Below are 141,633 nucleotides of genomic sequence, written 5' to 3' on the forward strand. Positions count from 1 at the left end.
GGAGTTGTTGGTGGAGTTAAATCTGGATTTTCAGATTCAATGTCCAACAGTATTGGACTTTGTTTTTCAACTTCACTCCAATTCCATGCTTCTTCTTCATTGAACTTGACATCACGACTAACAATAATCTTGTTAGTCAATGGATTAAACAACTTATATGCCTTGGCCTTTTCGCTATACCCAACAAGAATGCACTTTTCTGATTTGTCATCCAATTTTCTCCTTGTTTCATCAGGAATATGAGAATAAGCAATGCTGCCAAATATCCTTAAGTGACTAATACATGGCTTGAGGCCACTCCAAGCCTCTTGAGGAGTCTTGCCTTCCACACTATTAGACGATGCACGATTCAAGAGATATACAGCACATGCCACTGCTTCTGCCCAAAAATGATTAGGCATTGCTTTTGCCTTCAACATGCTTCTTGCCAATTCCATAATGGTCCTATTTTTTCTCTCGGCCACACCATTTTGCTGTGGGGTGTACCGAGCTGTAAACTGATGCTTAATCCCATTTTCTTTTAGAAAATTTTCAAACACATTGGATGAGAATTCTCCTCCTTGATCAGACCGCAAGGTTTTTAAAGCAAATCCACTTTGCTTCTCAGCCAAAGCTTTGAAAACTTTAAAGTAATCAAACACCTCTGATTTATATTTGAGAAAATAGACCCATGTCTTTCTGCTATAATCATCAATGAATGTAAGAAAGTAGCGGTTACCTCCTGTTGATGTTGTGTTCATGGGCCCGCATACATCTGAGTGCACTAGCTCAAGAGGATGGGATGCTCTCCAAGAATTTCCTGTAGGAAACGAATTTCTCTGATGTTTTCCCAGCACACATGCTTCACAAACTTGTGTTTGATGCTGTATAGTTGGTAGTCCTCGTACCATATGTTGTTTCCCCATCAATGATAGTGTGCTGAAACTCAAATGCCCATAGCGTAGATGCCACAACCATGAGGAATCCTTGATAAGTGCACTTAAGCAAGCAAAAGATTCATACTTTATGTTTAGAGAAAACATATTGTCTCCTGACATCTGCACCTTTGTAATTAGAGAGTTGTACTTGTCTCTAATTACACACTGGTCTTCCCTGAACTGAATATTATGGCCTTTACGAAGAAGTTGCCCCACACTAAGGAGATTGTAATTTAAATCTGGAACATATAACACATCAGAGATTCTTTTTTGTTCTCCAGACTTGGACAGAAAAAGAATATCTCCACATCCTTTGGCCACTAGCTTTCCACCATCACCAATCCTTACTTCAGAGTTGTTGGTATGCTTGAAATTGACAAATGCACTTTTGTTGCCTGTCATATGATTACTACATCCACTGTCAAGATACCATTTTTCTGCACAAACTTTTCCTTCTTTGGCAGCTGCACATGCAAGTAAAACCACAGCATCATTTTCCCTTTCAAAAGCTTTTTCATGCACAAAGCTTGATTCGGCTCCTCCATTTGTTTTGTTTTTGCATGTTGACTTGATGTGCCCATATTGCTTGCAATTGTAGCACTGAATATTAGAAAAAGAGGAACCTTGTTCTCTTCCTCTTCCTCTTGAATAACCACCATAATCTCCTCTTCCTCTTGGAAAACCATAATCTCCTCTTCCTCTTTGATAACCATAATCTCGTCTTCCTCTTGGATAACCATAATCTCCTCTTCCTCTTGAATAACCATAATCTCGTGCAGAGCCTTCATCATTAGTTTCTTTCTGGTCATTTGCATAGCCACGTCCTTGATTATTTCTTCCTCGTCCACGAGCAAAGCTGCCTCCTCCTCTTCTAGAACTTCCTCTGAATGAGACTTGAGATTGAAAAGCTTGCTCAATAGGGCCAGAGTCAAACTGCTTCAGCCGTAACTCATGCGATTGAAGAGAACCCATTAAACTGTCAAGAGACAAAGTAGACAGATCTTTGGATTCTTCAATTGCCACCACAATATATTCAAACTTTCGGGACATACTTCGAAGAATTTTTTCAGCAACTCTCTGATCTTCAATTTTTTCTCCATTAATTCTCAGTTGGTTGACTAGAGAAATGACATGATTGAAATAGTCTTCAACAGATTCTGACTCCTTCATGCGTAACATATCAAACTCACCTCTTAGAGTTTGCAACCTGGCCATCTTCACTTTTTCTTCTCCTTTATATGATGCAAAGAGAGTGTCCCACGCCTGTTTTGATGTAGTGCATGATGAGATTCTTTCAAAAATAGCTTCATCCACTGCTTGAAAGATAAAGAATAAAGCCTTCTTGTCCCTCTTACGTGTCTCCTTCAGCTCTGTGAGTTGTTGTTGAGTGAGGTCTCCTTGATTATTTGGCTCCACAAAGCCATTTTCAACCACCTCCCACAAATCTTGAGCAGCATACAGCACCTTCATTTGGATGCTCCATTGACTATAATTCTTCCCTGTAAACTTTGGAAGCTGGGGCTGCAACAAGTTGTTGTTTGAAGCCATATGGATCTGAGACAAGCTCTGATACCACTTTGATGGAATAAAGGAATGATATTATTGGTGGTGGGTACGGTTATGTGGGAGTAATAATAGGTAAGAGAAGAAACTTGTTCTCTTGTGATAATCAAAAGACAGAAAGTAGTGGGACACTGTTTTAGAGAATGATGATGTTCCTTGCTTCATACAAAATGAAGAGAAAGGGGTGGCTTTATATAATAGCCACTGCCGACCTAATCCATTAAAACAACACAACTAAAACCAAACATAGTTAATTCAACTAACTTCTACCACACCATTAATTCAACCCACAACTACTAACAGACTGCCAACTATTTCAAAGTTACCAGCCGACTATTAATGAAGTCTAGATTATTTTAACAGTGTGCATGTTGCAAACTCAATGTTTCTGGATGGATTTACAGTTGCAAACCATGCAACTACTTCCTGCACATGTCATGTTCAGAAATGCCTCAGCAAATCACTCATCCATTTGATCGTAAAGACCATGTGCTGTCTCTGCTCCCAACCCCAAAATACCCAGATGGGGCCTTCAACTGCGATGCATGCATGAAGCATGGAAATGGGTTTGCCTACCATTGTGGAGATTGCAACATCGAACTCCATACAAGTTGTGCTTCAATGCCATTGCTTCTCAGTCACCAATCCCACCATCACCAACTCGGTCTCGAATTCTCACTTCCTGCAGGTTCTAACCACACCTTCATATGCGATATATGCAAGCGAGTAGGGCGCAAAGAGTGGCTCTACTTGTGCAGTCCCTGTGATTTTACGGCGCACTTGGGCTGCACCACAGCAACACCGAGAGCTCCTCCTCCTCTTCCTCCTCCAGTTCAACAAACTGGAGCTGCTGCTGGAACTCAATATTTCCCAACGGCTAGCCCTCCTCAGTTCCGAAACTATGTACCGAATGTTAATTACAATGGCATGCCTGGTGGTGTTAGGCCTGTGAATAATAATATAGGCAGAAGTGGGCAGCTGGGAAATGCTATGATGAACCAAGCACTTCAAAGTCTTGCTGGATTTGGACGATTTGGGGGTTCCTCTAATCAGGGTTTAGGCAATACTCAGGCGCAGCTGATTCAACAAATCCTCTCTGGTGGTGGACATGGCGGTGGGTCTGGTGGTGGCAATGATTTCGGTGTTGGCTTTAGTACTGATTATTTTGGAAGCAGTACTGGTAGTATTGATCCTTCGTCATTCGGATCCACTGATTTCTTCAGTGGCGCAGGAGGATTAGGAGATTTCACTGGTTTCAGCTCCTTTTGAGAATATTATCAATGTAATTTGTTTTGCAGGAATTAACAACCATGATCCTCCTTAGCTTACATCTTTGCACATGGGTAGTGAAGGAAGTTGAGGTTCCACCCCAAAACCAATTGGCAATGGGGGGAGTAGCCCAACTCCTTATAAGCCCTTGCAAGGTTTTCTAACTTTCCAATGTGGGACTCTTTACCTTCACATTCTCACACGCCCCCGCACGTGTGGCGAATTTTCAAGCCTATCACGTGGACAACTCATATTGGGTGACATGGAGCACGTGTGGCCGTTGGGCTTTCACACGTGGGCTAATCTGCTCTGATACCATGAAGGAAGTTGAGGTTCCACCCCAAAACACACTGGCCCGAAGTCATTGTGGCGCTCCTAACTCCAGCATTTCATGTAAAATTTATATTAAACTTCTGTAATTGTTGGAATCATATTGAAAAAATTTATATTATTGGCATCGATCCGCAATTATTAAACTTGCATCGGTCACCTCTTAAGTAATAAATTTGTATTGTTGGCCCTCCCAAAGAACTGAAACCTAACTATGGCATTTTCTTTGCTTAGTAACTAATCATTTCATTTTGAAAGACACAAATTAGTTAGTTTCTTATCGCGCAAGCTTTTGTCTTAATTTCATTCTAGGCTTATTTACTGTAGTACCCCCTGAAACTTCGGTCAAATCTCACTTTACCCCCCCAAAGTTAAAATGGCCCACTTAACCCCCTTGACCGTGGTTTTGTGTTTCACTTTACCCCCTACCGTTATCTCCGTTAATAACTCTGTCGGTTTTGATGACGTGGCATAGCTATTTTAGACTTTGGGAGCATTTTTGCTCACCACTTTAACCATAGGTGTACCCTCACCACCATCCTCAATGCTTGACACGTGTCCATAGATATAACCATAGTTAACTTTTGCTTTGTATTTATGGAACTATGGTTATGTCTATGGACACGTGTCAAGCATTGAGGATGGTGGTGAGGGTACACCTATGGTTAAAGTGGTGAGCAAAAATGCACCCTTTAGACTTTTTACAACAAGTGATGATGTGTCATATAAAGGGCCCACTTTTTTTGCTTAAGTGGAATAAAATATATTATATAATAATATAATTACTTGTTTAGTTAAAAAATATATAAAAATTGAAAAAATTAATATACATAAAAATCTTCTTCTCCATCTCTCTCCCTTGAACTCTCCCTCCCCTAACTTCATAACCCAAAGCCACCCTCACCATCACATGGTCGAGACTGACTTTCCACCATCGCCACCGCCGAAACAACAACGCCTCCAAACGAAGCCGGCGAAACCGAAAGCGTTGGGCCGACTAGGATCTGTTTGGTTTTGGAGTTCTGAGGGTCTGTTTGGTCGAAGAGGGTCTGTTGCCCAAATAGTGAAGAAATTGGGTTTAGGTTTCGAGTTGGACCGATTGGGTCTGGGTGCAGAGGAGGCCTTCTTCTTCCTTCATTCTTGGAAGTGGTTGTTTTGTTTGCCCTGCTTCTTGGCTGGTGTGGCGACGGTGATGGTGGCGAGAGAGAGTTCTGAAGTTGGGTTGGTGGGGTGGATATGGCTGGGGTAGGTGGGTTAAGGGGTTAGTGTGGCTGAGGAGGGGGATGGGTGTGGGTGGGATCTGGGTAGAGGATTGGAGTAAGTTAATGGTTTTCGAGGAAAATTTTCATTCTCTATATGCCAACTCAGGGAGCTCTAGTACCTTGATCTTCAAAACAATTCCTTAAATTTTTCAATCCTCTATGATGGATATGGTGATTTAGATGGTAGGTTTGATGTTTGGGGGTATGGTGGTGCTGGTGGTTTATACGGTGGTTGCTGGGGAAGAGAGAGAGAGATGGAGAAGAAGAGAATCTTTTGATATTAATTTTTCAATTTTTTAATTAAATAAGTATTTAAAATAATAATTTAATTTTAATTAATATTTTTTTTCCATACTAATACTTTAATTTTTAAAATTTTTGTTTCTTTTTTCTTTTGGATTTTTGAATTTTTATTGTTGTATCTTTTACCATAATGACCCTGCCACGTCAGCTTTTTTGACGGTCTTTTGGATGGCGTTAACGGTGGGGGGAAAGTGGAACACAAAACCACGGTCAAGGGGGTTAAGTGGGTCATTTTAACTTTGGGGGGTAAAGTGAGATTTGACCGAAATTTCAGGGGGTGCTACAGTAAATAAGCCTTTCATTCTATTAGGGTTTATATTGCTAATCAGGGTCGGCCATGGCCCAAACAATGGCGACAGCCTACGGCCCATTTGGATAAGGGGCACAAAATTTTCTTCTTATAGCACATTTGCATATACAACAAAGAAAAAGGAAAGAAGTAAACACGTATAGAAAAAAATTACTCCGGCCATGTATTATACATTTCAGTGCCAAGAAAGGAGGCGTGTTCTGGAGAAGTGCTATTGACATTTTCCTTTCCAATTTGTTTTTTAAGTGTGAATTTGATTTTAATGTTTTGACCAAAAGCAAGATCATCTCTGCTTACATCCAAATCTTGCTCAGCCAAAATACTAAACTTTCATAAGCTCTCAATACTCGCAGCCGTCATGTCCTCTACCTATTCTTTAATGGTCTCTATGTAGCAAAAATTCTACGAAATTAAAGAATAATATTGAAATAATTTCTTCAGAGGAACATGATAAGCTATCCTCAATCTCTCTTTTTTTCTTCATCAATCATCATCATCATGGATTTTGAAAAATTAAGGTGACATTAATTTCTGTTAAATTTTTCTTAAAGGTGACAATTGAAACTGAGGTTAAATTCAGGTGACATTTCTACAAAAATCCCTTAATTTATTAAAGTTCATCTTTCATGCTTGAGTGAGCAACAAAACTCCTTTACTCCTCCTTATAGTGAAATCGAATACACCAAAATTTGTTATTCATATATGAACATGTGTTGCATTTGTTAGATCTTAATTGTTTATTACTTTATAATGTTGCATTTGTTTATAGGAACATGTGTGGATTTATGTTTTGTAGAATATGCAAGTACTGAAGCTGCTGCCACCAATACAAACACATTAGGTTCAAATCCAAAGGGAAAGGGACATGCCAAGTAGCCTTGAATCTTGATTGTTCTGTTTTTTTTGTTTCTTTTCTTGGTTTGTAATTTAATTTGAAATCATAAAGGGTTGTTAAGTTACTTTCATTTGTATATTGTAAGTTGTAACTATATGTGAGATTTCCATTTCTTGCTTTGTACTTAATTTGGCTTGATTTGTTTTGTAAAAGCCTATGTGAGATTTCCATTTTTTGCTTTGTACTTAATTTGACAGGTCTTGAACTTGAACTCTTGATTGATTGTTTCTTTTGTTTGTATTAGGCTTGATTTGTAAAAGCCCATTTGAGATTTGATTTCCATTTCACTTGAACTTTGTAAAACTCTTGAATGATTGTTTGTTTGTATTATGCTTGATTTGTAAAACATTATAATTTTGCTTTATACAAATAGGTTTTTTATGGTATCGAAAATGATACCGAATCATACCGGCAAATGGGACCGGTATGGTTCAAATGTTTTTTGAAAACCCCTCATCCGGTCCGGTCCCATCCCGATGCTTCTATTCGGGATTGACTCGGAGATGACCTCCATCCCGTGTCATCTCGTACCGTGCCCAGGCCTACTTGTCATGAGTAAAAGAGAGAAGGTCTAAAAGAGAAGGTTAGAAAGAAGGTTGCTAGCACTCCCCATTGAATTTTCAAGAATTGGAAATGCTTAAGATAGGTTTTCAGAATGCAGGCATAAAACCAGGACTTCTAATAGACTTTACAGATCAAGTGGGTCTAGGAGACTAGATATTAACTCTTTTTTTTTTGCAATTTTTGCAATTTGGCATTTTAATTTTGTACCTCGTATAAGTTTCAATTACCAACTTGGACAAAATATAGAAGTTAGCATTCACAACATATCTTGAATTTAATGAGTGATTAAAAATCTAATCACAAACGCCAAAGGTGTCCTTCAAGATATATGGCTATGAACGCACAAAATCTACAACAAACAAGAGTAAGTCAAAAGGCAATAACGGTGACACTTGGGAGCTTTTATATCCTTGTCCTTCCACCACGTGATGGAGAAGTCTTGCCCTTCTTTCACGTTCTTTACAACTCTAACTTCAAAGATGGTAATAATAGTGATTAATACTTATTGACCCATAAATTATAAACCATCACCAGTTGCAACTTGCACACCCCGCTGATCTCAATACGGGCCACTACGTACATGGAGAAGATTTTTCATCCTCAGAGGCATGGTGTATTATTGGTATTTTCCTTTGGTAGCCAAAGTCATGAGAATGCATCAATGACGGTATACCTACTTGCAAACTTGTAGAAGACGTTCAGATAAATTTTTACATGCTCCTTTACCTACTATATATATTAGTTCACTTACTGAGTAGCCATACTACAACAAACAAAGTGAGAAAGCTTGATTTGTATAATGGATATTTTGTATTCAAACTTATTCAAGCCTCTCAATAGTTGAGTTTCGTTAGGTGTAAAGTTGAATTTCATATACAGTACCACATTATTACATGCTGCATGTGCAAAATGTTTAAAATTAGTCACAAATTAATTCACAAATTTTCATCTGTACAATTTCTAGTCACGCCTCACATAAGCAGTTTAATGAACAAGATTGGCAGGGGGAGGTGGGTGCCCCTATTGAACAGACCATGGAGGGCGCTTGTTGTGTTCCTACAGATAAAAACATTTCACATCCAGTCATAAATATGAAACACAGGCAATTGCGTTCTGATCTATTTACAACAACAATATACAAATGACAATACATGTTGTTTCAAAAGTGTTTTCTTATTATTCTTCCTTAAAACAATTACTACTACCAATGAAAGAACAACATGACGTCTATAAATATGAAGCAAAAAAAAAAAAAGAACTTTCATTATTGTACCCATGTGAAAGTCTACAAATCCCATAACCTCTTCTAATTTTTATTTCAAAGGATATAGTCAAGCCGGGCGGCTATACTTGGTTTTTTAAATACTTTGTAAAGAAATAGTATAGCCGGCCGGCTATACTCCATTTTTTAAAACTCTTTTAAAGAAACAGTATAGCCGCTCGGCTATACTCTGTTTTTTTTTATTTAAAAGAAATAGTTTTAACGCGCGGCTATACTTGTTTGTTCACTATTTTTTTTTTCAAGAAATAGTATGCAAAGCCTTGGCCACTGTTTTTAAAACATTTACACATTGCCATTGTATAGTCAATTCTTGGGGTGGGTATCAAAACCAAAATACTGAAACCGTCCCGAAACCGTGCCAAACTGTGCCAATCTCATGTCGACCCATTTGGTGTTGAAGTGTAAACAAGATGATATCGTGTCATCCTGGTACTATTTGGCACGACACCGGTTACAGATTTGTGATCCCGTTTGGTGCCATAACGTACCGAACAGTCCCAGGTAAATAATAAATCCCAATTTTAGTTCCTCCTCTCCCACGAACATTTGACTCGAGATTTGTTTCCTCCATCCTTTCCTTCCCTCTATCTATTCCTCTTCTCTTCTCCTTTCTCAATCATCGATTTGAAGGCGTAATTCCCAAATCCTCCACCATCGATCGATCTCATCTTCTTCTTCTCCTCCTCCTCCTATTCCTCTCTCTCTCTCTCTCTCTCTCTCTCTCTCTCTCTCTCTCATTCATATACGAAAATGTGTTGCATTTGTTGGATCTTAATTGTTTATTACTTTATAATGTTGCAATTGTTTATAAGAACATGTGTGGATTTATTTTTTGTAGAATATGCAGGTACTGAAGCTGCTACTACCAGTACAAACACATTTGGTTGCCTTTGGATTTTGTGATGTTCACGGACATCTCAGTTGTTTTTAGGAAATGATTTGTCTTCGGACGATTTGGTTACTTTTGGATAAGTCTACGCGTGTATGACCATGCGCCACGAGCCTCGGGGAAATACTTCCCGCTAACTCCCTTGGCGGAAATACCTCCTGCCAAACTTCAACTCTCTCGGCCTAACTTTGCTTGCCCAAGTGTTGCGAGGAGGGCGCCTAAGGCGCAAAGAGAAAATCCTCCCCGACCCAGCTTTTTGCAAGAGGAGTGGTCGACCAAGGGATTTAAGGAGTGCCCAGTGTTAAGCTCATAATTTCATACATATACATGCCCTATTTACTTACTTCTTTTGCTTAGTTTCTTAGATTTCTAAGTTATTTGCCTCCCTTTGTGTGTTTTGTAGGCAAATAGAGCAAGAGAACATAATTCATGCAATTCAAGCATGTTAAGGCCTAATTTGGATGAATGGATGAAGAGCTTAAAAGACAAACTCATTTTGGCTACAGCCCCCTGCCAGTCCAGTTCCGTAGGTCATATTGCAAGCTTTGTTTCAGCAACCTAAACAGCTCGGATGAGGCAGCATTCTTCATGAACGTTGTTCCAATGGGTGTGTACTATAACATATCCAAAATTCAGCCCCATTGGATAAATATGGAGTCTGTTACCTAGAAAACACAGAGCCATGCTCAGGATGGATTTTATCAGCGCGCAAAATGAGTTAGCAATTTGTTTTGGCCTTAACTTCCTCCTCCGACCTTGGATTGGCCCAAATGATATATGGCTGGAAAGAAGACATTCTGAACTTCAAGTGCTTAAAGTCTTAATTTGCTTAAGGGAAGCCCAATTCGTAAGCCCTTGAAGTTGCTGGTCATGCTGACCTCAGGATGAGCTATTGTTTATGGTTGGAAGCTTGGTCATGGTGAGCTAGGCATGAGCTATTGAGCTGGTTGGAAGCTTGGTCATGGTGACATGAAGATGAGCTAGGGCTGCTGGTGGGATTTATTGGTGAAGTGCATCAACCAATTCAAATTTTCTAATACAAGTGCATCAACCATTTCAGATTTTATAAAACAAGTGTTGTATGCATTAGCCATATTGAATTCAGATTTTTCACTTCCTTAGGCCTATAAATAGGGAGGTTCTCTAAGCTTGTAAACACACCCCAAGGGGGGGAGCTCTCAAACACTTCTCTAGAGCTCCCTTCCCTTCTCTCCCTCAAATTCTCTTAGTTTTGCTTTCTAGTTCTCAATTCTAGCTTTCTTTAATGTTTTCTTAGTTGTAATTTATTTTTCTTGTAATGTACATTCTTTCTTAAGTATTCAAGTTTAATTAGTTTCCAAGTTTCAATTATGATTTTTGTTCTTATTCATTATGCTTATAAGTTAATATGCTAGTTTGAATGATTGATCACCATTTAGGCTTGCATGTTAGCTATCTTGGTTTGAATTAAGAGTATACACCATGCTTTAATTCGAATTGAACTATGAATAGGAAGAGTATGTATGGACATTCAACAACAGGGATTAGATACATGCTTGGTTGTTTAAAATGTTCTTCTATGCTTAATGGGTTCCTAATGCTTAATTTTAGGTTAGACAACAAATGATCAAATTAGGGAATTAGGAACACAAGGTTATGACCACACACCATGGCTTAATCATACTTTAGCTAGAATCAATCCATTAATCTAATTGAACTTGGGAACTTATTTGCTTGAGTTACTTATTTCTTTCTTCCTTGTTTTATGTTCTTTGTTTTTGTTTCTATTTTGTGTAGGGAAACTAAATTGGATCATTCAATCACCAATCCTCGTGGGATCGACCTCGCACTTACATACGCTATACTACCGAACGGCTCGTGCACTTGCGAGTATCACAAGTTGAGGATGCAACTGAATCCATTTTGGTGCAGCTGTATCTACGCAACAAGTTTTTGGCGCCGTTGCCGGGGATCGGTAACATTGTTTGATTCTATTTGGCTTTCCTACTTTAATTTTTTTTTTTCTTAACTGGACAATTTCAAGTTTTAAAGTTAATGACGTTAATGGACAAGTTGTGTTTGTAGTCCAACAGAAAAGGACAATTGCCCAACAAGCAAGAGAACTGGGTTTAAGTCCCAGCTTACACAACCCATTGGTGCTTGTTGCTTTGAAGTATGGAATTGGATTTTGTGTGTTTGTTTTAGCAATGTAAATAGCTCAATAAAAATGGAGAGAGATGGCAACTTCAACCATAAAGATAGGAAGTGTGGAGCAGTAGGAGAAGTCGCGACCTCCAAGTGCATCACGCTCGACCTAATCGCTTCAAGAGGAAGCATTTCAATCCTTTCTCTTCTTTGAATTCTGTTTATTTCCGTAGTTGTTTTTGCCTTTTGGTCCGCGCTGAGTTCTTTGGTTTTCTATGCTGAATCCAACCATATAAAGAACGTAAAATTTGGACTTACGGTTGGAAAGTTATAGCCTAAAAACTGAACAGAGGTCGAAGCTGAAAAACATAGAAACGAATCTGTCCAAATGGTGATAAATAGGTGATAGAAAGTGCTGTTTGTTTTTTTTTCTTTGGTTTCTTGGTTTGTTTCTTTTAGTACAATAATTTATATCGTTTGTTTGAGTTTGTTTAGAGTACTTAGTTCATTTTCGTTTATGGTTTGTTGTTTCATGTTATCTTAATTTGTTTTTGTTTCTTTTTCTTACGAGAATATATTTTTAAAAAAATTTTTAAAAAAAAAAAATTATTTTTCATATGAGCTGACTTATGGTAACTCCAGTGAGCACTTCCGTTAATACAGTGTCTAGGAGTTCTTTAGGCGACACCTTCGGTGTCTAAGAAGTTTGGGTTTTAAGCGGGACCATTGTGATCCCTCCAACCTTCCCGGATCCCCTGGCTGTGTTTTCTGAGGCCCTTAACTGGTCATCCGTGAGTTGCTTGTATATTCGTGTGTTTTTAAATTAAGTTTTTTTTATTTTCTTTGTTTTCTTTTCTGTTGAGTCTTTGTTTTTGTTTTGTTTCTGTTTTTGTGTTGTTATGTTAGTTTATTTATTTATTTACGTGGTATGATTAGTTAGTTTATTTCTGAGTGTTAAAAAACATTTTTATTTCAAACGCTGCATTAAAAACAAAAACAAAAAAACAAAAAAACAAAAAAAACTTCTTCTTCTTCTTCTTCTTCTTCTTCATCTTCATCATCATCATCATCATGGCTTGCCTCTATTTTCTCTTACTTGCAGAATCTGCAGCAGCTCGACATGGTCCTCATTTTTCCTCTGCAGTGCTTCCACGTGCTGATTGGCACAGTAGAGCCGCTTCTGCAAGTCCGCCACCATAGCCTTCAAGGAAGCTATTTCCTCGCTCATTGCGGCACACTCCCGTGTCCTCGCCAGTAATCGCATGCCCAAATTGGTAGCCGAGACCGCGTGGAGCACAGTTAAATTGTGGGACTCCTCCACCGCTGCCTTGTCAGACCTCTGTGCCACATGCAGATGATCTGTCGGTGTGAGCTTGCTGCCAATCATGCCTCCCAGCAGCGTTGCTCTGTTCGGCACTGCCTCAGCAAAGTTCGGTATTGCCTCAGCAAAATTTGAGGCCGTGCCGTGATGATATGTGGAGTTTGGGAAGACAGGAGTTGGAGGAGCCCTTGTCTGGGCATTCGGTGGTGCAAGTGAGAGCTCAAGGTTGAGATCATCAAGGTGAGTGCATGAGGATGCCATTTGTTTTGCTTCTGAATTTTTTGATGTTTTTCCTTGAGTTTGCAGGAAGAAATGCTGGGTATCATCCGCTTGCAGAGGTGTGGTTTAAATAGACATATGCTGATGAGAGAGAGCCAACACCATTTCGGACTTCCCGGGCATGCTCGACCTAATCGCTTCAAGGGGGAGCACCTTTACTTTTACTTTACTTTTCTTTTTTCCGTGTTTTCTGGTGTTTAATGTTTTTGCCCGTTACTTTCATTTTCTAGAGCTTTGTGTTTTTGCTTTTCCCTTTCGGCTATCATCTTTATCTTATTTTAGTTAGGGAAATGTGTTTTCTTTTCCGTTTGTCGTCTTTGTTTTCTTTTTCTTTTTCTTTTTCTTTCTGCAACCTTACTCTTTTATTTCCGAAACAAAATAACGAAAATACAATAACAACAAAATAAAATAAAAACAACAATAATGCAGTAGGAAATCATTTCTTCTCGGTGCTTGGTGTCTCGACCATTGGAGCTTTGAGTTTGGCCCTCTGGCTGTCCTCTTCCGGGGCTTCACGCACAGCCTCTTGGGGCTCATCACTTGAGCTCCCAAAGATCGCAATCTTAGCTTGAGCGTAACTACTCTCGCGATCTGCTTGTTTGCGTTTACCCGGTCGGTCTAGGTCCTCCAGCTGTTTTCGCATGTCGCGAGAGTACAACTCTACCATTTTTGATAGGTTTTTATTCTCGTCCCGCAATACTTCTAGCTGGTGACGATTCACCTCCACTATCCTTGACCTCTCCCTTTTCAAGCTTTTTATAGCAGTCTGACACTCCTCAACCATACTTCGCTCCGCCGCCAACTGACCTTTCAGCACCTCTACCTCATGGGACTTCGCAAGTAGGCGATGACCCAAACTTGCGACTGTTGCTGTACTCTGCACGCTCAGTGCCAGGGCATCGCTCACGACCCGGTTGTCATCCCTTGTCCCCAGAACACGTATATCTTTAGGAGTCACTAAATTTCTAGCCACTCCAATGGCAACATCGTTGTCCAGGAGTATTGAGTCAGTTACTGTCACAGGCCCCCGTGCGGAAGCAAAGTAGGGCATCCATACTGGTGCCGCTGCTTGGCCTCGTGTCTGAGTTGGTGGAGCTAGGTTGAGATCCAACGAAAATGGGTAGTTAGAGGCCATTTGATTTCTCACTCTCTTTTCTTCTTTCTTTCTTTTCTCTTTTGTGTGTGTCTGAGTTTGCGTTTTTTTCACCCTTTCTTATAGACTTAGTCTTTGACAAACCCTAGCCATTACAGCATCTGAGCATTTTCTGAATCTCCAGCATTCCTTGAGTCCCACAACCTTCTCGCCTTCCAACCATACCCAACTCATTTATCACGACGTGTCTTTTCTGAACGAACGCGTTCAGTAAAGTCTTCGCGCCTTTCCATGAGCCTGTAATTTTTGCTTGTGGAGTCTGCGGCGCCTCTATGCGTCGACATGTGTCTCGCCCTGTCTGTTGGTCCCTTACACTGAACCGAGACATCATGACCCATGTTAAAATCCCGCTCTTTGTGTTGCTAATCACGGTTCGATAGTTTGTTTTTACAAAACTAAATAATAATAAAAAGCCGGAAATGAAAACAAATTGTGGGTCGGGTTTCACTTTAGTTTGGGTTTCAAAGTGGGTTAAATTCACCGTGGTTTGTGTTTCGAAATTGTGGGCTTTGGGCTTCAAAATTTTTTTTTGGGTTTCAGAATTGTGTGATTAGGGTTTACTGTTTCTTTTTTTTTTTTTTTTGTTTGTTTGTTTGTTTGTGTTGTAATTTTTATTTTATAATTATTTTGTTTTTGTTTTCTTTTGTGATTTTGTGATTTTTTTAATTTGCTTTAATACCTTTCATTTGTTGTTATGACATTGTTTGTGGCTAATTTTTAAACATTGAGGACAATGCTCATTTCTAGGTTTGGGGGTATTGGAGTTTAGCAAGTAAACTTGGTTTTTCTTAAAATTTAAAAAAAAAAAAAAAATTTAAATTTCTTTCTTGTTTTGAATCTTGTTTTGTTTAGTCACTTTCTGAACACATTTGATGAGATTGTGATAAATGTTGCATGACTTAAATAAAAAATTGAATTTTATTTATTATTTATTTTTTTCCTTGTAAATTTTTATTGTAAAAAATAATAATTAATTAATTAATTAATTTGGCATCGTTCTAGCATGACATGCTCGAAACCTTTGTACTTGCCATTTGTTTCATAATTTTCCAATTAAAGGATTTGCACGATCTAAAGAATTGTATGAAGCATAAATTAGACTTATATAACCAATCATATAAAGTGAGCTTTTGAGCCTTGTACTTCAATTCTTGAGTGTTATACACATACTCTTATTTTCTTGTCATCAAAGTTGTTGTTTGATCTCATTATTCATTGATTTGGTTGAACACTTAAAAGTCATTCATTCTCATGCAATTTGATTTCATGACATTTAAGAAGTGATATTAAGGCCCTCTTTGGATCGTTTGTGCCTTTCAAGCTAACCTTATGCATGCTTAAGCATGATTTTCCATTGTTAACCATTTTGAGCCTACATGTAAACCTTTTCTTTCATTTTACCAATTATATTTCCTCGCCTTAGCCCGAAAAACAAGAATTTACCTTTCTAAGGAACTCATGAGCTCTAATTCGGATGTGTTTTTCATGCTAAGTTTGGGAAGGGATATTACATAAAGAAAAAAAAAAAAAATTCACACAATTGGTGAAAGAAAAGAGAAAGTTGTGATTAAGTGGCGGTTGTTTGAAAATTCATTTTTTGGGCCTTCAAAATAATTTGGTGTTTGGAAAGGAGTGTGAATCAATGTAAATGAAGGTATAAGGAGTTTTGATCATGTAAAAGAAAAAAATCTAATCGTGATGATTCGAAGTCTTGTAAACAATTATTTTATGCTCTTACATTTTGAGTTCCTTGGACTTTGTATTATCCATACCTTTCATTTCTTACTCATCTTACACCCTTGGCCCCATTACAACCTATGCTAAAGACCTAAATTGATCTTAAATGTCATATGGTTGAATTGCATTTATTTTTCTACTTTTAAGTGTTTGGCATCCTTCTTGAGATCATATTAATGCAAGTTCTTCATCTTTCTATTGCGAGTTAAGTCCCTTATGGTTTAACTCTAATCTCATGTTTATAACTGAGTGTTGCATTGTAGCCCTCTTCCGAGTAATTCATTTGTGAGAGGACAACTTTGGTGAGATTTGAAGTTGAATTTGCGCTTTGTATGATTTTTGAAATTGTGTGAAAACTAAGATTGGGGAATTTGTTGCATTTGGCTATCACACTACCATACTTTGAGCATATTATGTTTTGAACTTTGCCGCTTTGTGAATAATGTTAAAATTGAGCTTTTATTGTTAAAACTTTTGAGTCATGTGCATGAGTCATTTCTCTTCAGAAAATGTTCGGAAAGATTGTTTTGAGTTCTTTTTATTTTTGTAATTGTTTTTGTTTTTGTTTTTGTTAATGTAATTTTATTTATTTTGTTTTTTGTGTTTTGCTTAAGAACTAACAATTTTTTTTTATTTTTTATTTTTTTAGTTTTCTAATTACTTTGTTTTACAGAGTCAGTAAAACGTTTGTGGGTATCGTAACTGTTAAACCCTCAGGAGACACAACTCCTCCTACTAGGGATGCCTAGAGGTTTAAAGGCTTGTTGCATACGCTCAATGCAATCGAGTTACCTACGAAAGTGGTCTAGTTAACTTCTTGTTTTGTTTTTATTTTTATTTTTTTTTGTTTTTATTTTTATTTTTATTTTTATTTTCTTTTGTTTTGCTCGAGGACTAGCAAAATCTAAGTTTGGGGGTGTGTTAAGCTCATAATTTCATACATATACATGCCCTATTTACTTACTTCTTTTGCTTAGTTTCTTAGATTTCTAAGTTATTTGCCTCCCTTTGTGTGTTTTGTAGGCAAATAGAGCAAGAGAACATAATTCATGCAATTCAAGCATGTTAAGGCCTAATTTGGGTGAATGGATGAAGAGCTTAAAAGACAAACTCATTTTGGCTACAGCCCCCTGCCAGTCCAGTTCCGTAGGTCATATTGCAAGCTTTGTTTCAGCAACCTAAACAGCTCGGATGAGGCAGCATTCTTCATGAAAGTTGTTCCAATGGGTGTGTACTATAACATATCCAAACTTCAGCCCCATTGGATAAATATGGAGTCTGTTACCTAGCAAACACAGAGCCATGCTCAGGATGGATTTTATCAGCGCGCAAAATGAGTTAGCAATTTGTTTTGGCCTTAACTTCCTCCTCCGACCTTGGATTGGCCCAAATGATATATGGCTGGAAAGAAGACATTCTGAACTTCAAGTGCTTAAAGTCTTAATTTGCTTAAGGGAAGCCCAATTCGTAAGCCCTTGAAGTTGCTGGTCATGCTGACCTCAGGATGAGCTATTGTTTATGGTTGGAAGCTTGGTCATGGTGAGCTAGGCATGAGCTATTGAGCTGGTTGGAAGCTTGGTCATGGTGACATGAAGATGAGCTAGGGCTGCTGGTGGGATTTATTGGTGAAGTGCATCAACCAATTCAAATTTTCTAATACAAGTGCATCAACCATTTCAGATTTTATAAAACAAGTGTTGTATGCATTAGCCATATTGAATTCAGATTTTTCACTTCCTTAGGCCTATAAATAGGGAGGTTCTCTAAGCTTGTAAACACACCCCAAGGGGGGGAGCTCTCAAACACTTCTCTAGAGCTCCCTTCCCTTCTCTCCCTCAAATTCTCTTAGTTTTGCTTTCTAGTTCTCAATTCTAGCTTTCTTTAATGTTTTCTTAGTTGTAATTTATTTTTCTTGTAATATACATTCTTTCTTAAGTATTCAAGTTTAATTAGTTTCCAAGTTTCAATTATGATTTTTGTTCTTATTCATTATGCTTATAAGTTAATATGCTAGTTTGAATGATTGATCACCATTTAGGCTTGCATGTTAGCTATCTTGGTTTGAATTAAGAGTATACACCATGCTTTAATTCGAATTGAACTATGAATAGGAAGAGTATGTATGGACATTCAACAACAGGGATTAGATACATGCTTGGTTGTTTAAAATGTTCTTCTATGCTTAATGGGTTCCTAATGCTTAATTTTAGGTTAGACAACAAATGATCAAATTAGGGAATTAGGAACACAAGGTTATGACCACACACCATGGCTTAATCATACTTTAGCTAGAATCAATCCATTAATCTAATTGAACTTGGGAACTTATTTGCTTGAGTTACTTATTTCTTTCTTCCTTGTTTTATGTTCTTTGTTTTTGTTTCTATTTTGTGTAGGGAAACTAAATTGGATCATTCAATCACCAATCCTCGTGGGATCGACCTCGCACTTACATACGCTATACTACCGAACGGCTCGTGCACTTGCGAGTATCACAAGTTGAGGATGCAACTGAATCCATTTTGGTGCAGCTGTATCTACGCAACACCCAGCCCAACTTTTTGAGAAGTGCCCGACCACTTTTGCAAAAGGAAGCGTTTGGCCAATTTTGCAAAGATATGCCCAACCACTTTTGTAAAGGAAAGCGCCCGACCATATTTTTGAGAAGGCACCATGACCTTTGAAGAAAACACCTCGGCTGCATTTTTGAGAAGGCGGATAGAGATGAAGATTGAAGGTGAAACGTAATGAAACGAAGAACAAGTGATGTGGAGTGGATAGCCGATGGGCTATAGTCGGGTTTTCCCAATTTTGTTTTAAAGAAATATTATAGCCGGGGGGCGATACCCGGTTATTTCGAAAAGAAATAGTCCCATTTTAACAAAAAAAAGAAATAGTATAGCCGCGCTGCTATACTCGGTTGTTTTCAATATTTTTTAAATGTAACTCATTCCCAGTATGCGCACATCTCTGGGAGTCACCAGACTCCTCGTAACTCCAATGGCAACATCGTTGTCAAGGAGTAATGAGTCATTGACGGTCACGGGTCCTCGTGAGGACACAAAATAGGGCGCCCAGACTGGTGCAAGTGATTGCACCCTTGTCTGTGTTGGGGGAGCTAAATTTAGATCCAGAGAAGATTGGAAGGAATAAGACATTTTATTTCTGCTTTCCTTTCTTTTTCTCTCTTTTCTCTTTCTTATTCTTTCCTCTCTCTCTTTTCTTCTTTGCTTTCTCTCTTTCTTCTTTCCTCTCTCTCTCTTTCCTTTTCTTCTAATTTAGAGAAACCCTGGCAATTACAGCTTCAATCGTCCCCAAACCACGTGCACGGATGCGTTCAAGAAGTCGTCTCTACTTTTCATGACGCTGTAATTGTCTGTGCCATGGGAGAAGAGTAAAAGACAAAGTAATATTAAACAAATGAAAAAGTAAAAGCTATACCCTTTAAACAAATAAACTAATTTATCCTCGTTGCATATGCTATTGCTACCGCCTAATTAAACAGTTTCCATAGCAAAAAAAAAAAATTATTCACAAAAGCCAAAAACAAGAAAACAAAATGGAAATATCTCTTTGAAGACTGAATTAAACTAGTACAGGATGGTCAAGGGGGAAAAATGGAAAGAATGGATGCCATTCACACCTATCATTAAATGAAAAAGCATCTTACAATCATAAAAGAAATGCGTGCTCTCTGGAGAAAAGATAATTTTGTTACTATTGTGGAGCCTTTTACTTAACACTTTAATGATGTAATGTTGGGATATGATAATTATACATTTAAATCTTCGGATAATGTTAGGGACACCAAATTTGTGCACCAAATTTAAGTCCCAAATAATGTGGCTCATGCCATATAATAAATATTTAATTAATCAATTCCAACTTGGATTATAATTTAGCTAACCCTAAACAATTAAACTTGCTGTCATACCACCATGAGCGAGGCTTGTTCTTACTAAATTGTAATTTAATCGGTTTCAATGGAGAGAAAGATTCTATATTGATGATTATGCACAACATATACACAAAGCTAATGGAGTCAAAACTGAAATATATAAATAGCTAATTTAGCCTTCTCTTTTATTCAATCCGTTTATGTGGTTGAACTCATCACACTTCTCTTCTCATCATTCATTTCCCCTATTCATGGAGTCAAAATTGAGCCACGTCTTCGTTTCAAAAGCATATGGGATTTAAGGCTCTGAGGCCCACATAACATATAAAGCATAACCTGGGAGAAGAGATATACCCCTATATTGTTTTTTATTAGGTTATTAATATTATATTAGAGACAACATGATGAAATGTCATTAGTTTTATTTGTTGTTTTTGTCAAAGTAATATTAAACAAATGAAAAGGTACAAGATGAAGAGACATGTCGGCTGGCATATAATGAGTTAACATTTTTGGAAGTGATAATAACTGTGTAAAATTTACACTCAGTGTAATCGAAGATTCTGGGCATATATATAATCTTCTGGTTGCTGACCCAAATGACCATTAAAAAACAAAAAGAATAAACCTCACGTGTAACACTCAAATTGCTATTTAATTAAAACTTTCTATAAGGGGGAGTAAGAAGGAGGGGGAATTTGGACAAGGCTAAAACTGAAAGTGGCGTTTTTGATAACCTTTATGACGATGTCAATTGGTCTTCGGCAATTGATGACACGTCGCTTCTCCATCTTATTCGTTAATATATTCTCAAACCACAGTCTTCTCTCAGCCCTCTCTCTCAACCATGGTCTTAAATATCGATAATATCCCCGATATTATCCCGATAATATCTGATTTTTGGGGGTCCGATATTTTAACAACTAACCATATAGTTATCGTCAATATATCGATATTATCCCGATATTATCCCGATAATATCGGAAAGATATTTTCAACACTTTTATGAATGATTTGGTCAATATATCGAGATATTATCGATAATATCCCGATAATATCCCGATAACATCCCGATATGAAACTCAAAAAATGTAGAGAACTGAAGTAGCTCATTGAACTGATTTGGGCACTCTACGGAAAGCATGTCTCCTAGAGTAATACAAAAGTAGCTCATTGAGCTAATAAACAAAGCATGTCTAGCCGACAGAATGCTCACATGCTTTTACAAAATGGATAAAATATAAAACTTAGCTTTGGATTCCTGGCTTGGTTTACAAAATGGATAAAATATAAAACTCACCAACATTTTTTCAACTTACATTACTTACCCTACCATTCAACCACTCACTTGCTTTTACTTACCCTACCATGGCAGTAGGCGGGCAGGACCAGGAATTGGTGCCATAGGGAAGAACTATACTCGTAGAGAAAGAGGCAAGGGGACATTGTCAAGTCAAGAAGATGACTCGTTATCTATAACTTCGGACTCTGTTGGAGTAGGAAGTAGTAACTATGGTTATACTCATAACCAACCATTTCCCTACCCTTCATATCTCATTCCTGTTGGGATGGAATCAAGTGACACATGGAAAGAATTCGAGACTCAATCTTCAAATGATTTTGCTTATGGACAACGTCAACCAATCTCGGATCCATATGGGTGGCATGTTAACAATTACATGGAAAACTATTTTGGGGATTTATCATTTGATGACTACTCTTCAAAATATACTTACTCTACACATAGAGATGATGAAGATAGTGAAAATTTTGAACCTCATAGGAACTCTATGTGGTACTAAGTCACTCATGTATCTTACCATGCAATGTATAAAGTGTAAAATATTGTAGTAATTCATTATATATAAATGATTATGGTGTGTTTAATCTTCTTTCATTAATTACTACATATTTCTACACTTACGGTGTTTGCCAGCTCGCTATATAATCAACTTAAATCAATTAAATCCATCATGCAATGCATTTCCTTCCAATTTTTTGTGATAAACTAATAGATAATTGACTAAATAAACATCCTACAAAGTTTCAATAAAAATTTCCAAGTTTTTCTTACAATTTCCGTGGTTTTTATTCAATTTTTTCCGATACCGATAATATCCCGATATTTCCTGCGATATTTCCGTATTTTTTGACTTCCGATACTTCCGATACCTCCGATATTTAAGACCATGCTCTCAACCTCTCAGTCCCGTTAATTGCCTCTTGCACCATCAAATGACCCCACCGAAACTCAAACGAAAAACCCCCAAATTTTACCCATAAACCAAACTCAGACCGCTGCCTCCTCCAGCTCAAAGGCGAAAGGTATAGTTGGTTTAGGGTCTCAACCTCTCAGTCCCGTTAATTGCCTCTTGCACCATCGAATGACCCCACCGAAACTCAAACGAAAAACCCCCAAATTTTACCCATAAACCAAACTCAGACCGCTGCCTCCTCCAGCTCAAAGGCGAAAGGTATAGTTGTTTCTTTTCTCCTCTTCTATTTGTAATTTGATCTGCATATTATAATTTGATAACTTTTGGAAGGTTTGAAAATTTGAAAGTAGAACTATCTTGTGTATTTTGACGATTGATTTACGAATCCCTACATCATGAGTTTCAGTTTCCAGACTAATTAATCAGTATCTTGTGGATTTTAACAGGTGTGAAATCTCTAGTTGTTTGGACTCAGGTAAATTTGGTGTCAAAGCCACTTTTGAATATGTGTTTGTGATTCTGTCGAAGCCACTCTTGGCCTCTCCTTCTTTTCATTGTGAACTTGGACTCTTCAAAGGTGACATGTTTGAATCATTTTTAGGGTTCCATTTGACAGCGCACTGGCACTAGCCCAAATTTCTTTATCATTAGAGAGTCTGTGAGTCATTTTGCATTTCAAGGTATGAACTTCGCCCTTATTTACACTTGCACTAACCTTCAATGTCATCATAAATTTGCTACATTTTCCTAATGCTTGAATTCCTTGTGTTTTTTTTTTCTCTCTTTCTTCTTTCCTCTCTCTCTTTCCTTCGCTTCTAGTTTAGAGAAACCCTAGCAATTACAGCTTCAACCGTCCCCAAACCATTTGTCGCGACGTGCACGGACGCGTTCAAGAAGTCGTCTCTACTTTCAATGAGGCCGTAATTGTCTGTGCCATGAGAGAAGAGATATACCCCTATATTGTTTTTTTATTAGGTTATTAATATTATATTAGAGACAACATGATGAAATGTCATTAGTTTTATTTGTTGTTTTTATCAAAGTAATATTAAACAAATGAAAAAGTACAAGATAAAGAGACATGTCGGCTGGCATATAACACTACTACAATATCAGGCTTTGGGTACCAATATTATTTGTGCTTTTTAGTGTAAAAGGCACAATTATTCGTGCTCTATGTTAACAGCCACGGTGCAACCACAACAAATTGGTCGGTTTTCTATATAGGAGTTTCCATTGTTCATTAAGCACAAATTTACTTCTTTCGTGTCCTTTGCTCAATACTTTTGAGCACGGAAGTAGTTGTTCTGACACATTACTGCTGCATCTGATTTCACTTTTATACATGCACACCAATTATTCATTTGTGCCCAAAGTATTTATTTATGAAAAAAACAATTGATTACAAAAAAAAACCTAAACCACCTTCTCTCTCTCTCAGAGCACCACCGCCACCTACTTTCTCCCTCTGTTTCTTAAACAACACCTCCCATACCCGTCCAGCATCACTACCAAAAATTCCCAAAAAAAGAAACATAGTACACAAAAAAAACCAATTTAAACGGTTGTGTATTTTGTATGAACAACGACCCATCAGAAAAATCAAACCTAAATAAAAGTTATGTGTCCTCCATCAAACCTGCACATAAACCCAAAAAAAAGTATAATCACATTAAAATTGTAGGAGACAATATTTCAATACAACTAAAAAGTAAAAAAAATAAAAAATAAAAATCACACCTTCAACCTTATCACGCTTTGAGACTTCAATTTCAAGAGCAGACAAACAAACAAAAAACTCCAGACCTAAGTAGCAGATAATTTTCGTCCAAAAAAAAAAGTAGCAGATAATCACCTTCAAAACACAAAAAATCTAAATCTAAGTGAGTCAACAATGGTATGGATAAAAAGAAAAATATAAGAAAAAAACTATTAACAGTAATGGTAGTAAAGTTGAAATGGTATAAATATCCCAGATTTATGATATAAATAAAAAGGCAAAAACTTCTTACAAAAAAATAGAAACAAACCCAAATTTAGTATAATGGCCAATGCTTGCCATGGCCTTGAGGGTGTTCTTACCGTAGCCAAAACTTGCAGGGGCTTGGTTTTGGTTGAAGCACTACTACAAAAAACACTTTGCGCGACGAATGATTTTTGGTCGCGCAGAGGAAAATTTCGTCGTGCAAAGTTTGCGCGACGAAATTTTGGTCGCGCAAAACTCGTAAAGAAAGGGTTTGCGCGACGGCGAAAATTCTTTGTCGCACAAAGTCATTTTGCGCGACGAAGGATAACAACTTGCGCGACGAATCATGACGACTTTGTGCGACGAAAATAACAACTTTGCGCGACGGACAATAACAACTTTGCGCGACGAATATTAATTACTTTACGCGACGAATATTATATACTTTGCGCGACGAATAATATCTCCTTTGCGCGACGAATGTGAATGTCGCGCAAGTGTACTTTGAGCGACGAATGTTAACGTCGCGCAAAGGTTTGCGCGACGAAATAATCATTTTTTTTAATTTTTGTTTTTTGAAAATTTTAAACTAAAATAAACTCATTTAATAGTTTGCGCGACGAAATATTTTGTCGCGCAAGGTTTTTGACATTTTTTATTATTATTTCTCTTATATCAATTTCATTATATTAATTTTTTTAAAAATTTATTTAATTGTATGATTTTATTTTTCTTAATTACTTTAATTTAAATTGACATATTCAAAATAAAATTACATAAGAAAAATAGTGGTCAAATTATCCAATATACATAATATTCAAAATGTACACTTAAATTAACAAAGTACAACAATAAAATCTACAAGCCTCTTATATCAAATCCTCAACTTTAGCCATCAAAGCCTCAACAATTCCCTACACACAAAAAAAACAAATATTGTCAAATAACAAAACAATAACATAAAACAATGACAAATAATTGGCATAAACTCAAAACTAACTCCAAAAACACATATTAATGAAAAAAATTTAAAATTTACAGAGAAGTGAGTGTGAGAGAATTAGAGAAGATAGTGAGAGAGAGATGAGTGAGTGAGTGAGAGTGAGAGATGATGAAAAGAGAGATGAGAGAGTGAGTGAGAGAGAGAGAGACAGAGAGAGAGAGAGAGAGAGAGATAGTGAAGAGAGAGATGAGAGATTAAGTGAGAGGAGTGAGTGTGAGAGAAATGGTAGGATTTGGGGAGTGGGAAAGAGAGAAATGGTAGGATTTAGAAGACATTGAGAAAATGGTGGAGGAGTTATTTTGCTTTTAAAGAACGTATCACTTTACGCGACGAAACAATATATTGGTCGCGCAAAATGTTTAAAAAAAATTATAAAAAAAATTCCCATTTTCGGTGCCCGCCAAATTTTTTCAGTTTTGCGCGACGAATTTCTGGTCGCCCAAACTTTTGCGCGACCAAAATATTCCCGCGTCCCATTTTGGTGCCCGCCAAATTTTTAGAGTATACTTTGCGCGACGAATATTTATATATTGGTCGCGCAAAGTCGAATTTTTTTATTTTATTTTAAAAATCCCATTTTTGGTGCCCGCCAAATTTTTAGAGTATACTTTGCGCGACGAATATTTATATATTGGTCGCGCAAAGTCGAAATGTTTTTTAAATTTTAAAAATCCCATTTTTGGTGCCCGCCAAATTTTTAGAGTATACTTTGCGCGACAAATATTTATATATTGGTCGCGCAAAGTCGAAAATTTTTTTTAAACAAAAATTCCCATTTTTGGTACACGCCCAAATTTTTAGAATATATACTTTGCACGACGAATAATTATATATTGGTCGCGCAAAGTCGAATTTTTTTTTTATATTTTAAAAATCCCATTTTTGGTGCCCGCCAAATTTTTAGAGTATACTTTGCACGACGAATATTTATATAATGGTCGCGCAAAGTCGAAATTTTTTTTACAAAAAAATTCCCATTTTTGGTACACGCCCAAATTTTGAGAGTATACTTTGCGCGACGAAATACCAATTGGTCGCGCAAAGTCTTAAAAAATATTTAAAGCTAGTAATAAATACATATACTATTCAATTTCTTAAGTGTTATACGTACAAAATAAATAAATTTAAAGCTACTCAACGATCCAACCGTCAAACTTGTTTGTTTATACTTCGAGATCATATACACCAAAATTCAGAACAAGTAAACATTAAGAGATCAATTAATGGGACAAAACATTTCGACGGTTATAAACGAAAAATCATGATTTAACGGTTATTTCAACCCTGATTTTGATGATTTTTTACAGCTACACTCCTTGATGCTATATGAATACAATTACTGCATTCGATCGTCAATTTAAAATATTTACACTAGTAGATACCACAAAATCGTATGTTATATTTAATAAAAGTATAAATAAACTCTTATTTGTTAGTGAATATATTGTTTTCATGGCATACACATTCTACGAAACTAGTTTCAACGATCCAACCCTCAAATTTGTTTGTTTACACTTCGAGATCATATACGCCAAAAATAAAAAAAAATAAACATTCAGAGATTAAGTAATAGGACAAAACATTTTGATGGTTATAAACGAAAAATCACGATTTAACGGTTATTTCAACTCTTATTTTGATGATTTTTTACAGCTACACTCCTTGACCCTATATGAATACAATGATTGCATTCGATCGTCAATTTAAAATATTTACACTAGTAGATACCACAAAATCTTATGTTATATTTAATAAAAGTATAAATAAACTCTTATTTGTTAGTGAATATATTGTTTTCATGGCATACGCATTCTACGAAACTAGTTTCAACGATCCAACCGTCAAATTTGTTTGTTTACACTTCGAGATCATATACGTCAAAAATCGGAAAAAATAAACATTCAGAGATTAAGTAATAGGACAAAACTTTTCGACGGTTATAAACGAAAAATCACGATTTAACGGTTATTTCAACTCTGATTTTGATGATTTTTTACAGCTACACTCCTTGACCCTATATGAATACAATGATTGCATTCGATCGTCAATTTAAAATATTTACACTAGTGGATACCACAAAATCTTATGTTATATTTAACAAAAGTATAAATAAACTCTTAATTGTTAGTGAATATATTGTTTTAATAGCATATGTATTCTAAGAAACCAATTTCAACGATCCAACCATCAAACTTGTTTGTTTATACTTCGAGATCGTATACCCCAAAAATCGGAAAAAATAAACATTCAGAGATCACGTAATGGGACAAAACTTTTCGATGGTTATAAACAAAAATCACGATTAAACGGTTATTTTAACTCCGATTTTGATGATTTTTTACAGCTACATTCCTTGACCCTATATGAATACAATGAACCAATTTGATCGTCAATTTAAAATATATATTTTTAACAAAAACCCAATCCAAACTACAATAATATATTTTTCTAACAAAATAATTTTTTTTATTTTATTTATTTTAGTATAGACTTTGCGAGACGAAGATTAATATTTCGTCGCGCAAAGTCATCCAAATTTTTTTTAATTTTTTATAAAAATTTTAGTAAAGATTTTGCGAGACGAAGATTATTATTTCGTCGCGCAAAGGCATCCAAAAATTTTTAAAAATAATTTTTTATTTATTTATTTTTGTAAATACTTTGCGAGACGAATCACTATTCGTCGCGCAAAACTCTGTGCACCGAATTCTATTATTCGTCGCGCAAAGTTACTTTTCGCGACGATTCTTAGTCGTCGCGCAAAGTTTTGTCGTGCAAAGTCACTTTGTGCGACGATTTGTTTTTCGTTGCGCAAAATTGAGTCGCGTAATACTTTGCACGACGATGATTTGTATTTGTCGCGCAAAGTGACTTTGCGTGACGAATTTTGTTTCGTCGCGCAAAGTTTGGTCGCACAAGGGGTTTTTTTTAGTAGTGAAGAGAGATTGGGGAAGAGAGAAAAAGAGGGAGAGAGAAGGAAGAGAATATGGGGAGGTGGTGAGGAGAGGGTGGGGTGGAGATGGGTGGCGCTAAGGAGATGGTGGGGAAGATGGAGGTGCTGGGCTTTGGGGAAGAAGGTGGGGACAACTTGAGATGGGTTTTTCATTTTTATTTTTTTAATATTTAATAAATTAATATAATAATTTTTTACAAAGTATTTAGCACCATTATTCGTGTTTTATCAGAAATAAGCACAAATGTGGCCTATTTAATTTAAGCTCTCTGGATATGTTCCAGCCAAACTTGATGGAAGCTGGCCATCTGCACCCGTTGGACATGGCCCCAAACACATCCGAGAACGACATTGCTCGAATCAGAGACGATGACTTTGATAGCGCTACCAAATCCGGTGACAACCAAGATCCTTGCACGAAAAAGAAGCGTCACCGCCACACTCAGAATCAGATCCAAGAAATGAAAGCGTGAGTAGTATTTAAGCTCACATCTCCCTAAACAAGCTCTTGTTAATGAGTTCATAATGGTCCTTTAAAAAAAAAAAAATTAACCTTGAATTAATGTTATGTTTTTTTTGTGTGTTAAGGCCAGGGGTGGTCTTGGCGCCCACACCCCCCCCCCCCCCCCCCCCAAAATTTATTTAACCCCTTTGAATGTATATATTGGATGTGGTAACAAATGCAAAGAAAAGTTGCTATACTTAAGCCTATGGCCCCTCATCACAAATCAATACTTATCAGAATTGTATTTCAATATGAATATAATAGTAAAATCATACTATATTTATGAAAGAAAACCACTAATTTCAATTTAGTGCTTTTGTAGGCAATAGTCTACTCAATAGGCCAAAAACAATATACAACTAAACTTTTTGTGTTTAACATTTTGGCCCCCGCAAATATAAAATCCTAGCTCCGCCCCTGATGTGTGACAACTTGAGCAGGATAAATTCATCCAAATGCTACACATATGGATGAACAACTTTTGTGAAGAATTCAAATGCATTTGAACACTGTAAAATACGATTTGGCATGGCTCAAACTGACTGGTCGTCATAAACAGTTCTTTCGAACAAACTTAATTGTTTAATTCATTGAGTATTCTACTCTTGTCCAAATGATGCCCAATTTGGATACAATATAGTAGACACTCTGATGAACAACTTTCATGAAGAAAGGAATTTCATTTGAGCATTGGAAGTCTTCATCAGATTGGGCTTAATGTTGATACTGCTACTTTTATTTAGTGTTTGCTTCTTTGTGGATTCAATACTTATTGAAATTCCGCACATTTTTTATGTTGTAGGAAACATCCAGATGAACAACTTTCATGAAGCAAAAAAATTCATTTAGCATTGTAAATGGCTCATCGGATTGGAAGTTTGGCAGATCAGGCTGGAAAACATGTTTAAGTATTTCATGCCATGAAGATTCAGTACATATGTAAATGCTTTCAATTTTGGATACGTTGTAGGAAACATCCACATGAACAACGTTCATGAAGAAAGAAAATTTATTTGAGCATTGGAAGTTACTCATCGGGCTGGATTCATCTGACTGCTGCTACTGTCATAAACACTTTCCTTATGATATGCTTCAATGTTTGACAGTTTGAGAAGGTTACGCCTCTCCAGATGCTTCCCAATTTGGATATGTCCTAGTAGACATCTAAATGGACAAGTTTCATGAAGGTGAGGCTAGAACTGAATGATATTTTCCTGCCCAAACAAAGAGGACTTGCCACTGCTGGTGTAAACATTTTGATGCAGGTGTCATGAATGTTTAGCCATGGCTTGGTTATATTGATAAACTATAATTTCTTCATTCTACTCCAAGGCAAGTTTCCAATTTTGGTTCAAACAGAAATTAAATAATGTTTCCTAAGAAACAACTCTCTAAAAATCTGAGAAAAAAAAAAAAAAAAAACTAATAAGTGATAGGTCAAGCTCTAATAGGATTTCTCGATAAATATACTTTTATTTAAAAAAAAAAAAAAAAACATGTGCTTCAAAATTTGGTTGAAGACTTAACAAATGAAATTTATTAGTTGATAAAAAAAAAAGAGTAATGTTTTCCAGCTTTAAAAATTAGTAATTGGTGTGTCTATAAGGGGGCACAATTTAAACTTTCACTCGATGTCTTATAAAACTTAGGACTAGCCATGTTGCTAATAGTGGCATGCTTGCATATTAACATAATATTTTCATATATATTAGTGTTAGCAATACGTGCTAAAGCCAATTATGTGATGTAACTTTAGGGATATTTCATGTATTATTTATGGGAGCTGATTTTTCCACTCTCCTTTTGTTCACTTACACTCCCTTTGTTGGAAATTGTATGTTCTCACTCCTCTTTTGTCCACTTACACTCCCTTTTATATTATGGTAAAAAAAATGAAAAAACAAAAAGGAGTGTAAGTGGACAAAAAGGGAGTGGGAAAATCATCACCCTTATTTATAATTAATCTAAATGGGCAAATATGTTGATGCAAGTAACTGTCTCATTAATTGTCTCATTAATCATTACTTCCTTAACCAACAAGTTCATGGATTGTGAGATAATGAAAGTGATCTAAAGAAGTTAGGTCCTTGAAGACTATGTAAAACTAACACCCTAAGCAATTCCTAATCATTGGATTGTTAATTAATAAAGAAAAATTAACTAACTGAATGCTAGAGTTGCATCGGAAGAACATAATTTATTGTTAAAGGGATTGTTATCCTTTTTTTCTGTCAAAGGCACTAAACAACGTTAGTTTTTTGAAAAAGGAAACAAATTTATTGTAGCTGATGTGGCATATTCACAAGCATTGGATGAGTTGAATGGTCCAAATTTTATGAAATGCGGGTAAATGCACTATCTCTAGATGCAGAGGCTTGGGATTCGTGGGAGAGGGGAGGAGAGAGATTGAGAGAGATAGAGAGAGGCGGTGTTCAATTTTTGTTTTCTTTTTTTTTTTTAAATTTAATTTGTAATTTTAAATTTTAAAAAGTATATTTTTGGATTAACTACAATAAACCCCCCAAACTATGGGGGTCATTACAAACTCATACCCGAAGTTTATTGAACCGTTTGACCAATACACAAACTTCACAGAACCTTTCAAAATACACCCTCTGTTAGTCAAACCGTTAATAAGTCTATTAAATTATGACTTGGCAAACATGGATCCCATATTTTTGCTCACGTGGCCTCTATGTAGACCAAAAAAATTAGTAAAATATTATTTTACTTTAAAATAATTTTAAATTAAAAAAACAAATATATTAAAAAACATAAAATATTTAAAAACTAACCCACACCTCTCCCTCTCCTTCCCAACCCTAATCTCTCTATCTCTCTCTCCCCACACCAAACAACAAGACCAACACCAAAAGTAGCGAAAATAACAAAAGCCCTTTGCAACTGAGCAGCACCACAAAACCCAGGTGGTCGGGGGATCTTCTAAAGGTGGAGCCAAAAGTGCCCAAAACAAGAACAATAAACTGAAGATATCGGTTTCTTTAACAAAAGAAGAGATTGTCCAAACCCATAGCAAACTTGTGAATTCCCAATTTGGGTCTGATTCTAAACCCAGATCCCAAATCCCCAAATTTGGGTTTGAGACAGAGACGGAGAGATAGAGATGAAGGCTGGGGCGGTGGAGAGCTGAGATGGGCATTTTGAGTTGAGCTCACAGAAGGTGAAATAGATGACGGAGTTGCCGTACCAGATGAGCCATCCACCTCGCTCATAGACGAGCACACACTTGTTGGGTTGCGATGCTTGAAAGACGACAATATCGGTGTTGAGCTGGTGAACTCACCTTTACCGGGAATCGACTTCACGAGTTTGAGTTTCTTGAGCTGAACATGAGCTAAGACTCGCTGGCGAGGCTAAAAGTGGAGAAGCTTTTACTGGGTAATCGAATTGGCAGGGTGGTTGGCTTGGGTTTCTCTCTTTGGAACTACAACAATTCTCTCTCTCTCTCTCTTTCTCTCTCTCTCTCTCTCTCTCTCTCTCTCTCTCTCTCTCTCTCTCTCTCTCTCTCTCTCTCTCTCTCTCTCTCTCTGCGCGCTTCATTTGGGAATTGCCATTTCTGAGTTTTGGATTCCATTTCCTATAATTTTTCCACGGAGAGAGAGGGAACCCTCCCCAATCACCGGGGAGGGGGTACCATTGGCATTAGACACCACCGATTGAGAAGGCGGTGTATGAGAAATAATTTGTCCCGGATCAAAGGTCATGTGATCAGTGGCTCCGGTGTCAATGACCCATGTGTGTTTCTTTGAGGAACTATGCAAAACATAACCTTGGGTACCTGATGTGGCTACAGAGGCAGAGGCAGGAGCCAGTGCAGGTGGAGCAGCAAGACTTACAGGATCCGTGACGGAAGATGTGTGAAGGGAGGTGCTCTTATTCCTGCGAGGAGCTTTGGAGTGGTCCCACCAATCCGGGTACCCAATTAGTTCATAACAGCGAGCACGATTATGGTTTCCGGACGAGAGCTTGTGGTCTGAGTATGAGAAGCGCCACCGGTAGAGGGTGGAGGGCCCCTCGGACGTTGAGTGGCCAAAATCGCAGTGTCTGGAGTACTGGCCATGGTCAGTCGTTGTTGAGCTTCGCGACGTACATATGCAAAAGTTTGGTCAAGGTCCAATTTGGGGTCTTTGCGCAGGATCTCCCCCCGGACTTGATCAAACTGAGGATCAAGCCCGGCAAGGAAAAGGTGAACACGAAGACGATCCAGTTCAGTCTGGCGCTCAGTGATGTCGGCGTCACAGTGCATGCGATTCGGGGTGCAATGATCAATCTCCTGAAAAATGGTCTGCAGTTGGTTGTAGTATTTGTGGACGGGACCACCATTCTGTTTAATGGTGAACGCCCGTTTGTTGAGATCAAACAGAAAAGTTTCATCCCCCCCATCAAAGTAGGTTTTCTTCACGGCATCCCAGATTTCTTTGGCGGTACTAAAACGGATGAACCGACCCATCAAGTTCGGAGACATGGAGTCGATGAGCCACCCTTTGACCCGAAAGTTCACCGTACACCATTGGTTGTAAGTGGAGGAGGACTTAGGGGGCTGCGGAGTGTCGCCGGTGAGGTACCCCAATTTTTCGCGACTAGCAATACGTAACTCCATGACCTGAGACCATAAGGCATAATTGGTCTCTGTCAAGGTGATGCCGGTAGGAAACGGAGCGTTGTCACTCTGAATAGTAACAATTTGGGGGGGTGTTGCATTCCTAAAAGGACACAATTTAATGTGCAAACAACCAATTAAAAATACCCGCAAGTGCACGAATCTATCGAAGTATAGATTATGTAAGTACGGGGTCGATCCCACGAAGAACTTGTCGGTTGCCTATAAGTTCTAATTCGAGTACAAAGAGAACACTCAACTAACACACCACAATGCAAAAAATGCAAATTTAAAACTAAAAAGAAAGTAAAGAAATGTAAAAGAAACAAACAAAACACAAAAAAAAAAAGGAAATGTGCTGTGAACAGTGACCAGCGACCGGTCGTTTTTGGTCTGGCGACCGGTCGTTAGGTAAAAGCGACCGGTCGTTTTTGGGCAGAGTCGAAACTCTCTGTTTTGACGTGAAAAGCGACCGGTCGTTTTTGGGCAGAGTCGAATTCTCTGTTTTTCAGTTTCGACCTCTGTCCAATGTTTTGCCTATAACTTTCCAACCGTACGTCCAAAATTCACGTTCTTTATACGGTTGGATTCAGCACAGAAAATGCAAGAACACCACGCGGACCAAAAGTCCAAAACAATTACGGAAATAGATAAAATTTAGTAACAAAGACACATAACGTGTCAAACACGCAACTCACACACACATTTTGGGGGGGGGGGGGGGGTTTGATTTGTTTGAAGTGACCTATTTCTATTGCATGAAAGTAAATGGACTTTAAAATTGAATAAGAAAGGCAGAGATGAATTATCAAAGAGTGGAATCAAGATGTAACAAACACTAGGGTTTCGGAATCCACCCTAAACAATTCTACCAATGTTCATGAATACTCAAGTGATGAACTCTAAACGTGTTGATGAAGATGTTCGCAATCAAGACCAGTACGAGTGGCTCAAGACGCATTGATTCTCTCTAATGTACGTAAAGTGCAGTACGAGTGCTACAATACTTGTGCCTTCCCTATAATCGAATCTAGGTGTGCTTAGTACTTTGATTCAATTACAAGAAAAACCCATTAAGTTCAAAGAGAATATGAACATCACAAGAACCCTAATAGCATGGTGTTTACATTAGGTATTCAAGAAACCAATTCACATGGATGATTCTTACTTCATCCATTTATTGCTTAGGATAACATGAAGATACACATAAACCCAACAATCTCAAGAAGCATGCTTTCAAAGATGGCCAACCAAGGAAAAACACACATCAAGGATAGATTAATTTGGTGAATTGGAATTCATCAACAATATCTAGAAATTCATACACTCAAGCATCAAAACAATAAGGTAATCATGTTTAGGGCTTCAACCTAAGCCCTAGCTATGGAGTTTAGTTGCTCATACTCATTCCAAATACAAACTCAAAATAAAATTAGAAAGAGTTTACAGATTTTGAGAAAATGATGAAAGCTTCAAGGTCATCAATGGTGGAAGCTTTCTTCTCCACTTAGCTTGGCTGCACCTTGGCCTTCTCCAAGCTCCAAGCTCTCCAAAATCTGCTCTCCTCTGTGTAATCTCTTCAATGACTTCCTTTCCCACGTTCAAAAGGCTCCCCCAACTTCAGATTGCAATTCCTTTCCTTCCCTCTCTCCTCCTTTCCAGCTTTTACCTTTTAATATTAAACTACCACCTTTGATAAAGCCTTAGCCCATTGTCCCCTTGCCATGATGAAGCTTTGTCCTCAATAAGATGCCAATTGCTTCAGAAAATATCTCAAAGCTAAGGTAACTTCTTGTTACCAAGAGTTATGGTAACAAGAAATTAAGATGACACAAAGGAGGTAAAAGCTGGCCAAATCCGGATTTCCAGAGCTGTGGTAACATGCTGGATTGGTTGGATAGGCAATACTTGTCCAATGGAGCTCAAATTTGGATATGTTGTAGTTAACATCCATTGGAACAAGTCTCATGAAGATCACGACCTCATCCGAGCACCAGAGCATGTTGATCCCAGGACAAGAAGTTGACCTACGAAAATGAACAAAAACAGAATTTATAACTAATAATGCACTTTTAGCTCATTTTCATCCCAACCAAGGTAAAATCTAAGAAAACACAAAAAGGAAGTAAAAAACTATAAAATGTCAAGAACTAACTCAAAATAGTGGGTGAATAACATGAAAAATCATGTGTAGAAATGAACCGAACAAACTTCCCAAACTTATCTTTTGCTAGTCCTCGAGCAAAACAGAAATTAAAACAGGACTCGAAACAAAACTTTCCGAACACTTTCTAAGGAGAGAGCGACTCATGCAAACGACTCAAAAGTTTTCACAAGAAAAACTCAGTTTACACATTATTCACAAGGCGGCAAAATTCATAACACAACATGCTCAAGTGTAGTAGTGTGATGGCCAAATGGAACTCATTCTCCAATTTCAGTTTTTACACAACTTCAAAAATCATTCCAAGCACAAATGTAACTTCAAATCTCACCAAAGTTGTCCTCTCACAAATGAATCACTCGGAAGAGGGGTACAATGCAACACTCAATAGTAAGTATGAGAATAGAGTTAAACCATAAGGGACTTAACTCACAATTAGCAAGATGAAAAACATGCATGAATATGATCTCAAGAAGGATGCTAAACACTTAAAAGCTGAAAAATGTGTGCAAATCAACCACATGACATTTAGGATCAATTTAGGTCTTTATTATAGGTTGTAATGGGGCTAAGGGTGTAAGGTGAGTAAGAAATGAAGGATATGGATACAACAAAGTCCAAGGAACTCACAATGTAAGAGCATATAATCGTTGACTAAAAGACTTTGAAACATCACGCTTGAGATTTTCACTCATTTATTTATTTTTTTTTTATTTTTTTTTTATGTGATCAATTAGACCACAAAGCCTTATACCTCCACTAATTATGATTCACACTCCTTCCTTCCATTCGAACAACCAAGAAACATGGAATTGAATTTGAAACCATTGCCACATAACCACAACTTTTCTCTTTTCTTTCACCCTTTGAGTGAGGTACTCTTCTTTTTTTTTTTTTTTTTTTTTTTTTTTTTCGAAATGTAATAACAAACTTCCCAAACTTAGCATGAAAAACACATCTAAATTAAAGCTCACGAGTTCCTTAGAAAGGTAAATTCTTGTTTTTCAGGCTAAGGCTAGAAGTAATAATTGGTTACTTGAAAGAAAAGGCATACATATAGGCTCAAGGTGGTTAACAATGGAAAATCATGCTTAAGCATGCATAGGGTTTGCTTGAAAGGCACAAACGGTCCAAAGAGGGCCTTAATATCATTTCTCAAATGTCATGTAATCAAATTGCACAAGAATGAGTGACTTTTAAGTGCTCAACCAAATCAATGAAAAATGAGATCAAACAACAACTCAGATGACAAGAAAAGTAAGAATATGTGTATAACACTCATGAATTGAAGCACAAGGTTCAAAGCTCACATTATATGGTTATACAAGTCTAATTCATGCTTGAAACAATTCTTTGGATCATGCAAGTCCCTCAACTAGAGAATTATGAAACAAATGGCAAGTGCGTAGAGGGTTTCAAACATATCATGCTAGAACGATGTCATTTAGTGAATAACAAATTATTATTTTTTTTAGCATTTTCAATCAAGTCATTTAAACATTCATCACAATCTCATCATATATGTCCGGAAAGTGACTTGAAAACAAAAAGACTCAAAACTGAAAAGAAAACAGAACAAATTAAAGCAAGAATTTAAGTGAAACGAAAAAGACTTGCTATCCCTTCCCAAACTTAGAAACAAACATTGTCCTCAATGTTAAAGAATTTAGGCATCAACAACGTTATAACAAGAATTAAAGGGAATAAAGCAAGTAAATACAAGAACAAACACGAAAAACAACTACAACACGGTTGCAGAAACAAAAACAAAAACGAAACCAAACATAAACAAATAAAACAGTAAGCCCTAACAACAGTCTCAGACATGCAGAAATCCAACCCAAAGAAACGCACAAACCAAAATGAAAGCCCAACCCAAACGAAAGCCCAAAAGTGAAGAAAGTAAATAAAACAGAGAAACCAAGTCAGAAGCACAAAGAGCGAGGACTCAGTAAAATAGAAAAAAGTGGGCCCTGAAGTCTCGGCACCTGTGAGTCACGGGATACAAAGTGAGAGACGTGTCGACAAGCAGCGGTCTCTCTCTCGGTCCCAAGCCAGAATTATTGGCTTCATAGGAAGGTGTGACGACTTTCGTTTCTCAAAAGTGCTGAAAGGCGGAACTGTAATTAAAGGGGTTGGGGACCAGGTGAGGTGACCTAAGGGGATAGGCCGTAAGGGCCGCGCAAAACGCAGAAGCGCCGTGTCTAGGGTTACGTAGAAACTAACTCTATAAAAGAAGAAGAGAAAGAGTTGGGGAAAAACACACAAACGCAGAAACACACAACAGAGAAAAGAAAGAACAAAAAGAAAAGAAAGTTCAAATGGCTTCTTCCTACCCATTCTCGCTGGATCTCAACCTAGCTCCACTGACTCAGACTCGGGGCCAAGCAGTGGCACCAGTGTGGATGCCCTACTTTGCCTCTGCACGGGGGCACGTGACAGTGAATGACTCGATACTGCTGGACAACGATGTTGCCCTTGGAGTTGCTAGAAATCTAGTAACTCCCAAGGATATACGGGTGCTGGGATCAAGGGATGACAACCGGGTCGTGAGCGATGCTCTGGCACTAAGCGTGCAAAGCACCGCAACAGTCGCAAGTGTGGGTCATCGCCTACTTGCGAAGTCCCATGAGGTGGAGGTGCTAAGAGGTCAGTTGGCGGCGGAGCGAAGTATGGTGGAAGAGTGCCAGAGTATTATTAAAAGTTTAAAAAGGGAAAGGGCAAGGATAGTGGAGGTGAATCGACACCAGCTAGAGGCGTTGCGGGAAGAGAACCAAAATCTCTCAAAGATGGTAAGTGTTTACGCCCATGACATGAGAAAGCAGCTGGAGGACCTGGACCAACCGGGTAAACGCAAGAAAACAGATCGCGAAAGTAGGTATGCTCAAGCTAAGAGTGCGATCTTTGGGAGCTCGAGTGATGAGCCCCAAGAGGCTGTGCGAGAAGCCCCGGAAGAGGATAGCCATAGGGCTAAACTCAAAGGTCCAATGGCCGAGACACCGAGCACTGTGAAAGAATAATTTCTAATGTATTAGTGGTGTGCCTGGTTGTCTTTGCCCTTTCCGTGTATTTTATTTTATTTTTATTTTTATTTATTTATTTATTTTTTTTTTTGAATTGAAAGAAATGAAGTTGCAGAAGAAAAAGAAGCACACTTCCCAAACAAAACAAAGACGACAGCCGAAAGGGAAAACACACTTCCCAAAATTAAAATAAAACAAAACAAAACACAAAGCACCAAAAAAAACATAAAACACCAGAAAACACGGAGGTAAAAAGAAAATTAAAGTGAAAGTAGAAATGCTCCCTTCTAAATGCATGCGACCGCAAAATCCTCGTGAAGCGTAGGTATCGAGAGAAAATGGCAAACAGCTGGACCACAAATCTCTCATCAGCAAACGTCTATTTAAACCATGCCTCTGCAATCGGAAGAGTACCCTGCATTTCTTTCTGCAAATTCAAGGAAAACCATCAAAAACATCCAAAAACAAAACAATGGCATCCTCATGCACTCACCTTGATGATCTCAACCTTGAGCTGTCACTAGCACCACCAAATTCCCAGATAAGGGCTCATCCAACCCCTATCTTCCAAAACTCCTCATACCATCATGGCTCGGCCTCAAACTTCTCTGAGGTGGTGCCGCGAAGGGTAGTAATGCCGGAGGGCATGACTGTCAGCAGACTGACAGTTGCAGATCACCTGCATGTGGCGCAGAGGTCTGACCAGATGGCAGTGGACGAGTCCCACAATCTAACCGTGCTCAACGCGGTCTCGGCCACAAATTTGGGCATGCGCCTACTGGCGAGAACACGAGAGTGCGGGGCACTGAGTGAGGAGGTGGCGGCCCTGAAAGCTCTGGTGGCGGACCTGCAGAAGCGGCTCTACAGCGCCAACCAGCATGTAGAGATGCTGCAGAAAAGGAACGAAGATCATGTAGAGCTGCTGCAGATTCTACAAGCAAGAACAGACAGAGGCAATTAGCAGAAGCCTCAGCTAGCTCAAAATGCAAAAGAAACAAGTGATTCAGAAATTTATTGTTTTTTTTTTTTTTTTTTTTTTTAAAGTTTGTGTGTAGAATCACATGTTTTGGAATGAAATAAGCATTTGAGCCAAAATTCTGAGTGCATAATCATAAAGCAACCTACTTCCCAAACTTATATGAAACAATGTTTATAAATGATGGAGAATTAATACTAAACAATGCCATATAGAAAAATTGGGATGGATAATCAGAAAATAAAAAAGAAATAGTAAACAAATAAAAGTTGAACTAACAGTAAAAGTTGAAACAAACTAACTAGTAGCCGTCTCAAAATATAACCCAAAAACAAAATAAATTAAAAGTTCAAAAGGGTACAAAGCTCAAAGCACTACTGATCATCATCAGTCTCATCATCATCATCACCATCAACATCATCACCATCAACATATGCAGAGGTCCCGGGATGACCTGGCATCTGGAGGTGCGTCCAAATGACGTCAATGGAAGTGCTCATATTCTGCATCTGCTGAAACTGGAGCTGCATCTGCTGGTATTGCATCATTTGCATGTCCCAGATGGCTTGATGACTGGGGTCCCAAGCAGAAGTGTCGATACTGGGAGCAGGTGGGAATGGCGGTGGTGGTGCCGGCCTGTGTGGCGGTGGTGGTGGCATATGGGGTGGCACCGGAGCAGGTGCAGGTGCAGGTGCATGGCGCCTCTGAGAAATGCTCTTGGACACAGAAGTGTCCGAAATGGGACCCATGGGCTCAACAAATATATCATTAGGGCGAGCCCTAACCCCTGAGCGTTCACATAACATGCTAACAAGGCAAGGATAATAGATTATGCTCTTTTTACGTGCACAAGCCTTCAAGCGTTCAAAAATAATGTCACAAATAGGTAGGGAAAAATATCCCTCATGCAAACATTTCAGGATCCTGACCCCCATTGTGGGAATTTCCGACCGTTGGCCGGAAGGGTAGATGTTGTGGCGCACAAAGCTCCACAAGATGGCAAAGTAGGGTGTCAATTTACCCTGAATGAGGACATTCTTTTTGGTTTGAGATGCAAAGGCAGTAGGATCAGCATATAAAAGTGTTTCAGCTGCGCTTTGCATGTCAAAATGGCATAACAGAGAAGGGTTCCAAGCAGAAGTGTCATGCACAGGTATGTGAAGGATTTCAGAAATAATAGAGGGGGATAGCACAACATTTTTGCCCCGAACCTTGATGGGCACATTTTCATTAGCTCTAACCTCCTCACTAGGGAAAGCAGCATAGAATTCTCGCACAACAGACTCATTGTATTTTTTATAGATGCGAGCTAGAGGTAATATGTTACGGTCCCTAAGAAGGTACTGGACTTGAAGAAGTCCAGCGGTTTGGATGGAGGGACTAAGATCGAGGTTACGCTCAGTAACCACAGTGGCTGTGAGCATGGCCTCTTCCGACTGAGGTGCACTTCCTGAAGAAGATGCACCCTTTTTCTTACCGGTTCTAGCTCTAGACATCTAAAGAAAATAAACCCATATGCACAAAGCAAGAAAACAACAAAATTCATGCCACAATTCCCAAACATGCAATATGCCAACAATTTAACCACAATGCCATAATTGCATTTACAAAGCCAAAATTTCAACCACAATTATGCATAAATTCAACAATTCCACAAAATTAATCACAATGCACAATTATGCCAAAATTCCAAAATGTAAACCACAATCCCAACATTCAACCATAAATGTAATGAGACAATAATAAACACAAATAACAACAATAATAATCAAATAAGAGATTGAGAGTGAGAAAAACATACCCAATGGAGCAAAATCACACCAACACAACCACAAACCACAATCAACAACAAAAACAAAGAAAAACAAGTTAGAATCACGAACAAACAATAAGAAAAGCAATTAGATTAAGAAAATCAAAGGAAAACTCAAAGAAAAATTCGAAATTTACCTTGGGTGAACAGTAACCCTAACTGAAAATCCTCCAAAATTGATGAAAACACTTGAAATTTCAAGGAATAGAAGCCAAAAACGGATTCTACTCGAAAAATTAAGTGAGAAAAGTGTGATTTGGGTTAGGATTAGGGTGGGTTGTGAGGGAGGTAGAGGGAGGGAGAAGAGAGAAAACGAAGAGGGAGAGGGTTCTGTCGCTGGGAAGAAGAAGAAGTGAGGAGAGAGAAGAGAGAAAAGAAAAGAAAAGGAACCGGTTTTAAAAAAAAATCGCGACGAGCGACCGGTCGCGAGTGAAAAGCGACCGGTCGCTTTGAAACAGATTCAAAAACAAAGAAATTCGCGAAGCGCGACCGGTCGCAAGGCAAAAGCGACCGGTCTCTTTTAAACAGATTCAATTTTTCTCAGAAAACCAAAATAGCGACCGGTCGCTTGGCAAAAGCGACCGGTCGTTTTTAGGCAGAGTCTAATTCTTCCAAAATACCAACGAGCGACCGGTCGCAAGGCAAAAGCAACCGGTCATTTTTACACAGATTGAAATTTTTATTTTGCGCGACTCGCGACCGATCGCAAGTGAAAAGCGACCGGTCGTTTTCTGGGTTTTTTTTTTTTTTTTTTTTTTTTTAAATATATTTTTTTTAGATTAATTTGGGACTTACCTTCCCAACTCAGTTTTGCACCATAGCAGGTACATCAATGAAGTGGAGCACTTCATCTTCTTGATGCAAAACATTTTCGTGGTAGACTTTCAACCTATGCCCATTAACCTTCAATTCATTTCCCGTGCTAATATGTCGGATATCAACTGCACCATAAGGGTAGACATTAGTAATAATATACGGGCCCGTCCAACGGGATCGAAGCTTACCTGGAAAAAGCTTGAACTTAGAGGTAAAGAGTAATACTCTTTGCCCTATTTCAAACGACTTCCTAATGATATGCCTATCATGAAACGCCTTTGTTTTTTCCTTGTAAATTTTTGCGTTCTCATAAGCATCATTGCGAAGCTCGTCCAGTTCGCTCAGTTGTAACCTTCTGATATTTCCTGCTTCCTTCATGTCGAAGTTGTACTTCTTAATTGCCCAAAGGGCCCTGTGTTCAAGCTCGACAGGTAAATGACAAGGTTTACCAAAGATTAAGCGAAATGGAGACATACCGATTGGAGTTTTGTAAGCAGTTCGGTAGGCCCAGAGAGCATCGTTAAGGCGCAAAGACCAATCCTTTCGAGTAGGACCAACAGTCTTCTCTAATATATGCTTCACCTCTCTGTTAGAAATCTCCACTTGTCCACTAGTTTGAGGGTGATAGGGGGTGGACACCTTGTGAGTTATGCCATACTTCTTGAGTAGGGTCTCAAATGATCGGTTGCAAAAATGGGATCCCCCATCACTAATGATAGCCCTTGGTGTTCCAAACCTACAAAAGATATTGGCTCGAAGAAAGCTAAGAACAACTTTCGCATCATTAGTCTTGGTTGGAATTGCTTCCACCCATTTTGAAACATAATCAACCGCAAGTAGAATAAATAGATTTCCAAAAGATGAAGGAAATGGACCCATGAAATCTATTCCCCATACATCAAATATTTCAACAATTAGAATTGGATTTAAAGGCATTTGATTTCGAGATGAAATGTTACCCATCCGTTGACATCTATCACAAGATAGACAGAATTGTGAGGCATCTTTGAACAAGCTTGGCCAATAGAATCCACTTTGCAAAACTTTTAATGCTGTCTTCTTGGCTCCAAAGTGGCCACCACATGCGTTCGAGTGACAGAATGTGAGTATGGACTGAGATTCGGTCTCGGGAACACATCGCCTAATCACGGAGTCCGAACAATACTTCCACAAATATGGGTCATCCCACACATAGGACTTGGTGGTTTTCAGCAATTTGTCCTTTTGACCTCTTGACAAGTCCCTTGGTATATTTCCTGTAGCAAGAAAATTGATAATGTCAGCATACCATGGGTCAGAAACTTGTAATGCAAAAAGTTGCTCATCAGGAAAGGATTCACGAAGAGGAAGAGTGTCTTCTTCGGTATTGGAGTTAGTGATCAATCGGCTAAGGTGGTCAGCTACCACATTTTCCGATCCCTTCTTATCTCTGATTTCTATATCAAACTCTTGGAGCAATAAAACCCATCGTATCAATCTTGGTTTTGCTTCCTTCTTTGCCAAGAGATATTTCAAAGCTGCATGATCAGTAAAAACAATTACTTTAGAGCCTATCAAATACGAACGAAATTTCTCTAAAGCAAAAATTACAGCTAAAAGCTCTTTCTCAGTAGTTGAATAGTTCAACTGAGCATCATTAAGGGTACGGCTTGCATAATATATGGCATGCAATCTCTTCTCAACTCTTTGTCCCAATACAGCTCCAACTGCAAAATCAGATGCATCACACATTAATTCAAAAGGTAAATTCCAATTTGGAGGCATAATGATCGGTGCAGTTGTGAGAAGAGTTTTGAGCTTTTGAAAAGCTGCCAAACATTCATCATTAAAATCAAAATTTGCATCTTTGGCAAGCAAGCTACACAATGGTCGAGAGATCTTAGAAAAATCTTTTATGAATCTTCTATAGAACCCGGCATGTCCTAAGAAGGATCGGATCTCTTTCACTGATGTGGGAGGTGGCAAACCGCTTATCAGTGATGAAACTGCATGTAGCTTTTTGTCTCAGTGATGAAACTATCTGTGTTTCTAGCCATGGAAGCAACAAGTTCTTCCAAAGATTTTCCTGTAGATTGTGGTTGAGGTGGTGGTTGTGGTGGATTGTAGTAGTGCATTTGACCATGAGGTGGGCGAGTATGTTGTTGGCCTTGAGGTGGTTGAGTTGGCCCTTGAGGTGGTTGAGTTGGCCCTTGTTGAACATTCGAATTGTCACTCCACCTGAAATTTGGATGATTTCTCCACCCCGGATTGTATGTTTGTGAGAAAGGATCATTCTTAGGCCACTGATTTCTCTGAAATGAGCCCACTGCATTTGCTTCCTCATGTGCCAAGGGACAATCCTCAGTGTCATGACCAATTGTGGAGCAAAATGCACAAACCTTGGATGATCCCGGTGCCAATTTCTTCACCATGTTGGTTAGGTTTGCAATCTGAGCTTCCATACTAGAAAGGGTACTTACATCATAGGATTCCCCTTTTCTGACTGGTTTTTGCCTTGAATTATATTGGCGAGCATTTGCAGCAATAAGATCAAATATTTCTCGCACTTGTGTTGGAGTCTTGGTCATTATAGTTCCTCCGGCAGCTGCATTCACATTATTTTGATCCGCTTCAAAAAGTCCTTCATAGAAGTGCTGCATTAGAAGCCAAGCTTGTACATTATGATGCGGACAAATGATTAGAAGTTTCTTGAAACGGTCCCAATAATCCTGGAAGCTTTCTCCCGGCCTTTGCAGAATTCCAGTAATCTGACTTCGGAGTTCATTTGTCCTTTGTGCTGGGAAAAAATGTTGCAAGAACTTTGAAGCAAGATCTGTCCATGTTGTGATGGAATTTGGAGGTAGATAGTGAAGCCATTCCTTTGCTGTATCCTTCAAACTAAATGAGAAAAGTCTCATTCTTATCTCATCACTACTCATGCCTTCGATCTTTATTGTGGAACACACTTCCTCAAAGTCTAGGATATGTGCATTAGGATTTTCTCCAGGATTTCCCAAGAACTTAGGCAATATGTGTATCATGCCCGATCTCAACTCAAAGTTTTCCAAAGTGGATGTGGGATATACTATGCAAGATGGTTGTCCAGTTGTTGGCGGAGAAGAGTATTCTTGCATAGTAAGTTCCACAATTCCAGCTGCGGCTGCCATTGGTGACGGTGGAGGTGACTCGACTTTTGGTGAGCTTGGTGATGATGAAAACGGTGAGAATGACAAAGGCAATGGAGTAGACACAGCTAGTTGGATGTTCCTTTCTCTCAAAGCTTGAGCTTGGATATCTTCTATTGTGCAATCTAATGAAATATCCAAATTCAAAAGGGACATAAACAGAGTGTTCCTGCAATAAGAAGAAACAAAAACAAACTCAAATAAAATGAAACGACAAACAAAGAAAAAATGAAAATAAAATTAAGTACTCTAAATATACTCAAACAAAACAAATAAGCAACCGTGCCAGTTCCCCGGAAACGGCGCCAAAAATTGTTGCATTCCTAAAAGGACACAATTTAATGTGCAAACAACCAATTAAAAATACCCGCAAGTGCACGAATCTATCGAAGTATAGATTATGTAAGTACGGGGTCGATCCCACGAAGAACTTGTCGGTTGCCTATAAGTTCTAATTCGAGTACAAAGAGAACACTCAACTAACACACCACAATGCAAAAAATGCAAATTTAAAACTAAAAAGAAAGTAAAGAAATGTAAAAGAAACAAACAAAACACAAAAAAAAAAAAAAGGAAATGTGCTGTGAACAGTGACCAGCGACCGGTCGTGAGGTAAGAGCGACCGGTCGTTTTTGGTCTGGCGACCGGTCGTTAGGTAAAAGCGATCGGTCGTTTTTGGGCAGAGTCGAAACTCTCTGTTTTGACGTGAAAAGCGACCGGTCGTCAGGTAAAAGCGACCGGTCGTTTTTGGCCAGAGTCGAATTCTCTGTTTTTCATTTTCGACCTCTGTCCAATGTTTTGCCTATAACTTTCCAACCGTACGTCCAAAATTCACGTTCTTTATACGGTTGGATTCAGCACAGAAAATGCAAGAACACAACGCGGACCAAAAGTCCAAAACAATTACGGAAATAGATAAAATTTAGTAACAAAGACACATAACGTGTCAAACACGCAACTCACACACACATTTGGGGGGGGGGGGGGGGGGTTTTGATTTGTTTGAAGTGACCTATTTCTATTGCATCAAAGTAAATGGACTTTAAAATTGAATAAGAAAGGCAGAGATGAATTATCAAAGAGTGGAATCAAGATGTAACAAACACTAGGGTTTCGGAATCCACCCTAAACAATTCTACCAATGTTCATGAATACTCAAGTGATGAACTCTAAACGTGTTGATGAAGATGTTCGCAATCAAGACCAGTACGAGTGGCTCAAGACGCATTGATTCTCTCTAATGTACGTAAAGTGCAGTACGAGTGCTACAATACTTGTGCCTTCCCTATAATCGAATCTAGGTGTGCTTAGTACTTTGATTCAATTACAAGAAAAACCCATTAAGTTCAAAGAGAATATGAACATCACAAGAACCCTAATAGCATGGTGTTTACATTAGGTATTCAAGAAACCAATTCACATGGATGATTCTTACTTCATCCATTTATTGCTTAGGATAACATGAAGATACACATAAACCCAACAATCTCAAGAAGCATGCTTTCAAAGATGGCCAACCAAGGAAAAACACACATCAAGGATAGATTAATTTGGTGAATTGGAATTCATCAACAATATCTAGAAATTCATACACTCAAGCATCAAAACAATAAGGTAATCATGTTTAGGGCTTCAACCTAAGCCCTAGCTATGGAGTTTAGTTGCTCATACTCATTCCAAATACAAACTCAAAATAAAATTAGAAAGAGTTTACAGATTTTGAGAAAATGATGAAAGCTTCAAGGTCATCAATGGTGGAAGCTTTCTTCTCCACTTAGCTTGGCTGCACCTTGGCCTTCTCCAAGCTCCAAGCTCTCCAAAATCTGCTCTCCTCTGTGTAATCTCTTCAATGACTTCCTTTCCCACGTTCAAAAGGCTCCCCCAACTTCATATTGCAATTCCTTTCCTTCCCTCTCTCCTCCTTTCCAGCTTTTACCTTTTAATATTAAACTACCACCTTTGATAAAGCCTTAGCCCATTGTCCCCTTGCCATGATGAAGCTTTGTCCTCAATAAGATGCCAATTGCTTCAGAAAATATCTCAAAGCTAAGGTAACTTCTTGTTACCAAGAGTTATGGTAACAAGAAATTAAGATGACACAAAGGAGGTAAAAGCTGGCCAAATCCGGATTTCCAGAGCTGTGGTAACATGCTGGATTGGTTGGATAGGCAATACTTGTCCAATGGAGCTCAAATTTGGATATGTTGTAGTTAACATCCATTGGAACAAGTCTCATGAAGATCACGACCTCATCCGAGCACCAGAGCATGTTGATCCCAGGCCAAGAAGTTGACCTACGAAAATGAACAAAAACAGAATTTATAACTAATAATGCACTTTTAGCTCATTTTCATCCCAACCAAGGTAAAATCTAAGAAAACACAAAAAGGAAGTAAAAAGCTATAAAATGTCAAGAACTAACTCAAAATAGTGGGTGAATAACATGAAAAATCATGTGTAAAAATGAACCGAACAGGGAGTGAGGAAGTGGATTCGGTGGTTTGGGAAACGATATCCATGGCAGCGGAAGGAAAATAGGTAGGGTGTCGGGGTTGTGTTTAGGGTTTCGGGATACAGGATTCAGGATTCAGAGTGTAATTAAGGTTTCGGGTTGTGTTTAGGGTTTCGGGATTCAGGATTCAGAGTTTCAGGATTCAGGGTTTCGGGATTCAGGAGTCAGAGTTTCAGGATTCAGGGATTCGGGATTCAGGATTCAGGGATTCAGGATACGAGGATACGGGTTTGAGAAATTCAATACGAGGATTTAGAGACAACCTAGGATCGATTGCTCTGATACCATGCTAAAATATGAATACGAGTTTTCAATATGTTTAGATTATTTATTCTTCTCCATAAGGAGGTATATATATAGGTTTACAGAGTGCTTTACAAGGAATAAGATACTATCAGGAATTAGGAAAGTATCTCCTAATTATACACAGATTTGTCAACTAAATGGAATGGGAAAGTAAATCCTTTAATTAATCAAGGAAATAATTCTCCTTGATTAATTAGGAGACTCACGTCAACATGAGGTGCATCGAATGTGAGGCTGGTGAATAGGGGAGGTGCGTCGCGGAGAAGGGGCGGGGAACATCGGGCTGGTGCTTGGTGGTTGGGAGGCAACTGGTGGCTGGGTTCGTGGAGACTGATGGTTGCGTAGGTTTTCTTTTCTTTTTCTCTACTCTTTTTTTTTTTTTTTTCTCATTTTTATGCTTTTTAATATGTTTGTTTTTTAAAAGAAAATAATATTTAATTAAGTTTGTGGTCTACATGGAGGCCCACGTGAGCAAAAAAAATGGGATCCACATTTCCCAAGTCAGAATTTAATGGATTTATCAACAATTTGACTAACGAATGGTGTATTTTGAAAGGTTCCATGAAATTTGTGTATCGGTCAAACAGGTCAATAAATGTTGGGTATGAATTTGTAATGACCCTTATAGTTTGGAGGATTTACTGTAGTTAATCCTATATTTTTACGGAAAATTTGATGGAATTCAAAAAACTTGACAACAATGGCGACATTGGCTATTTTTATAAAGTTTAATTCCTTAAATTGGTTGAAGGATTTGGAAGATAAATCAAAACTAGAGTAATAATTGAAGGGGCAAACTTAAAAGTGGGACAAAAAATAAAAAGAATGGTTTGAGGAATTACCAGCCAGTCCATGGACTGCGGGCCTTTTTTGGGCTCAAAGTCAAGGGCCTGAACCAGATGAACTGACGGGCTTAAATCAGGCCGGGCCGAAGCCCGCGGGCCTGATAGAACACAACGGCATGATGGGACGGTGAACTGGCTGGCTCCAAGGCAGTATTATTTTCCCAGTCGCTTATCTGCCCTTGGCGCCTGTCTCTCACAACAGAGAAGAAGAAGAAAATAGGGAACCACCTGTGCCGATCCTAAACATTTTGTTTTGGTATACAAGGTTTATTCAATTATTTTCTTTTTCATTTTAATTTGTCCGCCATAGTTGTTATCTCTGTTGAACTAAGATATACGATGTTAAAAGGTACGTAAATCTGATTATACATGAAGTAGACATTTTCCGTTCTTGGTATTTCTTGATTCATTGATTGCGTAACCTTTCTCGGGCTTATATTATTCCTGAATGAAAGAATAAAATAGAAAATCATTTATGCTTGAGTATTCATCTTTCAAAGGAAATTACTTGTAATGTATGAAATAAAATGTGAGTTTAATTTATTTTAGTTGTAATGAAATGATGAAGCATACCCATCGAAATTCAAGGGTACTGTTTTTGTATATATGGCAGGAAAGTAACCGTGTTGCTGATTTGCTGTAGTGGGTATCAAAATTTTCCCGGATTGTAAATTGGGTTCTTGACCATAAAGAGAAAGAATTGGTGAAAAACATTAATGGGGAATAATATGAGGGAAGAAATCATGATTTTGGATTGGAACCAGGAGCCTCATGATTCAGTGATCAGATTAGAATCCATACTCAATGAGCTTGAAACTGCCAATGGACGCATTGAAGAACGCATTGAAGAACGCATCAGACTACTAGAAGCAGTCACCTTCAGGGCTAGGCAGCGTGATAGGTGGCTACAACCTCATGCTTCCCCTCAGATGGTGAATATCACTGCAGGAGTTGGAGCTTCTGATGCACTAAATGAAGGCATTCAGAATGGGAACGATGCTCTAGCTACCCGAGAAACAGTGGAATCTGGCAAAACCAACAGAGGTGACAAAATGCATTTGGTAGCCAAGGCACTGGGGATGGAGACGAATTCTAAAAAGGCAGAGTCTCGTTCTGGGAGCTTCTTTGATTGTAAGATATGCTTCGACATGGCAAGAGATCCTATATTGACATGTTGTGGTCATTTGTTTTGTTGGCCATGCTTCTGTCAGTTGCCATATGTGGATTCATATGCAAAGGAATGCCCTGAGTGTAAAGGAGAAGTTACTGATAAAACTCTAATCCCAATTTATGGGAACGGGGATGGTAACTGTTCTCGCAAGTCAAAGGAGTCTGTTCCGATGGCCCCTCCTAGGCCCCATGCAAACAGGATTGATGGTTTTAGGCAACAGCTTATTAGTCGAGGAACATCTTCTATTTTGATTGAAGAAAGGATTCAGCAAATTAGTGACATAGTTGGTGCAATGGGGGAGAGAAGACGGTCACAGGATCTTCTCGGTTCACATATCATGGCTGAAAGAACTACTTTCGTGCCCAGATCCCAGGCATCACCTGCCACTGAGACAACAAGCCACCCGCAGCATGATTCCCTTCAAGTTTCAAGATTATTACAAGGAGCTGCTTCAGTATCTTCCTTTTCTTCAGCATTGAATACTGCAATGAATTCTGCAGAAAGATTAGTCGAGGACCTCGAGGCATACAGTAGTAGTCACCATGTGAGAAGAAACCAGCAACAATCTCCACATATTGGTAATGGAGATACATCTTCAAGCATCGCTGCAGTTTTACACCCAGATAGCCAGACTTCTGATACTGCAGCTGAAATCAATTCTGATGTGCTCCCTTCTGATTCTTTTTTAAGAACTGATACTGTTGTTGTGGACTTGGAAGACCAGACAACGGATTCAGAAATAAATTCTACATTGCCCTCTTCTTCTTCTCGGAGAAGAACTAATCCAAGAGGTTCTGACGTAAACAATGGACATTCATCTGAACGTAGAAGGAGAAGGTTGAGATAAACAAAAAGCTGTTTCCCTGGAGAAATAGATCAAAATGATGCAAGGTTCCTCATTGTGATACTGACGTTTGCAGAAGGTTTCAGATTTTTTCTTCATATGGCTGTGTATGCCAACCATGTATGAAGTTCCGACTGCTGTTAATAGCATTTTTGAATTCATTCTGTAAAAAGATAGTCAAATGTGTTGTATGGCATCTGGTTATGAATAAGAACACAGTCATGTCTTCTTATTTCCAAGAATTGAACTTTCCATGGAATTTTCAGTGTTGTCCTCATTCAAAGGATGTATTGATGATAGTTTCTGGTGTTGTGCCATGGCACAGGTGCCTTTCTGTGCCCCAAAGAGCAGTTCATATGTGTAAGTCTTATAGATACTACTTCTAGTTTTTATGTCTACTAGGTGCTTTATATCTTGGTATATATATCTACTACTAGCTTTTGAAATCATCAGCTGCTAGTTCTTCAATCTGATACTTTCTTGGATTTTGTTATCACAAGTCCAAAACTAATAGCTAGGTGAAGCGTTCTTTTACCAGACACCAATCTTCTCAGTATTTTTCATTGCATTATTTGAAAAGTGTTACAATAAGATCATTTTAATCTATATTTGCCACCCCAACCCTCTAAGTTTGGAAGAAGAAATAAATATAAAGTGCAATGGGATTTTTTGTTGTCCCATAACGTAAGCTGCGCCCTGGTATGTTAAATTTGACTTCTTGAAACACCTTGGACATGCAGGTGAAGATCAGGACTACATTTTTCAATTGGCTTTGTATGGGATTTTGACTTCTAGTTCTAGAGGTCGACTTTCTATTAAATTATACTTTTGCTTTAAGAACTTAATGCTAATGCCTTTTAGGATGGCAGAAATGTGACAAGGTAACAAATCTAATAACTCAAAATTCAAAAAGGATTTTGATCACTTTTTTTCAACTTCATTCTTCTTAGGTTTTGATGTCTGAATCATTAATAGGTATCTAATTTTTACTTTTTTTATGTATGATTTTGGTGTCTACTACTTTGGGTCAATATGCATCCAAATCAAATAGCCACCTCAATATCCCACTTGAGTTGCAGCACGGATCTTTTCAAAAGTCTTTTATTAGTGAAACGGCATTCTTTTGTGTCAAATTGCATTTGACAAATTGTCCTCATCTTTAAATGTCAGTCTATTATATTCTTGGTTGCAATGTGCAAGATTCATATCTATCAAAAATGATTGAGAGCTATTTTTTCATTTGTTTTACTGGTGTTCTTATGTATAATCATAGACCAGGAGGACAATACTTGCACTGACAAACTCTGAACATCGATGACTTCCAGTTCACCGTCCTTTGGAACAAAAGGTAAACATTTCCCATATTTAGACTCAAAGGCCAAGACAGTGGACCCTCAGTTTATTTATTTGATCTTGGATGTTCTGGCATCTGACTTGTGAATTGCTCACTCTGTTATTAGAAGACCTGATTTTCTTGTTGATTCTGGAGTTAAATGCACCTTACTTTGCTGCTTTCCATATTAGGGCATATAGCATTTACCTCATTTATATTTGTTGTCCGGTTCACCAGCTTCAGTTATGCTTATTTAAGGTGATATGTGAGATGCCATAAAACATTCATAGAACATCAAGTTGATTTCGTCTTTTGTCCATGCCTGATACAGTCCATGAGTATTACATCTATTTACCAAAATGGTTTCTTCTGTGACCAAGAGTCAAGTATACATCCTAAGGTAGTCCGGCGGTGATGACTTAAAGAAGTATCAGCCATTGAGCGCTTATTTAACAGTCTCTTTTGCCTCTCTCATCAAGGAAAACTCATTACCGCATCCTAGAATGAGAAATACATGTTTCTGGTTAGAAAATGATCTCCTTCCACCTCCTTTCTCTTACTAGTAGTTTTTCTATTGATCACTAAAACTAGTTATAACATTCTGTACTACAATAGAGGAGTTACTCTATGAAAGCACCATCTATATGATTTGGTAACAGTGAAAGTGAAGAAGACCTAAAGAGTAAATCAATATCAATTTTTAATGTGGGATTTTATGAAGGTGCACCTTCTTTTCAATGAATTTGCCTGGCTTTTTCCTATCTTCCTCTATACATATCTCTAGGTTGTACAGCATCCTTGAGGGTTTGGTAATGAAATTGTGACATACTTCATAACTGTATTGGTTTAGATGTTTTGCCTCAAAGATGGTCAATGACTCAATCATAGTGAATCACTTCAGTGAGAAAGATCAGCTTTTGCCAAAAGGTCGTGTTTGGGTTTCAGTTCAAGATTCAAAAAGATTGAAATGCTCTGATAGCAGACAAAGAAGTTTAAAGGAGTAGTTGTTGTTGACATACCATCAGAGGTATTCTTTAAATTTAGAATAGTATTTGGCATGTTTCTCATTGACTATAAATCATGATGTTAACCTCAACCTCTTATGTGAGTTTATTGATTTTAAGCAAAGTTTTTGTAGCATTTCTCAAGTTCCGATTTCCTCTCCCATATTTCCCATCATTTAAATTGCTGCCAGCTTATTATTGTAAGGGTTAAACTTGTTACTAAAAGTGTGTAAGTTTTTCGTTTTGGATTGAATTCTTTTCTTTTTCCTTTATTTTCTGAGACTAAAAGAGAAAAACTGAAATTTTATCAGGCAGGAAAAATTTCTGGCTGGAAAGAAATTTGCCATGGCCGGGTGCAGGGTTCTAATAAGCAACATATGCCAGTTATGAAAACGATGGTTAATCCTCCACTGGTAGATAGGTTACTTGTAAACTTCGAGTCTTCAATCATGTAGAATTGAACCATGCTCCAAGAACCTCATCTGCTTACCAGTTTGCTACTTTACTCAAAGAATTGATTATTTTTACATATGCTGCAAAAGCTTGGGATTTTATTTTGCAGGAGGACTTCGCACTTTTATAGTGGCCTACTTTTGCTTCAAGCGTTCTTCAGCTTGTTGTACCCCAGCCAGCTGATTTGGTCAAGACTAAAATGTTCTGCACTGGAGATTGAAATTATATCTGGGTTAGGTGGAGAAACTTGTTAGTGATGGTATGACCATTTTATTTCTGTTATGTTGTACTCGAATGTTGTTCTAATTTGTGGTTTCCTGTTTATGTGTATGAAATAAAATTTGAATTTTTTTTAGGTTAAAAATATTCATAAGTAAAAAATTAACAGGAAAAAATAAAGAATTGATGTTAAAATAAATTTTGAACAATGAATAAAATTGAGGTATCAATTTTTGAGACTGCAATACAGTGGATACACAGTGATGGCCAATGGAGCTCTTGATTTGCAATTGGTGTGGTTCAAGAATACAAAGATGATGATTGTTTTTGCCCCTCTTGACCGGGCAGAAGCCATGGAACATCCTCGACAAGACCCTCCAATCTTTCTTGCTAAGTGCCAGCTTTCTTGGAAAGGTTTGGTGAATTTCAGTAATGGGACTCTGTATGTGGAAGGGTTTTTACCATCACCGGTGGGATTATGGGTGGAGCAGCTACGGTACAACTGCCGTGGGATGGGATACTGGGAACAAAGAATATATTAAGAAATGCGAGGTAAGAAAAGTCTCTTTGTAGGAGAGGCTGGAGCTAATAATAAGTGAAGTTGATAAATAATTGGTGTGTGGGATTGCTTCTATAGAAAACACTTCTTCAGATAAGTGCTTTTACTAGAAAAACGTTGAAATTTTTGTAAAAAGCTAAGCGCTTCATTAAAATGCTTTTGGAAGAAGTACATAGCAAGTGTTTCTTCAAAAAGCGGTTTTATGACCCATAAGCACTTTAAAATTTTCTACTAAACGCACTGAAAAGCACTCCCAAACACTGACCACTAGTCATGACCATGGATGCCTTTTCGGTTTGTTTTTCCTTGCGCAGAAGATGATGAGAGTGATTAAGCATGAAGCATGAACAATGTTTGCGGTATGTCTGGCAACTTGTACATTTTGGGGGCCAAGTCAGTCGGGTTATGTTTAATTATGATGCATGTAATGATTCTAATGATGATGGATGACTGACTGCCAGACATTTTGACAATGATATTTTTCCCATCGTCATCCCTTTCCATGATTGCTTTGCAAATTGCATTGCTCTTCTTCACAAACCTTATCATTCAATTCATCGCATTTGGCCGGCCTCCAATCTTTTTCACCAATCATTCTTCCAATATCCTTTTCTTGTTTTTTTCTTCCTTTTTTTTTTCTATAAATTATACATAAAAGTCCATGCAAATATAATATATATTATGGCATCAATTTTGGATTTATGATTTTCTATATATAATTTGTAAAATGAAAAGATGTGATGGCAACTTTCCAAATTCTATCAAATCAAGTTCGTATTATGACAAGTGAGAACTAAAAGAACTAGGACATACTGATTAGAGGGGTAACAAATAACAAGTTGACAAGCCTTTCAGTATCAATACGCTGGAAGATTGTGATCTTTTTCCCTTTTTCTTCAATTAAAGAAAGTTGTGGAATACTGTTAACCACTTGCATATTCGGCAGGTGTGCTCGATATCATTAATAATGAAACCATTCATTATATGTTATATTTTATTTAATTATGAGAAATTACTAGACTTACTACCACAACAAATCCTAGCATTACCCTTTGATTATTATTCTGCTATCGTACTTCATATTCTTCAACAAATACAATATATTATTAATTGTAAATAAAAGGTTAGGTTAGGGTGAGGAATTGAATTGGTCGATGAGAAGGAAGCTGATGAGGATGTAATGTAATGATGAAGATCGACCGACTGTCATGCACGCCTTGTCAAAGTTTATTTATTCTGACTTTTGTTGGCTCTGTCTGCCTCTGCCACAATCTCAAGCTCTCATTTTCAAATTCTGTTGGGTGGCTATCATATGATGATTAATATTCATTTAAAATAATAGAAAATTTGGCATAAGTCCAATTATGAGGAGAGATTTTAGGTGCAATCCACGCAGAAATTGTTGTTGATCCAAGTCCTTTGACTTTTGCGCCATATAAGATTACATGCCTTTTTCAATTTATTGATATTTACTTTTATTAATTTTTTATTTTTTGTTCCAGTTATGCACCTAAAACATAAATAAGGTAAATTATGAATTCGTAAAACTGGTAAGTTATTGATTTGTAGGATATTAATTATCATATTTGATTTGAATTTAACTGCAAATCTATTTATTGAATTCTGAAATTTTCCCAAGGTATACTGATATCAAAATTTGTAATAAGAGTTCATAAAAACTTCATACCTTAACAATAGGTAAGGTACCTATACATACACCTTGTATGCAGTATGCAGGTAATTAAATCCATAAATTACCTCTGGTCGAGGTAATTAAATCCATAAATTACCTCTAGTCTAGGTAGTTATACCCTCTAGCCTAGCTAATTGAACTCATATAATATCTTGGTAATGGATCTTTAAACTCAACTGAGATAAAAAAATCCATACAAAATTTCTTTGGAAAAAAAAAAAACACTATTACATGGAAGACATGTACGTATGTATATAAATATGAAGCTCCAAAAAAAACTGCTTAAGAAAACTCAAGAAAAAAACACTTACCTGTAAGGCAGGTACATATATACCTGTATGTATTAACATTATTTACCTGTATGTCAGGTACATAATTTAATGTGGGTGCTTGTCTGATCGATTGGTATAATATGTGAGTCTTTACTTTTTTATTGATTAAATTGTATTTTATCTATATATTAGGAATATTATCAAGGAAAAAAATTCAAAATTCAAATTCTGGAATTCAATTACAAGGAAATAATGCATTAAATTTAGATTTTCAATGTGTTTTCTTTATTTACCTTAAAGGGTAAAATTGACACAACAAAAAAAGTAATAAATGTCAAAGGACCTACATCTAAAACAAAAAACGCGAGGACTAGACCCAATGACAGCTAATCATTTTGGACCTAGATCTAAGAGCATCCACAATGGGGGGGTGTATATGAGGGTGTATGTTAAATATACACCCCGAGTCACCGGAATCGTCTCCAATGAGGAGATGTAAATTGATTAAATATACATCACCACCATGGGGATGTAAAATAAAATGTATATTTACATCTATTTTTACATTCCTTGCAGGCGGGACCCACCCGAGAAAAGAGAAGAAAAATGAAGAAAAGTCAACATAAAAGGCTGGGACCCACGGCTACACCCCCGAATTTACACCCCCCCACTGGAGCAAAAAACATATTTACACCCCCCGGAAGTGTAAAGGGGATGTAAAAATGACTTTACACCCCCGAATTTACACCCCCCTGTGGATGCTCTAAGAAGCCCTTAAAATAATTATCAAAACTAAAACTATGAACACCAAAGAATGAAAAAGGGATCATATACATGACCACTTTTTTAGGTTGTTTATAATGTTGACAATTCTAAATCAAATTAGAATGAAATCCACTATATTAATTTAGATTTTTAAAGAAATCCTGGCCATTAAGGGAGAGAGAGCGCTTTAGATTGGGGGTTCTTTGGCTTTTGGTGGACTTACGTTGATTTATTCTTTCTTTAGCAAATTTATTATTTCATATATGGGCTAGCTTTGGTTGTGCCTTATCTTGAGAGGCTGCTCTTGAGGTGTTGTGGCTTGGTTATGGTAGATCCACTTCTCATTGGTGCATTGATGCTTTGGAGTAACTAGGTGGCACTCTCTATGTCATGTCTAGAAGGAAGATTAGCGGCGGTTGGTTTTCCTTTGCTATTATTGTTCTAGTTGTTTATTTTGGTTTAGTTTGTTTAATAAAGTCTAGAAACTTTATGAGTTTTCTGTGTTTTTTCTCGTATAATTTCAAAAACTTAGATGAGTTTGTTGGGTGTTCTTATTCTCTCTAGGAGAGTTATGTCGATTAGCAGCTAGTTTTTGTCCTTAATGTCATTGGATTAGATTTGGGGGAATTATGGCGGTTGAAAGGGGTTATAGAAGAGTTATTTTCGAGAGTGATTCTCTTTAGATCGTGTTTCAACTTTTCGGCTAGCTCAAGTCACTGGGGAAGTTTTACCCATGTCTAGTATATTGTTGTTAGGATATTTGGAATTGATTTAGCAACATATACATTGTTTCTATTTGTTTCCTTGTATAGGCATTTTAAAGTTGCATTTGACATTTTAGAATATTTTATTTTATTTCTACAAATAATGTGATGCTACTGATGATGATACAACAATTATTTGATTTTCTTACAAACAAACAAAAGAAGAAGCAATTATTTGAATTTTATTGTGGCAGCAAAGCAGTCTAGCAGCCCAGCAGGATTTCTTGGAGAAGCAAAAAAGTTGGAAAATCTAATGGATTTGATTTGACATGTGCTGCCTGCCTGCCCGCCCGCCCAATTAATACTCAAATCTTTTTCTTTTTCATCTCTCTATATCTTTCTCGTGCTAATCCAAACCCAATCACCCTTTTTTCTTCATATTCATCTCATCTGTTAAATGAAATGAAACCAAACATGTTTAATTTTCCAACTAACCACATGAAACGGTTCAAACTTTTTAAGCTTCTGATCCGATCGGATGATGGAGCCAGCAATGTGCTTACACGTCTCCGTTTTATGTCTCTGTGTTCCCTCAACAGGGAGGGGAAGAAGAAGAGTGCGTTATGTTTAGTTGGTTGGTTGGTTGGATGCCAAAAGTCAGCGGTCTTCATTATGCCTTCACCTCAATCCTTCGAGAATCCGTCAATGTAAATATTTTAATAAACTGATAAATTGTGCGTACTGGTTTTTTATTTATAGAAAAAAGCTAATCGATTTTGTCTTACGAGTTAATATTAAGTTTGATCAATTTTACACAACAAACGTGCGGTGATGACAACGAGTCTTGCTAGCATTTCTCTTTATAATATGGAGACAACAGATTAATCTTCCTAAGTTAGTGACACTAGCAAACATAATTATAAGACATAAAGTTCACTTGAAAAGGAAAAAAAGTATAACTAATCTTAAATTGAATCAAACAAAAACAAATGAAGAGGCACACATTAGACAATTCAAGGTGATCGCGATCATGAATGTTTTTCACACTATAATTCCATCAGAAACCAACATGCTCATGCTTTGCGAGATGATTATTATTTATGTGTAGCTAATTTTGTCAGCCACTTTGCTTAAAGTACGTGATGTGCATGAGTGACATCCTATGATCATTACGCATTATGAACAAAGCACCCAGTTTAAGTTGAATATCTTTAAATAAACGCAACTTTCTTTTTAGAACGCGTATTGATTTTCCCAATTTATAGCCTTTAATCATGATTCTGGATTTTTTTTCATCATGATACATAATCAATGATACATGTTTCTTTCGACAATGTCTTGCTATATAATATGTGTGTATATATGTATATATATGTATATATATCACTGTTTTGGAGGTATTTCCTTGCCTTCAAATATTCAAACCAATCTGATTAACTTGACTTTCAATCCAACCGTTAAAATCCACATGCAAAATTATTAACTATTAATCTTAGATAACATATATTCAAAGTTTGCTTGAAAATAAAAAGTCTACAAACCTCTCGCAGAGAACTTTCCTCTACCCCGAGGAAGAAGAAGAAGAAGACGTTGTGGCAGTTTGGATCCTCCAAATGCTAAAACCGTCCTCGCCCAATTAAGAGCGGGTCTTGGTTTGGTGAGGAAAATTGTTATTTTCTTGCCACAAGCTACTAGCTAGAGGTGTAGAAATAATTTTAAATGACGCCACATCACATCAGTTGTTGGAAATATACCTTGAACTAGTAATTTTTTTTCTTCTTCTGAACTTAACCACTCATCCATGACGATATTTTATCCCAAAAGAGTTTTGGTGTAACACGTAACTTTTTGAAGTTAGAGGTTCTATCCTAAATTCAATTGATAATGAGAAGAATAGCCCGACTCCTAATAAAGTCCATTCTAAGTTTGATCAAAATAAAATAAAAATTGTCCATCCTAGGTCACTTAATTTTCCGATTTGGGACATTTCTTCACAACCTCCCGAGTAATTACCTGAGTTTTAGTGGGCAGTATAAGGAGAAATCAAAAGAGTAGGCCCAATGTGATTGACTACTGAAATGATCACGCGCCTTCCTTGGATAAGAAGGGATCGTAGGGACCAAGTCACCAAAGCGATTGACTGACTGAGGATTGAGGATTGAGGATTCGCAAAATCTTGAACAAAAGTCTCGTCTTCCCCCCTGCTTTGCTTTGCTTTATGAGCTTCTTCCTTTTTCCTCTCCTTCACAGTTCACTAATAAAAATTGGCTTTCACGTGTGTTTGTCAACCTCAGTAAGGTTTGTCGGTCAAACTGGTTTCCCTCAACCTTCACCCCAATTATTATTATTGTACTGTTATTTTTTTAAACAAAAAAAAAATGAAAAAGAGTTTCAAGAAAGAAAACGAATAAGAAAAGGTGACTGTTGGGTCTGCGGTTGTATGGTTTGACAGATGCAATTTATAGTCTCCCATTCCTCTCTCTATAAAAAAAGACTCTTTTCCAGGAGATCTTTGCTTTTTAATCAATAATCAGTCCAAACTTCCAAACCAAACCAAACCCCATTGAAGCTGAAGAAGCTCTCTTCCTCTTCCTCTTCCTCTTCCTCTTCTGTATATGAAAGATGGAGCTCTGTTTGAGCTTAGGAGATGTGCAAGCTCCTGCAGAGCCATTTGGGTTAGTCTCATCATCATCATCAGAGAAGCCCCGTGATGATCGGGTCATCATGGCCGCCGCCAAAACGACAGGGTTTTGCATGAGCTTATCAATCGGTCCAAGCTGTGACAGCAGCACGAGTACTAGTCCTAGAGAAGCAGATCAACAACTTGATAGAAATGATCATCAAAATGATGATGATCGAAGTAGGTTTAGTGCTGCTTGTGGTTCCAAATCAGATGTACCAGTTCAACTTGATCTTCTCCCCCACACTCCTGTAGCCCCCAGAAGCGGCAGCCATGGCTTCCCTTGGCCCACTCCTTCAGATCAAAACGGTGAGAGACTCCAATACAATCCCACCTTTACCAATATGATCTTGTGTGTATGTGTATGTGTATGTGTATGTTTGTTTTTTTTCTTTCTTTTGTACAATTTTAGGTAATTTAATTTGTGACAATTTTTAATTATTTTTCTGGGTAATAATTGGGTTGGGATAGTAGGAGGAGGAGGGGGCTCATCAGAAAATGTGAACAGAGTGGAGGAAGTGGCGGCGGTGTCATCGTCGCCTACAAACAGTGGTGCGTCGTCGTTTCAGATGGATATAGGGTTATATAGCAGCAATTACAGGGGCAGTGGAGGAAAGAGGAGTCACTCTCCAGAAGCAGAAGGGGATGAGGGAGAAAGGCAATCTAATTCTAGAGCAAGTGATGAGGATGACATCAATGGCAGCAACACCAGGAAGAAGCTCAGGCTTTCTAAAGAACAGTCTGCTTTTCTTGAAGAAAGCTTCAAAGAACACCACACTCTCAACCCTGTAAGTATCCGTACACAAAAGAATATCATACATCCATATTCCATACATACTGAAATGTTGTGTCTTTATGTGAATCTGGACCACACAAAAACAATATCCATACCAAAAAAAAATATATATATATATATATATATATAGTATTTAATTTAATTTATGATATTATAATGTTGGCAGAAGCAAAAGCTAGCACTGGCAAAACAGCTTAATCTTCGTCCAAGACAAGTTGAAGTTTGGTTCCAGAATAGAAGAGCAAGGTATATATACATCTATATTATATATTAATTCCTAGCAAGATTATGTTATTCTTGATGATAAAAGTAAGGCTTTATCTTTCTCTTTATTTTACCAAAAATAATAATAATAATCTGTAAATGATGATGATAGTGATGATGAATGATGATGTAAGTGCAGGACGAAGCTGAAGCAAACGGAGGTTGACTGTGAGTTTCTCAAGAGATGCTGTGAGACACTAACGGAAGAGAACAGAAGGCTACACAAAGAGCTACAGGAGTTGAGGGCTTTGAAGACTCATCATCATTCAAACCCGTTCTACATGCAATCACCAGCCACAACCCTCACCATGTGCCCTTCCTGTGAGCGCATCGCCACCACCAACACCACTACCTCCACTACCAACAAAACTACAACAAAAGCCCAAGCAGAAGCAGATGGCTTCCCCAGATTCTATCCATTTTGTCAACCCCAATCCCACCACTCTTCTGCAGCTTCATGATCACATGTTGTCACATATTTATTTAATATATACAGCTTCCTTCCAAATTGGGTTACATTAAATTTGATTAATTTGGTGGGTGTGTGTGTGCATATATAGACAAAAGTATTAGGGAAATGATCAACAGCTTTTATTCATCTTGTGGGATTTATGGAATTGGACTTTCTTTTCTGTCTTTTCCCCTTGCTCAAAGCCCCATCTGTTTGATAGAACGAGAAATGAAAAAAGAACAAATTATTAATAGGATCCAAGAAGGAAAATACTTCTCTTCTTCCTCTGTAAGTGGAAACTTCTACATTTTTTCTTTTTGTGTTTTTGATGAATTATTTTTGCACATATGTCAAACCGTGATTCAGAGGACTTCTACAAGCTAATAGTCCTATAACCATCCTCCTCTTTTTCAATCTTCTTCTGTTTTGTTACTTGGTAAGATTTTTGGTTGAATGAATGAATCAAAGGGTTGTTGAGTTTTTGATTGGCCGAGGTTGAAGGCTTGAAACATGCTTTGAATGAAAGCAAGGGGAAGGCTGTAGGGACATGAGGGGCGTCTTTTGGGAATTTTGACGATTTCATTTGATGCATTGAAAATTTCCAAGGGCCGTTTGATTTGATGAGGAGGCGTGGGCGTGGGCGTGGGCGTGGGGTTGATATCATATTTCTTTCATGGAAAGTAGTAGTTGGGGAGTGTTTCCAGCCTAAAGAAAATTGTGGGGACAAGTCAAGAGAGAAGACAATAGGGTTTTTGGTAAGTAGCTAGGGACAGGAATGCCATATTGATGAATGTTTGTCCATTAAAGTGGGGCCCCAATACGCACCAATGCTCATCATGTCATGTGAGTGAGATACCGTGAGGGAGCTATCTATGCTATGAATGTCCATCAAGTTTAGGAATTAGGAGTGAGTGAAATACTCAAGCAATTTACATAAGCTGAAGAGAAATAGGATAATTTATCCTCATACCAATTCGGAGAAATTATAGCTTGTGTGAACAGCCCTAATTCATCATGATACCGAAACCACCAGCAAGAAATTGAAAAGAAAAACCTGAAAACATGCTAGGGTTTCTAGTAGTTGATTTTAGCTTTTACCAACTAGGTCTTTAGCTCTAATACCACATGTAAAACCTGAGGAGCATATTTAATTAAAAACACATTAGATCCAGCCACTGAATTATCTCCAAAACAAAAGCCTTACTCAATATCATGTTGATTACACAGCTAATTCTTTTACGTGTGTGTCATTGATCGGTTCATAATTGTATATCATTTTGTACCCTTCTAGCTTATGATTTGGTTATGTTTTTGAGTTAAACTTGTGCTTTTAATCCTTTTTGTGTTTATCTTTCAGTTCATTGAGCTTTAGGTAATAATGAGGGCTTTGGATAGTAAATGATGCAATCCATGCATGTTAGGGCCTAATTTGGATGAATGGATGAAGAGCTTAAAGACAAACTCAATTTTGGCTACAGTCCCCTGCCAGCCCAGTTTCGTAGGTCATATTGCAAGCTTTGTTTCAGCAACCTACATAGCTCGGATGAGGCCACATTCTTCATGAAAGTTGTTCCAATGGATGTATACTATAACATATCCGAAATTCAGCCCCATTGGATAATTGTGGAGTCTGTTACCTAACAAACACAGAGCCATGCTCAGGATGGATTTTATCAGCGCGCAAAATGAGTTAGCAATTTGTTTTGGCCTTAACTTCCTCCTCCGACCTTGGATTGGCCCAAATGATATATGGCTGGAAAGAAGACATTCTGAACTTCAAGTTTGAGTGCTTAAAGTCTTAATTTGCTTAAGGGAAGCCCAATTCGTAAGCCCTTGAAATTGCTGGTCATGCTGACCTCAGCATGTGCTGGTTGGATGCTTGGTCATGGTGAGCTAGGTATGAGCTATCATTTCTGGTTGGAAGCTTGGTCATGGTGACATGAAGATGAGCTAGGGCTGCTGGTGGGATCTATTGGTGAAGTGCATCAACCAATTCAAGATTTTCTAATACAAGTGCATCACCCAATTTAGATTTTCTAATATAAGTGCATCAACCATTTCAGATTTTATAAAACAAGTGTTGTATGCATTAGCCATATTGAATTCAGATTTTCACTTCCCCTAGGCCTATAAATAGGGAAGTTCTCTAAGCTTGTAAAAACACCCCAAGGGGGGGAGCTCTCAAACACTTCTCTAGAGCTCCCTTCCCTTCTCTCCCTCAAATTCTCTTAGTTTCTCTTTCTAGTTTTCAATTGTTATAATGAGATCTTTGTGCTGAAATTTTCCTTTAAGTCTTTCCAAGTTCTACTTTAATTTTCATTGTTATGTAAATTCTTTTCTTTAGTTTCAAGTTTGATTAGTTTCCAAGTTTCAATTATGATTTTTGTTCTTATTCATTATGCTTATAAGTTAATATGCTAGTTTGAATGATTGATCACCATTTAGGCTTGCATGTTAGCTATCTTGGTTTGAATTAAGAGTAGACACCATACTTTAATTCGAATTGAACTATGAATAGGAAGAGTATGTATGGACATTCGACAACAGGGATTAGATACATGCTTGGTTGTTTAAATTGTTCTTCTATGCTTAATGGGTTCCTAATGCTTAATTTTAGGTTAGACAACAAATGATCAAATTAGGGAATTAGGAACACAAGGTTATGACCAAACACCATGGCTTAATCATACTTTAGCTAGAATCAATCCATTAATCTAATTGAACTTGGGAACTTATCTGCTTGAGTTAGTTATTTCTTTCTTCCTTGTTTTATTTATTTCCCTTCTTTTTCATTTCTGTTTTGTGTAGGGAAAATGAATTGAATCATTCAATCACCAATCTTCGTGGGATCGACCTCGCACTTACATACGCTATACTACCGAACGGCTCGTGCACTTGCGAGTATCACAAGTTGAGGATGCAACTCTATCCATTTTGGTGCAGCTGTATCTACGCAACAAGTTTTTGGCGCCGTTGCCGGGGATTGGCAACATAGTTTGGTTCTATTTCTTTTCCCTACTTGTTTTATTTTTATTTTTCATTTTCATGTTTTTCTAGACAATTTCTTGTTTTAAAGTTAATGACGTTAATGGACCAGTTGTGTTTGTAGTCCAATAGAAAAGGACAATTGCCCAACAAGCAAGAGAACTGGGTTTAAGTCCCAGCTTACACAACCCATTGGTGCTTGTTGCTTTGAAGCATGGAATTGGATGTGTGTTAATTTTCCTTTTCATTTTAGTTTTTATTTCCTAATCCTTTTAATTCCATTTCAAGTTTGTGTGTTTGTTTTAGCAATTTATGATAGCTTAATAAAAATGGAGAGAGATGGCAATCTCAATCACAAGAATGGGAAGTGTGGAGCAATGGGAGAAGTCGCGACCTCCAAGTGCATCACATTCGACCTAATCGCTTCAAGGGGGAGCATTTCAATCCTTTCTCTTCTTTGAATTATGTTTATTTCCGTCATTGTTTTTACCTTTTGGTCCGCGTTGAGTTCTTTGTTTTTCTGTGCTGAATCCAACCATATAAAGAACGTGAAATTTGGACTTACAGTTGGAAAGTTATAGCCTAAAAACTGAACACAGGTCGAAGCTGAAAAACAGAGAAACGAATCTGTCCAAATGGTGATAAACGGGTGATAGAAAGTGCTGTTTGTGTTTTTCTTTGGTTTATTGGTTTGTTTCTTTTAGTACAACAATTTATGTTGTTTGTTTGAATTTGTTGAGAGTACTTAGTTCATTTTCGTTTATGGTTTGTTGTTCCATTTTATCTTAATTTGTTTTTGTTTCTTATCTTAAAAATTTTAAAAAGATTTTTCATATGAGCTGACTTATGGTAACTCCAGTGAGCACTTCCGTCAATACAGTGTCTAGGAGTTCTATAGGCGACACCTTCAGTGTCTAAGAAGTTTGGGTTTTAAGCGGGACCATTGTGACCCCTCCAACCTTCCCGGATCCCCTGGCTGTGTTTTCTGAGGCCCTTAACTGGTCATCTGTGAGTTGCTTGTATATTCGTGTGTTTTTAAATTAAGTTTATTTTTATTTTCTTTGTTTTCTTTTCTGTTGAGTCTTTGTTTTTTATTTGTTTTTGTTTTTGTTTCGTTAAGTTAGTTTATGTTTTTATTTACGTGGTTTGGTTGGTTAGTTTATTTCTGAATGTTAAAACACATTTTTATTTCAAACATTGCATAAAATAAAATAAAAAACAACAAAACAACAAAAACAAAATTAAAAAAAACAATAAAAAAAAACAAAACAAAACAAAAAAAAGAAATATTCTTCATCTTCTTCATCATCATGGCTTGCCTCTATTTTCTCGCACTTGTAGAATCTGCAGCAGCTCCACATGGTCCTCATTTTTTCTTTGCAGTGCTTCCACGTGCTGATTGGCACAGTAGAGCCGCTTCTGCAAGTCCGCCACCATAGCCTTCAAGGAAGCTATTTCCTCGCTCATCGCGGCACACTCCCTTGTCCTCGCTAGTAGGCGCATGCCCAAATTGGTAGCGGAGACCGCGTGGAGCACAGTTAAATTGTGGGACTCCTCTACCGCTGCCTTGTCAGACCTCTGTGCCACATGCAGATGATCTGTCGGAGTGAGCTTGCTGCTAATCATGCCTCCTAGCAGCACTGCTCTGTTCGGCAGTGCCTCAGAAAAGTTCGGTATTGCCTCAGCAAAGTTTGAGGCCGTACCGTGATGATATGTGGAGTTTGGGAAGACACGGTTTGGAGGAGCCCTTATCTGGGCATTCGGAGGTGCAAGGGACAGCTCAAGGTCGAGATCATCAAGGTGAGTGCATGAGGATGCCATTTTTTTTGTTTCTGGATTTTTTGATGTTTTCCTTGAGTTTGCAGGAAGAAATGCTGGGTATCATCCGCTTGTAGAGGCGTGCTTTAAATAGACATATGCTGATGAAGGTGCCAACACCATTTCGGATTTCCCGGGCATGCTCGACCTAATCGCTTCAAGGGGGAGCACCTTTACTTTCACTTTACTTTTCTTTTTTCCGTGTTTTCTGGTGTTTTATTGTTTTGCCCGTTACTTTCATTTTCTAGAGCTTTGTGTTTTTGCCTTTCCCTTTCGGCTATCTTCTTTATTTTATTTTAGTTAGGGAACTGTGCTTCCATTTCCGTTTGTCGTCTTCGTTTGATTTAAGTTTGGAAAGTGTGCTTTCTTTTCCGTTTTCTTTTTCCTTCTGCAAATTTACTCTTTTATTTCCAAAACAAAATAAAGACAAAAACAACCAAAAAAATAAAATAAAATAAAATAAAAACATCAATAATGCAGTAGAAGTCATTTCTTCACAGTGCTCGGTGTCTCGACCATTGGAGCTTTGAGTTTGGCCCTCTGGCTGTCCTCTTCCTGGGCTTCATGCACAGCCTCTTGGGGCTCACCACTTGAGCTCCCAAAGATCGCAATCTTAGCTTGAGCGTAACTACTCTCACGATCTGCTTGCTTGCGTTTACCCGGTCGGTCTAGGTCTTCCAGCTGTTTTCGCATGTCGCGAGAGTACAACTCTACCATTTTTGATAGGTTTCTATTCTCGTCCCGCAATACTTCTAGCTGGTGTCGATTCACCTCCACTATCCTTGACCTCTCCCTTTTCAAGCTTTTTATAGCAGTCTGACACTCCTCAACCATACTTCGCTCCGCCGCCAACTGACCTTTCAGCACCTCTACCTCATGGGACTTCGCAAGTAGGCGATGACCCAAACTTGCGACTGTTGCCGTACTCTGCACGCTCAGTGCTAGGGCATCGCTCACGACCCGGTTGTCATCCCTTGTCCCCAGAACACGTATATCTTTAGGAGTCACTAAATTTCTAGCCACTCCAATGGCAACATCGTTGTCCAGGAGTATTGAGTCAGTTACTGTCACAGGCCCCCGTGCGGAAGCAAAGTAGGGCATCCATACTGGTGCCGCTTCTTGGCCTCGTGTCTGAGTCGGTGGAGCTAGGTTGAGATCCAACGAAAAGGGGTAGGAAGAGGCCATTTGATTTCTCACTTCTTATCTTCTTTCTTTCTTTTCTCTTTTGTGTGTTTCTGAGTTTGTGTTTTTTACCCTTTCTTTTTTTTACCTTTTATAGACTTAGTTTTTGCTAACCCTAGCCATTGGGATTCTGAGTTCTGTGCGGCCCTTACGGCTTATCTCTATATGTCGCCGCACCCGTTTCCCAACCCCCTTAATTGCATTTTCACCTTTCACCACCTTCAAGTGAAAAAGTCATCGCGCCTTCCTACGAGTCTAATAATTCTAGCTTGGGGGATGTGAAAGCGGCCTCTGCACGCCGACACGTCCCTCACCTATTTTCCCCGTGACTTCCCAGGAACCAAGGCATCAAGGACCACACTTTTTCTGTTTCGTAAATACCCGCCTTCGCACTCCCAATTCACGTTTCATTAAATTAAATAAATAAATAAATAAAATAAATTAATAATAACATGTGGGCTTCGGGTTTTCACCGTTGTTAGGTTTCAAGGTGGGTTAACTTTCTTTTGGGTTGGGCTTTCAATTGTTTGGGTTTTGGTTTGCGTAAGACTGTCTGTTTAGGGCTTACTGTTTTGTCTGTTTAGGGCTTTCTGTTTCGAGTGTTTTACTGTTTCATTTTTTTTCTTTTTTGTTTATTTGTTTGTTTGTTTTGTAATTTTTTTTTTTTTTTTTTTTTTTGTGGTTTATATTTACTTTAGTACCTTTCATTTCTTGTTATGACATTGCTTGTTCCTAATTTTTAAACATTGAGGACAATGTTCATTTCTAGGTTTGGGGGTATTGGAGTTTAGCATGTAAAATTGGTTTTTCCTTAATTTAATTTAAATTTTTTTTTATTTGCTTGTTTTTATTTTTATTTTATTTTGTTAAGTCTTGCTTTAATTTTGATTTTGATTTTGATTTTGATTTTGATTTTATTCACTTTCCGAACACATTTGATGAGATTGTGATAAATGTTTGCATGACATAAATGAAAATTGAATTTTTTTTTTTTTTTTTCCTTGTAAGTTTTTATTGTAAAAAAAAAAATTAATTAATTGATTAATTTGGCATCATTCTAGCATGATATGTTCGAAACCTTCTTTGCACTTGCCATTTGTTTCATAATTCTCCAATTAAAGGATTTGCATGACCCAAAGAATTGTATCAAGCATAAATTAGACTTATATAACCATAAATGTGAGCTTTTGAGCCTTGTGCTTCATTTCATGAGTGTTATACACATACTCTTATTTTCTTGTCATCAAAGTTGTTGTTTGATCTCATTATTCATTGATTTGGTTGAATACTTAAAAGTCATTCATTCTTTTGCAATTCGATTTCATGACATTTAAGAAATGATATTAGGCCCTCTTTGGATCGTTTGTACCTTTCAAGCTAACCTTATGCATGCTTAAGCATGATTTTCCATTGTTAACCATTTTGAGCCTACATGTAAACCTTTTCTTTCATTTACCAATTATATTTCCTCGCCTTAGCCTGAAAAACAAATATTTACCTTTCTAAGGAACTCATGAGCTTTAATTGGGATGTGTTTTTCATACTAAGTTTAGGAATTGGTGTTACATTTTGAAGGAAAAAAAAAAATCACACAATTGGTGAAAGAAAAGAGAAAAGTTGTGATTAAGTGGTGGTTGAATGAAATTTCATTTTTGGGTTTCATTTTTGGGCCTTCAAAATAAATTGGTGTTTAAGGAAAGGAGTATGAATCATTGTAAATGAAGGTATAAGGAGTTTTGATCGCGTAAAAGAAAAAATCTAATCGTGATTATTCGAAGTCTTGTAAACAATTGTTTTATGCTCTTATATTTTGAGTTTCTTGGACTTTGTTTTATCCATACCCTTCATTTCTTACTCACCTTACACCCTTGGCCCCATTACAACCTATGCTAAAGACCTAAATTGATCTTAAATGTCATGTGGTTGAATTGCATTCATTTTTCTACTTTTAAGTGTTTGGCATCCTTCTTGAGATCATATTAATGCAAGTCCTTCATCTTTTTATTTCGAGTTAAGTCCTTATGGTTTAACTCTAACCTCATGTTTATAACTGAGTATTGCATTGTAGCCCTCTTCCGAGTGATTCATTTGTGAGAGGACAACTTTGGTGAGATTTGAAGTTGCATTTGTACTTGGTATGATTTTTGAAATTGTGTGGAAACTAAGATTGGGGAATTTGTTGCATTTGGCTATCACACTACTACACTTTGAGCATATTATGTTTTGAACTTTGCCGCTTTGTGAATAATGTCTAAAATTGAGCTTTTATTGTCAAAACGTTTAAGTCATGTGCATGAGTCATTTCTCTTCACAAAATGTTCGGAAAGATTGTTTTGAGTTTTTATTTTGATTTTGTTTTTTTTGTTTTTTGTGTTTTGTGTTTTGTTTTTATTTTTATGTTTGTTTTTGGTTTTGGTTTTGCTTAAGAACTAACAAATCTAATAAATTTTCTAACCATTTTGTTTTGTAGAGTTAGAAAAACGTTTGTGGGTATCGTAACTGTTAAACCCTCAGGAGACACAACTCCTCCTACTAGGGATGCCTAGAGGTTTAAAGGCTTGTTGCATTCGCTCAATGCAATCGAGTTACCTACGAAAGTGGTCTAGTTAACTTCTTGTTTTGTTTTTAACTTTGTTTTGTGTTGTTTTGCTCGAGGACTAGCAAAATCTAAGTTTGGGGGTATTTGATCGGTTCATAATTGTATATCATTTTGTACCCTTCTAGCTTATGATTTGGTTATGTTTTTGAGTTAAACTTGTGCTTTTAATCCTTTTTGTGTTTATCTTTCAATTCATTGAGCTTTAGGTAATAATGAGGGCTTTGGATAGTAAATGATGCAATCCATGCATGTTAGGGCCTAATTTGGATGAATGGATGAAGAGCTTAAAGACAAACTCAATTTTGGCTACAGTCCCCTGCCAGCCCAGTTTCGTAGGTCATATTGCAAGCTTTGTTTCAGCAACCTACATAGCTCGGATGAGGCCACATTCTTCATGAAGGTTGTTCCAATGGATGTATACTATAACATATCCGAAATTCAGCCCCATTGGATAATTGTGGAGTCTGTTACCTAACAAACACAGAGCCATGCTCAGGATGGATTTTATCAGCGCGCAAAATGAGTTAGCAATTTGTTTTGGCCTTAACTTCCTCCTCCGACCTTGGATTGGCCCAAATGATATATGGCTGGAAAGAAGACATTCTGAACTTCAAGTTTGAGTGCTTAAAGTCTTAATTTGCTTAAGGGAAGCCCAATTCGTAAGCCCTTGAAATTGCTGGTCATGCTGACCTCAGCATGTGCTGGTTGGATGCTTGGTCATGGTGAGCTAGGTATGAGCTATCATTTCTGGTTGGAAGCTTGGTCATGGTGACATGAAGATGAGCTAGGGCTGCTGGTGGGATCTATTGGTGAAGTGCATCAACCAATTCAAGATTTTCTAATACAAATGCATCACCCAATTTAGATTTTCTAATATAAGTGCATCAACCATTTCAGATTTTATAAAACAAGTGTTGTATGCATTAGCCATATTGAATTCAGATTTTCACTTCCCCTAGGCCTATAAATAGGGAAGTTCTCTAAGCTTGTAAAAACACCCCAAGGGGGGGAGCTCTCAAACACTTCTCTAGAGCTCCCTTCCCTTCTCTCCCTCAAATTCTCTTAGTTTCTCTTTCTAGTTTTCAATTGTTATAATGAGATCTTTGTGCTGAAATTTTCCTTTAAGTCTTTCCAAGTTCTACTTTAATTTTCATTGTTATGTAAATTCTTTTCTTTAGTTTCAAGTTTGATTAGTTTCCAAGTTTCAATTATGATTTTTGTTCTTATTCATTATGCTTATAAGTTAATATGCTAGTTTGAATGATTGATCACCATTTAGGCTTGCATGTTAGCTATCTTGGTTTGAATTAAGAGTAGACACCATACTTTAATTCGAATTGAACTATGAATAGGAAGAGTATGTATGGACATTCGACAACAGGGATTAGATACATGCTTGGTTGTTTAAATTGTTCTTCTATGCTTAATGGGTTCCTAATGCTTAATTTTAGGTTAGACAACAAATGATCAAATTAGGGAATTAGGAACACAAGGTTATGACCAAACACCATGGCTTAATCATACTTTAGCTAGAATCAATCCATTAATCTAATTGAACTTGGGAACTTATCTGCTTGAGTTAGTTATTTCTTTCTTCCTTGTTTTATTTATTTCCCTTCTTTTTCATTTCTGTTTTGTGTAGGGAAAATGAATTGAATCATTCAATCACCAATCTTCGTGGGATCGACCTCGCACTTACATACGCTATACTACCGAACGGCTCGTGCACTTGCGAGTATCACAAGTTGAGGATGCAACTCTATCCATTTTGGTGCAGCTGTATCTACGCAACAGTCATGCCAACATCTAGTGGGGAGCCTCAACTTATATATGTGTCTAGTTAGGAAATGTTAGAGGGTATGAGTGTTTCAGAAATTCCCCTATCATTAAGTCAATGATATGGAAAATAAAGGGTTTATAACTCAAGTGATTAAGAGCAATTACCTATGCACCTTAGAGTTTATGTTCAAATCCCCCGTTATCTTTTTTATAGAAAAAGAGATGAAGAAAGTTTAGAAACTAGAGTTTGTTGTGAGGTAGCAAATTTTGTTGTTTTCCATGTTTCATTCGCTCACCACAAAGATACAAACGAAGCCTGTATAAAATATTAAACAATCTGTCGGGACTCAAGATTCCACATTAATTGAAAGCATGTTCTAGAGTAGTATAACTGTATAAGGGCTTTTGGACACTCTTTCCTTGCAAGTCAGTTTTTAAGGACAAGTTCTACCCATGAGTTCTTCATCTTGTTGATTTGCTTTGTACTCATTTTTTTTTCCTCTTTTTTTTACTGCACTAGATAAATTGTGAAGTTCTATATCATTTAAGGCATATAAAAGAATCAATTTGAACCAGTTCTCCACTCATATCACAATAATTTTCTTTTAAGAGTCAAGTTAATAGTGACACGCTCACATCTAACACAATCAATTAACATTTTGCTAGAAGCAAGACAATTTAAGGATGGGATGGTTGCTGAACGTTAATGACTGGGAAAAAAACCTCACCACAAGCTTCGGATAAAATATTAGACTTATCATGCATAATCCGAAAATTAAATTGATATATAATTCAATATTGGCCTCTCGCAAGGAGAAAAACGATGCATGCTGTGGGAGGCCATCCACGTGGTATAAGATTGCGAGAGGACAATCATGATTAAAATATGAGACCGACCATGGACCCATCTCCAAATCCTTGTCGGAAAATAATGGAAATTATAAGGTAGAATTAAATTAACCATTTGGCCTAAACAAACACCTGTCATCCATACCGTAGGATTTGTTCCAAAAAGAATTACGTACGAGAAAAGAAAAGGAACTAATCTCGTTCTATGTTTTACGTTTGTGATAGGAAAATTCGCGAAATACGCTAATACTTTCTAGACATTTCAAAAGATTATAGTAAGGGTTAGGATTATGTTACTAACTCTTTACATATGTGGTTGTGAATGATTGTGAATGAGATTGTCAACTTTTCAACCAATTCACTTTCAAGTTTTAGTTTTAGTTTGCCTTATTATGTGCATTATTGCACTTTACATGTACTAAGTTACAAATTTTATTTATTTTTATTAAGGAATGAAGTTTAAATAAAATAAGTATCGGGTCGGTGCCGAATTTGGTGTTACCATCCGTAGTTTTGCTCTATAATATATTCAGTTTAATTTGACAAAATTTGGCTAGTTTTAAAAATTTCCTCTAATAAGATGAGAATTCAAACACAAGAAAGCATAAACCAAAGAGTGAAAGATATGACTAATCATTGAAGTAGATGCTCTAGCTCATATCAGTTGGTGACTCTGTATATTACCAAACACAAATCTCCCGCCAAAATTAATATCACAATCGTTTACAATGAAACAAAGTATTCGAAAAATATGACAATATGCCTTACAAGTCTAAAGCTCATCAGTTCATTACATCCTCTGACAAAGAAATTCTATGAAAACTGAATCTGAAAGAATTTTCACAATAAATCTGTCTCAACTGAACTATTTGGTGCCGTAAGAATTCACAGCACTCAACTTACAACCAAAGGCAGGGGAAAAAAATGTACCTCACTCAGTTGCCACTTCTCCTAACATCTACCCTGGGCTGGGCAGGTCTATACTAACATTTTGTAATCTGTTTCATGGTGACACAATGACGTGACCCAGCAAAGCGAGACAAATGTACAACTATCCATAAAACAGATCAAGACAATTTATACAGTGAACTTGATTGGATATGAATTTACCAATTCTGCCATCAAAGTTGGAAATAACTAAAAATGAACCTACTAATTTGGTGTGAAAATCCTTGAAGGTGCTAAATGTTAATGACGTCTGATATAGTAATCTTGGGTCAGTTTCCAGCAGCTAGATCATTTCTGAACTGTTCTACCAAAGGAGGAAGGAGAAGAGCAAGCCTAGACTTGTACCTTGCAATTCGCTGTAAGCGTTCTTCTCTTAACCTATAAGCAAAACACCAAGTCAACCTATGCAAGCTTTATCTGCAGAAAGAGTAATCTCAACCTTTTTGGAAAGCAGCACAATCCCAAATACAGACTTTTCTTTATCCAAAGAGCGATAAAAATATGTGTGTATATATGTATATATATAAGGTTTTGACCCTTTAATGGTGAATGATACCATCTTTCTTGAATTGTTGATTAAGGCGGATGAACAATTAAGTTACAATACATTCTGAAACTTTGCATAACAAAAAAGGTGCATGTGTGACATTTAACGAGAACTTGCAGACACATGCTAAAACCTAACATGTCTTTTTTTGTTTATTTTGGCAACCTATTTCAAATAAACACTCCATTTCCTCCACCCAAGGCCAACCTAGATGAACCCATTAAATCAGCCTAGAGGCAACAGAATTCACTTCACCTTGAATATGTTTTTCACAATCAACATCTTCCTTCAACAGAAAAAACTGGATGACATAAATCAAGTGCAAATTGACCCTCCCACATTATTTTTATGGTCCAAGTGCAAGCATTAGAATTTAATCTCACAATATAACGGATAATTCCTTTAAGATTTCTTGTCACAAGCATCACTAAAGCCACCAAATTCAACTAAGGTGTCAATTTTATGTATATAAATCAGCCTCATCAAGCCTTAAAACGATTCTCTGTAACAAAGGAAAAGCCGCCTCGGTATGTAAGAACCTGAAGGTGTGAGAAACTTACCGTGCACGAACTTTTCTGGCGCGTTTGACATGTCTTTTTAACAGATCATGTGGTGATGAACGTTGAATGTACTCCTCATCCTGAAAGCAAGAACAAGGAAACTCAACTTGCAAAAGATCTAACAACTTTTTTTTTTCTTCATAAGAGCTATAGATCTCATCATTTGGTATAGGAAAGAACAGATGCAAAAATATATAAGCTTCAACTTTTAAATTCAATGCCCTTTAAATTTAAAACTTGCTGGATTAAACCTATTTCACAGTAAAACCAAGGATGAAAATATTGGCCGATATGTCGGTTTTTCAGTGTCTACACCAATACTGAAGAGTAAGCCTATTTCTTCCCCCCATATCGGCGATGTTTTCTGAGAATTTCCCGGATTACACTGATATTTGATGATAATTCTGACATTTCCCAATATCAGCCTAAAACCCAGAAAAGTTTCATAACTTTTGAAGGTAATAGAAGGAAGAAGATGCAAATTATAAAAAATAAAAAAAATAAAAAAAAACCCCTCTAATTAAGTCAAATATGAACCAAACTAAACCTTCATTGAATACCCATCTACTAACCCTGCCATTAAACAAACTAAATATCCAATTAATCTAATAATCATTCTACTCCAATTGACACCAACAACATCGATATACCCCGATACCAAAAACGAAATCGATATATCTTTTAATTGGAGGGCTGATACTATATGCACAGCCAACATTTTCGCCCTTGAGTAAAACTATCCTGGGTCAAAAGGTCAACCAAATAAAGGTAAAAGCAATACAAGTAGAATCAAGTTTCTCTGAAACACCAATAAAACAGACCCATTGCCCGCCTGGGGGTTGGAGGTAACAGAAAAACCTATAATCCTCCAATTTGACAGAATATCCATGCATTCATACAAAGTGTGCTTTTATCTATGTACCTATTTTCTTTCTCTAATTTCTCTGAAACTCAAAAACACATACAACCAATGCATGCATGTTTTATCTAGATACCAACATATGTTGTATATTATCTTTTGAAACTTGAAAACTCTGTAGCATACAATTGGTTTCCCACAGAGTGAAGAAGGACTTGCTTCACAAGATAACAACAGATGATCGTCAGACTACAAAATACCCAGAATTTAACACACACTCAAAAGTACTAGTTAAAACTAGACCTTCAGAACCTATCCAGAAAAGGGATGCTTGATGAATTTATTAAGATTAATCATGAAGAATGGTTATTAGTTCTGACTACCAAAAACAAAACAGCAGTTGGACTGATAATTTAAGTGATTACACAAAAAAATGAGCAACTTCGCATATCATTTCAGAATCTTAATTCATTTTTTGTCCTAAATTTGTAGTGTGTATATATACTTTGTTCATAATTTTTATGGAATTTTCTCAAATCTACAAAACAAGATTCAGAAAATCGACTCAAGGTTGAACACATGACAAAGTTTGGTATACCATCCTTCAGCATCATTTTAATGGGTCATGAAGACAAATGCCTAAAGGAGCAACAAAATTCTTATGTAGTGTTTTGGCACACGAAATTCATCCAGAGATATTTGTGCCCTTATATTATAGATAGTATGCTTAATTCTTGTATACTTTTAGAGACAGTAGTGTACCACTGTATATGTGGATGTTGACACTGCAAAAGACACTTATATTATCATTTTGAAACTAATTTATTTTTCTATTTGATGCTTCCTGTCTGTGGAAGTATACATTGTTTTGGGTCAAGAAGTATCTTGATTACATGACACTGATATGACCTAGATGAGATACTCCTAAAGGAGGCAAATACAATACACATCCCTTTGTAGCAGGAACCAAACGAACTTTTTAAGTCATGAATCTTGATTTTTTTGGTTCCTTTATATCAGTTCAAAACAATGAATATTACTGCTAAATAGTAATCGTTATAATAAAAAACCAACCTCATCCTCATTATCATCTTTTTTTCCTTGTTTTTCTTGTTCACCTTCCTCCTTCTTTGGCAGAGTAGCACTTGCCATAGGTATAGGTGATGGTTTTGGAAGAGACCTTACAGTATCGCCATATTGTGGCTGCCAACAGAATCAAAATTCTCACAGACCCTTAAAGGGCAAAGCATTATAAATAAAAAGAAACATGGAAATTGAAAAAAAAGAAAGAAGATAAAAGACAAAAAATTAGGCCAGTTCCCACATTCTAAATTCTAAATGCAAAACCAAAGCCAAAGAGATTAAGCAGAAACCAATATTGTCATAAACTAAAATAAAAAAGGCATAATAATGCAGCAGGTAACAGAAATGTCACAACAATGAATTTAATATTTTAAACATTTAAGTCAGTAATAAAATGAAATAAATTGGATCTGTATACTAATACTCTCAAGGGAAATAAAAGTTCCAATCATTTGGGTTCGCAGTTTCCAATTCAATTAGTACAACAAACCCAGAAATGATTTTACCAATTATTATTATTATTTGCTTGATCAAGTATACCCCTTGGCATGTAACAAAGACTAATAACTACAGCAATAAGGGGTCATCTGTGTGGACTGAGACATAGTGTAATAAGGGGAACATATAGGGCTGGGCAAAGAATATGTCTTGCAGTCATTCTAAAACAGTTGAAATAAAAGACTTTCAGTTATATAAGTTTCAACCTAAAATTAACTTGTTTGCCAGATTAAACTGTATTAATATATAAGAAAGACAAAGACTTCTCTTGTAAGTAAGGACCAATTATTAGGACTCAATTGCAAAGTAGGCTTGTTGAGGGAAGATAGTATATCAAATATTGTTATTCATCATTATTGTCAATTGTTTTACCATTTAGGCCATAAAAATACTTCAATCCTTCCACAGATAGCTGACAATGCCATCTTCTTTTTCAGTTGTAGTAGGACCATAGCATTTTGATGATAATGACGCTTTCTTTGAGAAGAAGTGTTTTGATGGTAATGATGTGAAGCTACTAGTATTACAGTAAGGCATTTTGTCCTAATGAATCTGTTAAGTCATTTATTTTCTTTGAATAAGTAGATTAGCTTCTAAGTAGTAATAAGATGTGATATTATACATATTCACTGTTTCATAAGACCAAATAATTCATCCTGGAGGCGTTAGCAAAGAGTTAGACTGGATGAATTCAAAAGATTGCATTAAAAAAAACTACTATTTCAGGGAACTTATGTCTACATTCTTGAAATATTAACAAATTAACAAATTCTACATCAAGTTGCATTTGTAGATTTGAGCTCTTCTAACAGCAACTCAGGCTATATTTGAACACAAATTAGGATTGCAGAAGATCATCAAATACTGGATTCTTAGGATAAAAGCAAAGTACAAATTATTACAGAAAAAAAAAATCTCATGCCAACCTGACATTCTTCAGGAAATCCATTCCTCAACCATGACCGACAATGAACATATAGAGAAGCTCCATCTGTCATTCTGACCTGCATACATAATTCAAAATAATTAACACCAAGAAAAGTCTAAGAACTAAGGGCTAGTCCTAATTTGCATTCTGATTGTTATCTACAAAACATCAAAAAGGTTTCCATCAAGGATCGATTGATTCATTTTAGAAAAGATATAATCCAGGTTGCATTTTGAGTAACTTTTTATTTCTCTATTATTTCTGCTGACTGTAGTATTAGAACTTCCTTCCTTTGATAAAAGTTAACATTAGAACTACTTATTTAAACTATATTGAATTCAAAAGGCATGACATCTTGATCATTATGCACCATAATTACTATATTTAATGTATTTGGCAGAATAAATATACAATTGATGGGGATTGGGTTGGATCACATTGTGTAGGGTGTCCATGGGAGGCAATAACGGAAGATAGGCCAGCAGTTTCTAATTAATTTTTGTACAAAGAGAGAAGAGGTCCTTCAAGAGACATATCCGTGTATGTGAGTATGAAGAACAACTCCAGGAATGCTATCATCAGCAAGGGAGATTAAATAACTTCCTTGACATGAAGGAAAGGGAAGAAAGGAATTTAACAAAGGGAAAAGAAAGAAAAAAAATATCAGATTTTTCTTCTCTTACTTATCATTCAAGGACATTTAAAGGAAAGACAAAATGACAGTTTTCTTTCACAATGTATAAAGAAAAAAGGACAACAAAGTAAAACACCCAGATAATGCTGATTCTATTCCAGCCAGACCTTAGCTCAAATCCCACCTAAATACTTTACTGTTTATCATCAACTCATTCCAATCCCTCCTAGCAAGGGGAAGAATTGATCTGTACCACTCCTTAAGTCATCTTACTACAGATAATTTATTTTATGTGCTTGATCCGTACACACCCTACACTCACCAAGCACAGTTGCTGATTCACAACCACAATGCCTATTATCAAAAAGTTGAGAATAAGAAAGAAAAAAAACAAAAATGTAAAACTTTTAAATGGAGAGTTGAATAAGAAATTAAATCCCAGTACAGATTGTTTCTACCATCTGAGCTTATTTCCATAAAAAGGCATCATAAACTTTAAGAACAAAGCCTTCAACAAACAACTAAAACAGTGCCAAAAGGTATATATTTTCTCTATAGCATGAGATAGTCATTTTTCCCATTAATTATGTTTCCCTTTTAGCTATCAGCTCCTCTTAATAGAATGAACCTATCAAATGATCAGGGAAATGCAAGGACTATCGAATCCTACCAAAATCCACACCTAAAATGAAAATTAAATTAGGTACTGAATAAATATGTTAGTAAAACCATGCAACATGATTATTTAAACTTGAAAAAAGATATAATGTATACATGACTCCCAACAAGGGAGATCTTTGACATCAACAAGAGAATATCCTTTGCAAATAAATTTAGAGTCAATAGAAAGTCTTAATAGCATTTACTAACTTAAAGATATTAAAATGCAGTTATAAATGGACAAACAATCAGCAAGCAAAGTGTTTCTTACTTTTCGACCTCTAATGACAGCTAAGTTATCATCTCTGCTTTTATCCCTACAGAAAACACAACAAGAAAACTATTTACGTCAGTGAAAAATTCGAAGAAAAAGAATTCTTATTGCAAATAGAAATAAAAGAAACTATTTACACTAGATCCAACATTACCTGATGTCTTTAAAACCATTGCTGTCAGGCACTGAAGATGGAGCAACCTAAACCAGAAAGAAGAAATGCTGAATAAATCCTTCAAATCTTGCATTCAGATGATAATGTTGAGGCAAACAAAATGACACAGAAAAAAACTTAAGGCAAACATCCTTTATTCAGATTGGCTTAGAATTCTCAATGGCCAAAAAGATCCTATGTTCCGATTGGCATAATATTCATGTCAAAATTAAATCCATTATCTAGTTTACCCATTTTGGTCAACCAGGTTACTCAAAAGTCACCCTGCCCACAAAATACTAGGGGTTATATAACCACATTAACTTCTTAGTCATCAACAACATTCAACGTAGTGCTATCAAACGAGAAAGAAACATAGTAAGATGATTGCCTAAGAACTTGACAAGTTCAAGAGACGCACCATCTTTTTAAGACAAGAATCATAGAAGCATGCTCAATGAGGAGTTTCACTAGGCATGGACTAACATTTGCAAAAGGACAACTAAACTCTACATTGCTACCATTAATTCTTTCTTCTATTTAAGAGTCTGAAGCACCACCATGTGCAATGCATCCTTCAAAGTGCTCAAAGTCAAACCTTCTGATAAAGCATGTGTTTAATTATAGACAGAAAAGTTATACATAAATATATGGGTAGAAAAAGAAGAAAATTGTACCCAACCTCAATTTGACCTTCTATTTCCCCTGATAAATTCAACCAACAAAAAAAGATGTGTGCAGTAATGAAACTAGTCCAACGTATATGAACTGAGAAGTTACACTTAGAAAGGGGCTTCCTTGAGTCAAAGCATATTACCAAACTTTTGTAAGTTTACCTCTAAACACGTATGTACAATTGAACAAAGCAAATCACACCAGAGTCCAGAGAATGAAAGATTAAGTAAATGCTTTGTGAAAATAGGAACTGCCCACTAACAATTAACCAAAACACGCAACAACAAAAAACAGAAAAGTAGAAACCTCGGGAGTTGAAGAAAGGGGAAGGCCCTTAATCGGAGGAGGAAGAGGAGATGGTGCCAAGTTGTAGTTGGGTCTTATCAAATGCAGAGAAATAGGCTGCTGAGGAGGGAAATTGAGTAAGGGCCGAGATGGGTAGGCAGCTCCAGCTCCTCCTCCTCCGGCGTTGGCCACAGTGACTGTGTGTTCGCCTCCGGCAGTGGCGGGCCAACTGGGCCTGGGAATGAAGCCTCGGCCTGAAGAAGCCACTGGGTAAAGAACCCCTTGATTGTGATGTGCTGCTGCTGCTACTGGTGATGCTGATGGTGATTGGGTTCGAATTGGGAGGGCTTGGCTTGGGTACAGATTAGGCGGAAAAGGAGAAGATGATATGGGTCTTATGGGTCTCGTGGTGGTTGTGGGGACAGTGGAGGTGGCTGTGGTGGTGGCCATGGCGGCAGTGGCTGTAGTGGTGGTGTGGTTGGGATCTATGGCCATGGCAGCAGTGGCGGGGAATTTTGGGAATTTGGTGCGCTTTGGTTTTTAATTTTTGAATCTTAAAGAAAAGTTCCCACTGCTCACCCACCCAAACTCTCTTTATTTATCTTTATCATATTTCTTTTTTTTTAAATATCCAAATTTTTATGTATGTTTTTAAACTCAGCTTCAATTTAACACGTGATTAAACTAAACGTTTAGGTTAAATTCCTTTTTTCTCGCGCCTACCAGCTTTAACACCTGATTAAACTAGTACCGCCAGATTCATCCAACGGCTCACTTGCCTCCCTTGTTAAACTCACATCATATATAATCAAATATTAAAGCCGCTATGTACTATTTTACTGTTTTACCATCGGGTTGGGGGTTAAATATAAATAGGCTTTTTATCACAAATGGTTCTTGAGGTTTGCAAAATTATCACCTTTCGTTATTTATGTTTTTTTATGACATTAATAGTTCTTAAGATTACTCCTTGTACATCAATTTGGTCCATATTGTTAACTTCCATCCAGTTTTCTATTAAATTACTTAGGTTGCACATATGTGGGCCCCACACACCAATAAAACGACGACATGTGGATTTAAGTAAAATATATCTTTTTAAAAATATTTTAAACTTTAAATAAGGAAAGTTTTCTTGAACACATAGGGAGAGAGGAGGTAGGTTTCTTGAACAAACTCCCTCTATTTTAGTCTCTTGAAGGGGGTTCGGTCGAAGGGATGGGGTAGGTTGCGGGTGGCGTTGGGGTGTGGTATGGGTCGTGGGGGACTGGTGTGCTTAGGAGAGAGACAAAGACAGAGATAGAGAAAGCGAGAAGGAGAGAGAGTGTGGGTCGGAGAGTGGGGTGAAGGTTGGGTTGCGGGTAGGGATAAGGGGTGGGTTGTGGGTGGGAGAGAGAGCATGATAAGTTATACATATGCTAACATAGATTGATGTTCTCGTATCACAATTCATTAACATGACAATAAGTAACTATATATGTTGCATGACATAAATATAGGTTTTAAAGACTTAACTCCCCAAAAGTGGAGATTATTTGAAAAATTCAAGCCTTATCGAAAATAACACCCTATAGGAGGTTATGATCCACAAATTCTAACCGCATGATAAGTATAAAGGTTACAAATTGGTGTTTGTGAAGTAAAATAAGATCACTAATATGACATAAGGGTTCATGGTAGAGACATGATTTTAGTCTCCCATCCCATCATAGATGCATTCACATTTCTATAAGTACAGTTGTTATTTTAACACGAAACTTATAGCATGTGTTAAATACATATTTATTAAGACTATATGGTGCATGAAAATCCTCAAAGCTCATGAACTATTTGAGATATATATGATGAAGTGACCCCTTGAAGGATGTAAAGTACCACAATATTCTTAATTAAGAGTTAACACTAAGAGTTTAAGTATTTTGAATTCAAATTTAATATTGTTGTAAAATATTCTAACTATTAGATTAGTTGTTGATGCTCCTGAAGAGTTCAATCATTCAAAAAATGAAAAGAAGGTCGAATAGTGTGATTGTTTGTACCATATCTGATCAGCCCCTCATGCCATGACACATGAAAAGGATCTGACATCAAGTAGGGCCCTGTGGCCCACGCTGGCAAAGCCTAGCCTTATAATCGGTGTTGAGGCCCAAAAATCCAAGGGCTAGGCCCAAACTTGTTCTTGGCCCGGCACAAATAATTAGTCGCAAAAGAAGCCCAATCAGGACATGAGAAGAAATTGTAGGACACGCCTACATAAGCCGTGGGTCATGTGTCACGCCAAGCAAGCATGCACAAAAAGGCCAAAAATGCAACGGCTTTATAAATTCGGGCTCATAAACCTAGCCGATGCTATTTAACTCGATCACGGCTTATTATGGCGCAACAAAACTCAAGCACAAGTGCGACAAATAACACACGCGATGCCGTCAAGCCATGCTACGAGCTCAAGTGGGCCCAAGCCACATAATTACCCGGGGCTTGCTGAGAAGGTTGTGGTATGGAAGGAAACAAGCAATCACAGGGCCCATTGAGGGTTCGAAGAACGAAAGTTTTAAAGCCACTTGGGAGCATTAAAACTCAAGCCCGTTCCTCGGACCCGACCACATGGGTTGGAATGAGAAAGGGAGAAGATTAATCCGATGCCGTAGGAGAATATATAGTTTGCTACAACACTTAGATAAACCCACATCAGTAAAAGGCCCAAAATGAAAACAAATGGGTGTTTCCAGCAGCTTGACGAAAACCCATTGGATGTTGGAAATAGCATGCCAATAACTGATTACTATACACAAGGCCCAGCCCAAAGCTTTATAAAAATACAGCATCGTGCTCCACCCTCGTCAGAACTCCAAGGTGGTCAACGAGGAGCCATAGCAGGGACCAAAGGAAATCTATGTATGTAGGAGGCATACCCACTGGACAAATGACTTCATCCATTCTCTCATTTCCTCAGCGAACTCCAATTTGAAAACCAAGGGAGAAAGCAAGTGGCGCCTCACCTCCATGGGGAGACCCAACTGTATAGAAAACCTTGGAACTCAAAGGGGTATGCACTCCGGTGGAAGAGATTTAACCAAAAGGAGTGAATGGAGAGAAGCGAAGGAAAAGTGGGAATGGAAGATTGATAGAATTAGAGTCCTAAGTGCCTATAAAAGCAAGCTCCCTCTACCTAGCAAACACACACCATTCCAGAGCACGACCAAGCTTCGTCAACCAAACTGAAATTTACTCTAGATGCCCCATCTTTTATTTCCATCGTTTTCTCTCTCTTTTTGAGATAGAAACCCTCCTAATTCTCCCATTTTCCACTCTAAACCTTCTTTTCTGAAAGAAATTCATGCTTTGATCTCTCTCTCGAATTGCTAAACTTGTGAAGGCTTAGCTCCCATGCCACAAGCTCCTTAAGCTAAGTCACTAATAAATTTGATACGTTCTTCTGGTTGTTGGTGAAAAGAACCAAAACGTATTTTTTTTAGGCTTCAGCAAGTCTTTTAAAAATTCTTTTCGGAGTCTGGTTCTTGAACTTAGGCATCAGGAGGTTTTGTTTGTTTTCTTCTTACAGCAACCCAAGCCCATTCATCAAGCTGCTAGAACAAAAAGACCCCTACAATCGGCAGATGCCTTCGGCACCTACAACCAATTGTATGCCCAGCATGGCCCCATAGCCAACGATGGCAACTCTTGTCCCGCAATCGGTAGGTGCCATGGAGTCCATATAGTTATTTTAAAGATTTTTTTTTTCCATATGGAGTCCACATCATTAAAAAATAGAACCCACATTCGCTACATCAGCATTTAACAGACTTACTAACGGTCTGCCTGATGGTGGGGGCAATTTGTAGGTTTTCTGGGAGTTTGAGTTTGTACTCGTAAATGTCTCTAAAATTGGGCATGAATTTGAAAATGACCCTATAATTTGGGGGGTTTTATGTAGTTTGTTAAAAAAAAACAAAAAAACAAAAACAAATCATCTACAAGTATGAAATACAGCCCAGAACCGAAGGGAGTTGGCTGAAAAACTCAAAGCCCAAGATCCAAACAAGCAAAGCCCAATTTGGCCTACGACTACAGCTACTAGCACCTACGACTTTCCAGCCTGAGTTCAAGTATCGTTGGACAATAGATTCTTTTTTTCTAGTTGACAATTCATTGGACAATAGCCTAGATTTTAAATTAGAAAGACTCCAGCAAGTCTTCCTTTAACTCTGCAACTCTCCCTCTCTCTCTCTCTGAAATTAGAAGCTTATTTTGTGCCTGAAACATGATAATTGTTGATGGCCTTCCCTTTTCCACAGACACTTCTGCATCGCCTCAGGTACTCTGTCTCTCTCTCTCTCTCTAGTTATATGTAGATATACATTCTAATTTTGTTATTATTTTTTCTAGAACTTCAAATAACTAGATTTTTCGGAAACAGAATCATGGATTTCTTCTGACAGATTAATGGGTTGCACAAATTCCTGTGCTTCGCATCGGCCAGAAGAAATTTTTTGTACTTTTACGTAATACATATGTAATATACCTTAAAACTTGTATTTATGAACAGGGACGGGATATCCTGGCTGCTTTAATGGAACACCCTGCTCTGGTATCTGCCTCAAATTCGTTCAAGGCTATCCCAGAGAGGAGATTCTCAGTACCTGAAGAGTCAGGTCCAGAGAAAACACTACCTAGTAAATGGGTTTATCTATTCCAGAGAGAATATGCAACTGTTGATCCATCATTGGTGGATGTATGTATATTTCTTTATTCTCTGAGGCAAACATTTGAGAATATATGGCATGAAATTTTCATTTATACAGGAGAGAGAGAGAGAGAGAGAGAGAGAGAGAGAGAGAGAGAGAGAGAGAGAGAGAGAGAGAGCATTTAACCTTTTGCTTTCCCTATTTCACTAATTATTATACGATACTAGTCCAACTATTGAACCTTTCTTCTACTGCAATTAGTTGAACTGTTATATATAGTACGGCTATTGGCAAACCAACTGAATCAATATATTTGCCCTTCCTCCGAAAGTGAACTATCATGTTTGCAGCCTTTAAGAGAAGAATGCAATTGTTAATTGATTTTCTCATGTGATTGCTTGTCATTAACTGAGTACTTTTGTGGCAATTAAGGTTTTTTTAGTAGCAAGATTACTATTAATTATTCCTTCACTAACTTCAATTTCTTCTTCTCGGTCTTCCCCATGAAAAGTTTGTTGGCACTGATGAAGCAACAACCTGTGTCGGTGTTGCCATTCGGAATCCAGGAAATGGAATGTAAGATTTGGTTTTATTGGAGATAATTTGTTTTAAGATCTTACCGATTTTCAAAGAGTTCTTTCATGTTTGGTTCTGCTTTTGTCATTGATTAATGCTACAGGCGCCAAAACAAATCCCAAAATTTTGGACTCAAATTGATGTGGTAGTGTTTCATATGTTCATAATTGAACCCATTCTAAATCTCATTTAATTGTACAAGTAAGATATTATCATGCAATCTACCACACCATTTGGTGACTAAAATTGGGAAAGTTTTGGTGCTCTAGTACTGTTGTTTCTCATTTAGTTTTCAAACTACAGGACCTCAGTTGCTCATATGGATTCTCCAAAAATTGTGGATATTGGTCTCTCCCAAATGTTGTCACTCCTTGTTGACCACAATAGTGATATGGAGTTGGATGTATTTTTCTTTATACCTGAAATAATTTGTTACGTAAATGTTTATATTTTCTGATTGACCCAGTATAATATAGCACAAATAAAGGAATTTTGCATATCTACACAATGCAGGTGCATCTGGTTGGTGGCTTTGAAGATGTTTCACCTAATGTTTGGCCCCGGATCCTTTACTTTGTTTTTGGTTTTCTAGAAATGTAGTTATCTACTCAGAAACAGAATAATCGAAGCTGCAATGCATTGAACTTTGTGTGCAGCATGGTAACTGCAACACAAGATCAGAAAGTCAGGAAAAGTTGGCTGGTTATTCCTTTCCTTTATGTGCCAAAATTGTTGAAACTCTATGGAATAGACAGGAAAAGTTTCACATCCGAACTCTCTTCATTCTTGGGCATAACACTAGAAGGGATCTCGAGGGAAATGCATACCCTATTTTCAATGGGTTCATGGTTAGCTTCAACTTCATGAGTTCCATATCAATTTATTGTATGCCTTATATTCACTTAAGATAATATCCTTCACTTTAATCAAATTTTTACACTTTTTTCAGGTAGGAACTTCGACCGGATCTATTACTCCAGCCAGCTTTGACAGAACCTCAAGATGTCCTGATGAAATTGTCAGGAGAATTAGAATTTCTGCATCACACGAGGAGTCCAGTTGGAAAGGCAAGTTAATGGAAACATATCATACTCAAACTGATCAATTCAAAATAGCTCCGTGCTGCTGGTAAGAGTTTTACATTATTGATTATGCCTTCAGCTTCAATTCTCCACAACATAGATTTGCTCAGAAAACTCTTAGAGCTGTGTTCAACTATGCCAGAATCCTCAGCCTTACATATACTTCAATTTTGCTTTAAGTCATTAATTTTGTAATTGTTTATATAGTATATCCTGGCTCATTTACTCATTATATTTATGCTTTGCACTCTAATATTTTCCATTAATGCAGGACCCTACGTCAATTACATATTTCTTTGTCACTACAAGATTATTCTGATTCAGAAATCCTCCTTATGTGTTCTACTTCTCCTTCTGCTGAGGGCCCAGATTTTGTGGAAAATATGAGAAGGTATGCACAACCAAAATTAAACCTGTCTTACAGTTCTGTGGTCACACACAATAGGAAATTTTTTATTATAAAAAAACGAGGATATTTCTACATAATAAAAGGAAAAGGAGTAAGGGGGATGACTAAGAGCTCTACAGCAAGTTGATCACATTAGATGCATTGAAGTATTTACTTTTTTCTAGTTTGGGACATCATACCTTTGTATTTCTTAAAAAAAAGGATGTTCATTCCATACAATAAGATTAATTTCCAGATGCTCCAACTATTATGATAATCCTGCGGAGAAATCTATGCATAATAAAAGGATAATGTTAACTTCCTCTTCACCTCTTCAGGCAGTGGGAATACCTGATTGAACACCCAGATTGGAGAGAAACCTTTCCTATGAAGCAGCCACGCATATTTGAGAGAACTGCTGAAGGAGGCTGGAGAAGGCAAAAGGCGCTGATACCATAGGAGGTTTTTGCTATTTTGCAGTACAAATATTTGTATTCTTCCCATGTCTCTCTTTTCCATGCCCCCCTGGACTGGCAAACCAACTGGATCCATGTATTTTTCCTTGCACCAAATTTGTTAATGTTTCCCTTCACCATAATTTCTTCTTCTTGGCCTTCGCCATGAAATGTTTGTTGGCACTGACGAAGCAACAACCTTTTTGGGTGTTGCTATGGGAATGGAATGTGAGAAATGGTTTTATTGGAGACATAATTTGTTTGAGATCTTACTACTGGTTTTCGAAGGGTTCTTTTATACATGGTTTTGCTTTTCTCGTATATCACTACGATGTCAAAAAAAGTCTCAAAATGTTTTCTTTGACGGCACAAGGTAGAAGTTGCAATGAACTACAATACTAATTTTACACCACACACAGGCGTTGACCACAAAGCTTTCACTCTCTTTCTACTGCTGCGGAATTCCACTGTTATTGGTTTTTATTGCCAAGTTGTCGTGGTTTTTTTTTGAGATATTTAGTCCACCGCATATGCCAAAAAAAAAAATCTAACTTTTCTCTCTCTTCGAATAGCTCGGTTCCTCTATCTCGTATCTCTTATCTCCCTCCCTTTCTCCTCTTATCTCCCACAACCCCATCTCTGCGACTATTGGATGGCCAGATTTGGCCATATATGCTCCTCTCCATCGTTGCCACCACCTTTATTCTCACTGAAACTAAACCAACCCGCACTAGATTCTTGGTGAACCGATCGTTGTGGTTTAAGGCCTCGTCCTTTGGAAAGTGTACACTAATTGGGTCGGTTTGGTGGCCGGTGGCACCTTATCGGTCCAACTTGGTTTAGTTGCCTAAGCCTAATAATTCGTATTAAAGTTATAACCTACAATTCACAATTTGACTAGAAGAAAAATTTCATTACCAAGCTCCACATAAAACTTAAAAACTATTATCAAACAACTTTTAAAAAAGTTTTTTGATAATTGAAAACAATTACCCAAGAAGTTTCATGTTCTCAGTTTTTTGCAAATGAAAACTAGAATGGCTATCAAACGACCTTAAAATACTTGTAAAAATCATCAATTTTGGGAGATTAAAAGAGGTTGTAGATATTTCTAAGTACTATGAAATTAATCAATATACTAGATACTTGATTTGGTTGAGAAACAAGAAAGTGTTTCTTTTTTTGGAGAACTAGAAACAAGAAAGTTATCTTAAAAAGAATTTGTGAAATGTTTTGGAGTTTAAGCATGTTGTGACAACCACTTTGGGATTTTTTTTAATTCCCAACATACCATCATTCATTTTTAAAAATGACACCACCTCCACCTCCACATCCAACTCTGCCACATCCACCACCATCTTCATCACCTCTACTACCACCACTACCACCACCGCCACCACCACATCCTCCTCCTCCGCCACCATCACCACCGCAACCACCACCTCCTCCTCGACCTACACTGAAACCACCACCACCACACTGACACCACAACCTCCATCATCTCCACCACCACCACCACAACTACCACCACATGATTAGTGCATAACACTTTCAACATCATGTCTATTTTAGTCATTATTCACAGTTACAACTGTTTCATATTAAAATTTACCAAATAGTTTTGACATTACTTTTTGTACTAACACCACTTTAAAATATTGTTTATCAAACATTGAGTTGCTTTACTTCACAGCTAATTATTTTCAAAGCATAGATGAAGAAAACTTTTTTTAAAAAAGTGACCCTTATGCTAGCAAGAGAGAAATAAAGAAGAAGAGAGGAAAGGGAAGAAAAAGGAGAGAGAGAAAGCAAGCGGAGGAAAGAGGAAGAAGAAGAAAGAGAAAGGAGAGAGAGGCGTGTGACTTGGCATATTAGGGTCAGATGTGTGCTCATGGACTTTTTGTCTAACTCAAAAGTGGGCCGCTAGACTGGCATGTTAGAATACTAATATGGGATTTTCTTTTCTTCTTGGGCTACTGAAGTAGTTGGATAAATAAAAATAAAAATAGAAATAATATCACAGGTCAAGTTCAGTTCAGTTTGATTTTCACTGACATAAATCTGGAATCAGAACCGGTCTGATTTGGTTTTTTATTTCTTTTCCGATTTTGACAATTTTAGCCAACACGGTTTGGTTCAACTATGTGTTTCCGATTTGGATACACACCCCTACTTTCAGCACACATGCAATCTTGGTATGTACTTGTACATAACACTCTCCTCTTCTGTAGCATTAAAACTTATTCCATCTACACTGAATAAAGTGCGTATAAGGGTCAGTGTGCGCTTGAAAACCCAAAATTATCCCTCCGCATGAAATGTTTTGCCAGAAGAGTAATAACGGGCTTCACCGCATAACTAATGTATGAGTTTGGGCCTGGGCCTGGGTCTGGGTCTGGGTTTAGAGATGTGGACAATTGAAGACCAAATCCAAAGAGAACACGTACTGTAGGAGAGAGAGAGAGAGAGCGTGTGAATATTATTTGAATAGGGATAACATGGTTAATTAACGTTTACCCAATTTCTATTTCTATTTCTATTTCTATTTGCGTGCTCGAGATCACCTTCCTCATAGCTTTAGCCTTTAGGGAGGTAGTAGGCCCCACCCCACTACATTTACATATTATATATATATATATGCATAACATAAACACAACAAAAGAAAAGAAAAGAAAAGAAAGGTACCCATCCACCCAATCCAAGAATAATAACAACAACAATTACAAAAATCTGTTTTGTTTTAGTACGTTAGGTGTTTATTTTAATTCATTAAACCCAAAAACCAAAGACAAAATAAAACTTTGGAAAAATAAAAAAATAAAAAAGACGGTACTAATATTTGAAAGCACAAAATGGAGGGATGAGAATGAAATATATATTGAGATTGAACAATATATATGATATGATGATATAAAAACCAGACGCAAACACAAACTCCAATCCAGACTTAGAGAGAGAGAGAGAGAGAGAGAGAGAGAGAGGTATCCTCGTCGTCATGATGGAAGGCGGCACTGCTAATCACGATGCTACTACTACTCATACTAATAATAATAATAACAGCAATAATAGTGAACCAGAATTACAAGACCAAACGACGACGTTCACGTCTTCCTGGGGGACATGGGAGGAGCTCTTGTTAGCATGCGCCGTGAAGCGTCACGGCATCAACGACTGGAACAGCGTCGCCATGGAACTCCAAGCCAAGACCTCTCTCCCTCACCTCCTCACCACCGCCTACAACTGCAAGCTCAAGTATCACGACCTCCGCCGCCGTTTCAAATCCCGCTACTCCTCCCAACATCAAAACGACGACGTTGCCCTCCCCTCCCCCCCGCCACCACCAGACCACCACGAAGATCCTCCTAGTATTCCCTGGCTCGACGACCTCCGCAAACTCCGCGTCGCTCAACTCCGTCAAGAGCTCAATAGCTACGACGTCTCCATCGTGTAATTCTTTATATCTTTTTATATTCTTTTTATATTTTTTTTTGTTTTTGGAAAAATTTTCGTGTAAAATTTTAGATCTGAGTTGGTTGTCTTAATTAATTCTCAGGTCGTTGCAGTTGAAGGTGAAGAGGCTGGAGGAAGAACGAGAAGATAGCTCCAAGGATGACGAGGCCAAGCCAGATCTGGAGGAGGAGGACTCCAAGGGACACAGATCAGAAAACGACAAAAATATTCAAGACGAACCGGACCGGTCCAAACCGGACCAAGAGAACCAGTCGGTGAACGGCTCCAATTCAACCTGCTCCAAAAGTCTGGACAATAAGCCAGGCCAGGAAGGCCGCGTCGCCTCGGAACCCGAACCGCACCCGGTTCCGGACGGTTCGCGCGAACCGACGAAAGGGACGGGGGGCGGTGGACACTCCGAGTCAGAGTCGGATAAAGGGAGCTCGGAGACGGTGGCTAAGAGGCGGAGCCGCGAAGGGAAAGGCGGTGGTGACTCGGCGGGTGAGATGAGGGAGAGCAGTGAGGCGCAGAGTTCGGCGAGCTTGACGAGGAAATGGAACAGGAAACGACGTCGCAGAGTGGAGGTGCCAGAACAGCAGCGTAACAACGAAGAGTTATTGTTGGTGAAATCACAGCCGTTGGTTGGGGTCCTGCAGATGATCCGAGCGCACGAGCATAGCTCATTGTTCGAGCGACGGCTACCCACGCAGGTATTTTACTTATTTTACAATTTGATTATTTTCTTAATTCCATATCTTCTTTTCCTTTTATTTTTAAATTCTTATTTTATTCGAATCCAAACACTGCGAAACATGCATGCACCAAACCAAATTTAAAATACCAAATTAAATTTTCATTAACAATTTTATTTTAAAAGTTTGTGTATATAATTTGGCCATGGTTTTTCCTTTTTTGGTTAAAACCGGACTTGTATGAGGCAAACTAGTGGTCATGATGTTTCCAATAATTTGGGACCACTCCAAAATGGTTTTCAACTTTTTGTTGGTTTTAAGTAGTAAGATGAAAAATACGCATGCGGCTGAAATTACTGACTTCTCTCCAATGGGGAATAAATATCTATCTCCTGCTCCTAGGGTCTAGGATTTTGCATGCAATTCTCTAACTCTATTGGTGGAATTTACTACCGCTACATTTTTTTAGATATACAATCTTCTATTTACCCTTGAATTTTGTTTGACGATAGCGATATTAGAGAGGTGGTATATAAAATGCAATATTAGAGAGGTGGTATATAAAATGTGGTCTTTCTAGTATGATTCTAAATAAAATATTTTACCCAAAATTTAAATATCAATGGTTAAGTTGAATTTAAATCTAAGGAATGATAAGGATGATATAAATTTATGCCCGCATCCCACATACGGATAAAATGTAAGTTTTGCTAAATTAAAGAAAAAGGTTATACATAAATATTGGTAGTGTTAGTTATATCACATATATGGTGTGTTGGAATTTCATAAACAATAATGTTAGAGCCACCTAATTTTTGAAGTTTTAATTACTAAATGATGCAGCATTGAATCTGTCATGTAGGTCTGTTGTTGAAAATAAATGATGGTCAGGATTGTTGTAATATGAACAAATAAAATAGGCATACATTGGCTTAGCCAAGTTGGTTAGAGGGATGTACTCCTTATTCTGTATCCGAATTCAAATTCTTTTTTCCGTAATTTAAATAAAATTAAAATAAAATATCACTTTTATGAATATATATATGTCAGATCGGTTGCAATTCAAAATTCTAGGATTTGTGTTGGTGTTTAACATGCGTTGACAAATTCAAATACAGTTTTTTGTTTTTGTTTTAAAAAACAAACAGTGATTTTACTATTGACTTAAAGATATTTGGTATAAAATCCAAGAAAAGAAAAAAGGTTTGTACTTTTGCTTATAGCGTAAGATCCGTAAGGGTCGTGGAGCCTTCTACTCAATTTACAAATTTATAAAACAAAACGTGTCATACAAATGCGACCACCATGGATGGACCCCATGAGGCTCGCATCTCACCTCTTTTCATTCAGATTGTTTTCTAATTCTTTTAATCTTAGCATATTCTTTTGTTGCTATATACTTTTTCGTATGTATGCCAGAGAAATACTGTGTCCCTTTCATTTATTTTCATTTAATTTTTTATATTGCAATATGGGCCCTCCGAGGTCTTACATAGGCCCATACGGTGGATGGGTTGGGTACTGTTTCTTTTTGGGTCTGAGGTGGATTGTGAATTTGTGATACCACAATAGCAGTTTCCGTATAGAATGGGCCCTTGTTTTTGTTTGTTGAGACCTGCTTCAATGTCCAAATCAAAACATTTGGGTGTTGACAACTTTTCTATTACAGGTGAATCCCATACACATTGGTGGGTCGTCTTTTATTAAAACGATGGTTAGCAATATGATCGATAAATGTGATACAAATAGTATTATTGTTTGAGATAAATCTATTCTGTCAAATTTATGTATACCAAAAGTCACTATATAAGTTTGGACTGTTGTAGAACATGCATGGATTTTGTGTTTCTCAGTTTCTGTCACTAATTTTTATTTTTGTTTGTAATAATTTAACTAGAAGATTTTTAGTGACCATGAAAATTTTAAAACGAAAGCGAAGCTTGATGATGATGTGGCTGCATGTACAGGAAAGTGACAAGTACAAGAGCATGGTCCAGCAGCATGTGGACTTGGAAACAATACAAAGCAAGCTCCACAAGGACACATATTCGTCTTGCGCTCTTTCATTCTACCGAGACCTGCTGCTCCTCTTCAACAACGCCGTCGTTTTCTTCCCCAAATCCTCTCTGGAGTCGCTGACTGCTCACCAACTTCGACGCCTTGTCTTAAACGAAATGAAGAAGAATAATCTAATTACTAGACCACCCCCCAACCCTTCACCTTCATCTGAGCCATCAGACTCATTGCCTGCTGCTGCTGTACATGCACCACCACCCACCACAACTCCACCTTGTCCTCCTCCAACGCAACCTCCCAAACGTCCTGATCAGCTTGAAAGATCAGACTCTTTGCTTGCCAAGCACAAGTCAACTGCGCCCATCATCGTCTGCCGGAAACGAAGCTCCATTTCATCCAAGCCTTCTGCTGCTGCTTCTATCTTTGATGTTAAACCAAAGGGTGAGCAGCAGCAACCAAAACAACAACAACAAGGTGACGAGAAAAAGAAAGCGGCACCTTTTGATGTTAAAACGCCCATTAACAATAACAAGGCCTCTTCAAATGATGATGTTGTGGAAGGGCATAAAGGTGGTGGTGGTGGCGCTAAAGCAAAAGACAATCCTGTAACTACTGGAACCAGAAGCTCAAGAAGGACTCATCACGAGAATAACAATAATAAGGATGGAAGTGGTTCCACCAAGAAACAAACGGAAACTCCGAAAGCGGATAAGAAGTCAAAAACGGAGGCAGCGGCGTTGGACAAAAAGCGAAGTGCAGCAGCGGATTTCTTGAAGAGAATTAAGCGAAATGCACCTGCGGCGGACACATTGAAGGGCGGCAGTGGCAGTGGAAGTGGCACTAGTACTAGATCAGGTGGAGGAGAGCATAAGAGGAGGGGAGATGGTAAGGTCGACAAAGTCAAAGAAAGGGTGTTAAGGCAAAGTGGCGGTGATAAAAAGAAGCAGGCCAAGGAAGAAAGCAGCAGTCCATCCAAGCGAAGTGTAGGAAGGCCGCCCAAGAAGGCGGCTTCCGAGACGGCGAATGTAGTAACTTCATCAAAGCGGCCCAGGGAAAATGGGGGGAAGCAGGAGGCTTCTAGGAGGCCTAGAAAACGCTCTAGAAGGTAAATTAAATTAATTGGCACATGGTTTAGAAATTAAACAAGAATTAGGCAGATTGTAATTGTATTCCCATTGTTTTTTTTTCTCTTTCTGTGGATATATTTCATATGTATACTATTAGGAAGGATTTTTTATGCAATCACTGTTTCTATCGTCTGTTCTACAAGCCGGAATACCCGATAATATTACATATAACAGAGAAGTTGATTTAAGTAGGAAGGTTATCAACTTCAATTCTAACAGAGAAGTCATCTAAGTTTGTTTTGCTTCCCTTTCTCTCTCTCTCTCTCTCTCTCTCTTTGAGATTTGAGACTTAACCTGCAACAGGAAGAAGAACATGAGCGATGCTGATAAAAGTGGACAATGAGAAAATGAACTGAAATATTTTCTGTGTATTCCTTTACCCGTGCCCTGCTATCAGCCAAGTCATAAATTCTGGCAAAAGATACTGTAGAAATGCCTGACTGAAATATTTTCTGTGTATTCCTTTACCCGTGCCCTGCTATCAGCCAAGTCATAAATTCTGGCAAAAGATACTGTAGAAATGCCTGACCCATTCGAAATGCAGGGTTCGTTATCTGTAGAGTTGACAGATGCTGCAACCACAAAAACAAAAACAAATATGACTACATTTAATTAATTAATTTGTTATTTTAATAGAAAATTAAGACCAGTTTGAAGCAGGAAACTCACAGCCATATGACCAGTTTTAAATTTGTTGGCACTAAAACTGAACAGATAGAGATGAGTGCAACTTACAAGTGGTGAGGACGATCTAGCAGATCGATTGAATGATAGATGTAGATTCTTCTTGTCCTTGGATGCAGATCCTGAATAGAAGAGAGTTGAGACTCGTGAGGTCTATGGAACCGGTGTGGAACCAGTCTAAGACCCTCTGATGCCAAAGTAAGTTTGTTTCTAAGAGCTTTTGCTGTTGACCATATAAAAGTATAAAAGTCAAGCTGAAAAGTCTTACTCCTGTATTGTAGTGGAGGGGCCTATTTATAGAGGGCATTTCGTATGCTCTTAGTACTTAATTTCGATGTGGGACTCGTGGGAGGGCCCTATGAGGTTGACACGAGTCCTTAGATATTTCGGGCGGGTGCTTCGAGGTTGATTCTGCAGAATCGGTAAGGGATACCGATTGTAGGCTGTGTTGGGCCTGTGGCGATCTTTTGCTGCTTTGAGACAATATCATCGGTAGCCGATGCCAATTGTTCGGAGCCTTTGGGCATTTGGGGAGTTTAAGCGATCCACGTGTCAATGGATGAGTGGAGGATCAGATATGGTACAAACAGTAGTCCCCCAAGTTATCGATTGAGAAGTTTCTCGGTTGGGGACTTGAATCTGTCTTCGGCATTCTGATCCGGATTCGATGGTCTCATTGTTGCCGATGGTGGCATGTAGTCCCCCAAGTGCCTGAGCGGGTGAGCTTGGAAAAGAGATGGCATTCGGTACCGAATGGCCTGAGAGGATAGTGTAGGGCAAGGTTTAGGAACACCTGCCGTTCGGCACGAGAGGTGAGTGGAAACTCATCAATGTGCGTCTGCCGTTCGGCACGAGAGGTGAGTGAGGACTCATCAATGTGCGCTTGCCGTTCGGCACGAGAGGTGAGTGAGAACTCATCAATGTGCGCCTGCCGTTCGGCACGAGAGGTGAGTGAAAACTCATCAATGTGCGCCTGCCGTTCGCTAATGGAGTTGTGCTTGAAGGTGGCTAGGGGTGCAACGTTCGGGAAGTTGAAGTGTCGCTGAGAATTGGAAACGTTTCAACTGACAACGCTTGGGTTCTCCTGTGCATGCGTGACACGTGTCGGCATGGCTGTGAAGGGTCGCATCGTTTCGTATCCCGATGCGTCGCTTCGCTTCCCGATGCTAGATCGGCTTTATAAATGTGAGGAAGGGACGAGAGTTCGAATACTTGGAATTTTTGAGAGCGATCAGAGCTTGTGAGAGGCGATTTCCGGCGAGCGTGAACTAGGCGGAGGTGATTTCCGGCGATCTTGAACCACCGTGCAAACAAGGTATGTTGCCGTGTTGTTGCATTTTTACGAATCAAAGTGTTGAATTCGTTGATTTTTTGTTTGAACAATGTATGAACGAGCATGAATGAACATAAGTGTTTAGGAGGTAGAATAGGATTTTGATTCTAGCATAGCACTTAGTTTCCCGTCATTTGTGTTTGTAGATGTCAGATACCGAATCCGAGGGTAGGCGTAGTCCGAGGGCCTATGAGGACGAATCCTCCTTGGGGAGTTCGTCCGAGGGGAGTGAGAGTACCGATTCTGGGAGCTCTTCAAGTTGTGAGATAGTGGAGGGGGCAAGGGTGCGTGCCGAGGCTGGGGGCACTTCGACGAGAGTGCCTGAAGATGGTGAGCCTTCGACTTTGGGTCGTGAGGCCGATGGGGGTGGCGTGTCCGTTGCCGCCCCAGGGGAAGGGGTGTTGCGGGTTGTCAGGGGGAGGCAACGGATTCCGATGGCGAAGCCCACGGAACCTTTGTTCAGAGTAGATGACTTAGAGCCTTATACACTGACTGAGGCTGAGCTGGCGAAGATTCAGGCGGAGTTCAATATTCCGGAATCGGTAGGGATGCGAATTCCGGGGCCCTTAGAGTCGCTCAGTGATAATGACAATGGCGTAGTCTTCTTCACCGACGTGTTTAAGCATGGGCTTCGGCTACCGTTGAGACATTCGGTGCAGAAGATTTTGGCTGCGATCGGGTATGCACCAGGGCAGTATAATCCAAACTTTTGGATTACGTTGCTCGGGACGATCACGGCGTTCAGCTTGGCTGGTGAGGGGGAGCCGAGCTACGAACAGTTTGCCCAACTGTATAGTGTGACGAGGGCGAAGAGTGCTGATAATGGGGGGTGGGTTCAGTCCAACTGTCTATCGGCAGGGCAGCGTGGACACTTTGTGGTTGGGGTGCCGAGCTCTCCAAAGACCTGGCGCAAGCGTCGGGTGATTGTCTTCGATGATTGGGAATCGGCACCGGGGGTTATCGTGGAGAGGAGGATTCCTACGTCTTTCCAGACAGTTGGTAGGGTAGAATCTGCCGTTCGGGATTTTTTTTTTTTTTTTTTTTTGTGACCGTTGGGTGTTTGTGTTTCAGTGTCCTTAAAACGGCCTTCTGCACCGATCAGAGAGGTTGAAGCAATCGAGAGGGTGAGGACGAAGATTGCCGAAGAAGATCGGTTGAATGATAGATGCAGATTCTTCTTGTCCTTGGATGCAGATCCTGAATAAAAGAGAGTTGAGACTCGTGAGGTCTATGGAACCGGTGTGGAACCAACCTAAGACCCTCCGATGCCAAAGTAAGTTTGTTTCTAAGAGCTCTTACTATTGACCATATAAAAGTATAAAAGTCAAGCTGAAAAGTCTTATCCCTGTATTGTAGTGGAGGGGCCTATTTATAGAGGGCATTTCGTATGCTCTTAGTACTTAATTTCGATGTGGGACTCGTGGGAGGGCCCTATGAGGTTGACACGAGTCCTTAGATATTTCGGGCGGGTGCTTCGAGGTTGATTCTGCAGAATCGGTAAGGGATACTGATTGTAGGCTGTGTTGAGCCTGTAGCGATCTTTTGCTGCTTTGAGACAATATCATCGGTAGCCGATGCCGATTGTTCGGAGCCTTTGGGCATTTGGGGAGTTTAAGCGATCCACGTGTCAATGAATGAGTGGAGGATCAGATATGGTACAAACAAAACTGTATGCATGGTTGATACATAGCAAGTAGTTCTGATGCTATTCGGGTGGCTGCATGCACTATACCAACACGCCTGATTCTTTTCTTTGCGTATCTGACCAACCATCACACAACAGTTTGTAAAGTAATTTTTACTATGCCTCAAGATTTAAACCTAGAACTACAACTTACCGTCTTAGTGCCAAGCAAATCGCATCTGAGCTGGTGTTGGGAACTTGATCAAGCTCATGTATGAGCTGGTAACAGTCCTGCACATAAATGAACCAACATGGGAGCTCATGAGAGACAACTCCTCCCTTTTTTTTAATTATGCAAACGATAAAATGTACTAAAAAAGACCAGATACCTCAATTGCCATGCAACCCCCTTGGCCAAGATTTGGCTGCAACGGATGAGCAGCATCGCCTAACAGAGCAACACGCCCAATTCCCCATGCGTAGATCATGTCTCTATCGTAGATATCCCTCTGTAAAATCATGGACTCTGGTGTTTCTTCAATTAGAGCAACCACTTCATCACACCACTTTCCAAATATCTCCTCCAGGAGCTTCTTCTTTTTACCTGCAGGATTTTAAGGCCTAAGATTTAGATAAGTGCAACAACTGCTATGCTCAAATCTAAAAATCAAATGCATTAATTTATGACAAGTTCACAACAGAGAAAGAGAGTGTGTGCCTTCAGGAGGATCAGAACTCATAGGCGGCTGCTTATGGAAGGCAAACCATTGCATATTCCCATTCCCAACATTTAATGCAACAAAGTACTGGTTCAATCCCAAGAAGATCCGATACCTACGAATCAAGAACACATAGATAGTGAATCAAAACCATCCATCTACTGACTTTATTTTTGAGTTTTTACACTTTCATTTGTCCATTTTTTAAATTCAGCTTGACAATATGAACCATGTAACATATAATATACCCAACACTATCAATGTATGGCGGGACAAATTTTGTCATTCCACTGTAGCAGGTGTAATTTGAGTATTTTGCTTCCTGTCTGCCAAATAATTTCGATCGCACCTGCTAAAAAAGAAAACAAAATAATTATGAAATTGAAAAGGGCACACATCGGAGATGGCTCAAAGACTAAGAGAGAAATTACTTTTGACCATATTCCATCAGCTCCTACTAAAACATCACCATGATATTGCTGTCCATCTTCAAGGATCACCGTGACCTAATTAATAATCCACGGAAAGAAGTTGAGGAATTTGTACTGGTTTCTGAAAAGTTTTAGAAACTAGAATATTAGTAAAAAATTAATTGAACCTTGCTAGGCTCTTCAATGAAGTCGACCACTTTAGAATTGTTTCTCACAATGTCCGATCCGACTGCATTGACTAAGATATCTTGAAGCTCCATCCTGCATATCACTCGAGTGATAGGAAGCCCTCTACTTACAGGCGGAGACGAAAGATCAAACTTGGTAAACCTGAACCAAAAAGATATAAAATAAAAAAAGGATACAATTGAGCACTTGATTTAGAGAAACATCCATTCAGCACTGGGCACAACAACTAAGAAATCACTTGAAAACTTTCTCAAATTAAACTAACTAAATGGGGAAGTAAGCAAATAGATCCTTTTATACAGCATCCAACTGCTGTCCATGTATAGTATAGCCGCAGGCTTACATGGTTGGCCCATTCCTAATCGAATAAGCTTTTGAGGTCTGGTGATTGTGTAATATGGTATCAAAGGTGAGGCTGCTGTTAATCCTCATCTGCACGTCAGAAAGTGGTGTACATAACTGGGGAATGGAGCTTCTTCAAATCAAACAAGAAAGAAAGTCAATTACCATGTGCCTTATTTATTCTTATTTTAGTAAATTGAGCTTAAACCCATAAAATTCACTTTAAATCACCTACAACCCTTTCTTTTAGTTTTCTATTTAAAATATCCAATTTTTTCAAATAATACCCGATGACTAGGATCCAACTAAGCAAGTTACCTAATATAACTTAAAATCTGATTTATTGTATTTTTCGGATTCCAAAACTATCCCTATTTATGACTTAATGTGTTATGAGGGGTGTAACTAATGACACACGTTGAATTTGGAAAGATTACCAAATGGTTGTAATGGATGTAGGAATTAATTTAGAAACTTATTTGAAATTAAATATTAAAGAGTAATGCTATTTGGACACACAACATTGACACACTTAGTGACACCCGCTGATGTGTCAATGTATCATTTGCTCTTCTTTTCTCCTCGTTTTCTGTTCAACGAATGATATATTAACACATCAGCGGGTGTCAACTAATTGTGTCAATGTTGTGTGTCCAAATAGCATTACTCAATATTAAATTCAACACTAACGTATTAGTAATCTATTTTTGAATTAATGTTCTTTTCCTTTTATGAATTACGACTAGTGATCTATTTAACGTATTAGTAATTGACATTCAATATTAAATTTAGGAATTAACGTTGTTTTCCTTTTATGAATTATACGACTAGTGATCTATTTTATTATACTTTTATGAATAATAGTGTACATTTTAATTATGTTGAAAAATAATTTGATAATCTAATTATTATTTGTTTTGTGAAAAACATTTTTTTAAAATGAACCTATTTTTTCTCTAAATAATGTACCTATTTTTTTCTCTAATAATGTACCTAGTATAATGAACCTATTTTTTTCTCTAAATTTGTATCTATTTTTTTTCTCTAAATAATGTACCTATTTTTTTTTTTCTCTAATATTGTATACCAAGTAAAACAATTTACCTAATATAATGAACTTATTTTTTTCTTCTAAATAAGGTACCTATTTTTTATTTATAAAAAATGTGCATAAATTTCAATTATACGACGCACCTATTTTCTATAAATTATTGTGTACCTATTTTTAATTTATGAAAAATGTACGGAAATTTCAATTACAAAGTAACTGACCTTTTTTTTTTGGTAAATAATATACCTATATTTTTATATGTATATATTTATATTTATATTTTTCATATGTACATTATTGGATATGTAATTTACACATATATTTTTTTGTTTTTTAATTTTAGGGGGTGATATGTTAGAGGGTATAGCAACCAAAAGAAATGGGGTGATTGATATGCTATTAATAGGGAGTTTTAATTACAATTATGGCAGTTAATGAAATTCTTGGAATAAATTATAAATTAAATATGAAGTCTAATGTCAAGGATGTAAAAACATAGGAATACTATGACTTCTTATATGTCATACTGGTTATTTAAGTTTGAAATTGGGTTTTACACATAGATTTATAGGATGATGGGTATATATCTAGGAAATAGAAATTGTAGGGACCTATATTAGACAAGCCCTTTTTATTTTTTTGCGGTGTACAAAAAAATATGTTAAAAAGTCAATGCTTTCTGTCTTTATTTATGAAATTATTTACTTGAAGGATGACTAATAATGCCTGGAGGGCGGGGGGGAGGGGAGAGGAGTTTCCTGGAGACGGAGGAGGTGCAAAAGATTGTGAGGTGCCCGAGGTTGTGGTCATGGCCAGAGCAGGAGCGGCAGCTAGGTCGCCATGCCTAGTGGTGGCAACGGCTATATGGGTGGTGGTGTCAACCACATGAGCTTTGCTACCCAGTTGTTCTCTTTTCAAGCGTCTCCGTTCCTTTTTCCAATCAGGGATCCCATGCAATGCCCAGCAGGTGTTTATAGTATGGCTTTTATCACCACAGTGATCACATTTCAGTTTGTCTTTTTCTACAGAAGTCAGGCGATGAGGCGAAACAACAGAAGAGCCAGATCCTGAAGGTTGAGAAACCAGAGCATTGTTTTTGGAAGTAAACACAACATCAGGTTCTCCAGTCTTACTACCGGATCCATGCATAGTAATGTGACATTAAGCCTCTCAACGAACCATAAAAAACACATTCTCGATACTTGGAACTTTATCATTTCATAGAATATCAATGCGAACCTTATCATTTCATAGAATATCAATGCGAACCTTATCATAAGTATCATCAAGGCCATCCCAAAAAAGATACACACAATCTGCCATAACAATAGGCTGGAAAATCTTCATATCATCAACACACTTCATCTGAGAAGGACTTTTCTTGTCCAATTCAAGCCAGATTGCCTTAAATTCGACAAAATAGGTAGAGACAGGACAACCCCCTTGCTTGAGATGGGTAGCCTGGCATGACATTTCATAGAGTTGGGATATGTCAGAGCCATCATAAAACATCTGATTAATAGCATCCCAAATATCATTGGCAGTAGGTAGAGTATGAAACATATTCAACAAACTGGGTTCCATAGTTCGCATCATCCAACTTTTCAAAGTAGCATGTGCAATTTTACACTTCTCAAATTGTGGGTCTTAGGAATCCAAGCATCAGTGTCGCTAGTTAGGTAACCCAATTTGTCTTGTGTAGTAGCATGGAGTTCGATCACCGAAGCCCATATCTTGGATCCATTCAATTTGAATTTCATAGGTAGATTGGTGGACGATTCAGTGTGAACCATCAAAATAGAGGTAGGAGTAGCAGTAGATGAAGTAGAACATGAAGCAGGTGAAAGGATAAAGTCCTTAATATCTGGCATGGTGATGGAGACTAGGTGGTAGCAGCAAGAAATGTGGCTACGACGGCAGCGGTAAAGCGCAACGGTTGCAAGGTGTGGCAGCGACGACACTAAGGGAGATGAGACGGCTCATGCTTAGGTGTATAGGCTAGGTGCATCGAAAATATGTATTTTTAGGATTAGGGTTTGAATGTTGTAGAGACAGATCAGAACCTGCTCTGATACGAACTCAAAAGTAATTATAGTGATAAACTGATATGTACCTTATTCTTCTCTCAAGGAGGGATATATATATATATATATATATATATATAGAGTGGATACAAATAGGAAATATATATAAAATCGCTTAATTCTACTCAAATTAGGTAATTACAATAAAATACAAATTCTATTCCTAATAGGGACATTGACTTTGACTCACGCGGCTGCCGATACAGCCAATGTGGTAGCTTCATCAAAGTGGCCGAGGGAAAATGGGGGAAAGCATGAGGTTTCTAGATGGCCTAGGGTACGGTCTAGAAGGTAAATTATATTAATTGGCAGCAATGCATGGTTTAGAAATTAGACAGGAATTAGGCAGATTGTAATTGTAATTCCCCCTTTTTTTCTTTCTGTGGATATATTTCATATGTATACTATAATAAGGAAGGATTTAAGTAGTACAAAGCAATCACTGTTTCTATCGTCCGTTTTTCATGCCGGAAACCCCGATAATATTATATGTAACAGAGAAGTTGATTTGAGTTGTAAGGTTATCAACTTATCAACTTCAATTCTAACGGAGAAGTCATCTAAGTTTGTTTTGCTTCCCTCTCTTTCTCTCTTTGAGATTTGAGACTTAACCTGCAAGAAGAAGAACATGAGCGATGGCTGATAAAAGTGGACAATGAGAAAATGTGAAAATGAACTGAAATATTTTCTGTATATTCCTTTACCCGTGCCCTGCTATCATCCAAGTCATAAATTCTGGCAAAAGATACTGCAGAAATGCCTGACCCATTCGAAATGTAAGGTACGTTATATGCAGAGCTGAGAGATGCTGCAACCACAAGAACAAATAGAAATATGACTACATTTAATTAATTAATTTCTTTATTTTAAATAGAAAACTAAGACCAGTTTGACGACGGAAACGGGGTGGAGAAAACTCACAGCCAGAGGACCAGTTTTAAACTGTATGCAAGGTTGATACATAGCAAGCATTTTTGATGCCATTCGGGTGGCTGCATGCACTATACCAACACGCCTTATTATTTTCTTCGCATATCTAACCAACCATCACACAAAAGTTTGTAAAGTAATTTTTACAATGCCTCAAGATTTAAACCTACAACTACAACTTACTGTCTTAGTGCCAAGCAAATTGCATCTGAAATTTGAGCATCTAAGCCGGTTTTGGGAACTCGATCAAGCTCATGTATAAGCTGGTAACAGTCCTGCACATAAATGAGCCAACATGGGAGCTCATGAGAGACAACTCCTTCCGTTTTTCGAATATGGAAACGATAAAATGTACTAAAAAGACCAGATACCTCAATTGCCATGCAACCGCCTTGGCCAAGATTTGGCTGCAATGGATGAGCAGCATCGCCTAGCAGAGCAACACGCCCGATTCCCCATGAGTAGATCATGTCTCTGTCGTAGATTTCTCTCTGTAAAATCAGGGACTCTGGTGTTTCCTGAATTAGAGCAACCACTTCATCACACCACTTTCCAAATTTCTCCTCCAGGAGTATCTTTTTACCTGCAGGATCTAAAAGCCTAAGATTTAGATAACTGGAAGAGCTATGTTCAAATCTAATAATCAAATGCATTAATTTATGACAAGTTCACAACAGAGAAAGAGAGTGTGTGCCTCCAGGAGGATCAGTGCCCATAGGCGGCTGCTTATGGAAGGCAAACCATTGCATATTCCCATTCCCAATATCTAATGCAGCAAAGTACTGGTTCAATCCCAAGAAGACCCGATACCTACGAATCAAGAACGCGCAGATATTGAATCAAAACCATCCATCTACTAACTTTATTTTTGAGTTTTTACACTTTTATTTGTCCATTTTTTTTAATTCAGCTTGTCAATATGAACCATATAACATATAATATACCCGACACTATCAATGTATGGCGGAACTAATTTTGTTATTCCACTGTAGCAGGTGTAATTTGAGTACTTTGCTTCCCGTCTGCCAAATAATTTCGTTCGCACCTGGTAAAAAAGAGACAAAATAATTATGAAGTTGAAAGGGCATACATTGGAGATGGCTCAAAGATTAACAGAGAATTTACTTTTGACCATATTCCATCAGCTCCTACTAAAACATCACCATGATATTGCTGTCCATCTTCAAGGATCACTGTGACCTAATTAATAATACACGGAAAGAAGCTGAGAAATTTGTACTGGTTTCTGAACAGTTTTAGAAACTAGAATATTAGTAAAAAATTAATTGAACCTTGCTAGGCTCTTCAATGAAGTCCACCACTTCAGAATTGTTTCTCACAATGTCCAATCCGACTGCATTGACTAAGATATCTTGTAGCTCCATCCGGCATATCACAAGAGTGATAGGAAGTCCCCTACTTACAGCCGGAGACGAAAGATCAAACTTGGTAAACCTGAACCAAAAAGCATAAACTAAAAAAAGGATACAATTGAGCACTTGATTTAGAGAAACTACTATTGAGCACTGGACACAAAAACTGTAGAAACTGATACCATATAGAAACTGATTTTCCCTTATATTATTCATATGATCATTATACAATATTTATATACAAGTCTGTAGAGAATAATCTACAGTTACATCAAGCCATTATCATAAACATAAAGAGTTATGGCCTAATAACAACTTAACTGACAACTGACCATTTCCTATCATTAGTAGGATTAACAATTGTAACTGAAATACTATTGTAACTTCCTAATACTCCCCCGCAAATCGAGCGCACACAGCATAGCAAGATTTGAATGAAGAAACTACATAGTAATGGAGATGGCGGCAACAGTTGATTGTAGTAGTCCAGTAAGGGGAACCAAAAAGAAGAACTCCAATCTCCAGAGTTGCAACAGCGGCATAAGAGAAACAAAGTAAATATAACGCCCATTGAAAGGCAGGAAGTGAAGGAGCGCATGGGCTCATGGAAGGAATGAATAAAATGACGAGTTGACATACAAGTCAAATGGACCTAGGAAACAACTTTAGGCACCTGAGAAACATAACTCTACCTAGGAATCACCCTCTATGTAGGATAAAGAGCATGCGGTAAGCGAGAAAAGAAGTAGCCATGTAGAAAAATAAAAGTCGCCCAAAAAAAAAGGTTACACCCATAGGAAGAGAGGAATTGGAAACAAAAGAAAATTCATCACATGGTAAGCAAAAAGGGATGCGTGTAGAGAGAGCAAAAGGAATATTTGAAGGGAATAATGGGGTTAAGAGAGGGTGCACAACAGCAGTAAAGGATATGAGGTGAAACCAACTTGGGACACAAAGAAAAGAAAAAGAGAGCATGGGCAAGTTTGAATTTCAAAGCACCATAGAAACAATAAAATATGGTATGGGGAAGAAAACCACGTGGGAACAGAGAAGTACTAAAGAAAAGATCATCAGAAGAGCATAGAGGCCCATAGAGATTAAAATAAAGAGGGATTATTGACCCAAAAACAATAATAAGAAATAAAGAAGGAAACCAAGTGAGACAGAGAAATGAAAAGAGAGTGTGGGCAAAACACATAGAGAGAAAATCCTTTCAAAATAAAGATGGAAAAAGGAGAGAAAAAGAGGAGAAAAGTGAACACCCATCAAAAGAAGAAAGTAGTCAAGAAAAGGAGAGAGAACACAAGATGCGAAGAAGCGCATGGGCTCATGGAAGGAAGGAAACTCAAGATGCGAGAGACAACCCATTAAAAGGAAAGGAAACTTAAGATGCCAAAGACAACCCATGACGGGTAGAGGGAAAACACAATTGAAAAGAAGAGAAGAGAATACCCCAGTAATATATAAGAATTATAAAGAAAAGAAGACAATACCAGTAATAGAGAAGAAGAAAGGTAGCGCAAAAGAGCAGTGAAGAAGACATAGACAAGCAGTAAAAGCAAAGAAAGAGATTGGGCTTTAGAGGGGAGGAGAACACCGGTTGAGTAGAGATAGAGCATGAGAGGCCGATACCAAAGCGGCAACACAGAGATACCGAGTCGGCAACACAGTGATAAGGCTTGAGTTGCCGATACCAAGTCGGCAACATATAGAAAGAAACAAGGGCTATGCAAAGGGAATAACGACAGTGTAGCACGACGAAGGAAAGAGAGACGACTAGGTGAACGATGACGAGCAACATCAACAAACAAGAGGAAAAATATGGAAACCACGATAGAGAAACCATAAAAAAAAACATGGGAGATAGAAACCACGATCGCGGACTAGGATAAGGCTTGGCGAGCATTGACGAGGCTCGCAGAGGGAAGAGAGACGGCTCGGCGAGAGAGACGGCACGACGGAGACAAAGAAGTGGAGAGAGATTTCAAGAGAAAGAGGGAAACAACCATAGAGAGGTGTGGTCTTTGAGGGAAAACAAAGATCTGGCCATCATGTCAAGAGATGGACATGGATGACACTGAGCTGTGGAGGAGAGGAAAAAAAACAACAATATTCATCTTTAAGAAGAGGAGAGTAAAAAAAGACTACAGAAACAAACACCCTTACGGGTGAGGAGCGTCAACGACTCTTAATGTTGGCAACTGGAGGATCGCTAATCGGCGTTAGCCAGTAGCTCTGATACCATGTAGAAACTGATACCATATAGAAACTGATTTTCCCTTATATTATTCATATGATCATTATACAATATTTATATACAAGTCTGTAGAGAATAATCTACAGTTACATCAAGCCATTATCATAAACATAAATATGGAGTTATGGCCTAATAACAACGTAACTGATAGTTGACCATTTCCTATCATTAGTAGGATTAACAATTGTAACTAAAATACTATTGTTACTTCCTAATATAAGAAATCACTTGAAAATTTTCTCAAATTAAACTAACTAAATGGAGAAGTCAACAAATAGATCCTTTTATACAGCATCCAATTTCTGTCCATGTATAGTATATATAGCAGCAGTCTTACATGGTTGGCCCATTCCTAATCGAATAAGCCTTCGAGGTCTGGTGATTGTCTAATATGGTATCAAAAAGTTAATCCTTATATGCACGTCAGGAAGGAGGGTGTTGGTTTGATATAAAAGCTTAAGCCTTTTGGGTTGAGTGCTTATCTAACAAGTGGAACCAAAGTGAAAAAGTTACTTAAAAATAACAGCAGGCTTACCATTCACCTGAAACTCCATCTACAAAGCCATTGGTCCTATTGCCAGTAACACAACCTGCTTCCATGATTTGTTTTGCAACATTCTCATCAATGGTTTCCAGCACGGCCAGAGCGCTACTCATAAGCTGAATCGGTCCACGGTGTTGTCCCTCCCCTCTCACTAAACTCCGGTCTTTCTCAAACACCTCTACTTCAAATCCTCTGTGTTTGGCTGCCAATGCTAAAACTAGCCCCCCAATACCCCCACCTGCAATTAGAATTTTAAGCTTCCTTTTACCACCCTTCTCTTCATCTAAAGTTGGATCAAGACTACTTTTACATCTCACACAATAGCTCCTGATCTTACTGTATTTTTTTGCTCTAAAACCAAAAATGCCATAGCTCTGGTTTTGGATGCATGAATTAAGGGACTGGAAAGAGGCCAGCATGGTTGACCAGAAATAGAACACAATTGCTTAAGAATTCATATATGTAGCAGGCAACTAATCATATAGTATGAAAGATAAAAAACAATACTGTCATGATGATTCATGAAATCCCATAAATATGTATGTATATTGTTTTTTTTTAGATGCAGTCCAGCCTAGAAAGTTGTGTAAATAACTGAGGAAAGGAGCTTGTTCAAATCAAACGAGAAGGAAAGTCAATTGCCATGTGCTTAAGACAGGAGGACAGAACCCTTATTTATTTATTTATTTTTGTGTACCGAAGGATATGTTAAAAAATCAATGCTTGCTGTCTTTGGTTTTTGCCAAAATATTTTGCAAAAATACAAAGCAACCCCTTCCTTACGCTAATGGTTAAGGAATGTGGTTTCTAACGTCATGTCCAAATAAGGGTATATTTTTGCTCACCACTTTAATCCAAGGTGTACTCTCATCACTCTTCTCAACACTTAACACGTGTCCTTTGACATAATCATATTTAACTCTTTACTTTGTATTTATGCAACTATGGTTATGTCAATAGACACGTGTCAAATATTAATAAGGATGGTGATGGTACACTTTGGATTAAAGTGGTGAGCAAAAATGCTCCCATCCAATTAAGGGTTATATCCTCAAATATAGCCCAAAATTCTCAAAACTCATCTGTAAGAGTGGGCTACACAAAGGACTACAAGGGAGGGCTACCCATTAGGTCAATTCCTAAAAACTAGGCCACATGTGGCCCTTTGGCCAGCCCAAACTAAATGATTAGATGGGCCCAGCTGACGTCACCTAGCCTTTAGCTGACGTCACCTTAGCTATGATGTTGGAGGCACTTCCATTGAAACAAATAAGATCTTGAAGTTCCCTAGACTTGTACAACTAAATTACGATTACGATTTTTGACAGAAACTTTCTTTGGTGGGGGGAGGGGTTTTATGTTGTTGACCGCCAAAGCCAGCTTCCATGATCTGTTTTGCAACATTCTCATCAATGGCTTCCATCACCGCCAAAGCACTACTGGAAAGTTGGATTGGGCATCAGTGTTGCCCCTCCCCTCTCACTCTGCACTCAGGTCCTTCTACATCAAATCCTCTATGCTTTGCTGCCAATGCCATAACAAGGCCCCTAATACCCCCACCTGCAATCAGAATTTTAAGCTTCCTCTTCAATGTTAATTAACCTTTGATCAAACAGCCCCTTGTTTTTTGGTTGGAACTACAGCCTTTGTACACTGAAAATGGAAAGGATTTCCCAGGCAATTGGAAATGGACACGTAGCGTAACTAACCATATGGTTCATAGTATCAGTCACAGTACATACATCTTATATTGCCAGACAAATATTAGCAAAAATTGATTTATAAAATATGCATATTGCAAACGTCACATTCATTATATTTTGCATTTTATTTAGTCAAGTTTCCGATGTGGGACTCATATTCTTCAACACACCCCCTCAAGATGGTGTTCACATGTTGGGTAAAGGTAAATGCCCAATTCAAGCCCAGTCAATTAACTGGATTCTAATACCATTTTAAATTTAGAGAGACGGGACAAACCCACTACTAACAACACCGATATTGTCCCCAACTTAACCACCTACAAAGCTCAGTGGTGTGAGATTTTATCACAAAAGGCCTTGGTATTATTAGTAGTAGAACCGTTAATTATATTTTGTATTTTATTTAGTCAAGTTTCCGATGTGGGACTCATATTCTTCAATAATTTGTATGTTTTTTTTATAATGCTCAGTGACAATGACAGATGTTTTTAATTAAACCCTGCTTCCTTTAAAACATTTAACATTTTTTCGACCAGTAGTTGATGCATTTCTCATAACTAGGAATGAAACAAAACATTGAAGTCATCTAAGGCTGTTTTCTGCCCTGCAGTTTGCATTGGTGTCTCTCTCTTTTGAGGCATAACCTGCAGCAAGAAGAGCAACATGAATGATATATGTATGTTTGTTATCTGTTTCAGACATGTCAAGTTTTTCAAGTGTCCCAGTCGAAGATATTAAGATGGTTACGTTGAGAGGATATAGGGATATATATGCAAATGAATTTGACATAGATTTTTATTTTTTCTTATTCCTTTACCCATGCCCTGCTGTGATCCAAGCCATAAATTTTGGCAAACAAATTTGCAGAAATGCACGAAATACAGGAATTGCAGGGTGCGTTATCTGCTGAGTTAGGAGATGCTGCAACCACAAGAACAAAATGAAATGAGCTACATTTATTCTTTTTTTCTTTCTTTTAAATGAAAATTAGGAAACGCTTTGAGGAAGTTGAAGCAGGAAACTGGGTGGAGAAAACTTACAGCCAGAGGACCAGTTTTAAACTCTATATAAGGTTTGTAACTGGCAAGCATTTTTGAAGCCATTCGGCTAGCTCCATACACTATGCCAACACGCCACAATCTTTTGTTTGCATATCTGATTATCATCGTGATGAAGCCAAATTTAATACGCAAGATTGAAGATCTTTTGATTAAACAAAAGTTTGTAAATTCAGTCTATTTCAAGATTTAAACCTAAAACTAGGAGTGTGATGATGAGCACATAATTATTACAAGTTTTATCCCTAAATATATATTTGTTAGTACTGTAATTTATTTGATTTTGAGCTATTTAGGCTAAAGTTTGGTTTTTATAAATTTGGGCATTATGCTAATAAAAGTATTGGAAATTAAAATTACTACTTTTTCTTTGTAGGCTCTTGGTTAGATTTGCAGCAAGTTAATAAATAAGTGCAGCAATTACTAAGAGGATATTGAAAAGAAGAGTGAAGTGCTGCACCAGCCAAAGGAAATGAAGGGTGGCTGCTGTAGATGGAAAGAAAGTTTGTGTTTTACCTAGCATATGGTGTCATGGCATACGCAACTCATTTGTTGAAAGAACAAATAAACAAATGAAAGCTAATAGGTAAATGGCAGCAAGAAGATCAGCACTTGCCAAAGAAGATTTATCAAAGGAAGAAGTGGTGATGGCATTGATATAAATAAAACAAAAGCATTGAAGTGTGGCAGCCAAACAAATGAGGATGATGATTTGGAGGGTGCTGCCGGCACTAGAGGAAAATAAACAAGGGAAGCAAAAATGGTGATTGGCTTGGTGGCAAGGTGGAGAAGTTATTTATTCAAATGAAGTTGGAATTGTCTACTCTCATTCTCCTATAAATAGAAGGAGCTATGGCATTGTAAAATCACACCAAGCTCACAATCTTCTCTTGAGCTCTCTCTCCTTCCTCCAATTCTTCTAGTTCTAAATTTCTGTTTTAGTTTTATTTTATGGGGAACTAACTCCCTAGCTAAGGCTAGGGGGAAAGCTTTTAATATAAGTGTGTAATTTTTATTAGTTTGATCCAAACTTAAGCTTTAATGTGAATTTGTAGTTTTTGTTCAAATGGAATTTGTAGTTTTCTTTTTAATTAATTGATGAATGTTTGATAATCTATTTCATGGGTTCAATCATGTTTTTCCCATTGTGTAGTAAAAACTTTCATGCTTTTAAAAGAGAAGAGAATTACTAAAGATTAATAGAATTTTGATGAAGATTATTTTTTGATAGTTTGTTGCCAATGGTACAAGTTATGCTTAGAATACTTCTAAAGGAAATTAAAAAGGGCTTTAATTATTGTGAACAACTACAAAGGAAAATATTTTGTGGATCAAATTATTAAGAGTTGCATGCTTATGTTAAAAGTGGAAACCCAATGCCTTAGTGTTTTAATCAATTGAATTTTCTCTAAATCAAATCTTGCATAAATCAACCTCTCAATCACACTTGTTCTTTTTCATCTCTGTTATTTTCTTTACACTACTCTCTGTGGATACGACACTCGGACTTCCGAGCTACACTACTATACGACACCTCCCTTGGATTTTGCAAAGTGGTGCGAACATGTGAGATTGGTTTGCAAGAGATAGGGTTTCCTAAATGTTAGCGAGATATCCCTATTCTATTAGGATATTATTTTATTTATTTCTTTTTGTATAGATATTATGTAATTAGGATACCACTTATTTTCCTAGTCTAACCCTACTAGGGTTTGTAACCTTATTATAAATACCTCCTTTCGGAGAATGAAATAGATCTGAAAATATTCTACCATATTGTTTGACTTGGTATCAGAGCCGACTTTCTGGTGACCTGTGTGTGTTGTGCCCACCCGTGTTCTACTGTGTGCCCTAATTTCTTTTAGGGTTCTTGTGTTTGTGCCTTTGCCGTGTTCCGCTGTGTGCTCTGTCGTGTTCGTGCCTCTACTGTGTTCGTGCATCTGCTTCTACTGTGTTTGTGCCTCTGTTGTTTTCGTGCATCTGCCATATTTGTGTCTGTGTTGTGTTCTGTTGTATACTCTGCGTGATTTGTTGAGTTTCTGCTACAATCATGGGTGATAATTCCATTGTTGGTGTTGCTGCTGCTTCTGCAAATTTGCGTGTTTCTGACTCTATTCCAGGTACTGACTCCAATACGTGGATAATTGACACTGGTGCTTCTGATCATATGACTTATGATGCTAAATTTTTTGATGAGTTGTCTAGTAACACCCGTGACCCATACATAACTAGTGCTAATGGTTTACCCTCTCCAATTACTGGCGAGGGCACCATTTCTCTCACCCCAACTCTGTCCTTGTCTCGTGCGTTATTAGTTCCCAATATCCATTGTAACTTGTTATCTGTTGGTCGCTTACTTGATACACTTAATGCTTCTGCTACTTTCTATCCTACCCATTGCTCTTTTCAGGATCTCAAGACTCATGAGGTGATTGGGCATGGTAAACGGATAGGGGGGGTTGTATTATTTGACATTACTTTCTACACCAGTTCGTGATCGTGTCGTTAATACTGTTCAACGTTGCAGTGTCAAAGACAAACAGCAAATTTGGTTATGGCATTGTCGCTTGGGACACCCGTCATTTGGCTACCTTAAGCGTCTGTTTCCATCTTTATTTCGCTCTTGTGATGAGTCTAGCTTCAAATGTGAGACTTGTGTACTGGCCAAGAGCCACCGTACTGTTTTTCCCTTAAGTAATAATAAAGCTGCTTTGCCTTTTGAGTTAGTACATTCTGATGTTTGGGGTCCTGCTCGTGTGACTTCTAATGGTTTCCGTTGGTTTGTTACGTTTATTGATGATTGCACTCGCTTAACATGGGTGTATTTGATGAAGAATAAACAAGATGTTGCCTCTATTCTCCCTGACTTCTGTGCCATGGTCTCTACTCAGTTTCATGCTCATGTGAAAGTATTTCGGACTGATAATGGAGGTGAATATGTGAATCGTACCTTGACCCAGTTCTTTCGTGATCAAGGTATCATTCACCAAACTACCACTCCATTCACATCTCAACAGAATGACGTGTCTGAAAGGAAGAATCGTCAGTTACTTGAAGTTGCTCGCTCTCTGATGTTGGATATGTCTGTTCCTCATCATCTTTGAGGACATGGTGTCTTGGCCGTAGCCTACTTAATTAACCGTACTCCTAGTCGGGTTCTTGATTTCAAGACTCCACTTGATGTGTTGTGTGCTCATACTCCTCCGGTTTCGGTCTCTAAGTTACCTCCGAAGGTGTTTGGGTGTGTTGCGTATGTTCATGTCTACTCTCATCAACGGAGTAAACTTGATCCTTATGCTCTCCGATGCGTCTTTATTGGCTATTTTACTACTCAAAAGGGTTATAAGTGCTATCACCCGCCTACTCAGAAGGTACATGTTACTTTGGATGTCACATTTTATGAAGAAGTACCCTATTATGTTTCCCCCTCCTCTTCAATTCAGGGGGAGATGGGGAATGAATTGAAGAGTTTCGGAGTGGAAAATGTGGAAAATCTTGAAAATGAAGAAGGAATTTCGGAGGAACAGGAAGTGACCGGTCGCATGGAAGACGCGACTGGTCGTGATACAATCTGCCTGGAAATGACCGGTAGCATAGAGGAAGCGACTGGTCGCGATGCAATCTGCCCGGAAACGACCGGTCGCATAGAGGAAGCGACCGGTCACGATGCAACTTTACGCGACGACGACGATGATGCGAGTCCAGCGACCGGTCGCTTGGAATGTCACGACCGGTTGCCAGACCATATTTTGGAATTTTCCGGCTCTTCCTCAGAAGGACATGACAGTGATATTAGCGACTCTCGTACAGATGAAATTGATACAAGACCCCCCTCTGCCCTACCATTGCCGTAATCAACTCGTAATACTGAGGTATGTTCTAGTGATGTGTCTACTTATTCTTTGCCTCCACGCACTACCCGTGGAAAACCTAAAGTACAATATTCTCATGATATACATGCCAAGTCCAAATATCCCATTAACCATTATATGTCAACTCATCGTTTATCTAAGTCATATGCATCATATTTGTGTCAATTATCTAGTGTATGTGTGCCAACTAAGTTGTAGGATGCTCTATCTGATCAAAATTGGGTAGATGCAATGCATATTGAAATGGAAGCCTTGAACAAGAATGCCACTTGGGAGTTAGTTCCTTTACCAAAAGGGAAGAAGGCAGTTGGGTGCAGATGGGTATTTACTTTGAAGCACAAGGCTGATGGTTCTATTGACCGTTACAAGGCAAGATTGGTAGCAAAAGGGTATACTCAAACCTATGGAGTGGATTACACAGAGACTTTTGCTCCAGTAGCAAAGCTCAATACGGTGCGCGTACTCTTGTCCTTAGCCGCTAACGATGATTGGCCGCTGTTACAATTTGATGTCAAAAATGCATTCCTCCACGGTGACCTCGAGGAAGAAATATACATGTATCCTCCGCCGGGTATCCTTGTGACCTCTAAGGAGGGTATGGTGTGCAAGCTACGGAAATCCTTGTATGGATTAAAACAGTCTCCAAGAGTTTGGTTCGGGAGGTTTGCTACATCTATGAGGAAGTCTGGGTATGTACAAAGTAACTCGGATCATACTTTGTTTCTGAAACGTCGCAGAGGTAAATTGACAGCTTTAATAATTTATGTTGATGATATGATTGTAACTGGAGATGATTGGGTAGAAATACAGAGTCTTCAGAAATATCTTGCGTCTGAGTTTGAGATGAAATCATTAGGTGACTTAAAATACTTTCTTGGAATTGAAGTTGCTAGATCTAAGCATGGTATTTTTTTGTCCCAAAGGAAATATGTTTTGGACTTACTTGCAGAAACTGAAATGTTGGATTGTAAACCGATTGATACCCCTAGTGAGCAGAATCATAAGTTGGGGTTATATCCCGATCAAGTTCCGACTGATAAGGAACGTTATCAACGACTTGTGGGGAAGTTGATTTATTTAGCCCATACCCGTCCGGACATTGCATATGCTGTAAGTATGGTGAGTCAGTTTATGCACTCTCCTAGTGTAGATCATATGGGGGCTGTGACTCGTATTTTAAGGTATCTGAAAGTAACTCCTGGCAAGGGGTTAATTTTTTCCAAGTATGGTCATACAGATATGGAAGGGTATACAGATGCTGATTGGGCAGGTTCAGCTACAGATAGGCGTTCGACATCTGGGTATTTTATGTTTGTTGGTGGCAATCTTATTACGTGGAGGAGTAAAAAACAAAAAGTGGTGTCTCGATCTAGTGCCGAGGCCGAGTATCGGGGAATGGCCCATGGTGTATCTGAGTTACTATGGTTGAGGAGATTGTTGAGAGACCTTGGTTTTGGGCCTGAGAGACCTTGGTTTTGGGCCTAAGAAACCCATGAATTTATATTGTGACAATACGGCTGCGATTGCAATTGCTAATAACCCTGTACAACATGACCGTACAAAGCATGTGGAAGTTGATCGAAATTTCATTAAAGAAAAGTTGGATGCGAAGATTGTGTCCTTCCCCTTCATCCGTTCTGAGTATCAGTTAGCTGATGTTCTTACGAAAGCTGTTTCTACAAGTATCTTTCTCAACTCGCTTGACAAGTTGGGCATGCGTGACGTCTTTGCTCCAACTTGAGGGGGAGTGTTAGCGAGATATCCCTATTCTATTAGGATATTATTTTATTTATTTCCTTTTGTATAGATATTATGTAATTAGGATACCACTTATTTTCCTAGTCTAACCCTACTAGGGTTTGTAACCTTATTATAAATACTTTCTTTCGGAGAATGAAATAGATCTGAAAATATTCTACCATATTGTTTGACTCTAAAATCTACCTTCTTAGTGCCAAGACAATTTCTTCCGATATTTGAACATCTGAGTCACTTTCGGAAGCTTGAACAAGCTCATGTATAAGTTGGTAACAGTCCTGCACATACAATCTCCCAGGTAATGACTAATGAGCACATGGGAGCTCAAAAAATACCTTAATTTGTTTCCATTTTTCTGACATGCAGGTTGCATGATGCTGCATGCTAAAGATAAATGTATTAAACGATAACATACCTCAATTGCCATGCAACCCCCTTGGCCAAGATTCGGCTGCATTGGATGAGCAGCATCACCTAGCAGAGTAACACGCCCGGCTCCCCAAGTGTAAATCATGTCTCTATCATAGATATCTCTCCGTAAAATCATGGACTCTGGTGTTTTTTGAATTAGTGTAACCACTTCAGGACACCAATTACCAAATTTCTCGAGGAGCCTCTTCTTTTTACCTGCATCATCAAAAGGCATGATATTTACGTTATCACTAGTCAGCAACATAGAGAAGGGAGAGGGAAGGAGGGGGCAGAGAGGAGTGTGCCTTCAGGAGGATCATTGCTCATAGGCTGCTCTTTATGGTTGGCAAACCATTGTATCTTTCCATTCCCAACATCTGTTGCAACAAAGCACTGGTTCAATCCCAAGAAGATCCGGTACCTTCATACCAGCAAAACCAAGATTACTGAGTTAAAACATTCATGTGCTTTGTTTATTTTGTGCTGAACTTCCACTTTGGTCCATTCATAAATTCAGTTTGTCATAAGAAATTAAACCATTTTTATTACTTACGCAACACTATCAATATATGGTGGCACAAAGTTTGTCACTCCACCGTAGGATGTGTAAGTTGAATATTTTGCTTCCCGTTCCCCAAATAATTTTGTGCGAACCTAGTGATGAAGAAACAATAAGTAAGGAAGTTGATAAGTGCATACATACATACATTGGAAATAGTTCAAAAAGGAGATAACTTACCTTTGACCATATTCCATCAGCTCCTACTAAAACATCACCATCATATTGCTGGCCATCTTCAAGGATCACAGTGACCTAGTAATCCACAGAAAGAAGTTAGAAATTTGTACAGAACTGTGAAGAATTAGAAAGTAGATTAGTCAAAAATTAATTCAACCTTGCTAGGGTCTTCAAGGAAGTCCACCACTTTAGATTTGTTTCTCACAATGTCCAACCCAACAGCATTGAGTAAGATATCTTGCAGTGCCATCCTGCATATTACTAGAGTGAGAGGAAGCCCCCTACTTACAGCTGGAGATGAAAGATCAAACTTGGTAATCCTGAAGACAAAATGAAAAAAAAGGATCAAATACTAACTTGAAAGCGTAATTCTTTCTTTTCTCGAAAATCAGAGTTAAAACTCTAACTCAGGAAAAGGTAATGACTAATATCCATTTGCTTTTGCGATTAGAAGAATAAAATAGCTAGCTATTGTGGATATCTTTGCTTATGATATTTGGCACTTGAGTTATAGGAACATCTTCTGACCACAAGAACTATGAAATCCTCTGAAATTCAAATCAAAATAACTAAACCGAAAAGTTAGTATAGTGATCCATATATAACATAAAAAATTCAGAAAGAAGTACAATTCACTATAATGAATCAAAGTTACTCAACAATAGCGTCAAGCTTACCATTCACCTGAAAGACCGTCTGCATAGCCAGTGGTCCTATTGCCAGTAACACAACCTGCTTCCTTGATTTGTTTTGCAACATTCTCGTCAATGGCTTCCAGGACCGCCAAAGCACTACTCACAAGTTGAATCGGTCCACGGTGTTGTCCCTCCCCTCTCACTGCACTCAAGTCCTTCTCAAAGACCTGTACTTCAAATCCTTTATGTTTCGCTGCTAGTGCCAAAACTAGCCCCCCAATACCCCCACCTGCAATGAGGATTTTAAGCTTCCTATTGCCACCATTCTCTCCATCTAAAGTCTGATCAAAACTATTTTGACATCTTACATAATAGCTTCTGGTCTTGCTGGACTGTTTTGTTCTAAAATCAAGAATGTCATAGGTCTGGTTTTGAATGCATGAATTAATTAAGTACCTGCAATTTGACATTGCTGACCAGAATAGAAAGTTAGATCACAAGTGCGTGCTTAGGTAGTTGTGGTGTGGACTTGCTGTGGTATTATATTTGACATGACATGAAAACAAGTCAAGATAGCGCTCACAACCATTTTGTGGCCAACAAACTTTACTATTATAAAGACGTGTTTCCTTATTCCTAGTAAACAAGTTCCTTAGAAATGAAGCGCATCAAGAGTAAGCTAATGAAGAGAAATATATCTTTACGGAGTTTTTTTTATTTTTTATTTTATTTTATAAGTATAAGCAATAGTCTAAACTACAAGAGAGGGAGATTTCTCACACACACACACACACACACAACTATGATGCCGTGGGAATTCGAACATGAGATCTCTAGTCTGCAAGTCAAGACCATTTTCCACTAACCTAAACCCCCGTTGGCATGGAGTAGTTATTCAAACTTCGAAAAAGTCATAATCCACTTCTACATTATAAAAACACAAGGGAGAAAAGAAAGAAATTGCACATAGAGGACTGCCTCGTGACTTTTAAAGTGTCAACAGTAGTTCCCTATTTTTAAGCTTAACTTTTAACTTTGATGGTTCAGTTTGCCCTAACTTCCCTTCGTTTTTCTTTTTGTGATTCTTGGAATGTTCATATTGGATGCTTCAATTTTATTTGCTTAAGGCAGAGCTGTTCGTGAAGGTTTACCCTCTATGGCCCATCAAACATGGTGTCAAACATTTCCAAATTGAACGTTATTCCAAATTGCTGGTTCAGATAAAAAGAGAAGAAGAGAAAGACTTCCATAGGACCATTCTCTCTGCTGTGCATTTGATGCTTGAGTTTCAACCGTTCATTCAATCAATCAGAGATTCAAACTTGAAACCCCTTCTAAAATTGAAAACAAAAACATCACTAGAAGTCGAGAGATAGTTAAGGTTGTCTAGTCTAGTTTTATTTTGTGCAGAAAATGAAAATTGTAACTGATGGCTTTTGCAGTGTCTCTCTTGTTGAAGTGAACAGGGCGAACGTTTGGCTAACCAAAATGGTTTTCTATCTTCCTCAAGTTTGCAGTAAACCCTCGATACAGATGCCTCGGTTTAAACCGAAATGGAGACAAGATGAATAATTTACACGACGGCACACTAATCACTATTACACAAGCATCAGCCCTTTCCTAGGTTAATAATGCCCACTATTTAAAAAGAAATTATTGGCCCGCTATAGTAATTCTCATCCTACAATAATGCCTATCCTGAAAAGACCAAAACCCAGAATTTTAACATGTTGGGTTATGTAATTAACATATCATTGTACAAAAAAACTGGCCTTCAATCCAGATCTGTTTCACTTCTGCATCCTAATAGCTTTGCCTATCATATTATTGCCCACTTCAAGCCTTTTAACCACAAATATGCGCTTTGCTGCTTCAGATCTAAAACCAGTAATCTATCATTCTCGATCCATTGGTTGCCTATGTAAGAACTGCTGGGTACCGTCAGCTGTTTAAAGGCAAAGGTCCTGGATGAGACATCCAGAGAAATAAATTAAAAATAAGTTAAAAGGAGAGGAAGGTCATATAAAATTTTGCACAAGACACGAAAGTCCAGTTGTTAGCTGCCATTAAACAACCATACAACATGGGAACATTAACCTTGCTATCCTAAAAATCTTAGTCTAACGGATACGACTTGTTTGATGGAAATGGCATAAACTTTCACTAGATGCGTCATCAAGAGAGGACACTACTGTGTTTGATGCAGCTTTCTATAAAATGACGAGGACAGTAATCAATTAATAGCTTTCTATATATGAAATTGCTTAAGCGGACTCTAATTGGTGGACACTAATCAATTAATAGCTTATATATGCAGGAAGGTAAGGTTTGAAGAACAAAACAAGATGAACAATAGTTACCGCTTTCACCGTCAGAAATATCAGCAAGCTTTGCAATTGCATCGATAAGTGCTTGTTCATGGTCCTGTTCAAAGTTAACAAATCAGGTTTCCAAATAAGGAAAACCTTGTGATGAAACTTTAAAAATGCAAAAACAAAAAAGGGTGCCCTTCTTACTTTCAACACTTTCTTCGCTTTCTCAATTTCAACAGGGTCTGGATGATTTGCACCAAAGACTCTCTCTACCTGTCCACATTTACCAAAAAAATTGAAGCTTTATTCAGTAAAACCAACAATTTATCAACCATTTGTGGATCAACCTGCTTTTACTAACCTCCTTAATTAAAGTATCAGTGTGAAGTAACTGTATATCATCCGGAGCCTTCTTTCCAATGCCATTCTGTGACGGTGGAAAATCTTTTCTTGATTGACCCTTTGGGATCCCTCTACCTCTTCCAGGAACTGGAACATTGTCACGGCCTACAGATCTGTTAATACCATGACCAGATCCACCATAACCCCCACGATGAGATATTCCAGGATCTTCGCCGACCCATTGAATATCCTCGGGAGATATCTGCATAAGGAATTATAAGCCAGTATAAGGAAAGATGTAAACCGTCTGTAAATAATATACCATTATTGAGTGAGAAAAATGCAATCCAATATCATTACAAAAACGAGATATGTTCTTGTTTGAACTAAAGAAGTTAAAAGGATGGAAAATCCAAAAGATTTTTTCATTTCTTTCCTCTCCTTTTCATTTCCTCCCAATAAATGTGAACCAAACATAGTGTTAGCATTCAGTTGATTAAGTTGTCAGGCTTCTTTTATATGTGATTATGAATATTAATATTTTCAAAGCACACTTGATTACAATATCAATATGCTAGGTACTGTGTGGTGGAGATCCTATGAGCAAATTTTATTAGGGTTTAGTTATGTCAGGTTGCAATTACCAAATTATTGCAGTATTGGAATTTTATATCATGTAGAGCTTGTTTATTTAATTGTGATTTCTTTACTATTAGTCTGTTTCTCTATTATTATTAGGGTTTCCTTATTGTGTGTGGACTCCAGAGAGAGCCCTTGTTATAACGACCATATTTTTAATCAAGTCTGGTTGCAATGAACACCTCTTTGAGCATAGATCATATTTTTTTTTTTTAAATCTAAAATGCATGTGCTACCACACTTCTGCTGAATATGGAATTTTTTCCAGCACTAATACAACAATTAAAATGTATGAACCTTCAAATTTAAAGTATCCACCAATATCAACACAAGAGAAAACAGTGCATTAATCCTAGAGCAGAAACTACCTAGTAGGAGTAAAAGGCAAATATTACTTGGAGCATGGTGCACCAATTTATGTATCGTTAATCAGTGGACAAACCCAATTGGCCAAATAGGGCAATTCAGAAAACATTGGTTAACAGAGAGCAGAAAAGCAAGAAGGAAGAAGAATTCATTAAACAAAATTACTAGGAAGCCTTATCGGAATGTGTACACACACACACACACACAACATTATGCACTGAGCACATTACTATAATATAAAATTATCAAGTTGTCTTTTCAAGAAGCAACAAACTTTATTAAACTAAGTGAGAAGTCATTTTACATCCACTATCCACAAGACAACTTATGATCCAGGAAAAGAATCTGACTTAACGTAAAAGTCATAAGTGGTCAAGAATTGACAATTCAGCTTTCAAAAGAGCATCTTACCACTCAAATAAGCTTCTGTATTTATAGCTTTACTACACGTAATATGTAGAAAATATGTAATGAAAATGACATGTGGGCAAGAAAATTTCAAATCCCAGGTACAACGCATCAAACATACCTCTGATAGATTAACCCACTCCCAAGTTTCATTTGCAGAATTAATATCGTAGACTAGGGCATGTCGTCCCTAACAAAAAAAAAAGGAAAAAAGAACGAATGTCAGGTACAAGACTTAACATAGCTTTACTGCAAAAATGAACTCCTGTAACACTTATAAGACCAACAGATACCTCTGCTTGATTGTAGTCCGTTATAACAGCTTCATAAAAGTTGTTGTCATCGGGCCACCTAGTCCTTACTTTCCTGCCAATCAAGGGATCATATGTCGTTCCTTCAGCAGGTTCATTGACAATGGCACCAGAAGAGACTCTATTCGAAACTTGACCCCTTCCTGTCGGACCTGAGGAAGGGAACTGCTTCATTGAAGAAGCACCCGGTAAAATTTGACCCTGTGAACAGAATGAGACAAAAGGGAAGCAAACAAAGAAATCAATAACCTGCAAGCTTTTCTGTGTGTTTTACTTTATAATGATAATCCTCAACTCACAGGTTTATGTTTCTTTCCCTTGGCTCCTGGGGCTGGGGCTGGGGCTGGGGCTGGGGCTGGGACAGACCCTCGTTTAAGAGTAGATGAAGATGGCTGGTGGGATGCAGTAGCCTGTGGATGAAATGGTGGCGATGGCCCAACAAAGGATTGTGAATGTACTGACTGGGTCATCTTCTGTTTCTTGCGAGATGCAGAGACAGTAGGACTGGGTATTGGATCATGAGCTGCTTGCACAGTATTGAGCATGCCGAGTTGAGCCCCACCAGCCTGTCTCCACTCCCTGATGGCATCACCCAACACAGTACCCATTAAAAGAAAAAAGAAGCCAAGTAACAAAATATACTGAATAGGTCTCGTTTCTCAATTAAAAAACAAAGATTGTATCTTGTTTCTTAAATCTATCAGACCTTATCCTCCGTATGACATCATCTGCATTAACCCGTCCTAGAAGTTCTCTGTGCTCCTCGTTCGATAGCCTCAACTCCTTTCTAAGTTCTGTTATGAGACTTTCCTTTTCCTGAAGAAAATACATTTCATGTAGCAGTCATTTAAACCTGATCAAACAAATTAAAGATATTAGATCCACGAAGAAAAATGATAAAGTACCCAAGTAATGAGATCAGCTTGAGCTTTAAAGGCTCTTAGAACTGAACTGTATGCTTCTTGCTCAAGCTGGTGAATTTGTGCTTCCATGTCAGTATCACCATACATCCTAGGATATGGGACAGAACCCACAGCAGATCTTCCATTCCCTGCAACACGACCCCCTCTGGGAATTCTATTTTGGTGTGATGGAGGAAGATCGTCATCAGTTCCTGCAATTTTATTTTATTTTAGATTCAGAACAGATGCAACATAAATCAATAATGAGAATGAAATGAGGTCTGCAGTTTGGCCAGAATTCGCAGAAATTTTGAACAATAAAATTAAAAAAGAATATCTTGCAGGTCGCCTATGCATGACAAGCCAAGAGTGATACAATGCTCGGATTCTTTTACACATAGACACAGTCCTAAAAGCTTCTACTTAATAGGTCCATTTTTTTGGACACAACCCTATTTAATAGGTCCTTAGGCACAAAGGTATAGGAAAAAGTGAAATTGAAAATAAAACTTCTCAAATCTCTAATTTCTGGAAGAGGTGCAAACCTAAGAACTAACCAAGTTGGCAACTAAAGTAGTTCACTTCTACACAGCAAGCTCAGAGGGATGAGTACCTTCACTAATAGTTTCTTAATTGTAAATGAAGAACACGTTCAAAGAACTCATCTTTAGAGAACAACTCCAAAACCAATTAGGTCCTTGAGATATATCCAAAAACCTTTCCGTAACTAAGGTTTTTTTTTTCCTCATAAGATATTGTAACTAAGGTATGGCATAGAATAATGTCCTAACAAAAGTAGCTTTTGTTTAGTAACTGAAACTAAACATATACGAACTTCAAGCAAACATATGCACTGATGCCTAAGAACACTGAAAAAAAAAAGTTCAGAGGTGCACAGAATAAAAAACTAAAATCCATAATATAGGTGCTCTCATTAGGGAGTCAAGAGCTTCCACTGTGAATGTTTAAACCACAACATGTATATTTGCGTGAGGTGATATTACTTCCATATAAAGATATAACCATGCCTAAAAGGATGATATATATTTTTTCTTATTAACTAAATATCATGCTTAAATTTGAACTCTCAAGAACTAGGTTCAATAATTTGTATTCAATTATTAATTCAATTTTCTTCAGAAATTTTGGAAATAACATTTCTTAATTTCTATCACAACTTGTCCCAATAAAAGAAATATATCACAACTAGCTCTTTTTTCTAATAATAAATAAATAAAAATCGTTTTTCTTCTCCTTTGTTTTTCATTTTCGATTCTTTGTTAATAAGAAAATAAATTTATCTTTCACATTCTACTTGGTATGAACTTATCTGAAGCATTCAAAAAGATCATGGATCCCAAATAAAAACTTACTCTAGGAACCCAAGTTTCAAAAACCAAGAAGAACTAACTTGAAGAAAACAATATCAAATAACGACGTAAATTTGAGGTGCCATATATACAATCTTTGGTACCAAAGCCCCCAAGTTAAATGCTCAAACTCAAATACTATAAAGCAACAACTTGCTACCAGTTCATCAAAGAAGCCTCATGCTCTGTGACAAAGACATAGTCAAAGTGAAAGTGAATATATATTGCTAAACACCATAATTACAGTGGAAAACCCTAATTCGTTCACTGCAAGTGCAACCAACCCCAAAACCCCCAATTACTGTTCTGAATGGCATACATATATTTTTGTCCGGAATTAAGAGAAAAGCATAACCCTAACCCAAACTCTGCAACTAAATCACTTCAAAAACCTAATCACCGAAGAAAAGAATAAATCTTTCAAAGTAAGCTCACCGCTGCTATCGTAGGGCTCGTAGTCCATGGGCAGTTGATACCTTCAATCAAAACCAAAACCAACAAAACCGAACACTTTCTACCCTAAACACACTTGCCACCGAATTCGAATATGCTCTTGGAGACTTCTTCAAGTTCCGACCACCCCGAAAGACACCGCAAGATACCGCAACAAAACGTCGTCGTAAAGAGTGTACCTTTTGTGTTCTACACGAAACGAAAGTCGTGCAGAAGAGGTTTTGGAGAGTGGAGCGAGTGAAATTAGCGGCGGTCGGAGGAGAAATCACTTCCACACACACACAGTCTTCTCAGTATTGTAATAGGCTGCGACTTTCTTTCACTACCTCCTCCTCTCTTGCCTTTTTTTTTTTAGGAAGATTTTTGGGTTTCTCGTAAATTTTTTTTTTTCCGTCAATAATTTTCTTTTCTCAAGTAAATTAACAAAGACTGCTATGCACTTACCGGGTGTTTTGTGTTTCGTTAATATTGTTATCTTTTTTTTTGCCAATTATTTCGTTAATTATTTTCATTTCCAAGGTTGTTGTACGCGTTTTATTTAACTTGTTCTACTCGTTTTTATTTTTAGTGAAATAAAATTATGTTTCGAAATTTCAATTGTTTTAGGATAAAAAAGTCGCAAAAATAAATTACAAAGGTTTATAAATAATAAAGCTTGTTGGACTCAAATTTTGAGTCTAAGGACTCAATACCATTACTAGCTGTTTAGTAAACATCTTTAAGGTTTTCCCCCATTAAAGATGGTCTTATAAATAGGTTTTTTTCCTCGGGCATAGTTAACAGTAGGAATGACAATTCTTCCCACGAGTTAGGATTTTTGCTGGACTTCGATCCCAAAGGGTTGTATATGAAGGATATAAATTAGGTTTGAGGAGTGGGAAATTTTCAGGTAAAGCGTTCGGGGCAGGGCCAACTCCAACCCCAAATTGCATCATTTAGAATACAATATGTATATTATTTATTTTTCATATGAATATATTGTTAAGTGGCTTCTCCGCGTGTCTCACAACTCCCACCATAATATATATTGAATGAAATAATACATAAAATGTGTAAGTCTAAAACAAAACTTTTCTATTGTTTTTTTTACCCTAGTATAATAGTTTATTACTTATTTTTTTCTCATTCAAAATTATTATTGTTATTGGTGTTTTTGTAGAGAGATGGACGGAGGAAGAAAAAGATAAGGAGGGCGCGTCAGCCAAGGGAGCCGGGGTTGGGGTGGACGGTGGTTCTTCTGTCTTTTGGATGTTCTTATTTTCTCAATTTTATTTTAAAGATAAAAATAAAAATGATATGTGGCATATTTTGAAAGGAAGTATCACCAGTTGACGTGATACGTTACCATTATAATTTCTCATTTTTGTAATAGGGAAACTGTTTCCCAACGAAGGCGAAGATGGGGAATTCCCAATTTAAATATTACGTATGAAGATGAGGATGGAAAAAAAAAAAACTTAACGGAGATGGTGATTGGAATGGCATACATACTCATCTCCAAATCGCGGCATTGCCATCCCTAGTCGACAGTGCTCAATTGCTTGATTACCATTAAAATAAATATAAGAAAAGCTACATTTGAACTGAAAGTTGGAATTGCAACTTCATGACTATGAAAGTTACATAGCTTGAAGGGCATCTTCCTTGTCCATAAACCCAGATAATCCTTAGTTAGGAGTATGAAGTCTGAATAAGTAACTACCCATTGCTTTGGCTAGGAATCATTACAGTGGCCACATCATTTCTCATAAGTGACACAGCATTAGCATGAATTATAAAGACCTATACTTTCTTTAGTGAAAAGAAAACAGCTATGGCATTTCAAAGATCTATAGCATGGGTAGGCTTCAGCAAATTGAACTAAAAGGAGAAGGACATGGAGGCAGAGATACATCAACCACTCCTTCAAGCATCTGTGTAACCTTCTTCATGGTGGGTCTTAAAGATGGATCCTCTTGTATGCACCAAATTGCCACCTTGACTAGCCTCTCCAGCCTTTTCATGTCATTTCTTGCCTCCTCATCATCCTCTATCAGCTTGTTTAATGTTTTTTCCTTATAGCAGTCATAAACCCAATCAGTTAGTATCACTTCTTCTTCATTTTCCCTTTCCATTTCAAGGCTTCTCCTGCAACAGATAATCTCCAATAACATCACCCCATAACTATAAACATCAACCTTTGCAGTAATTGGAACATTCCTGAACCATTCTGGTGCAACATATCCTCTGGTCCCTCTAATGACGGTATGCGTCAGAGTTTGATCGCTTAGCAGAAGCTTTGCCAATCCGAAGTCCGAAATCCTTGCTGTGAATGAATCATCTAGAAGTATGTTGTGGGGCTTGATATCACAGTGGATGATCTGTGTGCTACACTCCTCATGCAGGTACATGATCCCTCTTGCAATACCGAATGCAATTTGGATTCTTTTGTTCCAGTCGGGCCTTGAAATCCCAAAGAGAAAGCTAGCCAGTGTTCCATTGCTCATAAACTCATAGACCAAAAGTTTGTTTGCCCCTTCATCACAGAACCCTAGCAATCTGACCAAGTTCTTGTGATGGGTCCTGGCTATTGCACTCACCTCTGCTTTAAACTCCTTCTCGCCTTCTTGTGCCACCTTGTCCAACTTCTTGATTGCCACATAGTTTGTTGAACTGAGGGATGATATGATTCCTTTATACACAGTGCCAAAAGCACCTCTTCCAAGTTCTTCCCTAAACCCATCTGTGGCTTCTTCGAGGTCTTTATACCTAAAAGAACGTAGATTTGCTTCCATAATACTTGATGTGCTAGTAGTAACATTATGTCTTTTCTGGTATGTGTATAAGAAAACCAAAGAAATTGCTGCAACAAAAAAGAAGTTAAGAAACACAGAGCTACCTAGAAGAAGTGCTCCTGCTAAGATGAGAGTTTTCCGATCTTTTCTTCCTGTGTTTGATTGTGGAGAAAGTGGATCATCTAAAGAAGCATCAGATTTTGGTAATTTGATCAGAGCCTTCCCGTAGGAATTCCAGTCCTGCCTTCCATGTGAGAGTGGCAGTTTCTTCTTCCAGCAGCTCCCCTCTTTGATAACAGCCACCATACAATAACAATCATAGAGGCAAGATCTGCTGCAGTCATCTTCATTCATTGGCTGCAATTGCTCAAAGTTTGAAGAAGTTGGCCAAAAAGTATTAGATAGCTCATGCATAACATACAAATCCTCTGGCTTTGAATTTCCTTGCTCGTCACAACTTTGTATTCTGTTTTGTTTACATCCACTCAACTTGTTATTTGGATCTAAAGAAGAAAAGCCAGGAAGGCATTCACAAATTGGCCTTCTGTTCGCGTCGAGTCTGCAGAAGCTATTGTAGCCACATGGTCCACTGCCCAAATCACCATTTGCTTCAAAACAAATGTTTTCTGGGATGGACCAGACAGGCAACCAGGATGTCCAGCTCCCGTTTTTGGGGGACTTTGGGTGAGCGTATTGGGTGAAAAAACCATCCGAATCGAGTGTTGCTCTGTAGTAGTAATCTCTTATTGGTAATAGTGTTTTGTTTATGAGCTTGTCTATATTTCCATTCCTCCTGACAACATTGAGGTAACCTGACTCATTAAAGCTTAGCTGATAACCAGAATTCATTTCATCAACAGCATCAGAAGTATTGCTTTGGTAGTAGGGCTGGTAGGCAAACTCTGTAGGCAAGGCGATAGGATATAGCACAAGCCTCCCATCTGATTTAAGTTGGAGTTGAAACCTCCCCTGTGAGTAGCTGTTTGCTGTTTGTCTAGAATTCAGCTTTTCGCCAATTTCCAGCACTTGGGTTGGCAAAACGGTGTCTTTGAGATCTTTGAAGCTCTGCCATAAGTAGTCAGCATTGTTGTTTGCAAGCACAAAGTTACCGGTGTCGAGCATGGCAGCATAGGCAACCCTTCCACTAAGAACAGACTCAGGCTTCCATATTTCTTGGCTTCGAGGGCCAGTGAGTGTGAGTTGGCCATCAGTGGTGAGCTCAAGTTTGGATCCTTTTGGTGCTGGATTGTCTCCATTTGCATACCAAACTATAGTTTTATCTGGTATTTTATCATACCATATGGCAAGCAAGAAGAGATCTTGATCAGCAATGCGGCGAAATCCGAAGGCAAATGTCCCAGAAGGCGATTGCCATGTAGATGAGCCCTGGGATGCAGTGAGGGACGACCCCAAGCTAATATTTGCAGTTTGAGCTGCTACAGAAAGTGGTTCAACTACAAGGAAAAGGCCAAGCAAGTGAAGAAGAAGAGATAAAGCCATCGCCAAACAATTTGATGAGCACAGAAAGTTTAAGGAACCAGAGGGCAGCCTATATAGCAACTTCAACAAAGAAAATTCTTGGCCAAACAGAACAGTTACTAACTAATTTATGCGATGAAAAACATGCGTCAGAATTTTCTTTGGATGAGTGGAAATTGGGAAGGGAAAGCTAAATGGCTGCATATTTAACTTGTGCAGGTTACGATAAGAGTAGATATGATTTCGTTTTTGTGTGTTGTTTGTCTCCTAGTGTTGATCTATGATGCGTGGATTGCTGGACTTTTTAACATTTGACTCTGAATGATCAAAATATTTGTTACTTGCAAATTGCAATGAAGCTTGAGCTTGACCCGGCTCCGGTCGTATGCACTTTGATGACGACACGCGTAAAGGGTCTAGCCAATTGATTGCTAATCAACATTTTCACTTTGAATTTGAAACTTGTTTAATAAAATCAAGTTCTACGCCAACTTTCCATAAAATTGGACTTTTGCTTTACGAAAATCAAGTTCTACGCCAACTTTCCATAAAATTTTCACCTGATCAGCTGCCACAGGTGCATTGGTTGCGTCAAAACAGTCTCTGTGTCATCTCCAATTTCGAACACGTACTGGTAAGAGGGGACTAACTTAAATGAGATTAAGGGCTAGTTTGGCATTGCTGTGCTTTTAAAAAAAACTGCTTCTGCTGTGCTGCGATAATAATCAGCTGTGAAAAAAAACAGTTAGGCGTTTGGTAAACTGTATACGAAAAATTGCTGTGAGTAGTCAAAGTGTTTGGTAAATTTTTATCAGAAGTGCTTTTAGTGTGCATAATGACAAAAAAAGACATGAAGATGAAACTATTTATTTTTTTCTTCATTCTTTTTCTACTTAAAAAAAAAAAAAAACCAACTTTACGACATAAATTTTTTTCTTTTTTTAATTTACACTTTTTTATCAAAAAATTTAATCTAAAAATTTAATCTAAAAAATATTGTTATATTAATAAAATATAAAAATATATATACAAAATTAAAATTAAAAACAAACAAACCCATCCCTGCTCTCGTACGGAGTCACCACTTTACCCCTTACGGGCCGACCTGGTGTGAGTGGGGATTAGTCTGGGTTGTGATTAAGGCTTAAAGGTGCCACTCATAGTTGGGACCCATCCAGGACCACCTCATGGTTTAGAACAAAAAAAAAAAAAAAAAAAAAAAAATCATCCGTACCCACCCCATCTCTCTCTCTCTCTCTCTCTCTCTCTCTCTCTCTCTCTCCTATTCTCTTCTCCATCGCCTCAAAACACCGAAAAAAAAAAACTCAGATCAAGAATTTTAAAACCAAAAACTCAATCCAAACCCAGATCAAGAGAGGTTTGAGTTCATGGTCCTTTGCTCTATGTATGTGAGTGGGATTGTAAGATTGGATTTTATTTTGGTGGGAAGCTGGGGGTTTGATTTTCTTTAGCTGGACATGACGAAGTGGGGAAGCTGGGATTTGGATCTTTTGTGGTTGCATGGTTTGGTGGTTGGTAAAATCATTGAAGGTAAGGTTTGCTTTATCGTTTATTGTATAATTTATATGTTATACAGAGTTATTCACTTCTCCGTTTTTCTCTTGCTCTCAAATCTTAGATTTTGAACTATTCTTCAAGGTTGTAGGGGCTTCTTCTTCGCTTGAGTATGAATTCTTCTTTGATTTGATGGGGCTTCTTCTTCTCCTTTCTCTCTGCACTTTTTTTTTGGAAAATTTTATCTTCTTCTCCTTTCTCTGTGCAGTTTGATTCGAGGAGTGCAGATGGGAGTTGTGTGATTGGAGGGACAAGGACTATCCATTTGAAAAATAAATGAGGGCATTATGGGAAAGCCAAAATTTCATTAAAACCACCGCTTAAAATTTTTTTTAAGCAGCTTTTGAAAGCTGCCTTCTCCTGCTTTGGAAAAACAGCGGTCACTGACCGCAATTTTTTTTAAAAGCTGATTCTTGATGTTTACCAAACACCTTAGTACTGAATTTTTTTTTTTAAAGCTGCTTTTTTAAAAATTTAACCACTCCCAAACGCTACCTAAATAGTCTAACAGTAAAAACATTGCCTCCCTCACTCGTTCAATATAACGAGCTTGAAACATGGTTCACAAAATAGCGAGCTCACTAAACAGAGCATGCTAGTCCGACGATAACCAACTTTTTTTTCTTCTTCACCTAGAACTATCACCCCCCATATACCCAGCTGAACCACCAAAATCACCATAGACAGTCGTCAAACCTAGTCTCCACCACCAATTCAAACCCAGCTACTTGAATCAACCACCACCAATTCAAACCTAGCCACTCGAATCAACCGTCACCAATTCAAATCCAGTGGAACCAAAACCCAATTGAACCCAAATTCAACCACTATTGTCAAACCTAATTGAACCTTCTGGAAAATCATCAACCATTGACCATGGCTCAATGAAACCAGATGGAGATTTGTGACTTCAAAGGAGATGAAAATCTGTGACTTCAAAGGGGAATAAGAGGGAGAAAATGATAAGGAGGCAGAGAAAGGTTGGGAGGGGGAGATAGAAAAGGAGAGAGAAGGAGAATGATATCATTGTATCAATATTGGAGACAAAAAGAGAGAACGAGAGAGTGAGATCGGGAGGAAGAGAGAAAAAAGGAAAAAGAAAGGGGGCCGGGGAAGGAAGAAGAAAAAGAGAAAGGGGAAAAAAGGAAGAAAAAAAAAGAAAGAAAGACATGAGATAAAGATAGTTTTAGCCTTTAAAAAATATTATAAATTTTTTATTTAATAAATTATACATTTTTCATTGGTTTCTTTGCAGCATTTCCCTAATGAATTTTAAATATTTAAATAATTGTTTTAGTTCGACATAGCACCAAACATATGTCTTCACTATTTTTACAATCCAGCTTCTTAATGCAGAACTAAACGTAGGTTAGTACTTAATCCAGCTTGGGCCAATCCGAACTAATCCAAGACAGTTCCAGGATTTAGTCTAGTCCATGATAATTCGCCGTACCAAACGACCCCTAAGAGTGCTCATTGTTTTAAAAAAAAAAAAAAAAAAAAAATTTATATGCAAGCTGTATTCTATTTTAAACTAATCTAAACTACGAAGAAAGGGATATAAACTCGGGCACAGAGTAGGGAAGTCTTGGGTTTTAATCTTTGAGGCGATTAATCTTATTCTAAAGTTAGATTGGAGTTGTACATTGCTTCTTTGTACCACTTTGCAAAACCCAAGGGGAGGTGTCGTATAGCAGTATAGCTTGGAATTCTGAGTGTCGTATTCATAGAGTGTGGTGTAAAGAAAATAACATATCTAAAAAAGAACAATTATGATTGAGAAGTAGATTTATGCAACATTTGATTTAAAGAAAATTCAATTGATTAAAATGCTAAGGCATTGGGGTTCCACTTTTAACATAAGCATGCAACTCTTATTAATTTGATCCACAAAATATTTTCCATTGTAGTTGTTCAAAATAATTAAAGCTCTTTTTGATTTCCTTTAGAAGTATTCTAAACATAACTTGTACCATTGGCAACAAACTATAAAAAAAAAATCTTCGTCGAAATTCTATTAATCTTTAGTAATTCTCTTTTCTTTTAAAAGCATAAAAGTTTTTACTACACAATGGGAACAACATGATTGAACCCATGAAATAGATTATCAAACATTCACTAATTAATTAAAAAGAAAACTACAAATTCCATTTGAACAAAAACTGCAAATTCACATTAAAGCTTAAGTTTGGATCAAACTAATAAAAATTACACACTCATATTAAAAGCTTTCTCTCTAGCCTTAGCTAGGGAGTTAGTTCCCCATGAAATAAAACTAAGAGAAAGAGAAGTAGAGAGAAAGAGAAGAGAGCTCAAGAGAAAGATGTGAAGCTCCGTGGTGTCCCCTTTGAAGCTTGAAGACTTCTCTATTTATAGAGAACCTGTTGTAGCTTTCCTCCACTTCATTACAATTGTTTATTGCCACCTTGATTCCATTTTTTTTTCTTTCCTTTAATTCCTCACTCTCTCATTCTTTATATTTGCTTTTGGTTGGCTGGGCAATACCCAATTTTCTTTTGCTATTCTTTTTTCCTTGGCTGCTACATCCACTGCTTCTTTTCCTTTCTTTTATGCGTTGGTGTGGCACTTCACTCTTCCTTTTCTATCTTTGGCTGATGCAACTCTTCATTCTTTTATTAAAGCTCCACTGAACTGTAAACAATACATCTGTGGCCACACCCAACAACCAATTGTCTAGCTTTTTCTTCATCAAGCCATTATTATCTCTTCTCTATTTCTTATTTAAATGTCTAGCGTCACTCCAGCCTTTGTTTTCAATATCTACTAGTAATTGCTGCACTTATTTATTAACTTGCTGCCAATCCCACCAAGAACCTACAAAGAGGAAGTAATTAATTAATTTCCAATACTTTTATTAGCATAATGCCTAAACTTATAAAAATCAAACTTTAGCCTAAAGAGCCCAAAATAAAATAAACTTTAGTACTAACAAATCTAAATTTAGGGATGAAACTTGTAATAATTATGTGCTTATCATTGCTGTCTTGGGTTCTAATTAGAGCACTTCCACCCCTATGGGCACGGGCAAGGCAAGGGTAAGGCTAGGGCTGTCACTATTCATGTGAATAGTGGCAGCCCTTGCAATTTTATTTCCACCCATATGGGCTAGGGCAAGGGGCAATTACTATTCACATGAGATATGAGGAGATGAATTTGTATAGAGGTTTTGGTGTGGGAAGTAAAGAATATAGCTAGGTATTTATATGAGGAGATGAATTTGTATCGACACTCCTTATGTTGAACGCAATACTGGTCGCGATTGCTTCAAGCTCGCTGGAGGATAAATGCCACAACAGTCTTGGTGCCCGCAATCATATGAGTCACCGACATGCATATGAATGCAATATGAATGATGAAAGGATTTGATAAATCACAAAGCAAACAAGGAACACTTAACGACTTATCTGAAAAATATGCACAATAGCTTTCTCTTACAAATTTAATATGCTCAAAAACCAATACGTTGAAAGCTTGCCGTTTGAAAAGAAAAGACACCAATTTTATTCAAGGCAGGCTTTCTCTAGATAGAGAAACCTAAGAGACCACTAATTCTATTCCACTATGACTTTCAAACCTGATCCAGTATGGTCTCTTAGTCAAGACGCCAAAACAGAAGATAAAATACTATTCAATTATGAATATTAGTTTTGATTCAATATGGACTCTAAGTGATGACATCAAACAGCCACTTTTATGAAGAAACAATTATCTCATAAAACAAATTAATTAGGAGATGAGCATGGTGCATGTCACTATAGGAAATGCTAATATTTTAACTTAAATCATAATGGCATTGAAAATAACTTCAACTAGGAATCCTATTGTGTATGCTTATGTCATGATTTACCTGAAATAAAGTTTCTCATATTGGTCAAGTCATGCTTCGAAAGTATGAGATTGAATGTGTTGCGCCAAGACACCCAGTAAACAATCCTTCACACACTAATTCCCAACCTATGCTAGAGTGTAGGAAATTCCAATACAATTTTCGTACTAATAATCTCCCCTTTGGCATTTCCTAGACAAAACATTAGATTACACTGTAGACACATTTACAAGAAGAACCTACACATCCGAATTTACTTTGCCAAACAAATATCCAGTTCTTGTAACTTCTGCACACCAACAAACAGACTACTAGTGAAGCTTAATAGAATTTAAACAATAAGAAACAGAACTTGGCACAATTAAACAACAATCCTTCATATGTTAGGAGGTTAAGCAATTTACTACAAGTTCTGATCTCATAGACAAAACAGAAAGTTATCTCCCCCTAAATATCATGTTTCTTCTTTCAACAGTCAAGTTACTCCCCCTAAATCCCATATGTAACACAAAATATTCTCCTCCTTTTAGTTAGGGAATCCAAAGGAACACAGAGATAACTACTAAAGATGAACAAATCCAGAAGCAGAACATATGAACAATAGAGGCTGCAAACCCAAGTAGGATGAGGAGGATCAAGTGGCTTAATGTGCCCAGCTAGTGTCAGCAACAACTCACCATAGGTGTCAAGACGATCCCAGATGCGGCGAAGAAGCGCATGCTTCATTTGATGGGATGCAAATAGCGAATCCAAAATGGAATGTTGCTCGATGGAGAAACCACCAGAAGTACAGTAAGCATCACTGCGATGTAAAGTAACCTGATTGTTGACTTTGATGGTGTCGAAAAAGCCAATATCATCCATAGACAGTGTAGGGATACCAGCATGGGCTGCCAAAGCTATGATGTCTTTTCTTTTGTTTTTTGTTTTTTCTCTTGCAAATTTTTTCTTCTTTTATTTCTCAATTTTAAAAACAAACAGACAAAAAAAAAACCAAAACAAAACAAAAAAACAAACAAACAAACACACGCTAATATTACAACAAATTTCATTTCTTAACGGTGCTTGGTGTCTCGACCATAGGAGCTTTTAGTTTGGCCCTCTGGTTGTCCTCTTCTTGGTTTTCACGCATAGCCTCTTGGGGCTCATCACTTGAGCTCCCAAAGATCGCACTCTTAGCTTGAGCACAACTTCTCTCGCGATTTAGTTGTTTGCGTTTACCCGGTTGGTCTAGGGCCTCCAACTACTTTCACATGTCTTGAGAGTAAAAATCTACCATCTTTGATAGGTTTTTATTCTCTTACCGCAAAACTTCAAGCTGATGTCGATTCATCTCCACCGTCCTTGAACTCTCCCTTTTCAAGCTTTTTATCATACTCTGACATTCCTCAACCACAATCTGCTCTGCCGCCAACTGAGCCTTAAGCACCTCCACCTCATTGGATTTTGTAATTAGGCGATAATCCACACTTGCAATACATGCAGTACTCTGCACGCTCATTGCCAGGGCATCACTCACGACCCGGTTGTCATCCCTTGTCCCCAGCACACGTATATTTCTGGGAGTCACTAAATTTCTCGCAACTCCAACATCGACATCTTTGTCCAGGAGTACTGAGTCGTTTACTATCACAGTCCCTTATGAGGACGCAAAGTATGGCATTCACACTGGTGCCGCTCCTTGACCCCATGTCTGATTCGGTTGAGCTAGGTTGAGATCCAATGAAAATGGGAAAGAAGAGGCCATTTGATTTCTCAATTTTCTTTTCTTCTTTCTTTTCTCTTTTGTGTGTTTCTGAGTTTGTGTTCCCCCCCCTCTCTTTGCCTTTTGTAGACGTAGTTTTTGCTTAACCCTAGCCATTGAGCTTCTGAGTTTCGCGCGGCCCTTACGGCTTTAAAAAATATAAGCGTTTGGGCTTTCATTTGAGTTGGGTTTTCAATTGGTTTGGGCTTTCTAATGGGTTGGATTTCTGCTTGTGTAGGACTGTTGTTAGGGTTTACTGTTTTATTTTGTTTTGTTTTTGTTTTTATAACCGTGTTGTAGTTTTTTTTATTTTCTTTTTTAATTGCTTTAATCCCTTTCATTTCTTGTTTTAACATTATTGATGCCTAAATTTTCAACATTGAGGACTATGTTTATTTCTAAGTTTGGGAAGGGATAGCAAGTCTTTTTCGTTTCACTTAAATTCTTGCTTTCTTTTATTTTGTTTTCTTTTCAGTTTTGAGTCTTGTTGTTTTCAAGTCCCTTTTCGGACATATGAGTTTGTGATGAATGTTTACATGACTTGATTGAAATTACAAAAAAATAAATAAATTATTATTCACTAAATGGCATTGTTCTAGCATGATATGTTTGAAACCCTCTATGCACTTGCCATTTGTTTCATAATTCTCCAATTGAAGGACTTGCATGATCCAAAGAATTGTATCAAGCATGAATTAGACTTGAACAACCATATAATGTGAGCTTTGAACCTTGTGCTTCAATTCATGAGTGTTATACACATATTCTTATTTTCTTGTCATCGGAGTTGTTGTTTGATCTCATTATTCATTGACTTGGTTGAGCACTTAAAAGACATTCATTCTTGTGCAATTTGATTACATGACATTTGAGAAATGATATTAAGGCCCTCTTTGATCCGTTTGTGCCTTTCTAGCTAACTGTATGCATGCTTAAGCATAATTTTCCATTGTAACCACTTTGAGCCTACTTGTAAGCCTTTTCTTTCATTTAACCAATTACAATTCCTAGCTTTAGCCTGAAAAACAAGAATTTACCTTTCTAGGGAACTCATGAGCTTCAATTTGGATGTGTTTTTCATACTAAGTTTGGGAAGGGGTATTACATTTTGAAAAAAAAAAGAAGAAGAAGAAGAAGAAGAGAACTTCACTCAAATGGTGAAAGAAAAGAGAAAAATTGTGGTTCAAATTTCAATTCCAAGTTTCGTTATTGGCCAAAAAAATAAATTGATGGTTGTTCAAATGAAAGAAAGGAGTGTGAATCAAAATAAGTGGGGGTATAAGGCTTTGTGGTCTAATTGATCACGTTAAAAAAAAAAAAAAAAATCTTAAGCTTGATGATTCAAAGTCTCGTAATCAATTGTTTATGCTCTTACATTGTGAGTTCCTTGGACCTTGTTGTAAGACGTTAGATTATTCTAATTACCTACTTAAGTGGTCTTCTAATCATCATAGGGTTGTCTTGGGCTCAATATTGATCAAGGACTCAATTACTACTCGGCCCATAGCCTTTGTACAAGTGTTTAAGTTAAATACATGGGCCAAAGGGATTCCTAATTAATATGGACTAGGGTTTTTATTTCCTAATGCAATAAGGACTGCTTGAGAGTTTTTCTTGATGGGAGAGACTCCTAGTCAGATGCATATAAAACACAAGCGCCCCTGCTCAACCGATCAAGCCAACCCACACAAAAGAATTCACCCCATCTAGAATAAGTGTATGAAGGGATCGGATTGAGGAGATGTGCTCTTGTATATTCTTGATGTGTGTTCTATCATGTGTAGTTATTATAGTTTACATGTGGTATCAGAGCCTAGGCTACATGTTTTAGAACCAAAAAGAAATCGCCCACCTTTTCTACTGCAACTGGTCGTGTACACGGTACGATTTTGGGCTGTTGTGTTTTCCTCCTCTTTTGCTGCATCTTGATCAAGCTTCCATGGGGTATGATATTTTATTGAATATGAATTGATTGCTAAAGTTTGCGGCTATAACATTAGTTTCATGTTTTTTTTTTATTTTTATTATGCAAATTGCATCCAGTTGTCACGAATTAGTTTTAATCCTAAAGAATTGGCAACTAGTATTATAAAGGACCTCTAATATGAACTCATGTCGTGACACTTATATTGTTTGCCTTTGTATAAATTGTTTTCCCTTTTTTATACCTCCATGGACACAAATTAAATACAATTTCAAGTAAAAACATCTTGTTTGACGGCATATTTGCATGATATTCATATGGTTTCAGTTTACGATATCATGCATACTGAGTTTGTGAATTGTGGCATGTTAAAATATTTTATAAAGATGACATCAGTTTTCTATATGTCAAGCATGCTTAATTTTCATAAATTGATACATACTTTCAGTCGTAGCTTCAGTTATTAATGTTAAATTGACCCAAGCATGTTTCATGTTGATTAAGTAATCGCATGTCATGAACTGTTTTTCTGTGACTTATTTGGAGAAATTCATTTATTTATTCCATGATTAATTTAACTCAGTTCTAGGTTTTAATATCAGCATAAAAGTGTACATATGCGAAAGATTATAAAGTACCAAACCAGAAGGATAAAACCTAAAACTGAAAGTTACAGAAGCAATGTATTGTTTTATTACCCTTTATTACACTAACATACTTTGTTAAGCGTGTTTCGATATACAGCTTTTCTCGTTCATGCTTGAAGGGTTGAGATCAAAGTTTCAAGAGTTCTTGTTTCAATTTAAAGAGCGAAAGCAACCTAGTTGATTAAAGAACCTTTGATTCTAATAAGATTGGTTATTAAATGTGATAAAAGTATAAAGTTTTAACTTTATCATATTTGGAAGTTTTATGATCATAGTCTACAGATATTCTAGCAATGGTTGAGTGAGCCAAAGCAACTCAATCATTAATAGTTTTCTGGATTTAAAGAATTGATCATAATTGGCATTGTAGGTGAAGGCGTGTTAAAAAAATCTCTGTCCAAAGATGTGAGTGGTTTAACATGAGTACACTTATAATGGAACAATATGGGAGATGCACTGCATGAATTAGCAAGGAATTTCTTCAGTCCAAAGACGTGGGAGTTTCTTTGTTCCGGAAATTTGTGTATGTGCATGTCTTAGTGTTGAAAACATGTTTAATTCTCTACCCAAAGGTGTGAATTAATTATGTTTGATTGAGGATATGGGGACAGATTGATTGTATGATATATTTTGGAAGATTTCAGTTATGTCACAATGAACCTTAACTCCATTGGCATACAAATTTTGTTCTTGTTATACGGATTGTAACATGTTTAAGTTGTTGATGATAATTTGATATTGGTGATCTTGAAATGGTATGACAAAGAAATAGATTTTTGGTTGATCACATAAAGGAGATATGAGTATGGAAAATTGATTGCATTAATT

The 141,633-nt window shown here is 37.7% G+C and overlaps 12 protein-coding genes, 1 long non-coding RNA gene and 1 other non-coding gene across 21 annotated transcripts; 6 read left to right on the forward strand and 8 right to left on the reverse strand.

Moving 5' to 3' along the window:
* Positions 1-32,682: 32,682 nt before the first annotated feature.
* Positions 32,683-33,360, reverse strand: LOC148296178 (uncharacterized). Its single transcript, XM_088247972.1, has one exon. It carries the CDS (start codon positions 33,358-33,360, stop codon positions 32,683-32,685), a length of 678 nt encoding a protein of 225 aa, XP_088104098.1.
* A 6,707-nt stretch (positions 33,361-40,067) lies between these two features.
* Positions 40,068-41,019, reverse strand: LOC148296179 (uncharacterized). The gene is made up of 2 exons (XM_088247973.1): positions 40,269-41,019; positions 40,068-40,237 (listed from the first exon to the last, which is right to left on the reverse strand). Exons 1-2 carry the CDS (start codon positions 41,017-41,019, stop codon positions 40,068-40,070), a joined length of 921 nt encoding a protein of 306 aa, XP_088104099.1.
* Positions 41,020-44,807: 3,788 nt separating this feature from the next.
* Positions 44,808-44,914, forward strand: LOC148296180 (small nucleolar RNA R71). Its single transcript, XR_015834221.1, has one exon. It is a non-coding gene; the product is annotated as a small nucleolar RNA R71 (small nucleolar RNA).
* Positions 44,915-49,087: 4,173 nt separating this feature from the next.
* LOC110752506 (RING/U-box superfamily protein) lies at positions 49,088-51,293 on the forward strand. Of its 4 annotated transcripts, none has more exons than XM_021953174.2 (2): positions 49,088-49,235; positions 49,593-51,293. In XM_021953174.2, the coding sequence occupies exon 2, from the start codon at positions 49,696-49,698 to the stop codon at positions 50,995-50,997; it is 1,302 nt and encodes a 433-aa protein (XP_021808866.2). In that variant the 5' UTR covers positions 49,088-49,235; positions 49,593-49,695; the 3' UTR covers positions 50,998-51,293. The 4 variants fall into 4 exon arrangements, with proteins under 4 accessions (XP_021808866.2, XP_021808867.2, XP_021808863.2 ...); XM_021953175.2 differs by having other exon boundaries at positions 49,105-49,244; XM_021953171.2 differs by having other exon boundaries at positions 49,131-49,328.
* An 8,897-nt stretch (positions 51,294-60,190) lies between these two features.
* On the forward strand, positions 60,191-62,373 carry LOC110752507 (homeobox-leucine zipper protein HAT14-like). Of its 2 annotated transcripts, none has more exons than XM_021953177.2 (4): positions 60,191-60,985; positions 61,151-61,464; positions 61,639-61,718; positions 61,876-62,373. In XM_021953177.2, exons 1-4 carry the CDS (start codon positions 60,619-60,621, stop codon positions 62,195-62,197), a joined length of 1,083 nt encoding a protein of 360 aa, XP_021808869.1. In that variant the 5' UTR covers positions 60,191-60,618; the 3' UTR covers positions 62,198-62,373. The 2 variants fall into 2 exon arrangements, with proteins under 2 accessions (XP_021808869.1, XP_021808868.1); XM_021953176.2 differs by having other exon boundaries at positions 60,192-60,985; positions 61,148-61,464.
* An 11,706-nt stretch (positions 62,374-74,079) lies between these two features.
* Positions 74,080-82,084, reverse strand: LOC110752500 (proline-rich family protein). Its single transcript, XM_021953165.2, has 7 exons — positions 81,526-82,084; positions 80,545-80,591; positions 80,388-80,433; positions 78,821-78,898; positions 77,388-77,516; positions 75,455-75,534; positions 74,080-74,725 (listed from the first exon to the last, which is right to left on the reverse strand). The coding sequence occupies exons 1-7, from the start codon at positions 81,997-81,999 to the stop codon at positions 74,617-74,619; spliced, it is 963 nt and encodes a 320-aa protein (XP_021808857.2). The 5' UTR covers positions 82,000-82,084; the 3' UTR covers positions 74,080-74,616.
* Positions 82,085-85,636: 3,552 nt separating this feature from the next.
* LOC110752505 (protein N-terminal asparagine amidohydrolase family protein) lies at positions 85,637-88,962 on the forward strand. Of its 3 annotated transcripts, none has more exons than XM_021953170.2 (9): positions 85,637-85,819; positions 86,051-86,236; positions 86,701-86,765; positions 87,069-87,168; positions 87,279-87,317; positions 87,422-87,613; positions 87,715-87,832; positions 88,119-88,238; positions 88,574-88,962. In XM_021953170.2, the coding sequence occupies exons 1-8, from the start codon at positions 85,766-85,768 to the stop codon at positions 88,232-88,234; spliced, it is 870 nt and encodes a 289-aa protein (XP_021808862.1). In that variant the 5' UTR covers positions 85,637-85,765; the 3' UTR covers positions 88,235-88,238; positions 88,574-88,962. The 3 variants fall into 3 exon arrangements, with proteins under 3 accessions (XP_021808862.1, XP_021808860.1, XP_021808861.1); XM_021953168.2 differs by having other exon boundaries at positions 85,639-85,819; positions 87,715-87,893; XM_021953169.2 differs by lacking the exon at positions 86,051-86,236 and having other exon boundaries at positions 85,639-85,819; positions 87,715-87,893.
* Positions 88,963-91,595: 2,633 nt separating this feature from the next.
* Positions 91,596-96,117, forward strand: LOC110752503 (DNA-binding bromodomain-containing protein). Its single transcript, XM_021953167.2, has 3 exons — positions 91,596-92,137; positions 92,244-92,850; positions 94,800-96,117. The coding sequence occupies exons 1-3, from the start codon at positions 91,686-91,688 to the stop codon at positions 95,955-95,957; spliced, it is 2,217 nt and encodes a 738-aa protein (XP_021808859.2). The 5' UTR covers positions 91,596-91,685; the 3' UTR covers positions 95,958-96,117.
* A 121-nt stretch (positions 96,118-96,238) lies between these two features.
* LOC110752502 (zeaxanthin epoxidase, chloroplastic-like) lies at positions 96,239-103,497 on the reverse strand. The gene is made up of 11 exons (XM_088247974.1): positions 103,115-103,497; positions 101,299-101,430; positions 100,934-101,096; positions 100,767-100,841; positions 100,584-100,684; positions 100,335-100,450; positions 100,006-100,220; positions 99,831-99,907; positions 96,711-99,189; positions 96,444-96,547; positions 96,239-96,269 (listed from the first exon to the last, which is right to left on the reverse strand). The coding sequence occupies exons 1-9, from the start codon at positions 103,495-103,497 to the stop codon at positions 99,069-99,071; spliced, it is 1,383 nt and encodes a 460-aa protein (XP_088104100.1). The 3' UTR covers positions 96,239-96,269; positions 96,444-96,547; positions 96,711-99,068.
* Positions 103,498-104,992: 1,495 nt separating this feature from the next.
* LOC110752501 (zeaxanthin epoxidase, chloroplastic-like) lies at positions 104,993-109,995 on the reverse strand. The gene is made up of 9 exons (XM_088249619.1): positions 109,528-109,995; positions 106,655-106,817; positions 106,488-106,562; positions 106,307-106,407; positions 106,057-106,172; positions 105,546-105,945; positions 105,354-105,468; positions 105,137-105,240; positions 104,993-105,044 (listed from the first exon to the last, which is right to left on the reverse strand). The coding sequence occupies exons 1-9, from the start codon at positions 109,953-109,955 to the stop codon at positions 104,993-104,995; spliced, it is 1,554 nt and encodes a 517-aa protein (XP_088105745.1). The 5' UTR covers positions 109,956-109,995.
* A 1,616-nt stretch (positions 109,996-111,611) lies between these two features.
* Positions 111,612-120,348, reverse strand: LOC110771233 (zeaxanthin epoxidase, chloroplastic-like). 2 transcript variants are annotated; one of them, XM_088248828.1, is made up of 10 exons: positions 119,755-120,348; positions 119,235-119,397; positions 119,078-119,152; positions 118,892-118,992; positions 118,644-118,759; positions 118,343-118,554; positions 118,114-118,205; positions 112,280-112,394; positions 112,057-112,160; positions 111,612-111,883 (listed from the first exon to the last, which is right to left on the reverse strand). In XM_088248828.1, the coding sequence occupies exons 1-10, from the start codon at positions 120,180-120,182 to the stop codon at positions 111,826-111,828; spliced, it is 1,464 nt and encodes a 487-aa protein (XP_088104954.1). In that variant the 5' UTR covers positions 120,183-120,348; the 3' UTR covers positions 111,612-111,825. The 2 variants fall into 2 exon arrangements, with proteins under 2 accessions (XP_088104954.1, XP_088104955.1); XM_088248829.1 differs by having other exon boundaries at positions 119,762-119,883.
* A 918-nt stretch (positions 120,349-121,266) lies between these two features.
* On the reverse strand, positions 121,267-127,221 carry LOC110771236 (protein EMSY-LIKE 3-like). The gene is made up of 10 exons (XM_021975500.2): positions 126,798-127,221; positions 124,996-125,204; positions 124,797-124,906; positions 124,390-124,669; positions 124,073-124,291; positions 123,901-123,969; positions 122,386-122,628; positions 122,229-122,297; positions 122,073-122,136; positions 121,267-121,676 (listed from the first exon to the last, which is right to left on the reverse strand). Exons 1-10 carry the CDS (start codon positions 126,823-126,825, stop codon positions 121,654-121,656), a joined length of 1,314 nt encoding a protein of 437 aa, XP_021831192.2. The 5' UTR covers positions 126,826-127,221; the 3' UTR covers positions 121,267-121,653.
* Positions 127,222-128,352: 1,131 nt separating this feature from the next.
* On the reverse strand, positions 128,353-131,302 carry LOC110771234 (G-type lectin S-receptor-like serine/threonine-protein kinase LECRK4). The gene has a single exon (XM_021975499.2). The coding sequence runs from the start codon at positions 131,087-131,089 to the stop codon at positions 128,663-128,665; it is 2,427 nt and encodes an 808-aa protein (XP_021831191.2). The 5' UTR covers positions 131,090-131,302; the 3' UTR covers positions 128,353-128,662.
* A 1,004-nt stretch (positions 131,303-132,306) lies between these two features.
* On the forward strand, positions 132,307-133,718 carry LOC110771235 (uncharacterized). The gene is made up of 3 exons (XR_015833983.1): positions 132,307-132,619; positions 132,708-132,753; positions 132,852-133,718. It is a non-coding gene; the product is annotated as an uncharacterized LOC110771235 (long non-coding RNA).
* Positions 133,719-141,633: the final 7,915 nt, after the last annotated feature.

The sequence above is a fragment of the Prunus avium genome, chromosome 2 (assembly GCF_965620075.1).
Source record: "Prunus avium chromosome 2, drPruAviu1.hap1.1, whole genome shotgun sequence".
In the NCBI taxonomy this organism is placed as follows: domain Eukaryota; kingdom Viridiplantae; phylum Streptophyta; class Magnoliopsida; order Rosales; family Rosaceae; genus Prunus; species Prunus avium.

Excerpts from the sequence above, each read along its gene's own strand:
- LOC110752500 (XM_021953165.2), bottom strand. The coding sequence starts at position 81,999 with ATGGCCATAGATCCCAACCACACCACCACTACAGCCACTGCCGCCATG. Across the intron at positions 80,592-81,525 it reads CCCTTTCTTCAACTCCCGAG|GTTGCTCCATCTTCAGTGCC; the intron begins GTTTCTACTTTT and ends TTTCTGGTTTAG. Across the intron at positions 77,517-78,820 it reads GATTTCCTGAAGAATGTCAG|CCACAATATGGCGATACTGT; the intron begins GTTGGCATGAGA and ends TTCTGTTGGCAG.
- LOC110771234 (XM_021975499.2), bottom strand. The coding sequence starts at position 131,089 with ATGGCTTTATCTCTTCTTCTTCACTTGCTTGGCCTTTTCCTTGTAGTT.
- LOC110752507 (XM_021953176.2), top strand. The coding sequence starts at position 60,619 with ATGGAGCTCTGTTTGAGCTTAGGAGATGTGCAAGCTCCTGCAGAGCCA. Across the intron at positions 60,986-61,147 it reads CACTCCTTCAGATCAAAACG|TAGGAGGAGGAGGGGGCTCA; the intron begins GTGAGAGACTCC and ends GGGTTGGGATAG. Across the intron at positions 61,719-61,875 it reads TTCCAGAATAGAAGAGCAAG|GACGAAGCTGAAGCAAACGG; the intron begins GTATATATACAT and ends ATGTAAGTGCAG.
- LOC110752501 (XM_088249619.1), bottom strand. The coding sequence starts at position 109,955 with ATGCTGGCCTCTTTCCAGTCCCTTAATTCATGCATCCAAAACCAGAGC. Across the intron at positions 106,408-106,487 it reads CTGATGGAATATGGTCAAAA|GTGCGAACGAAATTATTTGG; the intron begins GTAAATTCTCTG and ends CTTTTTTACCAG. Across the intron at positions 105,469-105,545 it reads ATTTGCTTGGCACTAAGACA|ATATGCGAAGAAAATAATAA; the intron begins GTAAGTTGTAGT and ends ATGGTTGGTTAG.
- LOC148296179 (XM_088247973.1), bottom strand. The coding sequence starts at position 41,019 with ATGTCTAGAGCTAGAACCGGTAAGAAAAAGGGTGCATCTTCTTCAGGA. Across the intron at positions 40,238-40,268 it reads TATATTTGTTGAGCCCATGG|CATTTCTCAGAGGCGCCATG; the intron begins GTCCCATTTCGG and ends TGTGTCCAAGAG.
- LOC110771236 (XM_021975500.2), bottom strand. The coding sequence starts at position 126,825 with ATGGACTACGAGCCCTACGATAGCAGCG. Across the intron at positions 124,292-124,389 it reads AGGGAAAGAAACATAAACCT|GGTCAAATTTTACCGGGTGC; the intron begins GTGAGTTGAGGA and ends TTCTGTTCACAG. Across the intron at positions 123,970-124,072 it reads CGGACTACAATCAAGCAGAG|GGACGACATGCCCTAGTCTA; the intron begins GTATCTGTTGGT and ends TTTTTTTGTTAG.
- LOC110752506 (XM_021953174.2), top strand. The coding sequence starts at position 49,696 with ATGGGGAATAATATGAGGGAAGAAATCATGATTTTGGATTGGAACCAG.
- LOC110771233 (XM_088248828.1), bottom strand. The coding sequence starts at position 120,182 with ATGTCAAATTGCAGGTACTTAATTAATTCATGCATTCAAAACCAGACC. Across the intron at positions 118,555-118,643 it reads GAGCAATGATCCTCCTGAAG|GTAAAAAGAAGAGGCTCCTC; the intron begins GCACACTCCTCT and ends TTGATGATGCAG. Across the intron at positions 111,884-112,056 it reads TGGATCACAGCAGGGCATGG|GTTATGCCTCAAAAGAGAGA; the intron begins GTAAAGGAATAA and ends TTCTTGCTGCAG.
- LOC148296178 (XM_088247972.1), bottom strand. The coding sequence starts at position 33,360 with ATGGAGTTACGTATTGCTAGTCGCGAAAAATTGGGGTACCTCACCGGC.
- LOC110752505 (XM_021953168.2), top strand. The coding sequence starts at position 85,766 with ATGATAATTGTTGATGGCCTTCCCTTTTCCACAGACACTTCTGCATCG. Across the intron at positions 85,820-86,050 it reads ACACTTCTGCATCGCCTCAG|GGACGGGATATCCTGGCTGC; the intron begins GTACTCTGTCTC and ends ATTTATGAACAG. Across the intron at positions 86,237-86,700 it reads TTGATCCATCATTGGTGGAT|TTTGTTGGCACTGATGAAGC; the intron begins GTATGTATATTT and ends CCCCATGAAAAG.
- LOC110752502 (XM_088247974.1), bottom strand. The coding sequence starts at position 103,497 with ATGCATGGATCCGGTAGTAAGACTGGAGAACCTGATGTTGTGTTTACT. Across the intron at positions 100,451-100,583 it reads CCATACATTGATAGTGTTGG|GTATCGGATCTTCTTGGGAT; the intron begins GTATATTATATG and ends CTTGATTCGTAG. Across the intron at positions 100,221-100,334 it reads GAGTTCTGATCCTCCTGAAG|GTAAAAAGAAGAAGCTCCTG; the intron begins GCACACACTCTC and ends AAAATCCTGCAG.
- LOC110752503 (XM_021953167.2), top strand. The coding sequence starts at position 91,686 with ATGATGGAAGGCGGCACTGCTAATCACGATGCTACTACTACTCATACT. Across the intron at positions 92,138-92,243 it reads AGCTACGACGTCTCCATCGT|GTCGTTGCAGTTGAAGGTGA; the intron begins GTAATTCTTTAT and ends ATTAATTCTCAG. Across the intron at positions 92,851-94,799 it reads AGCGACGGCTACCCACGCAG|GAAAGTGACAAGTACAAGAG; the intron begins GTATTTTACTTA and ends CTGCATGTACAG.